Source organism: Miniopterus natalensis, chromosome 5, assembly GCF_054644295.1.
Source record: "Miniopterus natalensis isolate mMinNat1 chromosome 5, mMinNat1.hap1, whole genome shotgun sequence".
Classification (NCBI taxonomy): domain Eukaryota; kingdom Metazoa; phylum Chordata; class Mammalia; order Chiroptera; family Miniopteridae; genus Miniopterus; species Miniopterus natalensis.
Window position 1 is genome coordinate 73,090,917 of NC_142085.1, and position 144,179 is coordinate 73,235,095.

A 144,179-nucleotide genomic window follows, 5' to 3' on the forward strand; every position below is an offset into this window, starting at 1 on the left:
GTGAGGCAACCTCTGCTTTTCAGCCACACAGGAAGCCTAGGCCCCCAGAGTCACATTTCATGAATTCTGAACACAATATTCTTGAAGAACAGGCCGGGCCAGGTCGCACCTGCTTGAGTGGTGGTCTGAGGCCTGGCTTCATTCCCAACCTCTTGGGCCACAACTCTTGAACAAGAAATAAGCACCTGGCACCAGGTTTTGCCTTGTCTGATGAGCCGGGACACCTGGCTTCTATATTCTTGCTTCTGGGATGAGTGGGCCTACTCAGAAATTAGTAAAGACTAACAATTATTACAACTTGGTTTAAGCCTCATTGTAAACAGGTGTATTATTTCTCCAGGACACCAGACAGTTCATACAGTCATACAGTGATTTCTATTTTTATTAAATTTAGTACAGTAAACTTTTATTCAGTCTCTACTCTGTCAAAGACATGGATCTAGAATCTATAGGAATTAAAGAAATGTTGACATGCATCTAATAGGAAAAACTTTCCCTGGCTTTAAGGAGTTTGTACTCTGTGGAAAATTTTCAGTGCACTGCATCTGAAGCACAGAGATAACTCTTATACATGTTTCAAAATATATAAATCATCAAAAAAGAAAAAACAGGACTGGGCCACCTTCAGATCCTTCAGAGCTTGAGAATTAAATGTTGCTTTCTGTATGGTTGACCTCTAAGGCCATAAAAATAAGACATAAAAAGCTATCTAATGCTGCTGAGATTTAAATCATTTTTCCAAAATAGGTTTGCCAAGACAAGAGGAGGTGTTTTCTGCAGTGAAGGGGAGGTGAATGAGAGGGAGTGTTGGACAGTCCCAAGTAATCGCAATTGTTTAGGTTTCTGCAGTTATCTGGCCCTCCGCTTATGAGAGCAAAGCAGTCCAAAGGCAGAAACAGCAGTGCTCACCTCTTCATGCCACAGGATGTTACATTCTTTCTATAAACAATACGGGTGCAAAGGTTCAGGGAGAGTGAGAAGTCTGACCTGAAGCAACTTTTCCACTACTTATCATTTTTGACAGTTACAAGAAATCAAGAGAAGGAATTTTCTTGTCTTATTAATTTCTAATCTTTAAAGTTCAAAGGGTTAGTCCTTCTGAAGATTAGGATGCACTAAATACATCCGGAGGAAAGGGTGCAGTACATTTTCTGAGAACACTGTCCAGATATGAACTCTCTCCCCTTTATTCAGGATATCAGAGGAAGGGGCAGGAGAGGGGAGGAGAGTTCAGGCATCTCGGCTCAGAGCAGACGCTGCAGTAAGCGCTTTCTATTGCTTCCACCTGCAACAGGGCCATAGCCACCCTGGGGATGGAACTCAGTCTGTCTGCAGACCACCAATGCAGCCCAAGTCCCAGCCAGGTCCATGGGATGCCAGAGAGCTATAAATAGCCCCCTAGAACTGCCTTCTGGTGACTTGTTACTACCAAGTGGGAGTGTGCGCTTCCCGGAAGATCCCTAAAATGAGTGCAAAAAGAACTCGGGAAGGAAGCATGCCTTTTGCTGAACTTTAAACATTAGAGGAATAGTCGAAATATCTCAGAAGAGATAGATATTCTGATCTTCCAGTTTTAACCTATCTCACATGCTGTGATTTCTCAAGGCAGTTGCATAAAAATCAGATTTCTCCTCTTTGAATTACTGCTGCTTATTTCCCGGTGGGAGACCCTGTGATCTCATATGTGAACATATGTGATGAGATGCTGCGGCAAGAGCATTTGTCACAGACAAGAAATTTGCTCCCACATAGGCCATCGGCACCCAGTGCAACGGGGCCCCGCAGCTCATGCCGTCACAGAAAGCACTTGAAATCAGAGACTGCTCCCCCAACCCCACCCGGCAGCCCAGCTACCCCAAACAGGGGCACCACAGTGCTCAGAGTCCTCCAGAAAAGGGGTTTCCACCCTCTTCCACAGTTCACTCTCTCTGAGCTTGAAACATAAAAATAAAGCACTTCCGTGAGCGTGTACTATGTAGCCAAGAGAGATTTCTGGAAGGAGGGTGACTTATACAAGAAATATCGGTACTGCAATAAGAAATAAAGGAAGAAAGTACTCCTGGGTTTTCATATAAACTCAAGCTGTAAATAAGAAGCTGTTTTCCCCCTTATCTTGTTCTCGGTAGAGACAGAGACCAGCCGGATGCTATCTGTGGGAGAAAACTCCAGAATTTGCAATTACTGTTCACTGTCCTCATGCTTCCTCTACCTCTCTGATGCTAGTATACACACTTCTGGACCTCCGATCCTCCTTAGTTAGAGGCACTATCTGCTGTAAGCGCTTTGACAAGTCAGCAGACCTCTTTGTGCCTCGGCTGTCCATCTGGGAGTGGGGAGCGAGCTACGAGGGTCACCTCAAGATCCCTGGCCACTCTACCCGGTTAGGATTCAGTGACTCCAGCAGTCCTCCATATCCCAAGGAGTAGCTTTCACTGCTTTGTTGGGAACTGTTGAGTCACACTGGGATGGCAGTTTTAAGATGAGGCTGGAGTAGAATCATATCTACTGAAATAAGATTGGACTGAGGAATGCGGATAAGGAATGCAATGTGGTATGGGTGGAAAAGGTAATCAGAGTACATGGATGGCGTGTCCTTGGCCGACAGGCAAGAGTAGGCAGAGTCCCGACAGTTGATGAATGACCAGCTGCCATCGGAAACATGACTCTTCCCTGAAGAGCTGCCTATCATCTATTGGGCAGAAGCCTCAGAGTAGTGACATCGAAGGTTTGCACAGGTCCCGGGTGAGTCAGCACTGACTGGGGTGCTGACAAGTGTGGTAACAGGGACTGACAAGCTGAATGCTCAGGACTGTTAGGCTGATGAACCCCGGGACACATTCCAGAAGGCTTGCTCTAGACACCCATGAACATGTCTTCCTAACACTAACCCTGGGACCCTCACCTGCAAAGCCTGAAGCGAAGGGCTCTGGGACATCCTTCTAGCACCAATATTATTGCTTCAATCTTATGGGGGTTTTTTGCAGGTATCCTGTTAATTCTTTCTGCAAGCTTTACAGTTGGAATTTTTTTAAAAATTGATTTCAGAGAGAGGAAGAGAGAGAGAGAAACATCAACGATGAGAGTGTCATTGATCAGCTGCCTCCTGCAAGCCCCCTACTGGGGATCGAGCCCACAACCCCAGCGTGAGCCCTGACCGGGTATCGAACCATGACCTCCTGGTTCATGGGTCAATGCTCAACCACTGAGCCACACCAGCTGGGCTATACTTGGAGTTTTGAAATGTCAAAGGAATAGTTCTTGGCACATGGTGAATATTTTCCATCTGAAAATCTTTTTTTCAGTTCAGGAAAATTATCTTCTTATTTACTGGATTCTTCTCTGTTCTGTCACCTTGGATTAGTTACATGTTAAGAGCTTTCTAGATCTAATCTTCCATCTCCACTTCTTTCTGATAGTTTTCCTTCCTGTCATCCTCTACGTTCTGAGCTATTTTCTCAACTTGATCTTCCATAGTACTAATTTAGTTTTCAGCCATACCAATGATGCAAGTCTATTGGTTTTTAAAATTTATTTGGGAACCAATGTTCAATAGTTGGAGGGCTCCTTCATGTTCCTCTTGCTCCCTCCCTTTCACAGCAGCCTATTCTGCAAGTACATATTATCCCCTCATATCTCTCTGAGGAGTAATTCAGTGTTTAATGCCTGCCTTCTTTCTTTTACTTGTTTCTCCCATGGTCAGTTGCTCTTTCACACGTTCTGGCATTTTTCTTTTACCAAATATCTGATGACCCTTGATTAATCACTCATTTTTTAACAACAAAAAAACCCTCCTGTATTTTCTACTTATAAAATAGTATAGTAAACACCCGAATGCCCATCATAGAGCTTAGAAATAAAACTTTACAAATATAATTGAAACTCTTGTGACCATCTCCCCCGATTTTCTTCATTTCAGTTCTGGGGGGTAAGGAGGAATGAAGGACAATTCAAAAGAAAGCACATGCCACACTGGTTACTGAAATTGCTTAACATTTATTGCTTCCTTTAGGGTTAGTAAATTGTGAGTCTCATTAGATACACACACTCAGAATGAGAACTGATTAGACTCTATAGTAGGAGTGGATCAAATTCTTCTTCTAAGTTTCCTCCAAAAGTAATAGTTACGTTATTTTTCTTTGTGCTTATATGGATGTATTTATTGGGAGCTCCCATATACTCCTTCTCCACCAAATTCCATGTTGTGTTTATCATTGACATTCACGGTCCCCTTGCATAACGAGGTCAGCCAGTTAACAATTAGCCATCCTGCTGGCTGATGGGCAGGGAGACCATCTTGACAATTTCCCCAAAGGTAGGAAATTATGGTGATTTGTTTCTCTTTGGCTTTATAGATTTTTTTTAACCATTCGCTTACAAATCAAAAGTCTGATTATCTGCGAATTTCCAAGAATCTAATCAAAATGATTTTTTTAATCCTATGAAGACACAACACAGGAGGAGCCTGACAATTATTTGACATCCTTTCTGTGTTTTCCTATGCAGAAGTATTCTCTTCTTTGTCTTCACCTTGAAAACAGACAGCAGGTAAAAATATTAACTGCTGAGGATAAGCTAGAGATAACCTTCTGCTGAGTCAAGCAAGACCTGGCTGGAATTTACACCAGTATTTCCATTCGCCACATTGGACCACTGATTGTGTGTAGTCAGGCATTGACCCTAACAATTTCTCCAGTAGCCAAGATCAGTGTTTAATGGTGATGGTTTTGATTTCAGTGAAGAATTCATATGAGTCCTTGGCTCCTTCTCTACCTATTCCAGAACTCTTCATCCCCCCAAAAGGAAGGTTCAGCTCCCTGATGAGCCAGCAGTTGGTCCAGACCAAGCCCGACTGCAGCTTCTTAGCTACCCGGTGGACACGCCCCACGTTGCTTGACCACACAGTCGCTGCCAGCCCATATTTAACACTGTTGGCTCTTTTAATCACTTCCTCTTCGCTATCGAAGGGGACAACACACGTCACGGGACCAAATATCTCTTCCTTCATGCAGGAGGAGTCATCCTTAATGTCTGTTATCACGGTGGGAAGCATAAAATAGCCTCCCTGATTCCCAGGGGGAAGGCTCAACTTGTCCACTCCCTCACCACACAGAATCTGGGCCCCTTCGGCACGGGCTTTCTTGATGTAGCCTCTGACCTGGGTGGGTAAAAACCACGGTTAGCAACATCTTACCATTTGCCTTCACACAAGGCAACAAAAACTTCAGTATTTTGAAATCATCCAGGAAAGACGTATGAGGTCATTGCTGAGAAATCACAAGTTGACTCTTACCGCTCAGCTGCTGAGCCTGAGGGGCAGACGTGCCCACCACCGGGCATTCAGGCCTCGCACAGGAAAGGAGCACGTGCTGCGCTAATGTCCCCGGGCCAGTCCCTCGCATAAGTGCTTTGCGTATATCCTCACTATATTCTCTCAAAAGTCACTAGCTATGTATTGTTATCCCCTACTTGCTGATGATATAACTGAGCCTCAGAAAGGGTAAGCATTTCATAAAACTAATAAACAGGAAATCCAGAATTCACACTCAGGTATATTCAGTAGTTAAATACACAAAAGACCATTTTCTCACTTTTTAAGGGGTTATGCCCATTGCAGAAAGTGTGAAGTTGAATGGTGAAAAAGATTTCATTAAAGGCCAGGATGCCCTTCAAATATCTGAGCTTCCAGAACAAATATTTTCTAATTTCTATTCTCATTACTGATTATATTCAGAAATATATCTAGGTAACTATAATGGGAAATAAATTATGTAATAAGCTAACCCAGTGACTCAAAGATAACAACAGATATTTATTAATAATGGTTACAGAAACGACTCATTATAATAACGATATATACATTTACATATGGAAATGTTTGATACATGAGTCTACCCCTGAGGGGTGCTATAAGCATAAGAGAAATAGAAAAATATTTTCTCTGCTGATTGGATAGAGAGAGAACTTTGAACCTCAGGTGAGTGGTGAATTGCCAATGGGACTTCAGAACACACCATGCCCCTGAGCCTACTGCAAAATGCATCTGGAAGTTAACTTTTGCTCCACAGGAAGCCTTTGGAATGTGCTTAAGTTGTTTTCACCAGGTATTTGCATGTGTGGGTGGGCAGGCATGGAGGCCTGGTGTCCAGAACAGCCGGACAAGAGGGGACAAAGAAGCATCTTGCACCTGGTAATTCTTCATTCCACAAGGCGGCAACATCCACAACTGTAGGTCCCATGGGCACCCTGGGCCTGCTGCCTGCGCGCCTGCGCACCTGCAGTTTGGCAGGTGAATCTGGCTGGAGGAAAACACGGCCCTGCTGACTAGCCTCACTTCAAATAAGGGACCACAAGCCTCAATGGGCCCGTGGAGCTGCCTGCCGACAACACAGTCATTGCAAAGTCCCTCCTCTCTCCTGATCTCAGGCGAGACTATTTCACACCCTTCCCCTCCTTCCCCAAACCCCCAACACCTTCTCTCCTCCTCACCTGCTTCCTGTTTCACTGAGAAAACAGAAAAAATAAGAGGCCATCAAGCGACAGTACCTTTCCACCTAAGAGCATCTGTGGTTCACAATATCGTGAAGGTCAAAGTTAAAAGGTGGTAAGTCTGCCCAATCAGTACATTGTCAAGATTTCTATAAACTTAAGTAAAGGCTCTGCCCCTTAGCTGCTGCTGATGGAGGCACATTTTCCTTGGTGAGCCTTAGTTACTGCAGTTGAAGACAAGATCCCTCTAGTACCAAAATCTATGACTTATTTTGGGAAGAGTCACAGCAGGTAATAAGTTAAAATGACCTTAGAGATCTAAATTCCATAAGCCGCCCCCGCAAAGACCATCACTGGCTCCTCCCACATAAGCCACCACTAGTCAGTCCACTAACTAAAGACCACATCATCTGGGCTGTGTGTTCTGGCACTTACAGAATGCCATCTGCTGTAAGCCAGAGGCAGCGCCCTTTCCACTGGGAACAGCTACTTATGGAAATTTTGACCTTTATGCTTTGAAAATTGCCTTTCGCAGTCTTCTGGTGGTATCTCCAGGCTGACTTCTCAAGTGCATTTATTTCATGCAGATGCTGTTTTAAATCTGGACTACATTTGTTTACTTATATCCGTTTTTAGAATCTATATCCAGAGACAATTCCCCATAGGTCAAAACTGTTCAGAAATCAGGTAGTAATGAACAGTATCTGAAAGCACGGATGTGTGCTATGCCTTTCCCGGAGCTTCTCGCCAAATAAGAACTCTTCCTGTAACTTACATGGCAGGGATTTACTTACTTTCTCCAAATGAGCTTTACTTATCAGAGCTCCCATGCTGGCTGATGGATCAGAGGGAACGCCTACTTTCCACATTCTGGCAGCTTCCACAAACCTCTTTAAAAATTCACTATAGATGTTCTTCTGGACGAAAATCCTGCTGGTACAGAGGCAGATTTCACCCTGCCGAGAATGGCACATGAGGAAAATGACAAGACTGGAGGACACATGCCTTCATGGAGAGATCACGCTGCAGTGAGCACCTGCATTACACGTATTGCTAAGCCACTTTCTCTAGGTATTTCTGTGAGAAAACTAATTGCAATTATAACGGTCATGAAAACAATTATTGTAAAGAATGTTTTTCATTCTACACTCACAAAAAACCTATTGGAAGGCATAATTATTGCCATTTCCATAATTTACTGGTAATGAAATGAAGGTTCAAAAGATTATACAAATTATTCAAGTTAGGTTGAATAAAGACATGTCATTCCACTCATCTTTCCTTCTATGGAAGTTCTAACTCTTTGGCTTAAGTCTTTGTTTTTTGATTTAAAAAAAATGAAAAATAAAAGCATAGCCTTTGGAGAAAATCACTCAGTATTTATGCACACTTGCGCCATCCTAGGCGCTGTCCTGGGCTTTGAAGGTAATATGCTGCACAGAGGCAGGCACAGTTGCCCTCTGCATGAAGCCCACAGTCTAGGATATCTGATTCCATGTTCTTCACCCTCTGGAATGCTACAGCCTTAAAGGCTCTGATGAGAACTGTGGATCCTGGGAAAACATCTGCCACACAGTTTCAAAAGATGTAAAGTTGCCCTGAAGCTCATCCATGATTCTAAGGCAAGAAACCAGCTCTAGACTGGTTCTGGTCCTTATGTCTAAGCGTCAGAATGCTTTTGGGGTGCCTTGGGGAGGGGGATAAGGCTTCCTGGAGGCAGGACATCTAGACGGCAAGAAGAGCGGGGGCAACTGTAAGAAGACAAGGGTGGAGAAGCTGGAGTAGCAAAAATCAGCCATTTTGCCCATGGCTGCTCCCTGATAAAAGCTGTGTAATTCCAGAAAAGGAGCTTGAACAGAAGCTGCGACTCTACAAGGCCACGGGCTGACATTGAGATTGAACAGATGGTCAATGGAGTAACAGGAAGTAGTGATTCCCTGTTCACTGCAATAGCACTGGATTGACCTACTCACTCCTGGCTTTGCACTGCGATGAGCCAGGCCCTGCTTGACAGGGCAACAGCGTTCAAAGCCAAGAAACAAGCAAACAAGCAAACCAAACACCAAGAGGACATGCCTGGTTGGCGAAGCTGGACCTGACGGTGGTCGGAATGCACTCCTCCAGGTTGGCATCCTCAAAGATGATGGCAGGGTTCTTGCCCCCCAGCTCCAGGGAGAGCCTCTTGCAGTGGGGAGCACTCAGCTGTGTGATCCGCTCAGCTGTGGGCTGGCTCCCAGTGAAGGAAATGAGGGGCACCTCTGGGTGGGACACTAGGGCCTCGCCTACCTTGGGCCCTGTGCCGAACACAATGTTGACCACACCTGGGGGAACACCTGGATGGGAAACAGTTACAGTAATTCTTCTCAGTATGCTGAGGACTTTAGATTACATGAAGATTCTCCTTGAAAGTCCAATAGGTGAGAGTAAACTCTTATGGTCATCTCTAATGTAATAGTAAAGCAAAAACTACAGCATCACCTCCACCTAGCATACACCCTAGGTGTAATTTCTCCCTGTGCTTTGCCCCAGAAAATGCAGGGTACAACATTCTACATAATTCATTCCATAAAACTGAGTGGGCCTCAGGGTCTGAGGATGCAGAGATATCCTCAGGTAGGTCAAGCCCTAAGAAGGAAGAGAGCACTGCTCCAAGCTGGCATCCAGGAGTCACAATTCAGTGTGAAAATGTCGAGTAGAGGGGAGTGTAAATGCTGCAAAATCCAGAGAAGAGGTTGACTGTCTTGGCCCAGAGGAGTGAAGGAGGGCTCCCCCCGCCCCAGGGAGGTAAGTTTTGAGTTGAAGGTCCTGTGTCCCATGATATAGATGCACCATTACACTCTAGGACTGACTTAAAGTATCAAGAACACCCGAAAACAGATGCCCCAGTCTTTTCTATCATGAGACCCTACTGCCCTATGTCTGCATATATTTACTCATGTGTTTTTGGACTTACCTGTTTGTCCTCCATCCACCACTAGAAGGTAATTAGCTAAGGGCAGAAACAGTATCTGTCTTCTGCTCCACTGTATGTATCCTCTGCACACTGCTTAGTTTGCCACAGAGAGTTAATACCAGCAAGTGCTGATTCACATTTACTGGGTGCTTACTGTGGGTCAGTCATTGCTGTGAGGGATTACCCACTTTAGACCTCTATCGGATACAAGGGGAACAGGCAGCTAACCCAGGGTCTTCATAAGGCCCAGTGCTCTTCCCTAAACAGGCATGGCTTAACCTGTCATCTGAATCTTAAAGAACTGGCTCAACTCTCCTGAAAGCCAATGTACATGTTTTTGCTTAGAGAGAAAAGGTATCCAGTAGAGAGCGAGCGAGATGGGCTCTTCCCAAAAGCTCCCTCAGTGGACACGGGTGAGCCCAGCAGTACCTCCTCCGTGGGCGTGAAGAAAGCCAGAGAGACAGCCCCCTCCCCGCCACCCACCCATCATTCCCACCCAGGCCGTGGAAACACAAGCTGAGAGACCCGACAATTAGGGGCTTCCTCACGGGGTGCAAGACAAGGCCTCCTGCCTGTTTCCTCCCAGCCCTCGTGCAGTGTCAGGCTAAACACCCCGGAGCTAAACCAGGAATGCAACCTGAATGTGGCGATTACAACATTAGCAGAAAGGGGGCAAGAAGCCATATTACAGCAGCACCGGAGTAGTGATTCCAAAGGCAGGGAAAACGGGGGGCTGTATTTTAAATCGCCTGAAAATGGGCTATTTCTACCAGGTATTCTATAGCTATACAAAGCAGAGAAGCATCTAGTCATGTTCTTATTTTCGCCAAGATTAACCAGTGGTTCCAACATCAGATTTAAACTGAGCCTCTGGACAGGCTGGTGCCTGGGCTGCTGGGGCTCTCTGAGCCTGTCTTCAGTGCCCAGCGTCTGCCACTGCCGCCAGCCGACGCTGCGAGGAGGGGCTGCCCTGCCGTGGCACGGCCGTGGGCTGAAGGGGGGCAGTCCTGTGAGCACACCCCGCGGATGAAGGGACTTCTCAGGAAAGAAACAGGGAGACCGGAGCCAAAGATGTCAGTGGGGCCTGTTTTGTTGCTGAGCAGACTTCTATCCAAAATAACTTCAAACGTCAGTGGCCCGAAAGGGACTGAAGCTTACAAAATGCACAGCCCCCAAGCCAACCCCTCCTCAAACTCGAACACCCCGTTACCTGCTTTATCCAGGAGCCCGCACATCATCCAGGCCGTCACCGAGGTCAGCTCGCTGGGCTTGGCGATCACAGTGTTGCCGGCGGCGATCGCGGGCGCAATCTTCCAGGTCAGCAAGTAGAGCGGCAGATTCCAGGGGCTGATCAGACCCGCTAGCGGGGGGGCAGAAGCAGAGCCACGGTGACGCGCCCCTCGGCAGGCCGCAGACGGGGTACCGCGTGCAGCCCCTCCATGCTGCGGGAAGCTAAGCTCCCAGCAGCCCCAGCTTTGCTCATTTGCAGTCAACGTCAGGGAAATCATTCTAAAATGTATTACAAACAACTGTGCCTTTTAAAACTATAAAGCAACACAGTTCACTCTTTCTTGATGACTTAGTTTTATATTTATATTTATATTATTTATATTTATATTTATGAACAACAGTAAATTTATAAATTTATACATAGAAGTTTATATTTATGAACAATAGTAGTATAAGTTTCGGAGCTAAACAGTTCCATAATGTGATGAGTTTTGAGATTTATGAACTGATCTTTACCTGTATCTAAACCTCTCCCTCCTCACAATTAAACTGTCCAGATACTGTTTCTTCAAAGTTTCTTGGATTAAGACATAAATTCTCAAACTTTTTAAGAATTATTTGTAAAATTAGAGCAAATAGGTTCTGAGACTGTGAAATTCATTTTAGCGCACCAGAGGATTTTTGCATAAAAAAATTCTCTCTAGGTCCTCACCTGTATCCTGATCAGATAGGTTTTCTGGATAAATAACCGAACCAACAACTAGGATGTGTCTCTGTGTAACAGTATGAAACAGCCCAGCCTCCCCCCAACCATGAAGCATGTAAAAATAAAATCTACCTTACAATAAGTGGAATCACCCTATTTATAATCTGCCTTCAAGTCTGTGCTATACAAGTATATAAACATAGTTTATATTATTACATTTCCCATTGAAATATGTTTTCTTTAAGGGCTAACAATATTCTTGCAGCATAATGTATTAGCATACTTCTTAGAGGACGTTCGAGCTCCTCATAATTTCTTGAAAATACCATTTCTAAAGGGTTCAAATAACCAAACTGGTAAGATGTTCCCATTCCCTTTTAACTTACATTCTTTTATCCTGTCTTAAAACGTAACTAGTAAAATAAACAGTAGGGTTTTCTCAGAGGAAACAGTGACATCTAGTGGATAGTTTGAGTCATTGCAGATATTTATATTTATGGGTCCTCAAAGGACAAACAGCAAAGAAATGAGGAAAGTATATAATTCACTCAAGGTTTATTTACCACGTACCTGGCGCTGTTCTAAATGTTCCATATTTATTAATTTATTTAATTCATATAAAAAAATATGAAAACAAAATTAAACTATTCTCCCACTTTTCCAGACAAGAGTGCTGCAGCACCCAAAGGTTTTGTGCCTTGCTCCCCACACATCCAGAAGCTGTGCTCTTAACCACAACACTTTCTGGAAATCAACATTTTTTATTACAAGGGGGAAAAAATCCTGGTCTGTGAATTTACTCTCAGCATCATTCTTTCCCTTGTGATTTCCCAACTTCTTGGGAATCTTCCAGGAATAAGTAGAGAATTTCACACAAAGAAAATAAACTAGAAATCAATTGTTACAGCCAAAATTATATTTCGGTCTCAGTAGAAGAAATCAGTTCCTTCCTTTGCCTTAGTCTGTTCCTTTAGATCAATTCTACAGAACTGACTGAGCACCTCTATGGGCACTTGTGGCCCAGGCTTTCGGGGAGCAGCACCTACCGATCCCCACGGGGGCCCGCACGGTGTAGTGCAGACAGCCCATGTGGTCCATCTGGGTGCACTCCGACGTGTGGTGCAGGATGGAGGAGGCAAAGAACCGGAAGTTCTGGACAGACCGGGGAATGTCCATGTTTCTTGCCAGTGTTATGGTTTTCCCTGTACAAAAAAAGTCAACAACAGAAAGCACAGTCAGTGTATTTCACCATGGACAGTGGAGATAGTATCACACACATACCCCAACCCACACTGAAGATGCCTCCATTCCTTCCAGCCTGGGACGGACACTCACTGAATAAACAAAGCACTGATCATGGTTTGATTAAACCATGAAATAATTAGATGTGAGGTTACAAGATGGGGGAGGGGTAAATTGAGTCAAATGATCTTTGCTTTGTAGACTGAACAATTCAGAGCTGTCATGAATTTTCCAGATGCTACCACTTCACCCACTAGCTCTCTCATTTCAAAATCACAAGCTTTGTACATGCTACAAAGAGGGGTTTGAAATCGTGGGTGTAAAGACGGCTGTGTTTGCATATCACAAAAATCCATTTTGATAAACACGTGATGTCTATTCAATGTCCCCCCAACGCATGGTGGACTCATTAAGATGGGCACGTGGCAGAACAACGGATGGAGTCCCTGGCACAGCACGCTGTGTGGCACTTGATCACCCATCACGGGCCCCACACATCCTAGCTTCTGGTTGAACAAAACCAGAAACCTAAGCTTACCTGGGTTGTTACTTAGTTACCTTTAGTGATGCAGGGACACTGCCTGCCAGGATATTTTCTTCTTAAGGGCTTGGAGTCAGGCTCCTTCTTAACTCCAGGCTGGTTTACAGCGCTCATATAATTTTAAACAATCTTGGCTTTTCCTAACAGATACTATTGCAAGGATTTACAGACATTTACTCCGTGACCTGACTTCTGGGAAGCAGTTAAGAAATGGGGAAACTGTGTTGGAAATAGAATAGTGGTATCTCAGCTATTTTCAAAGTAACTTTGCTGCACAACTGCTCTTCAGAATACCTTTGCTTTGAAATTCTTCACTTAGAATTGGTGGAAGATCGCACGATCAACCCTAGTTCTTCCTCTCTCCCCAGATCCATGCCCTTTGACATACATATTTGCAGTTCCTTGCACCAGAGTGTATTTATTTCCCTGCTCGTTGAACTTGGGTTCACGGGTGACTAGCTTTGGCCCTCAGAGGCCTTGAGTGGTTTTGCTCAGTCCACCCACTACAGTTAAGAGGCAAGGGATCAGCTGACAAGCTGGAAGGAGGAGATGAACCGCCAGCACCTGAGTAACGGATTGTACTTTCCATAAAGCATTTAGGAAGAGACGGCTGCAGAGGGGGCCAGGAAGACGGGAAAGGCCCGGCAGCGACAGCTCTGCAGGCGCGCGCTCTCACCTTGGTCTTTAGATTCAGCCTGAGCCAGCTCCTCCAGGGACTGCTCCAGCAGGTCCGCCAGCCGGTGCAGCACCTGCGAGCGCTCCTGCGGGCTCCGCGACGACCAGCCCGGGAAGGCGGCTCTGGCGGCCTCCACCGCAGCCTCGACCTTTGAGGAGCGAAGGGGAGACGGTCACAGTAAGACTCTTGTTACTCCAGAGGGGGCTGCATGAATCCAGAATCCATACAAGCCGCATCTTTTCTCTGCCTAATTTCAAATATTTAGCGCTTCCCGGTGCTGACTCACCCACAAGGTGGTGTTGACGTGACCAGCAAAGCCAGGCACCACAAGAACAAAGAAAACCGCTCCATTTCGACTACCATACCCAGAATGTGGCAGTCAGGTCACTGAATTTCAACAGATGTACATTTTCGATCATTTCAAAATACAGATTTTTTAAAAACATCATATGAGAGAGGAAACTTCATTGAGATGTACAGAATCTCTAAACTCTTAATCCAGCTCAGACATGTCTGATAAAGTCTAAATCTTTGTTCAAAATCACTGTCATCCCATTTGGAATGACTGGTCATATTGGTCATTTATTGATTTTTATATATAAGGAAATCTACTAAATACTTCAAACAAATTATTTCATTTAACCCCTTTAAAAATTCTGTAACATGAGTATTGCTTTGCCCATTTGCAGATTAAAATAAACTGAAAGCACAGTAACTTGCCAGAGGTCACACAGCCAATAACTGGCCGAATCAGGATTCCAACCCAGGTCTTCGTGGCTGCCAAGACCTGCCTGCTATGGCATGACCACAGTCCCTGCTGCTCTTTGCTCCCTGCCTCTCTCTGACCAGGGGAGAGGACTCTGTTGGAGAGAAGGGTATCTGTGGTTGAACAGAGAGCTCAGGAACCGGGCTTTAGAGCTAAATCCAAAAGGAAATAGAGTATGGGAAGGTGTGTGCAAGGCCAATTCATTCAGGCAGAATAAATTTTCAGGCCGCCTGCTGCGTTTCTCGTCTCACAGGTGATGTCTAAGCAAGGCCTCTTCCAGAGAGCAAATCTGTAGGCTGTGTTTCACCCTCTCCTCTCTTACAGACCCAACGAACCCTTATAATCACAGCCTCTTCCATCACCAGGCCCACAGACAGCCCCCAAATCCTATTCCAAGGCTTCCAGCAGCCGCAGCTTATTTCTTGTATCACGAGGTCTGACAATTCAGCCACCTAAGCTATGCTAACCCTCTTACCCAGAGCTAATCTACACTTCTCTCCTGTTTTTATGTGGACAGAGCCACTTTCAGATGAGCTGAAGTGGGGTATAAAATGATTCTCGTCTTAATTAGAAATGTCTGGGAAGATGTTGGTTTCCCCTCAAAAACTGAGCCTCCAGTATGGACCTGCAGACAGGATGAAGGAAGACGCAGGCCTTAGTGATCGCCACCACGAGATGCAGCCCCCTGGACACCCCGACGCCAGCCGAAAGAGGAGGGTTTGTTCCTACAGCAGTCAGTGCAAACACCTAATCTTCCTGCAGCTGTCAATGTGAAAATCTAACCTTTTGCATAAGCAGAAAACTCAGTTCCAGTCATATTTTCTAAATTGTTTTATGCCCCATGGCTTATGTTCCTTTTAATATAGAGTACATATTAACCTACTATATACAATATTAGCAAAACATAATACTTAGAAGCTTTCACTATATGCCAGACACTAAGGGTTTTACATAAGCCAGTCTGTTTAATCCTCAGAATACCACTATGAAGTAGATATGATTACCCCCAATTCACAGATAAGGAAACCGAGGCACAAGGAGGTGCAGCTCTAGGTCAAGACCATGGATACCAAGTGGTGCAGCTGGTCTAAGTCAGGCCATCTGACTCCAGTCTGTGCTTCTGACTGCAGCGCTGTAATGTAAATGCTACCACGTGTGTGTGTGTGTGTGTGTCTGTGTGTCTGTGTGTGTGTGTGTGTGACCACTCATCTAAGCCTAAGCATCGGAGACGAGTGCTAACATCCTGTCCTCTGTAAAATAAGGAAGAAGACAGAGTCTAATTTGTAGGTTATGACTCGTACTTGGGACAATTTGTATTAAGGAGCTTAAGTGAATGTAAAGTATGTAGCAAGAACTGAAAAAGTGGGAACCACTGTGAGCAGCACCAGTTGCACTTCTGGTGAGTGACTTCTGGGGAAATTGGGCATGCAGTTTGTATGGTGACCATATATTTCAAGCCAGAAAACAATAGGATTTATGGGATCCAACAGAATGAATAGGTTGCTAGGAAATCCAAAATACCTAATCCTCTACTACCAGGTGCAGGCATAACTTGAAAATGCATGAGCATTAGCTGCAAAAAATATTTCAACCGAATGTCTTATTTTTCATTTTTAACTTCACTTTGGAAAACACTCTGAGGTGAGGAGGGTTGGAAAACACAGAGGTGGATTTCCCACATCTATCCAAGATCAATAGAAGCAAACAAGAGTGTGGGTACAGTTTAACCAACATTAGCCAATAATTTCCAAACTTTAGTCCACAAGGTAAGGTTCTTTTTAATGCAAGATAGATTTAAAATATCATTAACAAAAGAAAAATAATAGTTAGTTCTTCCCAAAAACTTGCATATAATACTTATATATTAAGGCTACAGTTATCTTTTAAATAATCTAGTTCTTTACAATAGCTAAGATCTGGAAACAGCCCAAGTGCCCATGAGTAGATGAGTGGGTAGAAAAAAGAAAAAAAATCTAGTTCTTTGTATCTTAAAAAATAAATTGATGAGGGAATAAATGGTAATGGAAAAAAAGTAAAAAAGAAAAATGAAAACAAAATTAATCAAAACCCAATAGGCATTAGATGAGTATACATACACCAGCCATATTTGTCACCCCAGATATATTTGCATTCTCAGTGTAATAACTGATAATTGATGAAATATATTTCAAATATTTTATAAAACTCTTCCAATAAAATTAATTCTACGTCACTAAAAATTTTTAATGTGTGTGACAGTAAGCTATAGAGTAAGAAAAAGGATGCTGTTAAATTTAACTCAAAAAATATATGGAAATTTGATTTTTAATTTTACCACTGAAATTCACCATTGAATTTCACCAATGATCAGTTTTATTTTATTAGGTATTCTGAAGAAGTGAGGAGTTATTAGAGGATAATCTAAAATAAATGCCTGGGTTTTTAAATTTTGTGTTTTAGTAAAGTAACACATTTTTTAGAAATCCATGGATATAATGGCGAGTTTAGGCAACACTCGGTAGAGAAGAGGGAGCACATAATACAGACAGTTCTTGTGAATACTTTTCTAGACACCTATTAAGAAATGCCTGAGAATTGTGTCCCTGTCTTAGGTTGCCCAGATTAGCAATTTGCTTCTATATATAATAAACCTGAGATTTGTTCCATGTACCATATGTGTCCAGTTACAAAGTAAACCTTTCCAGAACTAAAATCTGCCTTCTGCTCATGTTTAACAAGTCTACACCTTCTCCCACCCCCACCCCCTTTGCTTCTAGAAAATTAGTTACACACAACTCACTAACATATTAAGACTATTTCAGTCTTTTGCTTCTAGAAAAGGAAGTTACAGATAATTCACCGACACACTTAACAATTCTGGTCTTCTCTAAGTGAACACACTCACCTCTGCTTTTCCACTGTCTGGCACTCTGCAGTACACCTCCCCTGTAGACGGGTCGTAAGAATCTATATATGACTTACAAGGTAGAAATTTTCCACCTATGAAGTTTTCCAGCATCAAAAGTATCTTTGTTCCAGCCATAGTGAGGGAGCTCCTGCCTGTCCCCTGGACAGCTGCTCAGCTAGGTCATCCACCTCGTTCCCCCTGCCCGAGTTAGTCTCCTCCTCAGTCCAGGCCCCAAAGTCTTCATTTGCTAATCAGCGAAAGGGGAGGTGCCCTGCCACTCAGAGAGCAATCCAGTCTTCAAACTCTGAATGAAGCGAGTTCTCAGATAGGTCACAGGCTTCCAGGACATTTTGAGAAGCGGATAATAATCTGTGAAATTAATATCAGCTTTCGTGTTCATGGTCCTTGAAAATTCTCAGGCGGCTTCTGGGTATCACAGTACTGGGCTCACACTGTGAGCTGTGTGTCGCTCAAACGCGGACCCAGCGCCAGGCCCTGGGGCGAGTCCTGCACAGGAATGGACTCATTTATTCCACACAATCTTCTACAAAGTAAATGTCATTACCTCCCCAATTTTGTAGAAGAAACTGAGCCTCAGAGAGGTTAATTTGTGCAAGATTTCATGCATAGCTAGTAAAGGATGAACTTTAATCCTTTTGTCTCTAAACCACATGCTTTTTCCTTAGTGCATCTCTGCCCTTACCACGCAGGCAGACAGCTGGGGGGGGAGCGGGGGGGGTTGGGAGGAGGGAAATAAGAAAGAAAAGACAGAGAGAGGCCTCACGGACGTGGACAACAGTGTGGTGACTGGGGGGTGGAGTGGAATACGGGATAAATGGTGATGAAAAATAAAATAAATTTTAAAAAATAAAATAAATGTTTTAAAAAGAATACCTATAAAAAAGACAGACTCTCTTTTCCATTGCTCATTGGCTGGCTTCTCTGCCTTGGCTGCCTTCTCTCTAAACTTCCTCTCCATCCTGGCACCAGGGCTGCAGAGTCAGTGCCCATCTTCCCAGCTGTGCCATGGAGATGAAGCTACAAACCAAAAATATGCATGAGACAGAACATACAGGAAACACCTACCCATGGTGTATGTAACAATCTCTAAAAACTGGTAAGAAAAATGGACAACCCAACAGGGAAAAATATGCTCTGGGCCCTCCCCCAAGAGGACATTTGTTTTGTATCTTTTCCAGGTTTTTTAGTTAAATGTTTAGTAATTTATTTAATATATGTTGATAATAATATTTAAGGCTATATTCTGATTCCATTTTATATATAATACACATATATACATTACCTGTGGTTTATACATTACATATTTATACATTATAAATTTGTGCATATGTATTACATATTTGTCACTAATTCTTTTTTTAGTTGTACCTAATCTATTTAAATAGAGTACCAGTTTTTAGTTTCAATTATTATATTTTTTAAGTGTTATATTTGGTTGATTTTAAAATTGGTCATTTTTTATAGTCTATTCTTTCTTATTCACATTTCTACCTTTTATTTAAATATTAAAGATTTAAGTATTTCACCCAGCTATTTCATATTCTGTAACCAATAATTCCAATATCTGTAGTACTGGGAGGGGAGTTTAACCTGATTAAGACATCCTAAAGCTGAAAGACAACTCCGTACTTTGGGTCTGATCCACGGAGTTGCCTTTAAAACATAACCCTCCAAGAGTAGTATTTACCTCATTACCAAATTGTTGACTGTATTAACTGTATTCTCTTTGCATATATGCACATTCTTTCTACTTTGTTACTCAAGTCCTTTGTGACTTTTTGTTTCCACGACCTTATAGGCAGGACTGTTGAGAATCCCTTCATAATTGATTGTATTTATATCCCTTAATTTTTGTATTTCTAGTAAATTTTCATTAAGCATTTTGATGCTATTTGGTCCACGTTTCATTTTTGTACCCATGGTTGTACCTCTTATCAATATGAAATGGTTCTGTTTATTGTAGTTAAGGCTCTTTGCTTGCTTGCTTTAAATTCTTAGTCCAGTATTGATGGTTTTCCTGATTTCTGGAGAGGCATTGTAGTGTAGTGGACATGCCTTCCAGTCAGACTTCAATACAAATTCAAACCACGGCTCTCTAATTTATTCATTCATTTTTATTAAACTTTAGTTCTCTTACCTACAGATTAAGGTTAATAATGCCTACCTCATCTAATTGTAAAAATATCATATTAAATGAACTATTGTATGAAAATTGCCTGGCACATGGTAGACGCCCACCCCACAGTACTTATTTTTACTTCTCTGATACATCTGTGCCTCTTTTTCCTTGCAATTTCTGATTACAGGCATATCTTTTGTAAATAGCATATCATTAGTTTTGCAGTTTGAGTCTACCTTTTTAAGAGAAAAACCTAAACTTAATGCTCTTCTCCCCCTACTTCATGTCCCCATGTTTGATATATAATTTTACTTATTTCATTATTTTGTTTCATACTATTAATTTACTTCTGCACATTTCAATGGTTTCAACGTGAGAGAGAAAAAGGAGCTTCTGTGAACCAAGAGCTGGCCTGCATTCAAGGTCATGGTGTTGTTCTCCTGCTGAATATTAACAGCCCCCAGATCTATGTCAGACGAGGTCACTGTGGTCTTGATGAAGTGAGATGGACTATAAGGCACTGTGCAAACCACAAAAATGACGGGCAACCCCCTCTTGTGGCGAACATGCACAACTACTGCTGCTTTACCTGGTTCCTTTCCTAAGTCCTAGATAAAAACTGATACCCAGTTGCAGAATTCCTCCCACTTCCTGACAGCACCTAATCCAGAAGCCCTCACTCACTTGGGCGCTCCTCAAAATTACCTACACATGCTCAAATTCTTTAACAAGCCCCCCCCAACATCTTCTTACTAAGAAGCACCAAGGTGTGTGGTCTCTGTTGCTGCAGCAAGCCTCAATAAAAACAATTTTGACTACAGTTGTGTCTTGGTGGTCTTTGACTAATGACATCAACAAATGATAGGCATCAACATATGCTTGCTGCACAATCTTCTACTATGACCTCTTCAATCCTAAAGCTTTGAACTACACCTTTATGATGAGCATTTTAAATCCTGCCTCTACTCCCTTCACTCCCATCCCAGGACATCTTCTGAGATCTCCTTGCCTTCACCTATAAATGATGCCATAGCTGAGTAATGAATTTGTGAGTTACAAAGCCTCTAACTTAAAGTTCTACATACTTATAAGCTCCTATGTCCCTTTGTTTCAGAATTTAGTCCTGCAGAAAAGGCTGAGGTTAACTTCTTGTTTCCTTGAAGATGACTTTTGGGGGAGTTTATTTTGTTCCCAAGCTTTGTTTCAATCTTAAAATTTTAAATGTTTTAACAGAAAAAGTGGCTGTAATCCCTTTGTGATGTTTTACATAAAATACGGTGCCCTCGGGGTCTTCCAGTTTATTTTCATCCCTCTGCACTTTCTGGGAGGCTCCCAAGGATAACTTCACCATCATCAATTCCACTTTCTGTGATTAACTATTTTTACAGCCTTCCATGAATATCTGAATTTTGCTGTTATGATTTAGGTTCCCGTGTAGTCACTTCTAACCTCCATTGATTCTTTTCTCAACTCTGCAACCGTCCCTTACACTTACAGACACCACACAACAGTTCAACTTTTGTTTCCTGCAATATACCTGAAGGGTTTTTGCCTCCATGTGCAAGAAAACTACTCTTCATGTACTGCAGATGTTTCCACAGCCCTGTTATTGTACTTTTAAATCATCTTTAAATAAAAAGAAATCTATCCAAGCCCCGTGTGGGAAAGTAAGATTGTATCAATTACCCTCAGCCACCTCACAGTCCACTTGGGCACCAGTAGAATCCCTGGCAGCCAGTCCATTGCAGGTTCCCTTTCTGAAAACACTTGAATCTTCAAGCTCAAGAGGCTCATCCCAGTTCAGGAAAGACTCCAAACCAGGGCTGTGGTTCACCAGCCAAGAGGACAGACAGAAGCAATTCTAAAGTTTGCTTGTAACAGGTTTTCTTTTTTCTTTCACCATAAAAATAGCCCCTTTACACATAGTCTTCTTTTCTGGAAGTTTCTTTTTCTTTATTTTTTTAGCTCTATAATCTTGACTAATTCCTATACATCAGGGTCTGTGAACTTTATCATGGATGATATTCTTCAATTAAGAAGTAACAATGCTGTTGTAAATGGTAAGCCTGATTACGCCATTACCCAACTTTAAAGTTTGTCATAAGGTCCATCAGGTCAGAATTCCAGGCTCAGCTGAGGAGAAAATCTGCTCTAAAGCAACACCTACCCAGGAGGCAGCCCAACACCACCTGCTATCTAAATATACCTTGGAGTTTGTTGTTGACACCTTAAGAAAAACATGACTCTCACTCACAGGGGACTTAAGTCTATAAGGTATGCAAGATAAAGATAAAATTATCACGTATGTAGTACTAAAATGAGAATGGGAAATATAAAGTTATGGTTAAAAATGGATGAGACTATTTTTAGGATAAAAAGCAAGAATTTGTGTGAGCTGGGAAACTTTTAGGTGAAAAAGATCCCATAAAGCCCCAAAATCATATTTAGTGATAGTGGTAGAGAATCTCATATACATTTAAGAAACAAAACACATTTTGCTGTTATGCTCAAACTAAGACATTTTATTAGTTGGCTTTACACCTTAAATAATAGCTTGGGTAACAAAGGAGGAGTTTCCACTAATTCCAACCTAATCTTTCAAAAGTTTACTTGTAGGAGGAAGAGCATTCTTATGCTCAACACAAAATACCTTTATTATTATAACCTTCAGCAAGTCTTTTCTTAGAGTTAACCAAAACAAAAAAACAAAAAACAAAACCTAATAAAAAAATTTGCACTACTCAAATATTAACTACCTCAACCACCCAACTGAGTTATTTTTCCATAAAATGTATGCAGTAGAGTTGAAAACCAAGAGGAAATTGTAAACATTCTGTGGTTTGGCTGGAAGTAGACTTCATTTCATGATGATGCAATTCTTCTAATACATATTTCAGATAATTTCCAAAAATCTCAGCAAAGTAAATTCATTAACTAACATTTCAAAGGGAAAGCTGGTTTTTAAAAACCACCTTGGCAACTTGAAATTTTTGCAGGAGTGAAGATGAATACTTTTTTTATAATACTTCTTTGTAGCCGATTATAGCTTTAATTTTCTCATTTTAAAAAATATTAATTGCACATTGTTCCTTTAACTGAATAACTGGATTCCTTAAAAACAGAGCTTAGTTATTTCCTTGCATTTGGAAACATCGGAGAAATTCTGACTCATTCTTTTATCTGTAAAAGAGGAAAACATATTTACTAAAATTTAATCAATCACATTAAAAGAACAAACAACAAAAGGCAAATGGCAGTGAAATCATTTATCAAGATGAATTCTTTTCTTTCTCCTGCCACTGTTCCCTTCCCTACTCTTACTATTTCTGAGGTTAACTATAATCTCTCCATTATTTTCCACAAGAGGCTGTGTCTTACTTCTAGAATGCTCTTTTATAAAGAGAGCTTTGGCAGAGTGCATGTGATGCTGATGACAATGATATCAGATAACATTTAGGGGATGCTTTATATGTGACAATTACTGTGCCAAGTCTTTCAACTGATCATTTCATTTCACATTCACAACTCCAGGAGTAGGCCCCACTACCCATTTCTATAGAAGAATAAACCGAGGGAGAAATGTTGTACTTGTGCTAGGAGTCACCGGAGCAGTGACACACACTTGGGCAGTTAACTCCAGAGCCTTTTACATGACACACATATAACTGGATTTGGATACAACCTAAAGCCCTGTGTTCAAAGTATATATGCAATTAAATGACTTGAATAAGTTTTATGCTGAAAATAATTATATGATTTATATTAATCATGATAGTGCAGAAGAAAACTTATATTACTGACATTTTCTGGTTCATTTCTGGCTATTTTCTCCAAAACTGAAGTGCACCTCACATTACATAATACATTTGTTTCAGAAACATTACTAACATGTTAATTGAACTTTTTAAATGAATAATTTCAAATGCCCTGAAAGCCAGTTATTTAAAGAAAAAATTTTAATGTGGGCTCTTCTATTAAATAAAGTTACTACCCCCAATTCACCTGACTTTTAAAGTCTATATTCTCACAATTTGGGTTGCATACTTACAGACTTACTTTCCAATGGATTTCCTTTCATTTTGAGCAATGTAACTGGTAGAGAAATGGTTTGGAAGGCTCACTGTGGGAGGTTCTAAGACCAAACATTTTCTTCCCATCTTTCTTTTAACTTTTTAATATAAATCTTAAAATTTATTGTTCTAACACCATAACTGTGTTCCCCTTAAGCCATAAAATCTCAGTAAACATTCTTAAAACGTAGAAAAAGCCATCATAATCATAGACACACAACCAGTCACGTTACAGCACCTCAGTGACAACCCCAGCAGCTACTGTAGAACCACTGTAGCGTAGCATGAATCTCCCCAGCTCCTTAAAGTCTTTGTAGAGCTCAAGAGCCACTGGTCTTTGTGTCTGTAGCTCTACCAACGCATTCTGGCCTTTAGTCAACAATCTATCAAGAAAAGAAAAGGAACAAATGAATATCCAATAGAGGTGAATAAATGTCATAAACAACCTGAAAAATAAATATTTCACACTCAACAACAAATCAACTCAATCAACAAATCAACTTAGTCTTTCAAAAATTTAAAAGGAAAAACAAATTTTCTTAAAATGAAAATGTATCCTTTGAATTTTTCTGGGTTAGTTGAAAAAACAAACAAACAGAAATTCTAGGTTTAAGAATTATTAGCTACTTCACACACACACACACATATATGTAATATACACATATTTTTAAAAATATTAGTTCATCTCTCTCTCTCTAACGTAAAGTATGCTCAAGGTTCCTCCACCAAGGCCTTCCTTGTCATCCCCTCAATGAAATCGAGAGGTTCATGATTTAATCAACTGAGGCCCTTGCACTTTAAAAGAGGAATGCAATGCTCTATGTCTATCCTGGTAAAATGCTAATTAATTAATTATGCGTTGGGAAGTTATCTTTAAAGAGCATAATATCCTAGTGCCAACACAGAAATAGTGGTTCTTTAACAGAGGTTCAAGACAAAATCACGTAAGATTTTTCCACAATATGATGTCTGTAGGGAATGAAGGGGGATGGGGCATGGGCCTGATTATAAACAGGTTCACACAGATAAGCAAATAAACAAAAATCTTTGTACATGGGCACAATGCCCATACTTACTACAAGTAGAACCCAAAAGGGGCCATTCTGATATTGCTCTCCCCTGTAATGCTGATGTGCTCTAGAAGGACGGAGGACAGCAACTATAAACTCACCTTCTGAAAAATTCGTTCAGGGGCAAACTGATAGAATAAGCCAAACAAATTTCTAAAGAAGTATTACAAAATGTCCAAATACTGGTTTTAGACAATTTCAGCCCAAAGTCTCATTCCTTATGAAGGAGAAGATCCAATATATTGATGATGTGTGCTTAGTTTCTAAAGTTCAGTTCCACTCCATATAAAGCAATCGAGTCTACAAAGTGACTTTGGTGGAAATTAAAGGCCAATGGCATTGGTGTCAATGGGAGAAAAGGGCTAAGTTACCAATAAGATGACAGGAAACGCTGACACGAGAATATGTTAAGACCAGATATCATCCCTGAGCTAGGACTTACAGCAGGAAGGGGAAAACTCAGGGTTACATCTGATAAGCCAATTTCAGACCAAGAATTCTCCAAATCACTTGTCTGGGTCAAGCAACCTGGCTTGTGAAAAAAGATAGGATTTGTGGCTCTGCTACTTGCTAGCTCTGTGACCTGAACGTGTTATACAACCTCTCTAAGCTTGCGTTTCCCCATCTGAAAAATGGGAAAATAACAGTACCTGCTCCATATGGTTCCTGAGAATATAAACCATTCATGACAGTGCCTAAAAACACTGGTCCTCAAGAAATGTTAGCCTTTAGTTATATCACATTTCTCAGAACATTACGGCAGACACTCATGCTAGAAGCTAAAGGCCAGGGTTAAAAATAAAGAACTATCTTTAAAAGATTAAGTAGCCCTTTCTTCATAACTAATGGAGAAACAGGCATGGGTTTAGAGCAGTGTGAAGATTCTGTCTTCCACTTGCAGCCAACCCATTAACCCACTAACCACCTTCAGCCTCTTACACAGGTGCAGATGAGGAGAACACACAAGGATTGAAAAAAGGGGTTTTTGAGTGGGATTCCCCATAGAGTTGAAGGGAGGAAAACCCCAAAGCTGAAGCAGCCAAGCCAAACTGTGGTTAGCATTTAGTTGAATTAGGGTAAGAAACTAAGTTTCTCAGGAAGTACTTCCTTTGAAAAATCCCTATCTTGTCCAGCCAAAGGAGAATGGTCCACACCTAGAATGGTCCAGGCCTAGATATTAACGATAAGCAGAGGGGACCAATGTGATGGTGATGAGCTCAGCTAAGGTTCCAGGCGGACATCGAGCAGAAGGAAAATACTTTCCAGGTGGAAAAATCTAGGAGCTACAGCGTGTGTAGTTCGCTTTCTCCCTGGGTGTTCTTAGCAAAGGGAATGACTCTTAGTAAGGAGATAACAAGAAAGTTCAAAATCCTCAGCTGGAATTTGGAACCAGTGGCTAAGCATAATTCAAATTCATCTTTTAAAATGTAGTTCTGATTTTTAAAGTGCCTTTATTTTTACATCATTTGATGCAAATTTACATACATATAAATTTATATTTCCATTTTTATGTACAATTCACACCCTACCATCACCACCATACAGAACAGAAATTATATCTAGCATTCATACCTATATAGGAGCTTAAATATTTATTTTTGTGTCTGTTTTAATCTAGTCCTTAAAAAAAAAAAAAAAAAGATTTCTGGAATAAGTAAAAAATAGACTTCACTTACCACCCAAAAAAATATTACACAAATAAGTTAAACTGTAAGAAGTTTGCTTAAATTGCTTGTGTGTATTATTTATGCATTAAAACACTTACTTAGGCTTCTTCTTGGTCACCTCGCCGGTGCTTTTGTTCAAGATGCTAATCAATCGCTTAATCACAGCAGGCTCACTGACAGTCTGGTAGTGTAACAGCACCTAAAACAAAACATTGTAACACTAAAAACTGCTTACCACAGCATCTCTGGCCTATTATTTGCTCACATTTAATGATATTAAACACAGAACTATTGCCTGGAGTCTTTCTGGATCTCCAGTTGCCTCCTCTAAGTCTTACCACTCTAATCAGGTTGTTCCTTAACTTACTAGGGGGAAAGGTCATGGGAGGTGGTTCAAATCTCTCCTCCATCACTTGCTGTGTAAACAGCGCATTACATAACCTTGCTTATGCGGTGGGGGTGAGACTTAAATGGGATCAGAGACAGTACTTGGTATAGAAGATGTTCAACAGATGTGAACTGTTTCATCATAAAAATGAGGGAAGGAGAATCATGTGACATTCAACAGGAATTAACGTATTCATTGGTGGATAATGAGAATAAAATATTACAGGGGAGTTCACACCAGCTTTGTCGTCAGACAGACCTGAGTTCAAATCCTGACTCCACACTTTCCAGCTGTTCAATTTGGGACAAGTCCTTTAACAACCCTTTATCCCCAACATCCTCAGCCTCGGGATCCTCATCACTAAAATGAGGAAAATTGGATGTTATTTTAAAGAGGTGCCTAGCCACTTTAAAATGGTAAACATTCCGTTAATTGGTGGCCTTACATATTAACTATTATGGTTCACATTTTATATTTAAGAAGATTTAATGTCAAAAGGCTAAGTAACTTAATGTGGTTGGAGTGATACGTGCCAGAGACAAATTCTGCTGAGGTCAACTGGAGTCAGAGTTAGACTGACTGTCCTCTATTGAAATAATAAGGGCCGAGTATGCACCATGCCTATAGTCCGGGTTAGCGGAAAGATCAAATACCCAGGAAGGGGCAAAGCCATCAAACAGTTCACTGGTCTGTAAATACTATGTTATGCTGTTTTCCTGGAGAAATGCTGACGCTTCTGTCCCGAGATTTCCTGGCTAAAATAGTTTGCACATTCAGAAAACAGACATAGGTACAGGGGCACTTGTGGATGCATGTTCTTGGACTTAGGAACTTTCTAAAAACTGAATCACTCAATCAGCACTGTTTTCTAGTTATGACTGATTTCTCTTAACCCCAGTTATAAAAGAAGCCCAGGACAATCAACTCACATCTGAATGAAAACAGGCTCCTTCCTGGTCTCCCTGCTACTACTCCTGTCCTTGTATAACCCATTCTTCCTAAGTCTACCAGATTGATATTCTAAATACAAATTTAATGGTATGTTCTTGCTATTTAAAACCATGGAAACTTTAATTCCACCACAAGGCATTGAGCCCCTTCTCAATCTGAGCCTTGGTAACCTCTCCAGCCTCATCTTTCTCCAGCCTCTCTTCCATCCTATGCTTGACATCGGGGCTTTCATTCCCTGCACGCATCAAGCCCTTTCTAACATGTAGGCTTTGCAGGCGCTTGGCCCTCTGGGAATACACCCTCCCATCCCTGCAGCTTCATTTAGCTAACTCCTACTCATCCTGGTACCGACAGTGCATCACTTCCTGCAAGAAGCCTGAACCCTAGTCTGAGCAAGATACCCCTCCTCTACGTCCTATAATCCCACTACAACACATCTCACGTTTGCTGCAATGGCTGGTTTGAATGTCTGTCATTCCATGTAAATATGACTACGAGAAAAGGAAGTTTGTATACCAGTGCCAGACATTTAATTGGCACTCAGTAAATATCTGTGAAATGAATGTAAGAATGAAGGAATAAAGAGCACCCAAAACACGTGGAGAAAATCAATCACGTGGAGAAAATCAATCATGTGGACTTTGTTTGTTGTGGGTTTTTTTAAGGCACATCTGATCCTCTGTTCCTCTACAAAGGAAACTTAGTTTTCGTTTTCAATGGCATTTGACCATTATAAACTGGAAAGGTTCCAGAACAAATTAACAACTGACTCTTAGGGGAAAAAAACAACTTCCACAATGCATGCTGGGTAGAGTGGTGAGAGCCATGTTTGTACCTTTAGTGGTCAAGTAACAAACAGCACCAATGTAACAATGTGAATGTAGGTCTACATAACTGACAAGCATCTCTGCTGCAACAATCAAGAAAACAAGCAGGATTCCCCTTCACTGGGCTCAGATGTGATTGAGAAATTGGTTACTAGTTTCCGTGGTTTGACAAATTTGAAAAAACAGAGGCACATAAACTCAAGTTCCCTCTAACCTTTGTGAGCTATGTGTGAGTTGGGGTAAAATCAGGGTGATGAAGAATGGGTTGTGGCAGTAGGGGGTTAGGTTCTGTCTATCTCCACAGTGTCTTGCAGACAGCAGCACAAACGAAATACCTGTTGAACATATGAGTGAAAAAAAATCTACATATAAATAAAAGGGAAGTAATTATATACTATCTTAACATTTTAATTCATATTATGTATAACCAAAGTCACCTGTAATTCATAGTGATCCATAGCATAATGTAAAAGGAAATTAAAAAAATACTTAATTTCAAAGTAAAAAGTGCTGAGTATGAGTCATGGCTTAAGCACTTATTATTCAGAGAGTTACAACTTCTGAAGAGTCCTTAATTCCTCATCTGTAAATGGGTATGATACTAATACAATTTACAATCCTGCAATTTCAAAATCCCAAAACACCAAAAACCTGTTTGTCCTAATTCTGTTATAAACACATTTTAGTAGTAAAATGGAACTTGCATTTAAGTGATGCAATTTGTTGTCTTTATTTCACTTAGCATTAATATTAATAAGCTGGGGTAAGGACAATGTATGATTACAGAGTATTGCCCCATTCTCTCTTAGGATGTAACATGAATGCATCACATTGCCTTTCTCTGAAGCGCAATAGCCTGAAGAGCTTCAGATAAGGGTTGGGACTCTGTACTTCATCTGGGGTTCAAAGAATCAAATTGTCTAGTGTTTTATGAACTATAATGGGCTACATAATCTGTTAGGTGGCAAAGTAAATCCATAGGGAGAGGTAATTTCTTAAAGGAAAATTGAAGGGTTATTTCCCAAAGGAGGAGGAACATAATTCAGGACACCATCAAAAGATAAATGAATAAACAAAATATGGCATTTACATACAATGGAATATTATTCAGCCTTAAAAATGACTGAAATTCTAATACACGCTGGACTGAATTCTAATACAATATGGATGAACCTTGAAAACATTATGTGAAATAAAATAAGCAAGGTGCAGGAGGGCACATGGCACTTGATTCTATTTATATGAGGTATCTTGAGTAGTAAAATTCAGAGACAGAAAGTGGAATAGTGGCAACCAGGGGATGGGGGAGGGGATGGGAGTTAATGTTTAATGGGAATTGAGTTTCAGTTTGGGATAAGGGAAAGGTTCTAGAAATGGATGGTGTTGATGAATGATGATACATAACAATGTGAATGTAATCTATGCCACTAAATTATACACTTAAAAATGGCTAAAATAGCAAGTTTTATGTTATAAATATTTTACCATAATAATAAAAAAATCAAACATGAATTTAATTAAATTCTTCTATATTTTTCTTCTTAAATATATTTAAGTTTACCATAAAAACCAAGGGAAGAAAATATATAGGGTGGGGCAAAAGTGGGTTTACAGTTGTGAGTACATGAAATAGTTTATTCTTGTATTATTATTATTGTATTATTTTTCATATGAACTGTAAACCTACTTTTGCCCGACCCTATATTTATGTAGCATTAAGAAATTAGACCCTAAACTGAAAAAATTTTAATTACTTAGGAATCATTTTCTTGGTTAAAAAAATACATTTTTGAAGGTTTCTTCCCACAGAAAGTGGACAATGACAAAACATAACCATATTTTCTGAAACAAATTTCATCCTACATTCGTGCATCAGTATGCAGGAGTGGAATCTCATTAAGCAGCACTGAAAAACTTTCAATTCATACTTATTTTTAAGAAACTACAGTAGACAGGAAAACAGAATTACTATTCAAAGTAACTACTGACCTCCTGACCTCTCTACCTCTCCAATGGCAAAAATTATTGCTGCGTGAGTAAAAACATGCAGTAACCAACCTCTCCAGCTTCTCTCCATTGGACATATTGCTTTCTAAGAATGAGTGCCATTTGTTTATAGCAATTAAATTGTAGTTTCTTGCCTATTAATACATGAATTTTGAATAGTTACAAATTAAATATTTTCAACTATAACAACTTTTTTGGAGAGAAGCTTCTTTTTTTTAGCTTATGGGAGAAATGGAATAAATTATAAAGCTAAAAAACTTAAACAGTATCTTATAGGCATAAATTATAGACATAATTTTATATGATCAAATTTACATAGAATTACAAAGAATTATAAGCAAAGCCTATAATTCTCTCAAACAAAAGCGTGTAAGTATAAAACAAATTTAAATGAGCTAAATAAATGTATTTCCAACCCCTGAAACACTATCACTAACTTAGAGTTTAAAGGTCAATTACTATTACTGTCTTACTTTCATTGCAAAGATGCACCAAATGGCGAACTGTGTATATTTTCAAATGCAAGCCATTTACACCGAGAAACGTTTTTTATTGCCCTGCAGAATCTATACTATATAAACTGATTGAGAAAAAAAAAGTTTAATGCTCATTTGTTAAGTGGTAAAAGCAAGGTACCAACCTATAGAGTATGGCCCTGAATATCTGAAAAAAATTACACATAAAACAAGGAATTCATGCTATGCACAAGTAGCAGTATCTTTTCTGGATAAGTATAACATTACAGCATAAAACTGCCCTCTTCCCATTAATGTGTATGTTTGGAATGAAGCTGGTCAATGATAACCTGCAAACCACCCTCACAGCATGCAAGGTCTGAAGGTGTTGCTTCAGTACAATTAGGTTTACCCCCAAAGTATCCCCAGAATATACCCACATATACCAGTGGGTGGACAACATGTACACAGAAACATACACTGAAATGTAAACAGTATATATTTAATGGATTATGCTACTATAGAACATTCGTATTAACTTTATTTTCTTGTGTCTTCCAAAGTTTTTTGTAACTATGCATCATTTTTATAATAAAAAAAAATTACAAATAAGCATATTAAAACAAAAAACAGGAAAACTCAATCTACGATTAGTCAGGTAACCTATAGAACACAGCAAAAAAAAAAAAAAGGACCTACCAATTTCCCTAGATGAGCTGTATTATTACCATTGGTTTGTATCCATTGATTATGAAATGTCTACTCAATGACTCTTGGGGGAAAAATATTCTGGCTCAAGGATAAAAATAAAAAGCAAAATAAAAATGATTTTCAGATTCTAATTTCACGTTTTTCTAGATTTACTCTCATTCAGATGTTAGCTGAAAATAACCATAGCACCATCACTTTTTAAAAAATTATTACTTTTCAGGATAAAGTGACTTTGAATTTATAAAAATAGTAACAATAAAACATTTTGAAACTTACAGGAAATCCTTTAGTGATAGGAATTTCAATATTAAAGATGAGGATTCGGGCTCTGAAACGAGTGCAAGCTTTAATAGGTTCTTTGGGGCCACAAAATATGCAGCCAACACTGTAACAAAGAAAGGAGAAAAGGTAGTTGGAGGACAAATAAATATACATCCAATAGGAATACCTCTAAAACCATTTGCAAAGTAAAACAATCAAGCAAATGAGGGACTTTTTCTAAATATTCCCTTCTGAGTCAAAGTCTGGCTTTATACCATTATTAACCTTACATCATTTTCACACATAACAGCTTTCACTCAAGAACAAGTGCATGTGCTGACATGTATTAATTTCAATTTTAAGGAGGTTTTGCTTATTCTTATACTTTCACAGTCCCTAGTTTTGGCCAAATGAGTATTAATTCTGATTAACTCACATAAAACAAAGCATTCATGCTATGCACAAGTAGCAGCATCTTTTCTGGATAAGTATAAAATTACAGCATAAAATTGTCCTCTTCCCATAAATGTGTGTGTTTAGAATGCTATGCACAAGTAGCATTCTTCATTTGAACTGGTCAAATGCAAAATGTACATGTTTTGAGGTCCTGTATCTAAAACAATGGTTGCTTAAACTCATTTTCTCACTCACTTAATTTTGATGATATCCATCCCAACCAATGTAAGACTAACATGATCGCCTGCTGCTGCCCAATCGACAGGTTCATCATGCAGAGTGATTCCTGGAAATGAGTAAGAACCGAAGAATACAGTAAAACACCTCAATATCGAACCATAACAACCAAGAGAGTTTGGCTGACTTGTGCCTCATCAGTCACTACTCATCATTTTCAATATGAATGGGTTGAGAGTGAGAAGGTAACTGTGAACACGGAGGAAGACGCACTTCCCTCTACACTTGACTCCTCTGGCAAACCACCCTAAACATAAAGTGGCTAGCATTTGTCCATAAAAGGCTGATTTCTGCTTTTTCAATCAAGAATTTTAAGCTCATTTACACAACTGAGTATATTCGTTAAACACACCCCATTCAAATACTTCTATTAATGGATGCAGGCATAACAATACAGTTCAAATTATTTTTAAAAACATAAAAAATGGGACTGGGGAAGGGGTCTATTCTTGTTTTACTTCTAATTAGACAACCACCTAAATGACAGCCTTGTTCTCTGAGGAACCCACGGGCATTAGTGCTCAGTCAGATGTGTTCTTGGCAGCCCCTTTCACTAATTCCTGTCTCAAAAGAACAGCTTCCCAGAGACAGAGAGATATATAGTGAAACTGGTTATACGAAAAGAAAGAGAATAGTATAAGATTGTTTTAATTTAAACAATCCAGGTGCTGCGATATGCCTTTATTACCTAGGGATAGTCCTGAAGGACACCTGCCAAGGGAATACCCAGCTACCTATCCGAAGTCTAAAGGGAATCCCCTAGTTTATGATTCTACGGGGCAAGTTCATGGGGGTTAGCTCCTTTCCACTGGAACTTTGGCCTTGCGGCAAAGACAGTATGTAGGCCAACAACTGTGGAATAGTTGAATGACATGTTTTTAGTAAATTACAGTTTACCTTCATATTTCTGAAAATACTTATTTTTCCCATGTAGCATACACTTAAAACGAGATTCTTTAAGACTTCTTGAAAATTTAAGGAGAGCTTTAAGGGCTCTGAGACAACCTACAGTTTTATTGAAAATTTCATTTATGTGCACATCTGAATTACTCTGAGAAGAGAAGCCATAACTTTCATTAAGATAACAGAGAGGTTTTTGACTCCAAAATTGTTAGCAATTATGATATTAAGGAATGTTTGTTAAATTTTCAACTAATTAAATTTAGTTTTTAAACGTAGATTTTGAATGACCATATCTGACTTTGAAATGTGGAAATGAAGACAGGAAATAGCTACTTAACATACAATAGAGATTGCCTTAATTTAAGATTGAAGAGCATTCATACCAGAAGTTCAATTAACAATATAAAATATCTAAAGATAATATATAACCTAATTTTCCCCTCCCCAAACATGTTACACTGTCCTATATATGACATCTGTCTTCTGAAGGACCTTCTTCACTGGACAGCCATTACACACAAAAAGTTGTCTTTCAACACTCCATGCACTTGGTATGTTAATAAAGTAAAAACATAATTAAGAATTTCCATTTGTTGGTTGCAGATTTAGTCACTTCTCTCTTTTAGGACACTACTGGTTAGTGAGCCACAGTAGAACCTAAAGTGTTCAGACAGAACTGTGCATTAACCAACCAAGTAAATGAAGCAAAGCAGCAGGGTTAGAAATTGAGAACTGAGAGCCTCTACATTGGGTTAGAAGCAGAGCTCTCAAGGAGAGAGGTGCTGCTCTCAGGTGCTTCTGATGTGGCTTCCCTTTAAGAGCCACTGGATTAAAGATAAATGGATAGAGTTTTTCTGGAAGTGACAGAAAGGAGGGAGGGAAAGTATGTGGGACTTTCAGAAGTGACCAAATTGTCACAAAGGAGTCAATCTGTAAGTTCCATGGATAATTTTAAAACCATGGTTTTAATTAATGTCTACTGATTATTAAAAAAAATAAGAACTTCCTATTCTCAAAAAAGCTTGTTAGCATAAATCAGTATTTCAAAAGTACTGTAGCTCTTGATCACTTTAAAAAACAAAAACAGAGATCTGACCTTGTAAACAATACATCTATGTAAAATGATTCTTTCTTTAAAAAAAAAAGTATATTACTTTATATCTAAACAGAATTTTTCATGATCCCTATGCAAGCAGGAAGAAAAAGGTAAAATGGAAATTATTTTGGCTTTCATCCCCTTATTCATCTTTAAATTTAGGTTACACTGTTACCTGAATAGATATTCATTAATTTCTTATAATCTTTAAGAAATCAGCTTTAAAAATAAGCAAATTAAATTTAAAAATGTACATTCAAATTTATTAACTAGCCAGGTACAACTCTGGATATAAATTATAAATAAGAGTAACAGAAGGAGAAGTTCTGAAATTTTAAAAAATTTTAACATTCCCAGTAGATCATACTTTAGCTGAAAATTGTTACAAACACTATAACTTTGTAGTATAAAACAGACCTTCAGTTTTATGTTGAAGTCTGAGGCTTAGTTGAAAGACTTACTCTTAAGGTAAGTGTAAAACTACAAGCTTCTAAGAAGAATTCAGAAAAGAGTAACATGTATACATGTAAGATCAAATGGTTAGAAGATGAAAACAGTTATCAGCCATCATGAAAGGTTGTATGTCAGATTATGTGCAAAAGCAATAACTGGTGCACTTTCTCTTTCCAGCATCGGGATTCTCTGCATTTACATCTTTTTTCTTAGGTCTTCCTGTGAAATATATATATATTTTTGGTATAAACATGATCAAAGCTGTTATTGTATAGTAATTCTGAAATACACATTTCAAAACAACAGACCGTAGCAGTCTGCTTTGCCACTGACTGTTTAGTGCCCAGATTTAATTTCTGCTACTGAATACTATTTTAAATGTATCTGTCAGGTGTCTCTACATCTGGTTAAATCCTATCCAGCCTTCTCAAATCAGTGTCAAAAAAAAAAAAAAATAGCTACCACAGTTAGAATGCTATAGGTACATATATACACACAGTCACAACAGAAAAAAATCGTTTAATGTTTTCACATTTTTATCTTCAACAGTTAGTATCATTTTGACAGTCAGTTACAATTTCAGTAAGAGGTTATTTACTCCAGAGTTAATAATTCACTGCTTTTTAAAATCTGCTGTCTCAACTTAAGGGCTGTTTAGCAAAAGAGTTGTACAGAGGAATACCTTTTGCAGTACAAGTTTCATTAGGAGGCATTGCTAGTAGTCGGTCACCAGTCTGGATATAACCAGCTTCAATTTTCCCAGTTACACAAAATCCAGATCCTTGATCTGCAAAACATGCCCAAAGTTTATAGTGATTCACCTAGCAATGTTGCCTGATGATTAATACTATTAGCTCTATTTGGTTCCCTAGTAGTTATATACAACTGTAGTTCAATGAACATCAATGGTCATTTCAGAATTTTTAACATATCTGCTAAATATGGCATATCACATTCTACTCTTGATTTTCTTACAAATAAAAATATTCATATTACAAAAAGTAGGAATTCATTTCTTTTTCAAATATTTATTGAATGTTTACTAAGTTCCAGGCATTCTGGGAAGAGATGAAAATATAATCACTTACCCATCAAGAGTTTACACTAGTGAAGAAAAAGACAAAAACAATTACATTGTCCAAAGACAAGTGTTATTTATAATGGACACTAGAAACAGAAAAAGGTATGCAGAATAATCCATGTTGAGGGGGACAGTTACACTCTAGCTGGGCACTTAGGAGAAGGAACAGGAGATCAGGGTAGCTTGTGGGTATGGGTAGGCGAAGAAGGAAAAGCTGCTGACCCAGGAAACCGCATGTGCAAAGGCTCCGAGTTATGCTACGATCCACGGGTCATTTATATGGAACTTATAGGGACCACATGAAATAATGAGGGAAAGCAAGACACGAGGTAGCAGAGGTAGGCAAGGGACAAATGATAAAGGGGCCTTGTAATCACGCTGAAGGCTTGAATTTCATCCTCAGTTAAGTAATGGGATCCAGTTAAGAACTGTGAACAGAGAAGGGACATGATGGTATTTTCATGTCAGAGAGGAAGGAACTTTGACTGAAATGTACACACTGACTGTAGAAAGGGAATAAACTCAAGAATTTGGGGAGAAGGTATAACAGACTTAGGGTGATAAGGTAAGTGGGGGATAATGGCAAAAGGGGAGAAATTCGAGATGATAATGTATTAACTGTGAGACAAGAAATTAAACAGTAAGATCCATTTTAGCCTTGGTGAATGTGAAGTGTCTACAAGACATAAAGGTGGAGAAGACACATTCCAGGAGGCACCGATCACACCAAATTCCACGGGAATGGAACCCCGGGAGCACACTCCCTGTGGGTATGTCCAGGAGCAGTCAGCACATGTATCTGGAGAATGTGAACAGGCTTGGGTTGGAGATAGACTTGGGAAGTATCAAGACTCCTACAGGAGGCAGATGAACTCATGGATATCAGTACAAAGGAGTATGTAGAGTTAGAGGACTGTAGCAGTAGAACATCAGTTAAGAGACAGACAAAGAGGAACCCACAGAGAAGATAGAGACCAAAGACATAGACAGGAGAGCAGGAGAAAGTGGGTCACAGAAAACGAGAGAGAAAAGTTTAAGGCAGATATGAATACTGGCCTCAAAAGTAATGCCAAATTCAAGTAAGATAGAATTGAAAAATGTTATTAACTTTCACAACCAAGAGGTCACTTGGTAACCTCAGTAGCCTGAAGACAGAATGGGAAATGAAAAAGTAGAGTCAGCAAATATTGTTAATCAAAAAAGAAAATTAAGCACCTCTTGTATTTCAAATAGATTATAGTAATTTGGAAAGCATTACGGCATTTCCTCTACTACCAGAATACTAGAAGCTAATAATAATAATAATAATAATAATAATAATAATAATAATAATAATACATTTCAGTTTTTTAAAATGATTTTTGTGAGGCACTTCCATTCACTCATTTATTAAACACTTATTAAGCATGTATTAGGTGCCAGGCACTGAGCTGGGTCCTGCATATACAGACACAGAAAAAACAGTCCTTGCCCACAAGGGAGTTCACCATCTAAGTGAAATAGACAGCACTAAGACAATTATAATACTGCATGAAAAATGCAACAACAGAGGATACAGAGAATGTGTTTGGTGAACTCACCAGTTATCAACTTACTACTTCTTGGTTCTAAATCTACTCTTTACTGCCTGCTCTGTGAATAACAAAGATTTTTCTAATATATAAATATGTTATATCCTTCTGCTTACTGAGGTCTTTTTTTTTTTTAAATATATATCTTTATTGATTTCAGAAAGAGGAAGGGAGAGGGAGAGAGAGACAGAAACATCAATGACGAGAAAGTCATTGATTGGCTGCCCCCTGCACACCCCTGACTGGGGATAAGCCCGCAACCGAAGCATGTGCCCTGACCAGGAATTGAATCACGATCTCCTGGATCCTAGGTCAATGCTCAACCGCTGAGCCACATTGGCTGGGCCAGAGGTCTTTTATTCCACTTCCATTTTATAGTTTTCTGTATGGGCATTTTGTACTCATTAAGTGAGATGTATTCTTAGGTATTTAATACAACACCTCCTCCAGCAAGGTCTGTACCCCTCTATGTTAGGGTACTCTTCCTCAGGCCTAGGGTACCATCTAGTTTCCTAATATCTTATATCACTTGTTTATTATATTAACAATTCTTTATATTAAACTTCCCATTTCACCTATGTGTGGTATCTGTCTCCTGATTGAACCCAGGATCCTACAGAAGGGTAGGAAATGAATAGGGAGAGAGAAGAGCAAAACATTGGTAGACATCATGGCAATAAAGACCCTCCTGTATGGTGAAGAAATAGTGAACCGTACAGTTTGGTTGAAGAATACAGAAACTAAGGGGATCTAATGGGAGAAAAGAACTACGAAGCTAGAAAGATAAAGGATAAGGCTTGCCCATACCTGAAAGGTAAGTATGAGATGGGGAAATGGTGAGTGAATTCAAGATTTTTCTGGGCAAGGGAGTTAAGCATCTAGAACTGTGCCCTTTAAGATTAATTTGGCAGTGATCCTCACATTGGCACAAAGAAGGGAGAATCTGAAAGACAATATAATAATTTTGTCCAAGAATAGAGGTCAGGAGAGAAGGGAAAGGCAGGGGGTCATACTGAAAAAGTACTGTTGAGGTAGCACTTACCTTTGAAAACATCAGATACACATAATCTAAAAGGCTTATCTATAGATCTTTGAGGAGGCTTGAAGGAATCTGGAAAAAATGGCAGAAAAGCAAGGTTTAATTTAAAAGTAATTTCTGACTCATGTCCAAAGAGGCCATTAAAGCCCCATGTCTCTTAGAAAGTAATATTTTTTATAAATATAAATATTAATAGAAAATTGACTGTCATTCATATAATACTTTGTAGCTTACAAAATGTTTTCACATATGTTAAATCATTTAATGTCAACAAGTCTGTGAGGTAGGTAGGGTAGGTATGAGCCTCATTAATTCAATAAGGAAAAGTGAGTATTAGTTTAAATATTGTGTGTGATTTCAAAACTGGTAACTTAGCTCCTCTGACTACAAATCCTATGCTTTTGCACCCACATCGCTGTCTACCATAAAGAACTCTAAACAATAACTAATATCAAGTTTATAACAGTAAGGCAGTATTCTTACCAATTTGCTCTAATAAACATAGTCCTTTATACCATTTTGTAAGTTCACTTGACTGAGATCTTGTGATTAGATTTTCACCACTGAGTCCACTTGTAGGGATAAAAGCAACATCACTTTCCTATTAAAAAAGATTGAATATATGAAACTTAATACAACATTGTTTTTAAAAGCTAAAAGGTTCACCGTTACCATAACTGCACAAAGTTGGCAAAAGAAACAACAATGTACTTTTTAAAAAGTAATAGAAATCACAGAACTACAATCCTCAAGTTATCTCATCCAACATTTTCTTTCTTTTTTTTTAAAATATGTCTTTATTGATTTTAGAGAGAGGAAAGGAGAGAGACAGACAGACAGAAACATCAATGATGAGTCACTGGGGATCGAGCCCGCAACCGGGCATGTGCCCTGACTGGGAATCGAACCCCGATCGCCTGGATCCTAGGTCGACGCTCAACCACTGAGCCATGCCCAGCTGGGCTCATCCAACATTTTCAACTTTTTTGTTTTTGTGGGAAGTTTACAAATATGTGCCAAAACATGCAAGCATTTTTACCAAGTAACACAGGTATATATTTCACACTTTTGCTGGAGAAATTCCTCTCTATTAGTTTCCATTTTTCTCTGTGATTTCCCTAAACCTATACACCTAACTTAATAGGTGAAAAAAAAGTCTTTTCCTTATATTAAATCCAAGCCAATTTACAAAATATATGCAATTTAAGGTGAAGTAACTCAAAGACCTAAGATAATATACACACGATACTGGCAGAAATAAAAACAAAAAGAATTAATGATACTTAACAAGGCAAGGACACCAAAGTATTAATTTTTCTCACATAACAATAAAATGAGACTTAAGGAAAGTAACCAAATAAATTTAAAATGGTCTTACCTTAAAACCTGCTTGCTTAAGAAAGTGCCCAAGTTTTCCAGTAATCTCTTGAAACCTTTCTTGTTGCCAATTAACCTGTTAAGGATCCAATTTATTTTTAAAACTATGCTTCACACCATGCTATATTTAAATTTTAAATTTATGCAATGAATTGTAAATAATTAAGACTATAAGGCATAAATATAAAATCTATTAAATATGAAATCCTTTAAAATTAAAATTCAGAATATAAGATCTTACCATTAATATGATCTGAAAGTAACTTCTAGAACAGAAAGCCTAGAAACAAACTCCAATACATACAGGCACTTTTGTATATGCTAAAAGTGATTTCAAATTTGGGAAGAAAAAGTGAGTGACGTATTAAATTGTGCTTGGACCAACTGCTGAAATAAAACAAAGCCAAACAGACTAAAAATGTAGATGTAATATGAACTCTAGATAACATTATCCATGCTGTAGTATTTAGGGGTAAGTGTAGCAATGTCTATAACTTACTTGGAAACTCATATCAAAATAAAATGGATTATGGATGGATACAGGGGAAGATAGACAAAAATGTGATCAAGCAAGTAGCAGAATCTTAAGTAGTGGGTATAATATAGGTGTTTACTTTAAAATTCTTTCAGCTTCTTTAAATTTGAAAATTTTCATACTAAAATACTAGGAAAAGATAAAAGGTATATGTGATAATGATATCACAGAAGAACTATGTAAAAAAAAAAAAGTAGGTGAATATGAACCTGATTCCAGGGTAAGAAAACACTAAGCATAAAGAAAGAAGTCAAAAGGAAATATTTATAACTTTGAATATATGTCAAAAACACACCACAAACAAAATGAAAAGTAAAATAATAAATCGGTAAAAATATCTAAGACAAGATAAAAGATTAACATCTTTAATAAACAATGCTAACAAATTGATAAGTTTCAAAACTGGAAAACCTATAAATAATTCCAAAAGAAAAAATACAAGTGCTCAATAAATATACAAAGTATATTTGCATATTACTGTAAATATTGAAAAGTACGTTAAAAAAAGAAATATCATGTTTTACATGTCAAATTGGAAAACACTCCTTTAAAAATAGCAGTGTTGATAACAGTTTGAGAAAGTGAGTATATCATATGTGTCAAGAGGAAACAACTAGAACTTCTCTCAAAGGCATTTTAATCATGTCTAGCAAATCTGAAAAATGCCCAGAAATCTCCACAGAATAAACTATTTCTAAATACACACAAAACTGGAAATATTCATAAGTGTGGGTATTTTATAACTAAAAACAATTTTAAGATATTTTAATTAATTTTGAAAATAAGACATTTTTGCTTAAAATTACTCATGTCATTTATTTATTATCAGAATCATGAATTTTTTTCAAATATGGGACTTGAACTAATAAAATTCACTAGTCACATCTGAAGTCATCAATACAGCAGACTGGCATCTTAATTAGCATCTAAAACAAATCTTCATAAAGTCTTTAAATACCTGATCCATTTTATTGACTGCAACTGCAAGCTGTGTTACTCCAAGAGAACGAACCAAGAGGCCGTGTTCTCGTGTCTGTCCCCCAGTCTCAAATCCAGCTTCAAACTCTCCCCTGCTGGCATCTACAACTAAAACAGCTACATCCGCCTAAGGAAGAAAAAACAATCAAAACTCGAAATAGTGTCATAGCATTTTAATTTAAGGACAGATTATTCAATTAACTGTGTTGGTCAGATTTGAAATGCATACTCTAACCAGATACCAAACACCAAAGCAAATAAAACAAAAGAGTTACATAGATGGATTAAAATTTTTAAATTAAAAAGTACTAGCATGCAGCAGGGAAAAAGTGACAAAGAATAGCCCAGGCTGCATGGCTCAGTGGTTAAGTGTCAACCCATGAACAAGGTCATGGTTCGATTCCCAGTCAAACTTGGTTCAATGCGCAGGTTTCGGGCTCGATCCCCAGTAGGGACGCAGCCAATCAATGACTCCCTCTCTCATCATTGATGTTTCTATCTCTCTCTCCCTCTCCCTGAAATCAATAAAAGCATATGAAAAAAATTTTTTTTAAGAGACACAGAATAAAAAAGTTCCCACAAGGAATTTGGAATAAATGATCTTTATGATTACTCTGGTTCTAGGATTCAAAAACATTTTACTGTAAATACTTGTTCTGATGTTTGTCTCTCCCATTAAACGATTATAATGAGCTTTGTAGTCCATCATATCCCACACTTCCTACCATAGTGTTTGGAATATAGCTGGTGTTCAGTAAGAATTAAACAAAGAAAAAAACATAAAATACATACATGCATATATACACATATACATACATACACACTCAGAGACACATACATATAAAGAAAGAAGAGAAAAGTATGTTGTATCGTTTGGTAAATGCAATGAGAAGTGTACTAATTTAAAATGGGGATAATTTGTACTTCATAGAATTGTTATAAGGATTAGACTAAATGCATAAAAAAAAAACTAGCATAGTGTTTGCTCATGTTAGGTACTTAATCAAGTGACTATTATTTTTCAATCCTCATCATCTCATTCAATCCATGAACCTGAAATTAATATTCTGAAATTATATATCAACTTTCTAAAGAATCAAATACTTTCTCATTTATCTTCAAATATATTTTAATTTATTCATATAATATCCTTTTAAGATTGACAAAGGCTCATAATAACATTCACTTTTAATGGGTGGGAGAACTCAGAAAATGGTCAATTGCTGAAGTCACACTTTTCTCAAGTGACAAAGGCAAATTTTTGAGCTCTCCATGATTTCCAAAAACCATCTATTATAAAAGAAATCAGTGTCCTATATGTGCAGTATTACTTTCACTGTTTTAGTTACTTTGATTTTTTTTCAGTATCCTTACTAAGAATCACGTAAGTTTATAAACTGTAATTGGTTTTAACCCTATAAAGAATGTAAATAAACCACAGGGGGAAAACTCTCAAGCTTCATTATTTCTGCATAAATTAACTCCTAATAAATATATAAAACCTGAATATAAATAGAGTAAAAGGCAGATGTTGAAATCATCGCTCCAACTTAATAAATAAAATATAAGGCTACATATACCTCATCAAGCATTTTACCATTATTTTTACTATAAAGAAATTCATAGCTTTTAAAAATTTGTTTCTTTGTAATAAATAAGAAAAGGTTTTATAAAGTACTGATAAAGAGATCATGAAAAAAATTTCTCTATTTTTTCAAATTTTTTAAAAGTTAAAAATTTTAAATATTTTAAAAGTTATAACCCTAGAATTATAACCTTAGCATCAGGAAATTTTATGTACGCTTAGTACACTACAGTTAAGGAAATATCTGATACCTGGGCCGCACCCGTAATCATATTTGGAATGAAATCCTTATGGCCTGGAGCATCCATTAATGTAATAACTTTGGTTGTGGTCTCAAACTTTGTCATACCAACATCCATTGTTACTCCCCTTAAAGAAAACATAAATGGTTAGAATGCACTATATAAATAGTCAGTGTTATGGATTAAATTATTTCATAATATAACTTAAATGACAGTCTAAATTCTTAAGTAACAGTAGAAATTTTATTATATAGTCTATTACTTTGAGAAATTAAGTTATCAATTTAGGCAGGAATTTCTGCTGTGACAGAATTACACCCATATTGCTTTAAAATACAGTTGTGGACACAGCAAGAACTTAATTAAATTAATAGGCTTGGGGGGCGGGTGTAAGCAATGTAGATTGCAAACAAAGAAGGGTATATGGCATATGGGGACAATTCCAAAAAAGGGAACAATAAATACTGCACATGAGAAAAGGTAAAATGAATGACCACTATCAGGGGTTAGTTTTCCTCATCTCAGATTTATGTTTCACTAATTATGGAAATAAACTTATAAAACTTTCATTTGCAGAGTGGTCATTATGTTACACATTTAGAAAAGAGGAGATATCAAAGGAGATGCCCAATTTTTTAAAAATTGAGAAAGATGAACAGTAGTTTTTTTCATATCCCATTTCATCTTTCTTGGAGACCAAATGCAGTACCTCTTCATAGCAACAAAAATGTAGATTCAGATTATAAGAAAGCCCAGGGAGGGTCTACAAAGGTACTAAGTCATTCTAGACTTCAGGAATTTAGAAGAGAATTCAGGTGGGCAATGAACTAGGTAATTATTCATCTGGTTTGCCCAGGATAGTCCAGAGTAATGAATGAACACTCCCTTCACTACCTAGTATCCCAACAATTATTGTAAGTTACATGTTCGCCTTAGCAGTAAGGTCTCCTTACTCAAGTCATTCTAGTTTAATCTGAAACCATGACCCATTTGAGCTTCTGAAAATGATGCTTCATTTTCTTTAATAATCTCCAAATAATTGCTTTTAGATAAGATATAAATCAAAACTCATTTCAAGCTGTTCCCTAGACTTCTTTGACCACAATATATTCTTTTGACCCAGCTCTGGTCTGGATTTGTAAGTCTAAGGATATGAAGATGTCATTCATTTTACTAATTTGTGTTCAACACACAAGCAGAAGAGAGGATTTATAAATATTTAACATGCTGGTATAAGCAACACATTATATTTTTACAATGCTATTAAGAAACATATAGCAGTGAGTTAAAACTCTCAATATGTATCTGGAAGCTTCTCCATTCTACAGAATGAAGGAATAGTCTAAAAACTGCATCATGCTGAACAATAGAGAACTGGCAGCAGCAAAAATATGACAGATAACCAGCAGATGTGTTATTGAAAAAAGCCACTAAAAGTATTGATTATTCTAGGAATGAGATTATTGCGTCACTTGCCAGCTCAACTCATATACTAAGTAAATTCAAACAAGTTATTCTAACTTGTTAAATTATAGTGTTCTCAATCTGTTTACCTACTTAATAGATGGCACAAAGAAAAAAAGCCATATACTTTAATAATCTGCATGGTAAATTGATAGACAAAAAATTATTTAGTCTTCTAATATGACATCATACAAAATTCCACTGTTTTCCAATACCAGTTTTCTAAAAATTTGCAACTGTCCCACTAACTTTTCTGACTAGATTGGAAAACAAGCTTGTGATATTATATAGAATAAAGGTGACAACTATTATGAAAAAAACACTATAATATAAATTCCTGTTTATCAGAGAGCTAAGGAATATTGTGACCCCCTTTACTGAGAATTACCTTATATATTATAACATAGACTATCCAAGACTGTAAGAAAAAAATATACATTTTTAAAAAGTATGAAAATCCAACTATAATCTCTATTCATATTCAGAATGAAGATAAAGGGAACAGAGAATAACCTTTGTTGACTTAGGACTTTCAGAGGACTTCAGAGTCCTTAATTACTTTGACACAGTTGATACATCTGCCATTTCACTTAATTACGAAGGTGTTCTCATCCTTTCTTCACAAAGGTGCCATTGCCTCCCTATCTCTAACAATTCTAATGTGATATATATCACTATTCTAAAAGAACTTCAAAAGAAATACTTTTCTTTGGCAAGAGGTATATGAGTAGCTGCACTCTCCTGCTAGAACCTCCCTAATATTAGCACTGAACACATTACAAATACAGAAGAAGTAACTGACTGGATTAAATCTACATGGTAAGAGATAATGTTTAATCACCTGTTGACTTTCGTCTCACAAAAACATAGTACAAAAAGTATAAAAATAAATTAAGTCCAGTCATTTGCATTTACTGGTCATTTTGATTCCAGACAGAAGACAGTTTATTACAAAAAGTTACCTTTCCTTTATAACCTAATATAAAATTAAGAGTCTTACTCATAATTTTAATTTTAAAATCAAGACAATTTGAATTTTACTTAGGGAAGTAACAGAAACATCTTCCATTGAATAATTAGCTAAGTTATTTCACTGCTTTTTTAAAAAATTTTAATAAATATTCTTTTAAATTATCTTATAGAATTTGGAAGAGTAAAAAACATATGTAGATTTATTATGTATGTAGTAACAAAAACTACAATAAAAATATTTCCCAAATAATTGAGAGCTTTTTTCTAAAGATAGTCTAAAATATTTCATGGTATGTTTCACACATATTTAACACATTTTACATACTTAATTAAAAAATTATATATCATTTCAAACTGAAAATCTTGAAATATAGCAACTACCTTTCCCTTTCTTCTCCAGTCTCATCCAAGACCCATGCATATGCAAACGAAGCTTTGCCAGCCTTTTTAGACTCCTGTTCATACTTATGCATAGTTCTTTTGTTTACATTACCCAGAAGATAAAGCATATGGCCCATCAGAGTACTTTTCCCAGCATCAACATGACCTAAGGAAAATTGATTCAGGATTAATACTAGGTACATTTTCCAGATGTTGTTCACATTGAGGCATTGCATGAATATGTTACTCAATAGTTCATGGCAATGTTTAGAGTAATATCAATTTTTATTAAACGATATTTAAAACATCTAAGTCGAGGGGAAAGAGCATGTCTTTTTAGAGAGGAGGGGAATTTCCCTGGTTTTTGGAAATTAAAATTGTCAACAAGACATGCCATTTTCAAACTGCTCACAAAATGAAAACATCTCAATGAAGTCTAATGACCTTGGTAACCTGCCATTATTTCACCCAATGTGATTAGAAAGCATTATGATGCAATGCCCCCTTGCTTTATGTCTATTACTCCCATAGAGAAACTCAGTGGAACAAGAGTTTCCATGCTGCAACTAGAAAGCTGTCAGGCTCAAGCAGAGTTGAGTGACAGTCCAGAGGAGCAAGGGACATTACCAATGACTACTAAGTTGAGGAGCTGCTTCCCTCCTTGCCGCTTCTCCAGCTCTGCTTTTACATCTATTTGTTGCCTCAGCTTGCTAGACTTTTTCACTGGTGTTTGTGTTGAACACTGCTCTTCTGATGCTTGAGTGCTGTGGGATGGAGGAGCTGATTTAGAAACGGTCTCTAGAACATCAGAAGCAGCAATGCTGGTATCTTCACTAGGATGTCCTTTTTGAGGTGTGTGGAAAATATGACCATTTTCTTCAGTTACTCTAAAGAAAGCAGAGATAGGAAAATAGTGTTAAAATCAACTTGACTGATGTCTTATAAAGTCAGAAGGGCAGAGAAGTTCTCTCTTCATATTCCTTACACTTGCAAACCAAAGAGACCTCTGCTAAGTGGTTAGAGTCTGTTAAGGTAGAAATGATAAGGAGTTAGACCCAAACCACACAAATACAGAGTTGGAAGATCTCAGGAGAAAAACAGTCTAGCAAAACTACGATAAGAAGAAAATATCCTGTAAAATAACTGAAATTCAAAGTCTAAGCCCATAGCCTTAGCCATATAAACCTATCAAAACAGATGGCATAAAGGAGACATTTTTAAAAAATTGACACCAAATGTGTTCCTGGAGATAAATGAATATTAAAAAAATAGTTTTATCCCTAACTCATTCTCTTAACAAGAGAGAGACTTACAATCTCTTTTGTTCAAACTATCTTTAAGGGAGCTATTTCTAAATGTCTATATATCCTTAATACTTTTGGCAAAAGAGCTTTAATTCATTAATTCAAAAAATACTTGATTTACTAAAAACTACAACACATATTAGGAACTGATGTTGAAAAGAAAGGGTGATACAGAAATGAGCAAGTCATCTACTACTCCCAAAAGCTTACACTCTAGTGAAGGGGGGGGGGGCTCAGACACATAAGGTAGAAATAAGACCACCTCGCTTAATTTATTCTCTCCTTGACAATGAAGATGCCTCCAAAGTAAACACTGATTTAAGTTCATCAGCTCTTTGACTACTCTCCATAGAAACTATAGCAGTGCTATCCTGTGGACAGCTATAAAGAATGTGATCTAACCCACCAGACTGTGGTATGCTTTACAGTTCCTTCAGTGACTATAGATAGAGTTAGGACGAGAACAGGAAACTGCAAGTTCTTAAGAATGACAGCAATTATATCCAATTTAATATGGAATTGGCGGAGAACTACATACAAAAAGTAGTTTATAAAAATCACTTAAGATTGCAGCATAAGGAAATGTGTAAGAATAGTAAACCTACTTTCTTCTTACCCACTATACCAAAAAACAGATTCATTTCCTCTCAGGGCATTTTTATATGCTCAACACTGGCCCTTAATCCTATACCCCAGGAAAGAGACAGATTGTTATATTTGCAACTTTGTTAAAAACCTCATATCCATTCCCATTTTATTTCGCTTTGCAAATCTCCACTAGCCAATTTGGGTGTTCATTTTTTAACAGTGCTTAGACTAGCTTCATCTTGAGCTAGAGAAAACATTTTACTAGTGTGAAAAATGCTCCAATTCTTTTAAACGATTCCAAGAGGCTAAATTAAGTGAAATCAAACTTAGACTATAATTTGCAAACATTTACCTGACTGCCCAGAGCTAGCTCTAAAATCAAAATATGACAACTCTGTATTTAGGAGTAAAAAAACAAAAAACAAAAAAACTACAACTTAACAATGAAAGTACTCAACCAGCATGACTACACATAGGCTTTGGTTCTAATCAGACCTGGGAGAAATCACTATCTTTTGCTTCACATCTTTCTGTTTTTAGTTACAGAAGCCTTCCGAATGCTTACACTGACTCCAACATGGAAAACAGATAAAGGCAGATTAGCTATGGTTGACAAGAGTAGGTAGAGGCCTGAAGCTCAGCTCACCCACCAATGCAGGCAGCCCTCAGAGGGGTTGCTCAGGACAGGAAGGACTTCACAAAACATGGGCCTGAGTTTATTTCATTTACAAGTCGGCAGCATGAAAAGCTTGCTTTGCTCTCACTTTCATGATAACATTCCCTTTCAAGAGATCTTAGGTAAACTGAAAATTAATTCACTAAATTATATACAGTTAGAGGGACGTGACCAAAGTAATTAGAAAAGCACTCTGTGTAAATCTGTACTTAGTAAAAAATTCTGCATATTATGAAATAAAAGTTAATGTTTTAAAACTTTGAACAATTTTTAAGATGAGGTCTAAAAATAACCATTCCGGGTTCAAGGCTATAATTACTGACTAATATGAAAAAAGAATTAAGTTGGTTGAGCATTTATTCAGGTGCTTTCTGATATAATTTGTAACCTTAATTATTATTATAAAACAGCAAGCCTATTTTGTTTCTACACCACCTTCCAAAAGTGGGAATATTTCTACACAAATCTAGAGGCTTAATCTTTCTTCTTGAGTTATTTAAATGACACTGGAAAGCTAATAATTTAGATTTAAGAAGTTAACCACAGAGTATTTGTTCTCTATACAAGGCTCTAACCATTTTTACTTACATGAATTTTCTAGAGAGGTATTTAGTATCTTTAATACTAGTGAAGGAAAAGTTTGCTGTGTGAATTTCTTCTGAGCAATGCATTATCCTTTTTTATAAGCTGTCATTGGGAATCACACTATGTAAAAATCTACAATGCTGAAATTTTGGCTCAAAATATTTCATTATATTTCTTTGTGCTTTCTTGAGACCAAATCAAAACAACAGCCTAAGTATTATCCCTATTATAAATGCCCCCCCTCCCCAAAATCCTATGAAAGTATCTGATGCAAATATAGAGCGATCCTTGAGCAATGTTAGGCATTTCTGAGTATCTCAATCGGTACCTACAGAACTTTCACATTCTGATGACTTTTGCACTGGGCCACATGAGAATATTAATTCATAGCCTGTCTTTTTTTTTTTTTTACCTTTATGCCATTTGCAAGTTTTTTTGTTTGTTTGTTTTTTAATATATCTTTATTGATTTCAAAGAGAGGAAGGGAGAGGGAGAGAGAGAGACATTAATGATGAAAGAGAGTCACTGATCTACTGCCTCCTGCACACCCCCAACTGGAGATCGAGCCCGCAACTCGGGCATGTGCCCTGACCGGGAATCGAACCCTGATCGCCCGGATCCTAGGTCGACGCTCAACTGCTGAGCCACTCCTGGCGGGTTACAAGTTTATTTTTAAAGTAAAATGTATTTTCCCGAGGACTTTGATCAATAAATATTTAAACAACTGTTCTATCAGAGGGTACAATGATGAACATTAACGGTTCCTGTCCTCATGAAGCATGGAGTCTTAGAAGATTCTGAAAGGCTTTCATTACACTGGCAAAGTATAAAGCTGGGTTTTCAAAAATTATTTACTTATACTTACTATTTATTTTTATGTCTTGACCATTTATACCCATTATTTTTATAATTATTCATATAGATAACTATGCATTTACTTCTAATATGATACATTAATTTGGGCTTATTGCATGTTGCTTTCTAAGACTTCTGAAACCTTTTGCATTGAGATTATAAAATCCTTAGGACAAGAAATTGTGTGTATTTATTTATCTCTCATTGGAAATAATCCCATAAGAAGATTAAATGGCACTTAAGACATAAGGGTAAAAAAGGCATTTATGATTCAGACAACCCAATCCCAATTCAGAGAGAAAAGACATACGTTAAACTTTCTGTGACTGAATCAGGATTCAAAATTCTTTTAATGGGCTAAAGTTATCCAAATCAAAAATTAACTTCTCATTCATCCAGTCATTCAACTAGCTTATACTGAACACCTACTCTATCCTAGATATGTAGTTCTTTCCTTCACTAAGTCTGAAATCTTGTAAATAAAGTCTCGCTTTTAAAAATAAAAAAATTGAAATAAGTGATCATTGATTCTCCCCAACCAAGAGGCAGGATATGTCCATTGACTTAGAAGAACATTGTAAGGAAGGGAAAGAAAGTATACTGAGTTTATATATCTTGGAAGTTAAAAAATCCTCTATTGTTTATACTTGGTAATAGTGTTTCCCATCTAAATGGCAGAGAAAATACATGAAGTAAAAATTTAGAGGATAATGAAAAAAATCTAACACATTTTAAAGGGGTTAAAAGTATGTTTTCAAGCTGTGCTGTTGAGTTCAAGCAACCCACACCCCTTTTCTATAAAACCTCCTGGGAGAATTCTAGAGACTGATGAGAAGGAACAAATAAGTGTTACTAATGTATGACTTACTATCATTTTTCACTAGATATCTGAAATCTGAGCTATGTTTCATTTTATATTTTATGTCCTTGTTACACTGATTCATTTTACTCTACATGAAAATCTAATAAGAGTTTAAAAATAATAACTAACAAAAAAAATTTAATTAATGATTCCATGATTCACCAGCTACAGGGGTGGACAAGAGTATGTTTACAGTTGTGAGTGTGTGAAACATAATTTATTCTTTTATTATTATTTATTAATTATTGCATTGTTTGTATTGCAACTGTAAACCTACTTTTGCCAACCCCTGTAAATGTAATTCCCAATTGCTGCTTACGTACGCCATCTAGTGGCACAAGGAGTCCCATCTCACAGTGTTAGATTTCACAAAATCTTAGGTGTTTTTGTTAAAGTAGCTATAAATAATTTAATTTATACGAGGAAGTTAATAGTGAGATTAAGTAACATACATGGATAAGTCTAGAGTTAAGTCTAATTTCTCATACCTTTCTTTTTGTGCTATGACATAGTTCAATGTTAATGACATATTTTCTTATAGTCTAACAGGAGACAGACTAATTTCAAAAAAGGAGGGGGACAGGGTTATAAACCTTACCCAGGTACTTCAAATCCCATGGTTTGCTTCTTTCCAGATACAGTCATTTTAGTGACTTTTGGCACAATTTCACATTCACTTTGGGATGACTGGGAATCTATTGATTTTCCTAATTAAAGAGTAAAATATAAAAGGTTAATTAAAGTTCATTTCTTGAAACATATGATATATTACATAAATATATATTATGTTAATTAAATTTCATAAATTCATGTCTTTATAAACACATATTCTCTTCTCTAAAAAATTTTAGTGAAATATTAAAATGCTGAAAAAAATTCTTCTGTCACCTATTCTGGAAAATCCCCTATATCAGGCCTCCACCAAATCTCTTCCTAATTTTGAATTGACTCTTAAGTTTCAGTATTAAGAGGTCACAAGGTGGTTTCTGCACTGCACCTTGTTCTGACAATATGCACGACCCTCTGTCTCCCTCTCCCACCACACCCTTTCACAATACTAAAACTGTTTGGTCAGTTAACAGATGGCTACACTATTTTTAATCCTGTGATACCTACACACTGACAAGAGAGTTGAGTCTGCTGAATTGTGCGGAACACGGCATTTATTTTGTTTGCACACAACACTAGACTTAGTAAGACACCTGCTATCTATAAAGAACATGGGGCAGGAAGTCAATGCAGAAAAAGCGAATTAAGAACAAGGAGGAGGAGAAATTGTGAACGAGATCAAAGAAAGACAAGGTACTTGGCCCTTTAGCTCTGTGTGTGATTATGTAACTCATGGAATTCTTCAGAACGTGTCTGTCATTTTCAAGAGACCATCAGGACTGCGTCCACATAAAACTACAGACACTGCACATGCTACACTGATAAATACATATACAGAACTCACTTTTATAAATTAGAAAAGACTAATGTACAGAACTCACTAAAAATGTTTATTTGCCTACTGTATGCCAAGTACTATCCTGGAAATATAAGTGAACAAAAGTGGACATAATCCTTGAGCTAAGAGAGCTTACAGTCTAGCGGAGAAAAGGTATTAAGTGATCTCAAAAAATAAAGTAAAAACTATTATTAGTGTTACAATTCGTATATGGCGCCATAAGATTTGGTGACAGAGCACCTGAATTAGGGCACTTCTATAGAAAAGTGAGAGTTGAGTGAAGATGAAAAACATGGAATTAACTGCATAGAAAGAAAGTGTTCCATCTAGCGGGAGTAGCCTGTATACTGGCCCTGGTGTAAGAGGCAGCATGACACGTCAGGGGCAGAGGGAACACAGTTAAATGGGAGGAAGTGGCAGTGGCCAGGCAATGCAGGCCCTTAAGGCCACACCAAAGACCCTGATGTTTGTTCTAAAAGAATTGAAAATCACCAAAATGATGTATACCAGTGGGGGGAGGAGGGGAAAGATGATAAAGTAAAGGCTCAGGCTCAAAGGGGAGGTGGGTCAGGGCTAAAGCATGTATTTATGATTTATGTGCACATAATTAGGAGCTGAAGGCAGAGACATGAGTGAGATCAAGAACAAAGCCTTGGAATGATCCAGCAATTAAATGAAAGACAAGAGAAGACAATAACCCTGCACAGAAGTGACAGAGGACAGCCAGGGGAGGGTAGTGCCAAGGAAGCTAAGGGGAGAGAGTGCTTGATGGAGCTTGGTATCATCAGTCCACTGAAATGAGGACTGAAAACATGCAGACACCTAGTGTTTGACATGAGCCTTTTAGAGAAAGGTTATTGGTAGAGTTAGCAAAAACCATGTGACGGAAGTACAAGCCAGAATGGGTTAAAAAAATATGAGGAAGGTGAGAAAACAGAGGTAGCAAACATGCCCATGATTTCTTACCCATTATTTCAAAAGCCAAAAACTTCTGAAAAATTAAGGTTTTGTTTTTTGTTTTGTTTTAATAACTCTTTTGGAAGCAAAACCTAACCTGAACTGACATGAGGCTATTTGTAGCCCTTATCTGTCCCACATAAAGTGAAAAGCTACACACTTCAGTGCAGAAATAACAATGTGATGACTATAGGCTCACGCCATAGATGGCATGTACATATTAATGCTTTTATAAATCCAAAAAATTCTGAATCAAATCTGTTCTCAAAGGCTTTACATAAGAGATTAGAGATGTGTATAAATGACTTTTAAAAAGTCTGGCTGGAAAGGGAGGAATGTGGTCGAAAGTCAGAAAATGCGGATGTGGGATCAGCTGATGGAAAAGATAAAAATGAAAGGGGTTGTTTGAAAGTATCAGGAAGCAAAAAGATCATTTTAGATATTTTAGAATTTCTGAGAAGGTAGAAAGGGATGGGATGCAAAGCACAGGCAGACACTGAGCTAAGATAGAAGACAGGCCCTTACGCTGTAATGAAGGCAGATTTGCATGTTGAGGAGCTTCTATTTTCTCCATAACATAGCAAGCAGCTAGTTACCTGCTAAGGCTGGGGGTGAATGAGGAAAGTAAAAAACCTGGTGAAGTAAATAAAGTTTTCAACAGTCGTTGCACAAAGGAGAATTATTTGAACATAAAAAAATTAGGAGAACTGTTGGATGATACCGAGAGCCCACTTAAGATATGTAATAAATACTTTATAATGGAATAATCAATCTGCCTTTCTATGTGACTTTTTCTAGCAATGTTCAGCTCAGGAACAGGCACAGAGAAGACATTACATGCTTCATTCAGGGTTAAGTTTCTACCCAACAGGTCCAGGAAGAAAGCAGAAAAAGAAAGTAGCTGAAAGATTGGCAAAAAAGGGCAGGGGTTGAAATTATAAATCATAAACTCTAAAGTAGATTTTAAAAAATTAAATATAGAAGAGTACTGATGCACTGAGAGAAAGCAGAGGGGTCCATTGGTCAAGAAAAGGTCATGATATGAGAAGCAAAACCAGGCAGTAATGGTCAGAATGAAATGTGTGCATTTGTCATTTAAAGGAGGGGGCATTAGTGAATTGCTGATGAGACGTGAAGGTCACTGGAAATAAGGTGGTCAAGGAACTAGAAGTCCAGAGTGTCAGACTTGGTGTTTTTCTGCATCAATGCACAGGTAAGCTATGGTCATGAGGAGCTCAGGGTGGAGAAGAAAATTGTGAGCCAGATGCCAGTCTTCAGTGCGTAAGAAAAAGTGGCCATGAGGTTGTTCAGTAGATGACGGCAGTGAGGACTAAGGAAGGTTGGTTCAGGCAAAAAGACAGGAGCTTTAAGGGAACAGGGATTTCAAAAAAATAAAAAGGAGGAAGGAAGAGCAATGTTGGAAAAGGCAGCCAAGAACAAAGTTGACCTTCCAGACCCTGAGGTTTGAGGGAATATAAATGAAGCAAGGCAAGGAAGTGGGAAAATACTAAGAAAACATTGAAAATTATAAAGGGATTTGCTTTGCATGAAAAAAGCAGTCCCTAGGATTATAGCAAATGTAGAGAGAAGTGAAAGGTGAGTGAGGGTTAGGAAGGAAGAAGCTGAGAGCATGGTCCCAATGCTTTGTGTATGCGTGTTTGGGGGGAAGGAGTAGAACAAGCTGACTGATTAAGACAAGAAAAAGAGGCATAGTAGACTTTGGCCTCTTAAAAGAATGGGCGAACAGGACCATAAGGCACAAAAATGTCTCAATCAGGGCTTTACAAGACTAATTCTCACTTCTGCTAAGGTTCATTTTAATACCCTCCAATCAGTTTGCATGAAGGAAATTTCTTCACCCACTTACACATTTAGTACATTGAAATACTGTAAGTTTGGCTCCTTGAAAAAGTAGGTAGGTCATAAAATGACATAAAAGGTCTCTAAGCATAGAGAAAAATGACAACATGATCCTGTAATATTTCTCAGGATGCAATAAATATATTATTTCTCATTTCTGGTGATTCTTATTTACAGGACACATTTCAAACATTTGGTTATGCAAGTGAAAGTTTTTTTTACAGGAAAATGTCTAGTATTATGGATCTGAACATCACCCACTACAGAGCGAGTCTTAAACCTTTTATTTCAAACTCCTGCTGAATTTAAATGAAAACCTCTGCTTGCACATCCACAATTTACCCTCTTCGGACTCACGTCTTTGATTTTTAAGCACATTCCATATTCAACCATCAGCTCTTTGAGGGTAGGACTGCCTTACAGGTATGTCCACCTATTCCATAGGACACAACACAGCACTCTGCCGCAACAAGCATTCAACAAATAGAGTTTAATGATTAACCCCCAATGGTTTAAATTTTGAAACCATGAGTTGATCTTTACTGCTTTTGCAAGTTATCTTAGATCTCTTCTTCAGACAATAACCTCCTCACAGTTCACCTGCTCTGTTGACTTCTTCTGCTTAATGATACCAGCCACCTCCTAATGTTGAGAGATCTGGGTGGGTGCTAGAAAGCCAACTTGGCACTTGCTACAGGCACTCACATGTGTTCTCTTGCCAAGTGCTTTACAAGCTCTTTACCTTCGTAGCAACCATAAGGGTAGGTTTTTATCCCTATTCCAGATACGCCAAGGGCTATACAGCCTGTGACATAGCCAGACTAAACAAAAAAGAATTATATGGGTGCTACCATCAACCAGTGTATACACTATTGAGAGACATTTATAAAGTTGGAGATGAGTTACAGAGACTTAATAAGCAAGAGAATTGAAAGGATGTACCTGAGTGATTATGGAAGACTTAAATGAATGAGATTTAACCTGACCCTGAAAAATAAAGAGACAAAAAACACATGAGAGTAGGTATTTTTAATATCCATGGGGCAAAAACTCTGAAAAAGACTGGGCAATGATCAATACACTTTTATCGTAACACTATATAACTGAGTCTTTAAGGAAAAGCCTTCTTTTAAAAAAAGACCTTTTACAGACTTATTTTCAAGGATTCTACTTTTCTCCTCTAATAAGTAAAAAAGTATAATTGAGAAGTGGTATTAAATATTCTAAATTAAATTAGGAAAGATAATTCAAAATGGGGAAGGCCAAATTAAGACCAGGTAAAAGAAAAACTACGGAAACTTATGTGTGTTTTCTCCATAAATTATGCTACCATGTCTCATCACCCCATAATTACTTTTCCCAGCCCACTAATGAGACATCCCCCACACATCAGTCCTAGGATGCTATTTAAATCCTACAGATATTGTCTAGCCCAAAGCAATCAATTCTAATTAGTCCTGTATGGCTAGAAATCTAAGGTTCCGTCACCAGAAAATTCCAGAACTTGAGCCTTGACCTAGTCATCAAATATTCCAACTTAATCCCGCTGTAAAATGAGGATATCACCACCATTCACAAAGATGCTGTAACACATACTATATATGTGAAAGCACTCAACTATTAATTTAAAAAATATTCTCAAAAACTATAAAAAAAGAGAAAGGCCTTCCTGCTATGGAATTATCTCACCATTGCTCATATAATAATATCCTTGCCAGAAAACTCTTAAATAAAAAGTAATGGAAGTTTGTGATCAGTACACATTTACTGTAATTACTTTTTGTTTGACTGAATACTGCTGCACCCATTAACCTCTCTTTTAAAAGTGATTTTAGATGACTGGATCAACAAATGCTAGATGCACCTACCAATAAATACTGTAACATAAAAAGTGTGCCATACCTTGGCTTGCACCCAGCATCTTTTTTTAATTTACTTAAGTGTCATTTAAACAAGAAAAAAAGAAAGGCCTGGAAGTGTAAAATATACTCAGTGGGACTATTTGGGGGGGAAACAAGCCAAGTTGATGTTGAAGTTCATCTGGAAGAGTAAATGTGAGGATAACCAGTAAAATTTTAAATGAAGAAGGACAGGGCGCCCTAGCTGACTTGGCTCAGTGGTTAGAGTGCCAGCCCACGGCCTGAAGGGTCTCGGGTTCAGTTCTGGTCAAGGGCACGTACCTTGGCTGCAGGCTCCATTCCTGGCCCAGTCGTGGTGTGTACTGAAGGCAACCAATCGATGTGTCTCTCTCACATCAATGTTTCTTTCTCCCCGGCCCCCAAAAAGCAATGGAATAAATATCCTCAGGTGAGGAATAAAAATAAAGAATGACAGGGCACTGAACTGCCAGGTATCAAGGCTTCCTCTAAAGCTGGAGTAAAGTAACAGGTGGCAGTGACACAAGAGTAGCTTGATGAATTAGAAGAGTACATCCAAATGGAGCAAGTAATAGGAATATATTTTTATTTGTTCTACATAGCAATGATACTTGAGTATATGGAAAAATATATAGGAATATATGTTATGTACACTTACATACAAAAGTTCAGTATATGCAAAGAGATGCTTCAAATCAGTGGGAAAGGATGGGTTGTCCATTACTGTGTTGGGAATACTGGCTATTCATCTGAGGAAAATGTCTCTATATCATGTCTATGGGCTCTATATCAGGTCCATGGGCTGTCATATAAATGTCTTGTTGATTAAAGATATGAACATAAAGAAGAAAATTATTAAAAATACAAAATATTCAGGTAACACTGATGAATCTTATATAAAAATTTTAAAATTCTCTGATCAAGGATACCACAAGTGAACATAAAGTATGTGGGGAAATATATACAAGGGGTTTATACAATAAAAGAGCTGCTACAAACCAATAACAAAAAACTCAGAAAAAGTGAACAATACATAAACCTAGTCAAAATACACAACTCGAAGAAAGGTGCCTCAGGAATGGGTGGAAAAGGGAGGAGCAGGAGCAGGAGGAGGGAAAGACTGAAAAGAGGAGGTAGCTGGAGAGGACACACAGAGGGAGAGAAAAGGGGAGAGGGATATGTAAAAGTCCGTCTGCTTTTTTATTAGCATCTAGTGTTGCCAAAGGAAGCGGGGAGAAGAGCATTATCTGACCCTGCTGGCCAGAGATCAGCCTGGAGCACCTTTGGCAGGGAGAAACCTGATAAAAATAAAAATTATTACTATGTACACTATATTTCTGGGAATGTATTCTCTTGATTTTTCTTGGAATAAAGTAAAAATCTACTTAGCATTAAAGTTTAGAATTAGTGTACCACAACCCAAACTCTTTCCATCAATGATCCTGATTACAACGTAATACTGAAAACATCCACTGGGAAGTTCATGTTTTGAAACAAAGTTCTAGGTTCATCCAGTCAATCATTCAATGACAACTTTGTATTTAGAGTGCTCTAGTAAGGTTGAAAGTAATGCTCTAAACCAATGATTTTCAACCTTTTTCATCTCATGGCACACAAAAACTAATTACTAAAATTCTGCAGCACACCAAAAAAAAAAATTATTTTTTGCCAATCTGACACAAAAAAAATAGATAGCATTTTTATTTATTCACACAGGATGGCATTGTTGTGTTGGCTGTTGTCATTTTTTATTTGACCATCTAAGGGAAATGAGGTCAGTGCCCCTGACTAAGTAGTCAGTTATTATTGTATGTTTTCAAAATTCTTTTGGCACACCGGTTGAAAATCACTGCTCTACATAATTTTCTTTTGTGTTAAATAATCAATCCCTTTGTTTACACTCCAAGGCTCCTTGACAGCAGGGACTGACTGCGTCCCTTGGATTTCTCTATTTCAACCCAAGTATTTGATATACTTGTACAAACAAAATCATTTCCTGATAGCTCCTTCAATGCTCTGATAAATTCCTAAAGAAATGAAGGTGAAAACTAAAAGGGAATTTAAAATGTGACTTCTTTGAATATGTATTTGTACTAGGTTAAAAAAAATCATGGTAAAAATTTATCCTGCCCTTCTTGGATTCTCTAGAGTAGGATTTCTCAACCTTAGAACTGACATTTTGGGCAGGATATTTGTATTTTGCTGAGGGCTGTGCTCTGCATTACAAGGTATTTAGCAGCATCCCAAATATGTCTATGGGTATAGCCAAATGTCCGTTTGTGAGCAAAATCACCTCCAGTTGAGAACTGCTCTAAAGAGTTATTAGCAAAATAATTAAATACATATTACAAACCCTACACACACCACCTCATATACATAATCTGAAATCCTCTTGCCAATAAAACAAGCACTTCTGAAGTCTTTTCCCATCCAGCCAAGCCTGAAACCTCAATTACTGATCTGATTCCCCATTCTCTTGAAACCTCTATATCCAACTAACATTAATTCTGTTAACTTCTCCTTCATAAATATTTCCCAGATTTGTCCTTTCCCTTATTTTCCCACCTTCCTAAGTCAGGCCCTTAGGATCTCATGCCTGTAGTATTCGATACGGTGTCTCTCTGTTCTCTCTTACTTGTCAAACCATGTCCTGCTATTGTCACTAGGCTTGTCATCATCTCACCTACCTGCTAAAACATTTTCAGTGGCCCTGTACAAAAAAAAAATTTTTTTAAATCTACTTTTATGTTGTCCTTTCTCTTCCTGACTACTCCCATAAGCAAATTGGGATTCTCTGGCATAAACTCTTATTTTCTCACATCGGTGGTCATGGTACATGGTATTTCCATGTTCATGCAAATGCCATTAATTTTCATGAAAATTATTAATAGAAGGAAGCCCAGGCTTCTTGATAATGCATGAATCACAAAGGCCAACTTCAGCATTATATGACCAAACACCCTTGGATTCATTCTACAAAGATTTACCAAGCCTATAACGTAAAAACACTGAATAAAGGACATGTAAATGTACTTGCATCCTTTTATGGTCCCTCCAGAGAGCCCCAATAACCACATGTCAAAACCCACCACTAATGTGACTTTAAGGGAATCACTTAACTTCTCTCCACGCCTAGTTTCCTCAGTGATAAAATAACAATAATAGAACCTACCTAATAGTGAAAGAATTAAATGAGTTAATATATGCAAAGCGCTTAGAGCAATGCCTGGTATGTTTTAAGTACTACACCCTTCACACCATGACAGAAAGCAACATAATCTGTGGGTCTCTGATATCACCAAAATGTCAACTTCCTTTTCCTCATTTGACACCAGGGAATCTACAGACACAAATTACTTTCTGGCAATCACATATTAATTCATGACAGAAAGGAGGGGAATGCCAACTCTGTGACACTGTGCTAGATACTGGGATAAACAGGTCCAAGAATAAGACGTGATTCCTGTCCTCAAGAGGCATTGGTCTAGCAGAGACACTACTCAAGCATATTCTTGTAACATGAACTGCTGTAACGCAGGCACAATGAGAGTGCACATAAAAGGTACTAACCCACCACACTGAAAAAATTAGGCAAGATTTCCCAATGAACCTCGGAGGAAGGGGATCAGGTAACACGACACAATGCATACATACTATGGCCAGTAGATCAGCATGGCTGAGACACGGGGAAAGAGATTAAGTGATGAGACATAAGGAGAGAAAAGAGGGCAACTCATTTAGGGCCATGAACATTTAGGCACTTGATTTTGAAATATAAGAGCCACTGAAAGAATTTAAGCATTAGAGTATCATACTGTGCTTTTAGAACTTACTCTGACCATAGTATGGAAAATGGATTGTGCAGGCAAGACTAAGGGAAGAGCAGTCAGTAAATTGTTTACTAAGACATGCAAGAAATGCTATGGAGAAAGGGATATCTAAAGATATTATGAGGTAAAATGAGCAACACTTGGGGCCCTAATATATGAAGGGAGGTGAGAGACAGTGCCCAGATTTTCCTAGCAAGGAAGGAGGAGTGGATGGTTATGTCACCACCAAATGGAGAGTATGTTCCACAGAACTAAGAGAAGAACGCTGGTCAGGATCTTACTCCTCTTGGATGGTCCTTTCATTAAGTGCAAAATTACAGCAGTCCACAGAGGAAATGCTTCCTCCTAAATAAATGGGGATTGCCATCAAACTTTATTCTTTTAAACACTGCCGAGATACTATCTCAGGTCTTTCCACTGTTCAAGTTAAATTGTAACATGTTCTTGGCACTGAGGACACAAAGATGAGTAATTATCTCAATTTTCAGGTAACTTTCATTCTAGATGTGATGGACATGTAGGTAGACAAGACTGAAAGAAAACAGACAAGGAAAGTATGAGAAATCTGCAGGAGACCACAAGTGCTATGACTGTAGCTGAGCAAGTACAAGAGCACAGAAAATGAGTAAGAGGGGACGGCCATGAGGGACAATACATTAATAGGTCATGGTAATAAATTGTTAGGGAGGCAAAAAAAAATTAGATTCAAATCCCTAGGACTCTAAGATATGAATATAAAACACAATGGCTCTGAGATTCTTTCAATACAAACAGAAATTGGATAGAAACCTGGGTAATCAAGTCTGCAGAGCAGAAGAAATGAGAGCACCATTAAAACAAGTAGAGCAACTTAAGACCTGGGAACGGATGACACAGCCTATAGGACAGGAGGGGTGAGAAGGCAGCCAATGGAGGAACTCTAAGAGGCAGGCAGAAAATAAGTATTCACGTTCCTTGTAAAGTCCTTACATGAATTTAGATTCATACAATCTACAAATTTTTGCACTATATTTTGTAAGAGGTCCTTTGGTGTAAACCATTATTTTACAGATGAAAATTTAAATGAATTTCTAAAGATCACTTGCCCAACCAGGAAATTTTGCTCTTCCAAGGCACCCACCCTTCCCTTTCCACTCTGTTTCTGGTTGCACCTCCTTAGGACCTCATGAAAATGATCTTCCTGAGATGACTGAACCAGGTTTATTTTGAAGCTAAATGTATATAAAAACTGCTTAATCAAGTACCTCTATAAAATATTAATGCTTTGTCCAGATCATGATTTTGTGATTTTTTGATTCTGTGAGGCTAATAATCATTTCAGATACTTCTGATAATAGTAAATAATAAAATCAATAATTCTGATTTGGTTTAATATTTGCATTTCAAAATCTCCTAACTACATATAGTTAAAGCTTAGCAGTTAAATCATTCTCTGCTTAATCAAGTTTCTGTCTACTACAATTTTAATTTCCAATGGGAAACCAGAAAGCTAGGCTAGTGACACCTGGATACTATCTTTTCACCTTTTGCTTATGCTCATTTTAGGTGAGGAATTTAGGTAGGGATATTTAGGCTCTGAAGCATTTATCTAGCATAACTCTATCAATTTTAGGCCACACGTAACCTCAAATTCTGGAAAATGTAACTCCAAAATGTCATGACTTGAAATAAAAAACCTTTATTGTATATCCTCACGTAGCATGTTACAGTCTGTATTATAAAATATCAAGATAAAGAATGTGCCTTACCTTTCCAACTAACCTATGAGTACCAGCAGGGAACTTTCAGTATTTCCCACAACATCCAATCCAGCGCCAGGTATGTACTAGTCACTCAAATATTTGATAACATTATGTAATTTTATACATGAAAAAAAGTAATATATTCCCTAAACCAGTGATTCTCAACTTGGGAAACCCTGGAGCAAAATAACAAAGATATCCTTGCCTCCCCGCCTTTGAAAATCATTGTCACTGGAAGATATTGATGCTGACAAGTAAGTGATAAATCTCTCAGATGTTCTGGCACAGAAAAAATGACTGAGAATGACTTAATCTTGTATAAAACTAGTATTATGGATGAAGAAGTGAGGTTCATGTATGTTAGAAAACTTGTCCAAACCAGTTTAACATTCTTTGAAAATTATAACTATCTACCATTTGTTGACTGGTTTTAAGTTCATAACTAAAAAGATGTTTGAAGATCTGCCACAAATCCAGAAACTAGTTCAGATGACCTTTTAAGGTTCCTGCCTTCATAATCCTATTTAAAAAAATAACCACTTAGCCTATTCAGTAAGAATCTCTCTCCCACACACATAAGTATCATTAATCACTAAATGACATCTGCTGAACTTTTTTTGAATATTTATACTATCATCCGCATCAAATAAGGTGTTAATGGAATTGTTGTTGAGGAAATAATATTCTTAAATCCAATAAAAAACAACCAAGGTTTGGAGGGTTTTTTTTAAATATAAAATCCATAACTAAACATGAGAAATATTACTAGGGAGTTTTTTTTAAAGTAAGCTTTTTTACCTGGTGGCATTAAGTAATTTCAAATTTAAACGGTACCAATAAAGATGTGAAATACTAGCACAGAACACTAGTTTTTGTTTTAAATTTAAAATGTCTTCTATAATTTCTTAATGTTTTAACAGTATTCTCTGAATCAAACTGGGATCTAAAAAATGATTCCACATTTAAAATTGTGTGTGCACAGATTGGAAGATAGATGAACAGACATAGGTATAAACTAAAAAGAGGAAAAATATAGGATACAAAATGGTACATGTAATAATTGTATGTAAAAACCTCAATAACATAAAGAATAAAAAATGCATAGAAAAAATCCTTGTATTGCAAAACACAAGACTGCTGTCTTGGGGTAAGAAAACCATGAGTAACTGTTTCCCCCTTTCCTACATTAAGAATCTATTACCTTGACATTGAGGAAAATAGTAAGTTAATAGGTGACCTGAAAGATTTCAAAAGGAGGAAATAATTTTTTATATTTATATGATTAAGAGAAATATTCAAAATAAGTTCACAATACATTCAATGTAAAACAAATTCACAATTTAAAGTCATTCAGATCAAAACACCTTGAGCTTAAAAAACATTTAAGGTTATTTAGAAAAAGAAAAAAACAAGTTTTCCAGCTAAGTTCACTTTTTGCTATCAAACATATAGTTCCTATAAATGTTTCAATATGCTAGTACATGTCGGCACATGCAAAGAAAAATAAGATTCTCAAAAATTCAAAGAAATCGTTGTTAAATTTTCAGTGAAAAATGACTTCAAATATAAAATAATTTCACTGAATCTGACTACACATTTAAATTCTAGTTACCAGATGAACATTCAGAAAATGCACCAACGAGCTACAGAGAATAAACCACTTCCTTCAATATTATAGCTGCTCTGTGATTTATTCAGTATGAATTATTTTTGCACTTTAAAACATCCTTTATTGCATAACTTGCCTCATCAAAACCATCATACAGCATCCATCTCCTATCACACAGAAGAAGAAAATTTTTACCCCAAAGATTCACTGGGATCAGAGTTCAACTTTCTATAAATATAACCAAGCCAGCAATTTTTTAAAATTAATAAACTTCGGATGAACAGATCTCAATCTATACATTAGATTGGATTAATACCTTGAGGTAGTATATACAAAATTTATGATCTAATGTATGCAATAAATTTTAATTCTGATATTTATTATATTAGTAATTTTTCTTAAAAAAAGAGAAACCATTTACATCTTATTTATAAATATTTAGTGCTGAGATAAAATTTTTATTTGTTACATCAGAAAGATGGCAGTCTACAAAACAAAGCCTTTTTATTTTACAGAATGAAACTGTATATATCCAAACCCTTCAAAAAAAAGCTACACAAACACATCAGTGTTGCTCACCATTCTTCCTTAGGCCTTCTGTTTCACTTACTATAAACTCTCCCTGAGAGATCTCATCTATAACCCCATCCCTGGAATTATCTACCCTTGAGTATCTCCCTAACAAATCACGTTAATCCTTCAGGTCTTAAAAATAACTATTACCCCCCTAACTTTGCAAATGAGGAAACTGTGATACAAGGTGTTATGTAAAATCCTAAGTGGTTCAGCTGGAATATAAATCCCAGCGGTCTACACAAGTACCTGTGATCCTCCAAATCCCAATGGAAACTAGCAGTGAGAATCAACAAACTCTAATCAGAAAAACACTGAATTCAACAAAGGAAAAGGTAAAGGGAAAATAAAAGTCTCACAGTATGCATATGAACTAAAATAAGAAAAAAAGTTTACAAGAATGTTGAAAATTTTAAGACAGGGTCCAACTAGCAATAAATGATAAATAAAAATTAAACTGTATTGAACAAGTCTAAAAAGCATTAAATTTCATTAATAGTCTCATCACTTAAGTGTCATTTACACTGCTATTTTAGTGACTATAAAATACACATAAATGCATACATACAAAGGCCTACACAGATTCAACCTAATCCTATCTCAACCTAGTTCTGAATTTCTTTCCTAAATTCTGCCTTTGGGATTTTCCAGAACATAACCTTAAAGACAGGGAGAGGCTACTGTACTTGAATAATCCAAACATACTTAAGTTTTAGAAAGACAATAAGTCACACACTAATCTCTAGACATCATGTTGAATTCATATGTGGAACCAAGAGTCATTCCTAAATGGTTTAAGACTTGGCAATATCCAATATTATTTAACATCCAGAAATAACCCCATAATAATGAATGTAATGAATTTTAAAGCAATTAGTAAAAGGAAAGGGAAACTAACATTGTATTAAAGGACTACTATATAGATGCTGGGTTAAAGGATAAGTCATCATAAAACTTGGAAATAAAAAAAGCACACAAGACTTTGAAGTAGACATTATTGCCATTTTGATGAAGAAACCAAGTCTCAGAGAAATCCAGCAATTTTACCAAGATCATGCAGACAGTAAACGACAGAGCTAGGCTGCAAAACAATATTGACCTATCTGAGAGCCACCATCACCTTCCACTATGTAACACACTACCTATCACAGCATACAAGCTTATGCATCTTTAAAATGCTAATGAAAATCTGAAAAAAGTTTGACACTTCTCTACACAAAAGTAAATTTTAGAGGAGTTAAAAGTCCAAAGGGCAAAAATGCACGTAATAATTATCTAAAAAGAAAAGTTAGAATAGGTATAACTTAGAGGTTGGAGTTTGTTTGTTTTTTAACCTGGTAAATTATAAGAGTGATATAAATTTTTCTATAGAAAAAGATCTAAATAAAGAAAACAAAAAGACTTGGAAAATTATTTACAATGCATATTACCTACCAATAAAAGGTTAATATCTGTAATATGGAAGAATCTACATCAGGCTGTTAAAAATGGCTAACTATGTGCAGAGAAAAAGGATAGGTAATCCCCAGGGGATTATTTTTTTTATAGAATCATGATTTTCCTAAAAGCCCAAAAAAGTTAGAAGTCATTTAAGCACCTCAATTCATTAGATTTTAATATAATCACTTTTTAACAGCACTTGTTCCTTGGGTGGTAATAAAAGAATATTTCTTTGAATTAAGTTCAGCTACCACTTGTTGAGCATTTTCTATGTGCCAGACACTGTGCTAACTGCATCACATGGATTATTTTGCTGCTCACAGAATCTTCTAAGTTAGATACCATTTGCTCATAAATGGTATTTTAGACGCTGCCAACCTGTAACCGAATGTATAATGCACATGGATACAATTTTCAGGGACACAAAGGGGACTGTTATCACAAGTCCCCCCACATTTGGCCTAATTCATCTTTGACTCTTATCCACCCTATTAATGAATAAAAACTTTAGTACTAATATAAAGTCCTGCTGTGGAATATAATTACCCTTTACAAAATAACAATATCAATGTTCTTATGATTAACAATTAATTGTAAGAATTACTACAATCTTTCTGAGAGGTAAGTTCACAGTACGTACTAAAACCCTTGAAAACCACCATACCTTTTTTCCAGCAATACTCTAGAAATACCTTTTATAAAATTACTGAAAAACTGCACAAGTGTACAAAAATGTTTACTGTAGCATTTTTTGTAATAATAAATTGAAAAACTTAAGTTCCTACTACGGTGTTTGGTTAAATGAAATAATGGAATACAACACTACGAAGCCTAAATTTATTGGGAGACAGAAGAAGGTCTATGAGTGGCTGCTAGGGGCTGGGGAAGGGGAAAATGGAGAGTTGTTGAATGAGTACAGAGTTTCAGTTTTACAAGATGAAAAAGTCCTGGAGACTGGCTGCATAACAATGTGAATATACGTAAGAATGCTAAAGTGTATGCTTAAAAATGGTTAGCATGGTAAAATATATGTTATGTGCTCTTTACCACAACTAAAAATAAAATTTAACCAATTTTTTTTTTTAAACTGTAAGTAGGTCTATAGCACATGATTACGCTGAAAGGGAATTAAAAAGTGGTGTGGCTCCATATTTTTAAAAAAGAACTAATATTCACTATATGTAGAAACATATATACAAAGTATTAAAGAGAGGAGGGCCTTAATATTAGAAGCAATTTATTCTGAATGTTGGCTCCACTGACTAGTTTTGTAGCCTTTGGCAAAATGTTTATCCATTTTTGAGCTTCAAAGCCCCCAACTGTAAAACTAGGATAAAAATAACCCTTACTTTAAATGATTATTGTGAATATTAAATGAGATAACAGATATAAAAGTTTAGTGCAATATTTGGTGTGTAGTTAAGTGTTCACTAATATTGCCTACTATTATTGCTTAAATGCATCAAAGCGCTAAGTTACAAATTCTTCATAATGAAATTAGTTATGGTTTTCTTCCACTGGCTTAATTGAATTTTCCAGTTTTATTCAACAAACATAAGCTCAATAAATATAAAAATATTATTTATTGAACCTTGTGCTTAAAAATGGCACCATGCTAGCAACTATAAAAAAAATAAATAAATCACTCGGGATTTTAAATCAAACAATTGTTGCATAGGTAAGGAATCAAAAACTACAAACTGAATAAAATTAAATAACCTAGAAAAGGATTTCTTAGGACTAATAATTTGAAAGCATTCAGAAACTGATACCCATTCTCTATGAATATCAAAGCCTCTTGAGTAATTCTAGCAGAAAAAATACTTGGAAGTAATTTTTAAATACCTCTCTAATGATAAAGCTGGTTTCCCTAACAAACCAGATTTATGCTTAAGATACTTATCAACAAAAACCAAACAAGGTAAAATTATTATAATAAAAAATTTTGTTGCAAGTAATACATAATGAAAAGGACACTGGAGTTCAAAAGAACTCAGTTTGAGTTACAATGTGGCTCTTGTAATATGGAATGAAGCAAATTATTTACATGAGCCTGTTTCTTCAATCTTCCTCATAGAGTCTCATAATGACCAAATAAAATACATACAAAGCCTGACATATAGTTTACATTCAACATATTATTTCACTTCCCTTGAGAGGTAGCAGCTCCCAGGACAGAATACTTTAAACATAGCCAATAAAAAGAAACAGGTAACACGTTCAGAGAGAAAATACTTAGTTATATTTGGTGCTGCTCTTAAATCAGACTTAGCCCCTGAAGGACCACCATAAAGCTCTAGGGAAAAAAGTCTGTAACTTAAATCTATGTCCCCAATGGCTACCACATTTCTCTGTAATAAATGTTGGCTAAACTGAATTTTGTCTTTTCCCTACTCTCCATCCCTTGTTATAAAATATCAACCACTCAAAAAATATTAAAAGGATTTATAATTGTCTTGGAATGAAACAAGAAAGTACATGCAAATATATGTAATCTGATTATAATTTGGTAAAAAACAACAACCACCCATAATTAAGATTAAAAGAAAACTCTGCATTTAACATTCACGCAATTCTTACATGGTTCTGGCTATTGTGAAGATAAGGTGTTTTGAGTCTGTAGCAAATTATTTTTAAATTAAGCAATTAGTGTTTCAGTTTTTCCAGTGTAGGTGTATATACAAAGAGAATCTTAAGACATATCTTAGAACATTCTGAACTAGTTTTTTTCACTCAAATAAACCACTTCCTTTCAAAAGCCCACATAATTTTAAAGCAGAAAGTCAATTGATGTTCAAGTTTTCTGTATGTATAAAATTCTTTTAACTGCTTGAACAAAATTAGTGATTGACATTTTTTTCACCAATTTACCTAAGAAAAATATATTTAAAAGACATCAAAAATTGTAGTTAAATAGGTCTACAAAAAAGGATTCATTAGTAAAATGAAATATGTAAGCACATTACTAAAAGGTTACTATAGACTTAGAAGTATTCATAGCATCTCCTATAACTGATATGTAATACAGACTTTCAGATTAATCACAGGACTTATTTCCAGGATACGGATAATAACACATTAGACCTGGGAACGGAGAAAGAAAGTTCATCTCCTCCTAAAAATCTAATGTCACACTCTTCCATTTAGTTACTCAGATGATGTCAAAGAGACACAGAACAATAAACAAGTAGGAAAAAAATGATCTTGCTGGAAGTGTCTATAGCCTGCTGGATCTTTTTAAATTTCTTGCACCTTCTTCTCTAGGGAACAACCACCTGCCATCAAGACCCAAAAATATGAGAATCAACATCTAAGTATAGATGTAAATAATATTTTACAGATATTCAAACAGTATGCAAATACACTACATGAAGTAGACTGCAGACACTATACAACTAACATAATATAATAATGCTACCAAATAACTACATCCTCATTATGTAAAATTAGGCTTTATTTTCTGAATGAAAGTTTACTTAAAGGGAAAACCAGATGAAATTCAAAGGGAAAGGAAAATGATACACAATAGGTTTCTAAACAGTATGAGCAAGCCAGTATTGTAAAGGCAAATCTTCTAAAAAATAGATCAATTGTGCAGTAAGTATTAAAGTATATTTATCCAAAGGTTCCAACACTAAAATAAATAACCAATTCTCTTAATGGTCTGGTTAATATAAAAATTGATTGGCTACATTCATTTGTGAGGCAATGGAAATACCAATTTTAGAAAAACAGTATGAAACATTAAATTTAAATTACATAATTCCTTGGCCATATCTATAGACTATTTTTTCTTAATTCTTACTTATTTTAGATCAATTACTTTTCTAAAAGAATCAAAATAAACCCAATGTTAGAAAAAGGCTCAACAGCAATCAAAACTTAAACCTCACTTCTCACAATAATATTCATTTTGTCAAAACTATTTCTCTTTCAACTTATGTTGACTAATTATAAAATTTTAAACTATAAATAGTATAAGACTTTTCTACAAAGAATGTTTCTTTCAAACAATATACTATATAATAGTTCAAGCTCTGGGTTTTTTGTGGAATAACAAATAAGACTCTATGTTACTTAATTTTAGTTTGGGGAGTGTTTTCCCCCTTGGTTGATTTAAGGTGGCAAACAAAATATAATCAGAAACCTGCAAGACTGTACCAGAATTTTACTCCCTAAATATTCATTTGTTTAGCAGTCCATTCACATAAGTGTATGACAAAAGTATACGATAACCCATTCTAAGCTTACCTGTATTTGCTACTGGTGACTTTCGATATTATGTATGTTAACAAAATGAACCAAAACATTATCTAAATTAAGGAGACATATGAACATTTAATATATTATTTTAGAAATTAGAGTTCCAATTGACTACCATGATAAAAAGCTAATTTTTATATAAGTATTAAGTTCTTTCTAAAATATAAAAATATTGAAAATTCTCTAAATGAGTAATATAAGAGATTTCCTTCTAGACTGTTCAGTACAATGTCCTGATGAAGTCAGATTGATATGGATAGTGGAATCATTATACCTAAGCATCTAAACTTTTAAGACAAGGTCTGCCATATCCCATATCTAGAGAGAAATGACAAGCCTCTCAAATCAATCTAGTTTCACGGGTGAAAAAGGGATTTAGTCTTATCAAGTATCCTAGGAAAAGAATATCCAGTGAAAGAGACAAAGTAAAGGTGTTTCTATCCTATTTTATGTTTCTACCTTATTTTTCTCCCAGAGAGAGAGAGGGGATAAAAGAAAAGGTGATAAAAACAACAAGAGCCTGGCCAGGCATGGCTCAGCGGTTGAGCATCGACCTAGGATCCAGGCAATCGGGGTTCAATTCCTGGTCAGGGCACATGCCTGGGTTGTGGGCTCGATCAATGACTCTCTCATCATTGATGTTTCTGTCTCTCTCTCTCCTTCTCCTTTCCTCTCTGAAATCAATAAAGATATATTTTTTTAAAAAAACAGGAAGAAAAAAGTTCAAAAGTGTGTCAGCAGAGCTCATGAGAAATATGGAAGGGGAAGGGGTACTACTACAGAAATAAAAGCCACACTAGAAACAGCGGAATAGGCCCGGCCAGGCGTGGCTCAGCGGTTGAGCATCAACCTAAGATCCAGGCGATTGGGGTTCGATTCCCGGTCAGAGCACATGCCTGGGTTGCCGGCTCGATCTCCAATGACTCTCTCATCATTGACGTTTCTATCTCTCTCTCTCCCTCTCCTTTTCTCTCTCTGAAATCAATAAAGATATATTTTTAAAAAAAAGAAAAAAAAGAAACAGCGGAATAGGACTAGGAGCAATACAATAATAGAAGATGGTACGGCAATGTCTGCAAAGCCCTCTAGGAAGGAAAGAGGGACCAAAGAACACTCTCAAAACTATAAATTAATTTTATATAATCTTAAATAAAATATTAGCTGTGACAAAAAACACACAAAATTGCTGAGATGTTCTAAATGAAAATGACCGCAGCTGGCAAGCAGACATGTCTTCCTTGCAGGCTGTGCTGGACCTATCCCAGATTAGCACTGCTTTACCCTCTCCCATCCTCTTTGTCTATGGCTAATGTAAAATCCTTTCAGAACTACTTATATTGTCCCCCTGCCCTACTTGATGTCTGAAAATGCTGCAAAACTCCAGGATGATGGACATGTTGTCTTTCCTACCCAGCCACGCTGCTGGTGGTGTAGACTCCATTTCCCAAGACAGGTCTTTATTTGCTAGCAATGGCCTAATAAACTTCTTTTTTTAAAAAAAAAAAAAGGCTTTTGGCTGTGGAAGTTAAAATTTTTTTTGTTTAACAGCAAATAAGATCCATCATATTAAAAGAATAATCCATCATGACCAATTAGAATTAATCCAATATACAAGACTAGATCAATACTAGAAAATCTATTAAAATAATAGCTTAATATTTAACAGTGTAATGTCTAAAGCCTTTTGCATCTATGAAGACAGTATATTTTTCTCCAAAAATCTTCTGATAGCATTAAACATCTCAATAAAAATTACAATTGGATTTTTTCAGTAACTCAACAAGCTCTTCTTTCTAAAGCTCATATGGGAAAAAGAACCATGTGAAATAACTTGGGAAAACTATAAAATAACAAGAGAAAATAAGATAGCCTAGAAAGTAATAAAAACCTACCAGTAATAAAAAGCTACAGTAATTAAAAATACGTTATTAGCATGGAACAAAACAAAAAAAGAATCTCCCAACAGACAAAAGAGAGAGGGGAATCTAGTATATGTGAGAGATGGCATTCCAAATCAGGTTAAAAAAGAGAACAAATGTGTCACTGAACAAAATGTACAGTTAAAAAACCAACTATTAGAACAAGGAAGGATGGCAGCAGAGAAACTGAATCCCTAACTTACCCCCTAATGGCAGCAGCTGATCAAAGACAAGTATTTTTAAAACAAAAAATGAACCTGTTAAACACATTAGAAGAAACAAATAATTTTTTAAAAATTATACTGCAGTGGAATGGAACTTTGGGGAACCCCCCCCCGTAAGATTGATAAATTCAAAATATATTAAAATTAACAATTTGTCTTCTAATGACCTTGAAAAATGACAACCAGAAAAGGTATTTTCCATGCATATCACAAAATACTAATTGACTTAGCATTTAAATACCTAAATTAAATATAAATACATTAAATCTACACACATACATACATGCACACACATTTCTAGACATCATTATTAAATAAAACCAGCAGAAAAATGGGCAAAGATTAGGACCAGATAGTTCCAAGATAAAGAAATACAAATAATATAAGTATATGATAAGACAGCCTCACTCATTAATGAGCTATAAATGAGAAAATATTTTTCTAATTATTAGGTTAGCATAATACCAAAAAGAATAAGCATATCTGTGAGAATGTGAACAGAAACACTCATAAACTTGTGGGAAGGAAATTAGTAGTACTACGACCTCTATTAAGGACAATTAAGGCAGTATCTTTCAAAAATTTCAAAGTATATACTTTTTGACCTAGAAACTCATTTTCTAGAAATGTAGGATGTTCATTTTGGGGTCATTAGCAATAGCAACTAAGAACACTTAAAATGTTTATCAACAGCGCCTTTTTAGTGTACAGCCATATTATGGAATTCTACACAGCTTTTACGAAAAATGAGATTGATCTCTATATGCTGGTAAAAAAAGACTTGCAATAAATTATAAGTGATACAGATATAGAAGTGTCTGGTATCCTCCCATCTGTGTAAACATATTAACAATTTGTCTTCTAATGACCTTGAAAAATGACAACCAGAAAAGGTATTTTCCATGCATATCACAAAATACTAATTGACTTAGCATTTAAATACCTAAATTAAATATAAATACATTATATATATTCTTATATGTACAATATGCAAGTCAAGTTTCTAGAAAAGTAAAGAAATCATTTGCTTACAGATTTGTTTATAGCTTCCTATGGGGAACAAGACTGTGGGCCTGTATTACAAGTGAGACTCACTTTTTACTTTAAATCCTTTCCTACATTTATGCGGACATATTCTAAGCTGGGGATATAGCAGAGAACACATAAAACCCTTGCCTCTGTAGAAATTGCGTGGGGGATGAGGAGCAGTAGGGAGGCATAATAAACAAAAACAACTGTGTACACACACACACCCAATGACAGATGATGTAAGTGCCGTGAGGAACAATGAAGCAAGGTTACAAAGGAAAGGGACTACTTGCATGGGGGATGTATGATTTTTATGTGGGGTGGTATTAAAAGGAATACAGTGAAATACAGGTGCATATGAAGGTTTCCCTACCACAAGACTGGAAGTAAAGTGATATATAAACTACAACCTAAGAAGCAATTGGCTAGGGGGAGAAATAATGGTGGCGAGAGGGGGTGCAAAGCACACAAAACTCAGGTAGGTATTCTTGGGCAGGTTTGCGCAAGGGGGTACACAAACAGAAACCAGTTCATGAAAGGTTTTATAAAATAGCTTAAAGGGTTTATACAGGGGAATAGAAAATTAAAGCTATATTTTAGAAAGTGTTTTGGCGGAAATAAACAGAAAAGAAACCAATTAAATGTCTCAGTAACTTTGCCCAAAGCTAAGGGGCTTTATGGGAAGACGCAGCAATAAGGACAGAGTAGTGAGTCAAAAAACGTACAGTAAATCCTCGTTACTCGCAGATTCCAAATTTGCTAATTAACCTACTCGCTAAAATTTATTTGTAACCCAAAATCACCCGCGGCACTTTCACAGACAAGTGTAGAGGAACAAAATATTTGACATTCTCAGCTGAGGTCATACAAAGTAACACACTGCCTTGTTTCAGCTCTCATACTGCACACAACTGTCCTTTTCATGACCTGTTTAGTGCCACATTTTTGCACTGTGATTTTAGTTTGTAATTTTGCTGTTTCAAATGGCCTCCAAGAATAGTGCTGAAGTGCCATTTAGCGTCCCCAAGAACAAGGCAGCTGCAGTGTGCCTTACAAATACAAAATGTGTTAGATAAGCTTTGTTCAGGCAAGAGTTACAGTACTATTGGCCATGAGGTCAATATTAATGAATCAATAATATATAAACAATATATATTAAAATAAAGTATCTTTAAATAGATACACAAAATAAGGTTATGTATTAAATTGGTTGACAAAAATGTTGTGACGAGAGAATCACAGAATCTAACCCTGTACTTCGTGTAGGAGCAATGGTTCAGTATTTACACATTTCATTCAGTGTTCGCTAACTTACTACTTTATAAAATATAACCACCACAATGACAATCAACTGTTTATGTACACACATATACTTACTTACTTGCAAAGCAGAAAGAAGGGGACTGGTAATCAGTTATAAGAAGTAAATGAAGGAGAAGAATCAAGGATTATGTTAGCTAGGTTTCAGGATTAAGCAACTGGAAGATGGTTACAATTTAATAAAGATAGGAAACAGAGGAGCTGGGGCAGCTTGAACCAGGAGGGCAAAGACATCAGCTTTGAAGAGTGTAATGCCCTGTATGTAATAAATATACGCATGTGTTTAAGTACTCAAGTCCCCCACCCTTAGAGAGTAAAGAATTATATCTTTGTTCATCTTGGCATATCTCCTGCAACTAAATGATGCTTTCCTTTAAATCATATAATATAAACTAGGCATGTCAACACCAGAAATGTGCACTATATCAATTCTTTTACCTTCTTTACTGCCACCTTTGCAAGTATATTACTCATATTTACCATAATCTATAACAGTTTTTTTATGTAAGTCCTAAGAAGTAAAAATGTCAAAATAGGCCCAGAGACATGGATGCATGGAACAGACTGACAGATCTCAGAGGGAAGGGCAGTGGGGAGGAAGGGTGAAGGGGGGTGAGAGATTAACTAAAGATCTGTACACATGCACACAAAGCCCATGGACACAGACAATAGTGCGGTGAAGGCCTGGGGTGGGGGTGGGTGACAGGTGGAGGAGGGTAAAGGGGGGAAAATGGGGAACATCTGTAACACTGTCAACAATAAAAATAAATTTAAAAAATATGTATATAATTTTATCTTTTTGAAAGCAAGAAGTCTAAATGACAAATATCTTACAAGGAATTCTGCACAACCAGGTAGCTTGTTTTCTAATATGTTTACAGAAACATAAAGTACCTTCAGTATAAATTATTAAAACACCATTCTGAAATATCAAGCTTATATAAAAATTCTAATAGATAAATTGTGGTATGTTTGCATGCCTGATTTAAGAAAACCTCAGAATTATCATTTCAATGTAGCTTATACAAAAATGTACACATATACTCAAAAAGTGACATCTTTTTATACCCTAAAAACTAAAAATTACAGTATATATCTACACAGACTGAGCCTTATATAATTATAAAAGAAAACCAAAAAAGGTATTCATCTCAATCCCTGTCTAGTCAATATTATCTGTGTTTATAGATGTAACAGAAAACAATTTCTAGGCTACTACAAAACTGAATTTATACTTGTGTGAGCATGAAGCAAAAAACTGACACATAGTTCTTCCTGAATATACAATGTGTACTTGTTTATCTGCAATGGTCCACACAGAGATTTAAAAAGTAAATAATCATACGAGAATCTATTATTTTTCTTTATATTTATCTTAATAGTGCTTCCTTTTACATACAAAGAGAAGCACTGTATTAACTTCTTCTTTGGTGTGACAATTAGTTGCATGACCTCCCACTGAATACTAAAATTTAAATATATTAAATACTGGGAATAGTTTTTACTACTTATACGATAAGAAAAGGGGTGAAGGAAAAGTTCAAGAAAGAAGGATTAAAAGCCAAACGGAGAAAAAGAGGTTAGAATGCCAGTTTAGTAATCAGGAAATAGGAGAAAGGTAAAACAAAATAGGAAGTTAAGTGAAGTGTTCCATACAGAAGTGAAACACTAGTTCTTGGCAATCAATCAATGGTAAGAACCATAACCAAAAAAGCCAACCAAAGATTCAGAATGCAAAAGGACATCTATGAACATCAGATCTTTAAATAAAAAAATAAAAAAAAAAGTAAAACGGCAATTGTAAATGTCTTTTGCATTTTATATCATTTAGAATGTAATTATAATATTATTTCCATTCCTAAAGTAAAATATTAATGCGCTTGATCATAATGCAAATGAAAATGGCTTTGCACCTCAAAATTGATATTTGAACTGGGAAGCAAACCAAAAACAATTGGCATATCTGAGCTACCAACCAAGGCAGTAGGTGATAAACAGTAGCTGATGTAGAATATGCATTTAGTGTGAGTAATAATTATCACTAGGAATTTATCCATTAATAAGCAGGTCTCTTTTCCAAGGGCTAATGAAGAGTGAAAGAAGGGGCAGGAGGTTTTCTTGGTTCTCAAGACTGTGAGACTTCCCTAGTCAACAGGGCATACCATGTACACGCCTGACAGACCAGCAGCCAGGACAAGTAACAAAATAGGGAGACATTTAAAAATCATTATCTTCCCTACACTCTGTAATACAGAAATTTCCCCCTAAAATAACCTCATAAATGGTAGTTATAATCCTCATCAGCCAACAAAGGGAAATTTAGTTCACACTGTAAGATCTACTATGTGACTTGAAAACTGGTTTGTTTAAAAGAAGGTACCACACAGTTCAACTTCAATATGGGTTAAGTATTTGTGGATTCATGTGCAAAGTGGATCACATATGTAGCACTTAACTCTAGCAGGAATTATTGTCAGTTCCAAACAAACTCTTAGAACACAATTCACCTCTAAGTTGGAGACTGCCAATATATAAATCTAGTTGATGAGTCATACACTAAAAGGTCAAAATTACTAAAATGTTTGATCAAGGGCCAAAACTAGAAAAATAAAAATCAGCAGTTAGGGTAATTCAAACTTTAAAATCCATCATAAAGTATGTGATTTATATGATCTCCTAAGCATCAGTATGATGTGCACTGAAATACGTAATTAAAAATAAAACCTGAAGACATCACACGAAAGTGTTTGGTCAAGAACAATAAAGACATAATGCTGGTTTAAGTTTTCCCACCAAAACAGTGAATATAAGAACATCATACATAGCTGAAAAGACTGGAATGTCATTGTGCAAATAAATAGAAACTAGAAATACCAAAAAAAAGAATTTATCAAAAGCATAGCAAAATAGCTGCCAGAGAAAAATAATTTTTTTACTGGTAAAAGGCCAGCTATTTCATTTTCATTAAGAAATAGTATTTTAGCCCAGCTGGTGTGACTCAGTGGTTGAGTGTCAACCCATGCACCAAGAAGTTGCCGGTTTGATTCCTGGTCAGGGCACATGCCTGAGTTTCAGGCTTGATCCCTACTGGGGGCTGTGCAGGAGGCAGCCGATCAATGTTTCTCTCTCATTGACGTTTCTCTCTCTCCCCCTCTCCCTTCCTTTCTCTCTCTAAAATCAATAAAAACATTATTTTTTTAAAAAATAATACTTTAGATACTATTTTTTCCTGCAAGAAATAGTAATGTAATATCAGCATCCTCTTATGTAAAAGACCATAATTTCTATTTAGCAAATTTCCATGGTATTCCTGATGAGTAGAAAATATGAATTATAAATTCAAGTTGGTCAGATATGTTATCCTAAGCATCAGTAATTACTTTCATTCAACTGATTTCTTTCTCTAAGGCAGTAGTTCTCCAGAAGAAGTAACACATCAGAATCACAGCCCTCAGGGACTGGTTGACCATGTCTCAAGGGAAGCACAGTATCTGTTTTGAAAAGATTCTCCCAGTGATTCTGAATGCTAGGTGCAGGAACTGCTTTAAGGGAAGAATTACATAGTTGTACTGACTGAAGAGCTCTTATTTGGTCTGCTATGGCTGAAACTTAGATTGTAGCACACAAAGCTGTCAGTAGCAAAGAGGAAAACTCCACATTTCATTATTTATAGTAAAAAAGTTAAAGAGATCTGATAAAATTATTTATTCAAAGAACATGCAACCATACTTGAAAACTTTCTATATATTTATTTTGAAGTATGCATTTAGAACAAATGATTTTGAAAATGTATAAAAATAATTTATGTATTAATCCAGCTTCAATATTTACATGGTCCCTTAAAGGATTTTCATTTTGTATTTCAACAACATCCACAGTGCTCTTAAAAGTCAGGAACTTAAAGATTTTTCTAATAGAAAAATTTTAGTTTCACCTACAGAAAAATAACGGAACTAGGAATGATACCACTAATATTTTAAAATGTAATTCTGTTTCAGCTATGCTATGCCAATTATACGAAAAATCTTCATCACTAAACTATAATAATCCTAAATGGTAGCATTTTGTTTAAGAACAAAGCACAAAAATATCTATAAAAGAAACTATCTCACTGTAAAAAAGTTCAATGCTTCAAACAAAAATACTGTATCTGAGGTTTGATTTTACAATATCAAGTTTTCATATGCAATTTGTAAACATACACCCATTATAGGCTACCAACTTAAATAAAGTCATTTTATCACTTAAAAAGAGTAAAAACGAAATTTCAGTGCAAAAATACATATCAACTAAACTTAATTGACTTAAGACAATTTTAATATAAAAATAACAACTTAAATTCATAATATAAAGTCATCCTATTAAGACTTTAAATCAGTTTAAAATAAAAAGCTCTTCAACAGTTATCAAGTTTTCCTTTTTGTTACTATTCTCTAGTAAAAACTTTCTTTTGATTAGCTTTTACAATGTCATCAGGAGATGCTGATTTGAAGTCAAATGGTGTTATCGCTATAAGGGGACTTATTTCTTTGTCCTTTATGTCTTGAACTTGTCTACTATAAAGAAAAGTCTTATAAAGGTCAAGGGTGCGTCGCTTGCAGTTTTTCAATGGGTAACGAAGACACAGTGTTGAAGCAAAAGCTGAAGGTCTAGCAGCAAGGGCCTTGGTCCAAGACAAAGAAAAAGGTGGTTTCCTAGTCAGAGAGCCTTTATTGTTTTTCTTACAATCCTTAGCAGAAATGGAATGTTTCCCAAGCTTCGAACTCAAAACTTTAGTTGCTGGTGTTGGAGCAACTGATTGGTCTACTACAGATTTTGGAACAAAATCTGGGGTTTTTATAAGAATGCTAAGGTCAATATTTGAATCTCTTTCAGGTGACCTCATTTCAGATAAACTGAGCTTAAAGGAATCTTTCTTAATCTGAGAGTTGTCTATATCAATTGTTTCTGCAATCAAATCAGAAAGTGACAAATTCTCAAAGTCTCGTGTAGGAGAAGTTTTACGAAATGCCAAAGATGACAGAGATCCTGTTAATTCTGATACTCCAGTCGAAGACTGATACCGATTTGCTAGTTGTGAGAGGGGAAAGGATCCCAAACTTAGATCTGAAAAACTGGCAGATGACTGGTTACAAAGATCAGATAAAGTACAGCACTGACTCGGATTGTTTTCTTTATGGTCCTGAAGCAGTTCAGCTAGGGATGAAGTTCCACATTGGGAAAACTGCAAATTGTCATAATTCTTCGCACTTTGTTCAACTGAAGAAATGTTTCCAACTTCGGTCATTTTATGAGCATTTGAATTGTCAAGAGCCATGTTTTCCAATGAGCTAGTTAGGAGCAAAGGGTTATTTAAACTTTCTAAATTGCTTTGTACTGGAATGTTTTGCAAATCAGGTAGGGAATTATTTTGAATAAATAAAGAGTTACTCGGTGTCGTGTTCTTTATCATTAAGGATTTTAAATCTGGTATTCCTTTAAACACAGAATCATCTTTGAAAACACATTCAGATGCATGAGGTCTTACTACATCAGCATCTATACTCTTTGAAAGTAAACTTTCCAGACTATCTGTGGACGATAATCTGATGGATGGCTGACTTTTAAAAGAATCTCTTGGCATATCATCAATTAGTTCAGCTAGTGACAGCTCTTTTGTTAACTTACATGATTCTAGTTTCTTTTCACTTCTAGGCCTGTCAAGTTTCTTTTTTTTATGGAGTAAAAAGTGACTTGGTACAACTGAGGAATTACGATATAATCCACATTTTGCTACTGGACCAGGCAAATCAAATGGTTTGCTACTGCAATCCACATGGCTTGCAGACTGAGGACAAGAGCTTTGAATATTATCAGTTAAAACATCAGAATAAGATAATAAGACTCCTTACCTTACAAGAGCCATTCATTTTCAGATGAATAGGTTCACATATGCAGAAGACAGTCACAGCAACCAAAAGGAAACATGAAATGAGGCATTTAATTACTAAATGTTTCTTTTATGACATGAATAAAGTGACACTTGGCCATTATATAATAAAAAATGAACACTCTAAAAATGAATAATAAAAGAATTTTATCATCCTTTAGCTACCTTCATATTTTGTTCATTGATATATACAAATATAAGAACCAAGTTAATCAATGTTCTAATTTCCACAAATTGTATAATGTGAAGTTTTAACATACTTATAGTCAGGAATGTCTCAAATTTAAAATGTCTAAAAAAATGGAAAGAACTAGGTTCACCTTTTGTATTTTTAATGTATTAAAAACAAGTGAACACTACCCTATAATTTAACTTCTACAACGATCTGGAATAAGCTATTGATATAGATGACATATTACAGACACATTCCCATATTTGGTCAATTAAAAGTGCATCCTCCCAAAATTAAAAAAAAGTTTTTTTAAAGAAAATAAAAACCACTCTTATTTCATGGTAGCAGACTGCATTTAACTTTGTGGTGGCAAAAATATAGTCCTCAGCTTACAGGAAATATCAATCCAGTTAACAAATCATCATGTTCAAACTGACAGATCTCATACCAATTACTATGAAGGTATCTCAGTTCCCTTCTTATGTTGATTAAATTCCAAATTTAACCCCAAACTCTACAAACTTAAAATTAAACATCTGGCTATAAAATGCAAGAGTAGTATAATTATGATACTTAAGATATATAAATAAAACTAAATTACATTTATAAATACTATAAGCATACAGAGATTTCTTATTTTTACATTTTGTCGGGCTATTAATTTCCATCTCCTGACCCATTAGAGTTAAAAAACAACAACAGTAATTTAGAAGCTCTCTAAGCTACTAACAAAAAGCAAAAGTGTGTTGTCTTGTTTTTAACAGGATTTTATTTCCCCTATATCCTGTAGCAGGGGAAAGAAAAAAAAAAAAAGCAGGCTTTGACAGAGGGAACACAGCAATCAGTTTAAAAATTTGCAAACTAGAAAACCAACTCATAATAATCTAGAGTTATTGTAAAATGCAAAATTTTCTGTCCATTTTCCTTAACAGCTCAAGCAAATCAATGCCTATTTTAAAGCATTAACTGTAAAACTAAAAGAGAATAAAAGCATACCTTTTGCTGTCTTTCCTGTAGATATTGCTCCCTCACTCTTGACCTTCAAATTATGCATTTTATCTTGTTCTAGAACCATTGATAAAGCCTTCTGCACATCAAACTTGTTCTTCAGAACTGCTTCAATCAATATGTCATCTGGCACAGCATCTCCAAATACCCCTCTCATGTGATCAAGGCATGAATAAAGACGAGCTAGAACAGGCACCAATAATTAAAAGCTATATTAAATGGTGTCATGAAAGAACCCTCAATTTTCAAACCTGAAAGAATGTGAAACTATAATAGGATGTTCAACTCTCCTTTTTCCTCCAAACTTATTTATAATGATTATATTTTTATCCACAACATAACTATCTTCCCTTATGAAAGGAATAATTTCATTAAGAAATCAATGTAATTGTCTTCCAAATAACAATGACTAATGCTTGAAAAAATGTGAATTGTATACATTAATATCTATTTTCAATGATGATGATGTTTGCACTGATGTTTCACATGTGTACAAAGAGAGGGGTAGGTGTGAAAATATTTCTAACTTATTAGTGAACTCAGTTCATCACTAAGTGTATTTCCTAAAATTTCTTAAATTACTCCTACCTTAAGTTTCCTTTTAGGCTAACTTCAGTTTTCCCCTGCCAACTAAAATCACCCTTAATAACTCTTTAAAAATGGGCATTCCTTTTTTTTAATTAGTCATGAGCCACATACGACATATGGGTCAACAACGAACTGATAAATGACAGCGGTCCCATAAGATTATAATGGAGCTGAAAACTCCTATTGCCTAGTGACGTAGCTATCGTAATGTCCTAGAGCAAAGCGTTATTCATTTGTTTGTGGTGATGCTGGTGTAAACAAACCTACTGTGCTGCCAGTCATATAATAGTATAACACAAATAACTAAGTACAGTACATGATACTTGGTAATGACAATAAACTAGTATGTTACTGGTTTATGTATTTAATTTACGTTTTATCCTTACTTTAGAGTAGGTTTTTAACCAGTGTGCCACAAGAATTTTTAAAACATGCAACAGCTGACTATTTAGTCAGGGGCACATTGACCCCTTTTCCCTTAGATTGTCAAATAAAAAAATAAATGACAACAGCCAAAAGAGCAATAGCCATCTGGTGTAAATCAATCAAAAGTATACCTATTTTTTTTGTCCGACTGGCGAAAAACTTATTTTTCGGTGTGCCATAGAATTTTAGTAATTGGTTTGTGTGCCATGAGATGGAAAAGATTGAAAATCCCTGCTTTAGAGTGTGCTCTTCCTACTTATTAAAAAAAAAAAAAAGTTGCTATAAAACAGTATGCCATGTTATGCAGGCAGCAGCCTCATACATCTCATTTACCAAGTCTTAATTTAATCTCGTGTTTTACACAGTAACATGCTAAAAGGCTTATAACCGAAGAGCAAGAGGCATACAATACAGGCTAGGTGTATAGCAGGCAATTACAATCTAGGTTTGTGTAAGTGCTCTCTACGGTGTTCACACACCAATGAAATTACTTAACAATGCATTCCTCACAACATAACCCACTGTTTAGTAACGCATGACTGCGTTAAAAATAATTCCTCAAATATCTGGGTAATTCTGCTTTGCTTGAATCTTTTAGGCTAATAATCTATACTTGGAAAATACCATACCTATTTCATAAGTACATGAATTATCAAAACTGGAACAGAATACATACTGTAGCTAGCAACAGAATCTTTCTAATTAATTATAGCAACCATTTTCTACACATACACAAGGAACAGAAATATGGAGTCAGGCTGTCATGATTTATTTTTGTTTCGTTTTAATCCTCACCTGACAATATTTTTTCCATTGCTTTTTCAGATAGAGCGGAAGAGAGAGATAGAAACATCAATGTGAGAGAGACCCATCAGTTGGTTGCCTCCCACACTCACTCCCTAACTGGGGCCAGGGATCGAGCCGGCAACCAAGGTACATGCCCTTGGCCAGAATCAAACCCAGGACCTTTCGGTCCATGGCCAACACTCTAACCACTGAGCAAACCAGCTAGGGTTTATATCCTAATGCCACTTACTAGCTAGTGCAGCCTCAGCCAGTTTACTTCTCGTGTCTCATTTTCCTCACCTCTAAAATGAAGACAATAACTGGCCCACCTCATAAGGCTGCTGTGAAGATTGAATACGTTAATACCTGAACATTTAGAAGAGTACCCGGAAAGCGTTTAGTAAAGGTTAGCTATAATCATTATTATCATGCAATTACTTACATATGTCAGTAATGGGGCTAATTAACTTTCATTCTCAAACATAACTATGAATTTCGTACCCTCTTAATCATTCTGAGGCACAGGAGAAAAAGCATAAAACTTCTACTCTATTTCTACCCTCTCACCCCACAAAGACAACTATAACACTTTCTTCAAATATACAATCAGCCCTAGCCAGTATGGCTCAGTTGGTTGAGCGTCATCCTATGCACCGAAAGGTGGCCCATTGGATTCCTGGTCAGGGCATATACCCAGTTTGGTTTGATCTCAGGTCAGGATGTTACAGGAGGCAACCAATCAATGTTTTTGTCTCACATCAATGTTTCTCTTCTCTCTCTCTTACTCTCCCTTCCCCTCTCTCTCTAAAATAAAATCAATAAAAATATATATTATATACATTTTTTAAAGTATCTTTACCTTAAAAATACATGTATCTATGCAAATACTATTAAAGAGTTTATATAGTAGCTCCTCTATAAACTTTTATCCAGATTGTTAAATGTATTTGCAGTTGATGAAGAAATTTATTTTTATTCTTTATCTGTTGCTGCCCTTTCTGCTTTCTAATTTTATATTTTTGTGCTTTCTGTCCATTTTTCTTGGTTTGGTTAGCAAATGATATATACTTTACTGATTTATTCAATGATCAGCTATCAGATTCTTACATTTCCTCTTTCTGTTTTCAAAGTAATTGTTATCAATTTTCGATTTACAAACATTTATAGGAAAAAAGTCACACTTTCAAGAAAGAGCAAATCATCTCAGCTTTGCTAACTACCAACAGATGGCTTTCTATTATACCTGCCATTTTAGTTCTGCTACTCTGTTCCATCAATCTACGCCTTGATTGATATGTTTGAAAGCCAATATACAAATATCTTTGTTAAAATGTTTAAGAGAATTGAAAAGATGTAAACTCAGAACCAATGTCATTACCATTCATGAGTTCTATCTTGACACTTAATTTACATGGATATGACCCATCAGGAACTTGTATAGTATTACTTTGGACTTAAAATTTAAAATAAAAACAAACAAAAAACAGCCTCCTGGAATCTAATGTTTTGTGCAAGGAAATGGAACTTCTATAATCTAATCAGAAGCTCTTCATAGAGCATATGGAACAATAAGTATTACTAAAAGAAAATAAATCACTGAAGTTTCTCTTAAAAAGATGAGATGAAGATTTCAATAGAAAATTCCAGTTACTAAATAATATTTACACAATCAATTTTCAAATATAGTTTAACCATACTCTGCATAAAATATACTTAATAAAATGTAAATTTCCTTGAAAATATAAGATACATTTGTACCATTACTTTCCACAATCACTATCATGAACAATCACAATACAACTGATAAGTTCTGGTATATTGATTATTAGTAATTTTCAGATAAGAAACACAGACTACTTTCTACTATACCTTGATCAAGTTCACTTAGCTGATGGTTCAAAAGAGAATTGGAGGATTCTTTCAGATCTTCATAATCATATTCTTCTACAGGCTCAACAATAGGTTTGTCACGTCGTGAATAAATAAACTGAGCAGCTAGAATATAAAATAAAGAATGCTTTTATACAGTCATTTCTCATTAACTTTTTATTTTTTTACAAAAGTTAAAGCAAAAATTAGGATTCTGGTGTAGTACCTATATCCATTTATCTACATTCTGTAATAATGGATAAAAACATATCATACCCCAAATCCTTCTCAAATGTCCTTATTAACTATTCATTAGCCTCTTACAATCATTTTCCTTCTTTCCTCCTATCTCCAAAACCATTCCCCTGAGCTTACTTTCTCTACAGTTTTCAAAACCTACCTTTCTACCTTTCCTAGTAATCTCATCCTTGCCTACTACTCTATCTTCCTTAAAACTTTCTCTTCTTTGGTACAAATACTCCAAATCTCTTATCAAACTTGCTTATTTGCATAATTTAAAAAATACTACAAACAGACTAGGTTTTCAATTTCCAAGAATTGCTAATTTGCTTGAACCCAAGAGTTGACCAAAATCATCGGCCTTAACTTTTGAACAACTCAGACTTTCAATCATACACCGATACTGTATACTACTGTCATATACCTCGCTTTGACTTTCAGACATCAGTCTCTACTACTCTGCAGTACTGGCACAATGTCATCACTCAATATGTAACTGGATATTATATATTTCATTAAAAGGAGGAAAGACAAAACATCAAAGTGCCGATATATGCCAGAGTATCACATACAAAATACAAGTGAGCAAAGAAGAAAATCAGCATGCATGCCCGAAGTGTTGACTCCTCTGCCTTGACTGGATGCCCACTGAACTCAATTCTTAGAGACTGTGCTCAATTGCAAAAGGAACAAAATTAAAGAATAAGTAAAGAAGGATAGAAATATCAATACAATATTCTTTTATATTATTGAGCTTTCTGGAAGAGTATGTGACATGTAAGTCTCTTGACTTTTGTGTATATTTTCAGGAAGTCACTATCTATGAAAATAATGAAAACGAACTACATTCAATACATACCCATAATGCATATGTAGACAATAGATAATATTATGGCTTATGTGTAAAACTTATACTCAGAACGCCATGGCATAAATGCTATCTGTTCGTAGTATAAATCAATGATAGCGTTATAGATGAGCAGGAAGGCAAAAAAGAAAAATGTAACGGCATGTGGCTCAGTTGGCTGGAGCACTGTCCCGTACAGTGAAAGGTTGTGGGTTTGCTTCACAGTCAGGGCACGTAAGGAGGGCAACCAATTGATATTCTCTCTCGTGATGTTTCTGTTTCTCTCTCTCTTCCCCTCTCTCTAAAATCTATAAGCATACTCTCGGGTGAGGGTTAAAAAAAAAAAAAAAAAATCAATCTTCCTAAAAGGGAAAAAAGCTGTAACATTCAGAAATCACCCTTTCATCAGGAAAATTGTTCTTAGTTTAAAAAAAAAAATACATTTGCTGATGCATTTTACAAATTCCTACTAACTGAAAAAGTAGTTCAACTATCAGAACTCATTAGATCCAGAATATGATTATCCCTTCAATGACATTAGCTGCTTCTTTAAGAAAAGTATCCTTCTGAAACTATTCATTTTCCATTAAAAATCACTTGGAAAATATACCACTAAAAAGAAAAGTTTCTAATATGTTATTGCTATTTTATACAGTCAGGTATGCTTAACAACAGGGATACATTCTGAGAAATGCTCATTAGGAGATTTCATATGCGAACATCAGAGTGTACTTACACAAACCTAGATGATATCGCCTAAGCTTTACGGTATACCAGCATCGTATCTGTGGTCGGTCATTGACTGAAACGTTGTTATGTGGTGCATGACTATACATGTTTTGAAAAATTAAAAAAACCCAAAACCACATGCTTGAGTTAATATACCAATTTGTCAGAGAAGAAACTCAAAACCATTTATCTCTTGCTTTGATAAAGTCAGTTGCCCTCTTGGTGTGTACAAAAGTAACTCTCAAGAGAGTCAATTGTCCTGGATGTGAACCACAAACAAGACACACTTCAAGGACTGTGAGAGATAAGAGTAAATTCTTACCTTAAGAAAACTAGGCCATAAATGCAAATCTCAGAAAAACACTCTCAGAATGCCTAACCTTGTGTGCTCTTAGCTCATTTCTCATGATTAAGCATGATTTATCCAGATAAGAATAGCTAAATGAATGTATTAATCTATAATATTAAGACGTTTGTCAGTAGTCCCTCTCTCTCTGAAGGTTTTCACCCCTGTGCCAGCTATACTCAACCAATTTCCAAGGCCTATAGACCTTAACACCTGTAATGATCTCTTGAGCCTATTTCCAAATCCAATGCTGTCACTTTGGTCCTAAACAAATGGTTCTCAAAGCAAGTCTCAGAATACCTTGGAGGTTTCTTAAAACAGTAGTTATACTCTACCCTCAGTTTTTGATTCTGGGGTGGGGCCAAGAATTATTTTTCTAACAAATTCTCAAGTCAAGTGATGCTAATGGTACATGGACATTTTGAGAACACTGGCTAAAATATCCTCACCTCTTCTAGGTCAGTATAATAATCTCCTAACTAATCTACCTACATTTACTCATGTACTGCCTTCAATCCAGTCTCTACTATGTAGAAGACGTTGTTTTCCTTAATCTCCTATCTAATTATTAAGCTGTATCATCTTCCCAGTTTCATGAATGTGACATGCTCTCTACTGCACTTACAATATGAGTGATCAAGTCAGTGCTACCGGACATCACTGTCACCTGTCAACTGTGATAAGGAACTGTAGGAGCCCAAGAGTATTATCCCTAATCTCTACGAAATGTGGTCTTTTGAACCCCTGAATGAGCTTTAAATAAATGCTGATTAAGCCACCTCTCCACTTCTAATCAGCCTCCTTTCTTTGTTTTGTGATGCTAGGGTTGAAGTCTATGCAAAGCACATTTCTTTGACAGCTGGCTCCCTTTTAGGACAAGCCAACAGGCAGATGCTACAGGAAGACTGGAAGGCTGGAGGAGGAGAACACATGCTCCTTTCCTTTTCGCTTCTTATCCAGTCACTGTCACCCCAGCAACACTTCACCTTAAAGAAGCAGTTTGTTCCGTAACAACAATTACTAGCAGTTTCCACTTTTCCCGAACTCCCAGAACCAGCTCAACATGACCCCCACCTTTATCCTCAGACACTATGATCAGCCAGCTGGCTAGAGCTGCCTCTTCAAAGGCTCATCCCAGCTTCATAGGTAACCTTCGGAGACACCAGTACCAGCCATGCAATGTCCCTCTCCTCAGAGGTCTGAGTCCCAGCTCCACAGTACCTCCTCAGAACTTCAAAGGCAAAGCAACCAAGCAGAACCCCCTCATATGTCTAAGTCCCAGCTCCCAGGAGCTTCTCCACAAGCTTCTAGAAGGTTGGTTTCAACCTCATCCATTGGTTCCACTAGGAACTAGGGTGGTAAATGCTTCCTGAAGTTACTACCTCCTTGATACTTTGGTTGCCCTTTTTGCATTTTTTTGCTCTCCAATACCTAGTTAACAACTTCTTATATTAAATTCTCTCTGGAAAAATAACTGATGAAATTTCTGTCTAACAGGATACTGAATGGCAACAGTGTTAACATTAAAGGAAAAGAAAAACGGCCTGATTACTTAGGCTACAGGGGGAAAGTATTATAAAAAGCCAACCCTGGTGCGGTGGCTCAGTTGGTTGGAACTTCCTCCCATACACCATAAGGTCTCAGGTTCCACTCCCAGTCAGGGCACATACCTAGGTTCCCATTCAATCCGCAGTTGGGGCGCATATAGGAGGCAACCGATCGATGTATCTGTCACATTGATGTTTCTCTTTCCTCTCCCTCTCCCTCCCTACTCCTCCCTTTCTAAAAAAAAAAAAAAATTTATTTTAAAGAGCTAGATGTATTTCAGAGTAACAAGAAAAAATGATGGTAGGAAGAATAGAAGTACTAAGACAACTTCTAGAGGACTTATGGCTTTATAAAGAAATGGGAATTCTGCCTGGCCAGGCGTGGCTCTGTGGTTGAGCATCGACCTAGGATCCAGGCAATCAGGGTTTGATTCCCAGTCAGGCACATGCCCGGGTTGCGGGCTGCAGCCGATCAATGACTCTCTCATCACTGATGTTTCTTATATCTCTCTCCCTCTCTCTTCCTCTCTCTGAAATCAATAAAGATATATTTTAAAAAGAAAAAAAAAAAAAGAAATGGGAATTCTAAAAAGACAGAAGAGACATTCTGGTCTAAAAGTGGTACAGGTTTAAATAGGGGTAGAGAAAGGCAGGAGGAGGTAAAAGGGGGATAAATGGTGATGGAAGGAGACATGACTTTGAGTGGCGAACACACAATATAATATACAGATGATGTATTATAGAATCGTATACCTTAAACCTATATAATTTTATTAAACAATGTAACCCCAATAAATTCAATTTATAAATAAACAAACAAACAAGTAAACAAATAATAAAAGTGGTGCAGGTTTACAGGACAGCTCAGGTTTATGGGAAAGCTCAGGATTTACAGAACACCTCATCAGACCACAGTATTAAAGGAAAGGCAGACTTTGATGAAAATGTTAATCACATTAAACCTTTAAACTTGTGGAAAATTAGTTTTATGAATTATATTTATTCTGTACCTAACTATATTTAATTATACCCCCTTTTATGGCATAGTAAAATTAGCAGGACATTTTAACTAACTGTTTACAGAGTAGATTGAAATATGAAGACAGACATATTAATAGAGAAATTAGTGAAAGGAGAGTCTGGATCAAAGATTCAGTATTTGCTGGAAAGAACACGTGAATGTTTTCTTTATACAGTGGCAAAGAAGAAAACTTTCAGCAGATTAGACAGATGAAGCTCTCACGTGGAATCCCACAGGAATGTGAACTCTAAATGACTCTATGGCTCCATAAGAAGTCAGAACTACATGTATCTGGTTTATTTACCAAAGTGTGTAACAGTAGATAAACTAAAGTATCATACAAAGGGAACTCTATGTACAACACCTGAATGTTTCTAATAATCAAAAAATTCCTAAGAATATATAACAGCTGTCTGCCTTCAGACATTTTAGTTTTAGATAAAACTACCATTTTAGTACAATTTAGATTAACTGCATGTTGCAAAGAACACTGGAAAAGCCAGTTTACAGAGTTTTCTTCAAATTGTTCAAAACTAAATGATGAAATCAAAACTTTAAATTCTATTCACGGTAAAGAAATTATTTTATACACCTTTAGAAGTTAACATATAATTATCTTTTTAAATGTTATATAAGTCTTATGGAACACTCTAGTCACAGAATGACACTAATGCTTTTTAAAAAATATATATATGTATTGATTTCAGAGAGAGGAAGGGAGAGGGAGAGAGAGATAGAAACATCAATGATGAGAGTCATTGATTGGCTGCCTCCTGCACGCCCCCAACGGGGATCGAGACCACAACCAGGGCATGTGCCCTGACTGGGAATTGAACCGCAGTCTCCTGGTTGACAGATTGATGCTCAACCACTGTGCCATACCAGCTAGGCCTTACTTAACATTTTTAAACACTCAAATAATGAAAATCAAATTATTTTTTAAAATTCACCTGTTGATGGAGAAATACAATAATCATCCTCTACGGACTGGCCATACAGATCATCATCTTCGAAATCTAAAAAAAAAAATCACAAGAGATCAATTCATTTACAAGTCCTTCTTATATTCTTAGTTATTAACGAGAAAGCATCTGAATTCTTTCCAAAAGAAATTAAATTGTTCATCAAAATTAAAGGAACCTGGAATGTCCACTTTCCAAAAAATTCCAAAAATTTTATCTACGAAGTAGGTTTTTACTGACTTTCTATATTTATACACTTATAGAAACACACATGGTTCTTCAGTTTTTAAGCCAATTGGGTTTTATCAAGCCATTCCAATTTTTTCACCTCATGTGATCAAAAAATAACAATCCCACAGACCACATACTTGAACTGTCTTTCCAGTGCTGACAAATATCCAAAATAAAATCCACCCTTTTTTTTTTTCACTGAATTCCCTTTAAAACAAAACCATTTATTTTTCATACAACTAACTAGCACAGGGTATATAAAGCAGTTTGTCTTCAAGGTCATCTCTATAAAAACCGGCTTATGCTAAACTCCCTTGAGGTCACTCTGCTTGGGCTAAATGGCCTTTTGTACTAACTAGAATATGTTTTTCAATCAAATTTTCCTAAGGCTGTTTCCTCCTCTTGGTTAAGGTTCTCACTCAAATGTCACCGATTTGCAGATGTCTTCCCTGACCACTCTGGCTAAAAAGCAGCAAGATCCCCTGCCAATTTTACTTTCCAACATACTCCTCCAATTGAAAGTCTTCAAAGCACTATACCTGTTTCACTCCATGAGACCATAACCTTCTTCAGGGCAAGACTCTGTCTAGCCAACTACCTGGCACATGTTTGGCACTAAATTAATGCTTGTTTTATGATAAATTAATGAATCAAACAATTTAAAACTAAAAACCCACAAAGAACATAAATATGTTTGCATAAAGTATTTATTTATTCATTCGACAAATACTAACACCATGTCAGGGAATATAAGGGACATTTGGGGTACAACAGTGAGTGACAAGCACATTCCCAGGTCTCTACAAACCTAAAATCTAACAGAGAACAGACCAGAAAATGGGCAATTTACAAAACCATATGACAAGTGTTTGACATGAGAAATACAGAGTTATTGGGGAAAACACATATGAACAACAAAAACAGAATTGGGAGTGGCTAGGGAAAGATCCCAGGAATATAATACTTAAACCAATTCCAAAGGAGAGTTTGCTAGTTTCTGAGGGTATTCATGAGCAGGAACCCATGTTCAAAAGCTGAAACCAAATGTTTATGGGGGAGAAAATAAATAAATAAATGCTACTACAGGATTAACATACATAAGTCAATAAATTAGATCATAATCCTGAGTTAATAATAAATCATTAGCAAATAAAGAGCCATTCACAAAATAATACTTTTAGATATAAAAAACAAGAATCTTTTTTATTAGTTTTTCAATATTGAAATTGACCCAAAAGTACCTCTATATACAAAGATAAAGAGAATTCTTTCCTGGGATTTTTGTAAAGCAGTTCTTTTCTTCAACAAAATTTTGGGAGTATTTACTTCCTGCAAGCAATGTGGCAGCTACTGAAGTAAATATCAAGCGAGGACTTCGCCTTCCCAGTACTTTTGTATTAGCAGCTAAAGCAGTCATGTAAAGTGCTATTCAATTTACAAAGAACACAGTGAGAGTTAAATAGAAGAACCAATAGGTTTTGGAGCATAAACTGTCTAACGAAGTTGTATTAGTGTTGAGAATTTTTAAATTATTATTCTGAGAGTGCAAGAGAATGCTTAACTGGGAAGAAGAGAAATATACTGGACCCTTAAAATGAGTAGAAAATTATATAAGCAGGAAAAGGAGATGAACCTCCTATGCTATAGGAATAGCTTGTTTATGATGTCATCAACTGTTCCAAAGAAACATGACAATCCAACCTAGAGTTGCCAAGGTTAAAGGATATTTAACACCCACTCCCTCAGGCCAATCACTTCTCCGGGAAGCTTTCCCTCACATGGAAATCCTACTCAAACTCCTCCAACCCACTCTCAATAAGGTGCTCTTTCTTACATAGCTTCCTTGGAACTCTGTGAGTACTTTTTGTAGCATCTCATATCTAATCATCTGTTACTTGTGTATCTCCTGCTTTAGACTCCCTCAAACATCTTACTATCGGTTTCCAGAGCTTAGTACAGTACTGAAAAAATTCAATTAATGAAGAATAAGCACCCAATTAATGTTGGTTGAGAAAATGATGTTTATTAAAGAAAAAAAATGTATTAATTAGGCCTACTCATGTCTTTTATAGCCTATCTGCAAAAATACCTCCAAGGCTAAAGTCATTTCCAGGTAACTGATCCACATGCAATATTTACATCCACTGCAATACTTAAAACAGCCTCCATTCAGAAGTGAACACCAGGAACCTAACATTTGCAAGGCTGACTGAGTCACAGTCTCCCAAGCGCAGCACAGGATTACCCTCCACCATGGTTAGAGCACACTGATGTCCCACAACAATCTGCTGGGAGTGCCAGTAATAACCACCAGCATATTAAGCATACTACATGCTCTGCACTTTACCAAGTAATGGGTCTTTATTCCTCTTCTGCACGCCATCATAATTGTCTATAATTTTAATTTGTATGATATTTAGTGCGGCCCATACTTATCCGCTGCATTGAGATGTCCTTGTACTAAATTAATTCTAACTTCTTTTAAACTCCTTAGAGAACATTCATATACATTTTCTTTCATTTCATTTTTTAAAATCAGTAAGTCCTTTCCGAAACCCTTTTTCTTCTATTACTGCTTTTTTTTCCATTCCAAAATGCACTTATATTGAGAATTAACTACCAACCAAGAATTAAGTATACACCTAAGTTCGTCTAATCGACTTACTCTTTGGGCCTTTTTAATATATACCTTTTCTACGCCCCCTAAATTTCCAATTTAACTTGAAACTCATATAAAATAAATTAACCAGTTAACTCAAGCCAGAGTTAACTCTGCACTAAATACGTATGAAAACACAAGATTTACCACGTAAATCTAACACTGTTAGAACAGCTGAATGTAACCATTAAGTCGATCCGTGCTTTACAAATAAGCAACGTTTCATGGGCATTTTTGAAAGAGGGTTGGGGAGTTGGGAAAAGGAGCCAGAAGCAGGCAGTGTGTGCCCGACCTGGGAGGAAACAATGAGAGAGGTGACAATGCTTAGGTGCGTCAATACCACCGGGTCCCAACCAAGCCACAGTCCTTCCCATATGACGCCGTACAGCACCTCCCCTGCCCTAAATAAAATCAGTCCTAGAGAGCAGAACTCACGACGGAAAACAACGCCACTCTCTGGCACGCAGATGGCCTATTATTCTCTCCTACTGAGCCTCCTCTGAATTCCAGGCTGGCACCACTGACGAGGAACTCACACATCCAAGCGGCTGCCTACATAAGCTGGGATCCCGGCCGGCACGGAGAAAATGACAACCCGGCATAAGCCTGCCACCTACCTTCGTCGTAGTTATAGCCTCGAACATTCCGATGCCGGGCCATGGTGGCGAAGAGGGCGTTCGCCACAGCCCCTTACAAAACACCCGCTCAGAAACTGAGGAGGCGCCAACCGCGGCCTGGACAACACCTAAACGCCATTTTGGCTTCCGACAGGCTCCGCGCCGAGCGCCTGCGCACGTCAGACGTCTTGTCGGCGCGCCGCGCGACGGCGACCTCTCAGGGTCACCCGCCTCACGGGGACGCATGCGCACTCGCGCGGACTGGGGGCTCCGTTTTGCGCGGCCCCTCCCACAGGCAGGTTGACTGACAGGCGTTCCAAGGAGGCGGAATTCCACTGCTCGCAAGTTGTTGATTTGGACCAGCAGTTGCTAGGGAGTATCCTGACCTACGCCCGCCTTTCAGATTATTTTCCAAATGTGGTTTCTGACAATCTAGTGAAAAAGTTGGCTGTGTGCTGACTAAGAGACAGCACCTTGTCTTATACAACTTTCATCTTCGAGGCCTACTTAGGCCCATAATAAGCACTAACAAACTTGTGTATATTATTTTAAGAATTAATCCAAGGTTAAGGGGAAGATAAATAGTCTTTTTAAATGGGCATATATGGTTAAATGGAGCATCCGGTTACAATAAGTCACCAGGCTTTCATGTAATTCATGGTTTAACGTATATGAGTCCTGCATTAATACCTCCAGTAAACAACTATCTGCCCTTGACCATATAAATGATTATCAGCATCATAAATAAGTGATTCACTGAGCATTCATTTAACAAATATTCCTGTGTGACATGCTAAGAGTATTAAATATAGCTTTTTAGGCAAAGCACATCTAAGGCCACTTATGGTGATGAATGGTGATGAGTAAATCTATAACCTACTATTAAATGTCCTCATTTCTTAGGACACAAAGTAAACGATACTATGTAAAAAACAACCTCATTACCCTACTGAACAAACTACACTTCAGTTTTAGCTTGTATTTTTGAAATGGTGATACTTTATATAAAAGATAAGTCTCAAATTCTACAAATAAATAAAAAGCTAATCTGCTTTTTATTACCCATAACAGGAAAAAAGTAAGAATACAAATTCAATTCGTAAGTAGCTTGAAATGTAATTTATAAATGCACTTGAATGTGTCTGACTACCACATGTTTGTTCTGAACTATCATTGTTGTTTAATGTAGCTCCAAGACAAAATTTTACATGAAAATAGTTGTTAATTTTATACAGCTTAAGTGTTTTCTTTACTTTACACTTTTAGATAATTTTTATGTTACAGCCTGTTTCTTTATTAGTAAAATAGAGATAGTAATAATATATAACTCATAAAGTTGTGAAGAATAAATTTATGTAAGATGACTTCACTCAAATCTTAGTAGGTGCTTTAAAATTTCAGATGTTATTAAAATACAAATGGCAACTTCCAGCCCACTGTAATTGTCAATTACAAACTTCAGTATAACTCACTGAGGTATGCAGTAGAAGAGTGATAAATTGACCACACAAACAGAACTACAAGAGCAATAAAGAAGAAAACATTACTTCTGAGTCATCAATAATACACCCCTTAAAATTCTAAATACTCGAGAGCCTTGACTGCATCTCAAGCAATAAGGTTTCAGTAGCAAAGCCTTCACTGATTTCCTCAGAAAGTTTTAGGGATTTTATCCCCTGCCCCACAGCTCTTTAGATGTGCTTATAAGTTTTGTATTGTGGTTTGATGGAAAGTACCATGACTTTGGAGTCAACACACACCTGGATTTCAGTACCTGTTCTGCCACCTTCTGTATGGTAACATCTCTGGGCTCAATTTTTTCATCTGTAAAATGGATATAAGAAGATATGTCTTCTATTTTGTGAAAAGTAAATGAAGTGATGGATGTAAAAACAGTAGTTATTATGTAATAGGTACTAAAAGGGAGAAAAAAATATCTACTTGCTTTAGGTCTCCAATGGGGTCTAAGAATTAAACTGACATAAGACAAGTTAACAGGAAAAAAAAGCATACAAGTTTAAATTTTTACTGGTATATGGGAGCCTTCACAAGAGAACGAAGACCTGAAGAAGTGACCAGAGCAGAAAGCTCTTATACCTCTTAGACAAAGAAACAATCAATTTATGAAGAATTGACAAGACTACCCTAGCCTGTTTGGCTCAGTGGTTAGAGTGTCGGCCCGAGGACTAAAGGGTCTTGGGTTTGAGTCCCGTCAAGGGCATGTACCTCAGTTGCAGGCTGGATCCCCTGACTGGTCGGGGGACATGGGTGAGGCAGCCAATGGATGTGTCTCTCTCACATGATCTCTCTCTCTCTCTCTCTTTCTCTCTCTGAAAAGCAATGGAAAAAATATCCTTGAGTAAGGATTAAAAAATTAAGTAAGTAAATAAAAAAGAATTGACAAGATAATGGGGTTTGGGCTATGGGTAAAAAATTATGGGAAAGTGACTAGGAGATATATGGTGAGGGTATGGTGGTAGAAAAACTGCTAGAAGATAAGGATTATTATTAAGCTTGTACAGATCCATTTCAGCATTAATCCCCAGTCTCTAATGAGAAGGATGCTCTTTCCTCCCCATAGAGAGGGAACCTTTCTCATGGGAAATTTTGTGGCCTGTTTCATATAGAAAAGGGCAGGTTAGAGAGCCCTTCTTGAATCTGCTGTTTCTCAGTTCCTTCAGCCTAAAATAATATATTTTGGGGGGACCTGCCCTGAACTCCTGCAGTACTCAGTAAGTGCTAATTCTCCACACACACTTATCGGAAAACTTCACCTGTGTTTCTCCAACACCCTAATGTCTGGCACTTTGAACATTTGCTGAATGAATTGCTGAACTAGAAGAGACAAATGTAGTATCTGGCTATGAGATATTTAACAAATAACATAAATGACTAAACAAATAATTTTTGTATCAATTTATTAAAAATTATAAATGAAAGCAACACAACTACATTACTGAAAAATGTTAACACTTTTATTGTGGAATCCTTGACAAACAATAAACTGCACATAAATTATCCAATTTGATATACTCTGACATACGCCGTCACCAGTGAGACCATCAACCCAATCAAGACAATGAACAAATCCAGATTCCCAAAAGTTTCCTCAAAGACTTTTATAATCTGTCTCTCCTGCTCCTCAATGTCTCCTCACCGCGGCCCTTGGCAACAACTGGTCACCTCTCTGTCACTATAGATTAGTTTGTATTTTCAAAAATTTATATAGAGGAAATCATATGATTGTATTCTTTTTTATCTGACTTCATTCACAGAGTAAAATAATTTTGATATTTATTCATGTAGGTACATGAATCAATATTCATTCCTTTTTATTGCAGAGGGGAATTCCATTGTATGGTATACCACATTTGTTTTCCATTGGATAGATATTTGGGGTTTTTATTTTAGCTACAATGAATAAGGCTGCTATGATCATTCATGTACAACTCTTTGTATGGACAAAAGCTTTAATTTATCCTGGGTAAATACCTAGGAGCAGAATGGCTGCATGACATGATAGGTTATCTTTAGCTTTTTAAGAAACTGCCAAAATGTTTTTCAAAGTGGTAGTAACATTTTTTATTCCCACCATCAGTGTAGTTCTATTTTCTCCACTTGGTATGGTCTAAAGATATTATGCTTATTTGACATTTTTATATCTTTTTTGGTGTAATATCTGAGTCTTTCTGTCACTTTTTAAATGGGGTGTTTGTTTTCTTATTTTTTTTATACTGGAAAGTTCTTTTTATATCCTGGATATAATGTCTTTATCTGACATATAATTTGAAAATATTTCTCCCAATTTGTAACTGGTCTTTTCATTTATTAAAAATAATGTCCTTCAAATAGCAGAAGTTTTTAGTTTTGATGAAGTTCAATTTATTAATTTTTATATGATGGGATTGGGCTATTGATTTTGTATCTAAGAAATCTTTGCCTAACCCAAGATCACAAAAATTTTCTTCTTTTTTTAAATCAGTTTCACAGTCTTGGATTCTAAATTTAGATTTATGATCCATTTTCAGTTGATTTTTGTATATGGTATAAGGTTTGAATCAAAGTTCAGTTTTACATATTTAAATATTCAAGTGTCCCAGCACCATTGCTGAAAAGAAGTTCCTCTCTCCACTGAGAATTGGATCCATATCAAAAATCAGTTGTCCATACATGTATGGTCTATTTCTGGACTCTGCATTCTGTTTCATTGACCTGCTGATTTACTGACCTAGCTTGACACCAATAGCATGCAGTCATGATTATTGTAGCTTCATAAATCTTAAAAGGAGGTAGTGTCATTCTTCCAATTTTATTCTTTTTCAATGTTCTTTTAGCTACTTTAGGTCCTTGGAATTTCTTAAAATTAGGTTACCCATTACTACAAATATTCTTGCTGGGAGTTTGACTTGTATTTTGTTGAATCTATGGATAATTTGGGGGAAACTGACATTTAACATTGCTACAAACATACAATCTTTCAACACATGCATGTCACATGTCTCTCCATTTATGTTTTTTCTTTAATTTCTCTTACTAATGCTTTCTAGTTTTCAGTGGCTAAAGATTTAACTCTAATTATTCCATATGTTTTTTATTCTATTATAATTTTTTAAAATTTCAAAGTAAAAGTATATAATTAAACTATTAAAATTAAGTTAATTAGTACCATCGATATACAAAAAATTGTAATTGTATATAATGGGCACAAACAGTTGGAAAATAAAAGTTAAAAATAAGTAGCTATGTTAGCATAAAAATAATTATCAAATACTCAGAATAAATATAAAGAAAGATGTACAGGCCTAAACCAAACTAGAAAACATTTCTGAGAAAAATAGAGAAATTTACATTAAATGGAGACAAATACCACGTTTATGGATTGGATGACTCACTATTATATGTTAAGTAGAAGAGATGTCAATTACTCCCCATTTAATCCATATTCACTGTTATCCTAATCAAATCCTAGCAGTTTTTTTATGGAAATTGACAGTCAGATTTTGTAATTTAAATGGAGCAGCAAAGATCCTAGAACAGCTAAGACAGTATCAAAAAAGAACCAAGTTGGAGAACTTACACTATCACTAAGACTTGCTTTGATGCAATAGTAAGACAGTGTTATATCACTATAAGGATAGACAAATATAACATTGAAACACTGTGCAGAAGTCAGAAACAGATCTGGACAAATGTGATCTCCAGTTTACGACTAAGGCACCAATGCAGTGCAGGAGGGGAGGAGGTGGTCTTGTCAGTAAATTGTTTGATCACAAATCTAGGAAAAAAATAAGAAAATATCTGTATGACCATGAGGTGGGCAAAGATTTTTAATCAGGGCACAAAAGCACTAACCATAGAAAGAAAGATCTACAAATTGAACATCATTGAAATATGCCTTCATAGTGTTCTGTTTTAAAAATATGAATAAAAACTAGGAACTTTTATATATCTGGGTTAGAATTCATTCAGCAATATATCAATATTTCCCACAAGCGAAGTCTGTTTCTTATTTTCTGTTTTAAACTGAACATTACGGATCCATTTGGACTTAAATTTAAATTTTTCTGTTGTTGCTCTTGGCAGCTACTTAAACACTCATGAGAGTTTTGGTAAATAAATTATGGTGACTTCTGAACTTAATAATTTTTAAAAAGAATAAAGAAACTGATCTTAATCATTAGGAAAGGAAGAGTGGGAAGGAGGGAGGATAGTTGTAATTGTGATATTAAATACATCATATAAGAAAAGTGCTAGGGTTTTCTAATGAAATGCCCAGGAAGTAATGACCTATACTACAAACTACAAAATGACATAGGTGTGTAGGAGGATCCTTTTGGGGTCCTTTGCAGTTTTGTGATTGTGATTCTACATTAATAACGAATCTTTTCATACTAATTATTATTGCCAAAGATCTGTAAAATCTATAAACAAATGACTTAATTTTCCTGTCGATTTTCTAAATTAGTTCTGTAACTCCCTGTCTGACCTAATGATATTCTTACCCTCTTCTATGGAATTTCCCCTGGCTTTCTTCACATCTTATTCATTTGTTTCCTTTCCTCCTTTTTTATTTAAGGCAGAAATTTAGCTGAGTGAAAATTGGCAAGATCCAGGGAACGGGTCCTTCATCAAGACGAAACTTTGCTCCCAAAGGGCTCGAGGCCGTCCAGGGAGCCCATGCTTAACAGAAGCAATGACGGCATACCTAAACAAACAAGGTATTCAGGGAAGCTGAAACAGGATCTTCAAAGAAGAGTCAGCGGGTGATTTTTAATTTCTGTGTGGCATGATAGAGCTTAATGCAGAACATATCAGAAACTTGGAAAGGCAATGGTAAGGTCATGAACTTCATAAAGCAGAATGATTCTTGAGAACAAAAAAACTAGAAGTCAAGGGTTTTCTATTTAGATGTGACAGTAAATGGAAATACCATCAAAGCAATAATGCCTGGGCAAAACCTTCTTCCTCCACAGGAGGTCCTTTTAACCACCAACCCAGGCCTATTTGACTTTCAAGCACTTTATCATGAAATAGAATAATAAAATAAATATGGTTCAGGAGTTCTTTATAAGATCCGCTTTTCAGAGGTTCACTTTGTTCACACTGTTGCAGTTTAAAATTTCAATGGAGCCACATTACTTACGAAGTAAGTCCAAACCATTAGAAAGGCACAGGAGTCCATTGCGAGTTCACTCCTGCCTGGTTTCCCATCTTACCTCTACCACTCCAAGACCCTACCTGCGGTACTTTATGCCACAGTTCCTACTTTTAGGGTTTCATGTCCTGCCATGCTCCTCCTGCCCTTTACGTCTCCAAAAAATTACGGCAAATAATAAGCTATATTATAGATGTTGATATCCATGTATGGAAAACTGTCTGAAATGTCCCATCTTGATATTTATCTTGATAATGACTTTAGAATTCAAAGTTTTACCCATTTCTCTGTCTTTTAATATATTATATTATAATGTAAGGAACAGCATAGCCCCTGTTCTAAAATTGTTTATAAGCAATATGTACAAATTTGGATATTAGACAAAATGAAAAAATTATATTAAATAACCAAATAAATACTAATATGAAATAAATGCCTTCTAGGAAATTGATGAAAGGAAACCATAAAAATTATATGATTATACGCAGAGGGCATGAAAACTGAGAAAAAGTTAGGGGCCAAGGTAATGATGGGTACTATGCTTTAGAAAAAATGAGTGAATGGCTTGGAGCTAACTAGCCTAGAGAAAAGAAGACCAAGGGTATGACTGCTATAATTAAATATATTAAGAACTTCCCTATAGTTATGGAATCAATTTATTTTGTGTTGCCCTTGGAGGGTGGGTTTTACAAGGAAGACGCGTTCAGTCGAATATCAGGATAATTTTAACAAAGTTTTTCAGCAATGGAATGGAGTGCCTTAAGAGATAGTAAATGTCCCATTATGGAAAGCGTCCTGTTGAGAATATTTTAAGAATATTTCTTCATTTGGAAAGAGACTGGACTAGATGCTCTTTCAGGAGCTCATGCAACTCCAGTCTGTTATTCTGTTTTTAATTAAATAGTAAGCTAAGGCATGAAAACATTAAGCAAAAAGTAGAAACTGCAAGAAAGCTCGGCATTGGGAAAGTAATAGGGATATGTTTAAATAGGGAATTAAGCAGAAAAGACAGAATGGAATAGGAAAAGACAAGATTAGTAAAGAGATTTAGCCAGACGTAACAATGCATTTTTACCTTCAGGTTGAGGACGGGGGCCTTGGTCCAAACTGTAGCCGTAAGTTGACAGAAGAGAAAGCAGAAGAGAAAGAAGAAAAATCAGAAAGTCAATATGATACCATAGATATTAATGACTGTCAAGGCAGGCCCAGTGTGACAGGTCAGGCATCCGGCGACTTTGATATTACAGCAGTTTAGGTGGGGGAAAACCAGAACGTGGGCTAAATCCTTGACCATATATTTTTGCATAATTTGTGTCAATGAGGTATGTGCTGTGGGAGTAGGAAGGTGAGAATTTGGGAGAACGAATGGAAAGAGAGGCGTGAGGAGTGTGTGAAGTTAAGGGAGAGAACTTTCCAAAAGGCCTGCAGACTTTGCACATTTTTTTTTTTTTTTACGATGTTACTTCTCTATCAAGCAAAAGGAAGCACTTTTCTGGAAAATAAGTAAAATCTGAACCCTTCACACATTTCTGTTTGTTAAAGAGTACACACCACGGCAAGAGGAAGGTGTGCTAATCCCTCACATCGTGGGCAAATTTCAAGTGGACCAATTTTCTTCTCGCTGCCTAAATCCTCTGCTGTTTGAGGGAGGTCACACTTCACTCGACGTCCTTAAAAGCTAATCAAACATGGCTGGAGCTGTTCACTATGTGGTATGATGTAATTCCTAGGTTATTAAAAGTCCACAGGTTCTTTATATTCCTCAAAAAACACTCCTTATATTTCGGTTGTTAGCATTTTCCCCAGCAATAACATTGTGGATCTTTATTATGTTAGTAATATATGTCCATGGGGCATCATGATTAGGGAATATAATATAATATGAATATTTTTTATACAGCAAGGTGCCATCCTTCCTAAAATGACAGAAAGCAACTTTCAACTTCTCTTGGATTTTATTTGGCTCTCTTTGGACTGCCTCTTAGGCTCACCATAGAAATTCGAGAAAACATCAGCTTCTGCTTGCTTTTTACTTCACTTCTCAGTTGTCAGTTTTTCTGAATTCTCCATTATATTAAGGCAAGACTTAACTTGGCTTGGTTGTTGGAAAATCCTGGCATCATAGGAGGGTGGAAACTTGGCCCTAATCCAATTTACTTTCATGATAACACCCTTTCAGCTTCATTTTGGTGGTTTCATCTGATAACCAGAAAGAAAGGAACTACTTAAAAACATGTCAGCTTACTATCTAGTTTGGTTCACATGTCTAAAGTGTAAAATTCTATCACCCTTTGCTAGGATAAATGTCACATTTTGCAAAGACTAATCTTGTTCAACGGATGCACTTTTAAAATGTAAATCTACTTGAAAACCAATCTGATAACAAAGACGTGCCTGCAGAAGGATGATTCAGTTGTATCAATGTACTTGTCACTCAGACCTCAACCCCCTAAAAAATAATGTGATGGGGATGGGTGGGTGTTAAAAACATGCAAAGTCTTGATAATAGGAAAACATTAGCCACAAGATGAAAAGAAGAAACATTTTTTTTAAACATCCAGGCAAAAGATTGTCTAATTTTTTTTAGACTTTATGACATGAGTGCAAAGAGACAAGCTGTCAATTTGCCTGAAAAATTAGTAAAACTTAAGAAAGATTTTATTTACTTTGGGCTTTATCATTATTTTAAAATTAAGCGTATACATATTTTCCTGACTCAGATACTGTGTTTGAAATTGGGAATATAGCTCTTCCTTGCTTCAAACATTGTAGTAGATTTTGTACACTGGTGGGGGGGAAGGGCTTTCTCTTAACTATACTTGCAGAAATGTATTCTATCTCCCCAACATTTCCCAGTTTCTTCTATTTTCTTGCTTCAGAATCTTAATTTAGTTATTTGTGAATATATTATAATTCTACCTGTAGAAACTATTGGCCAAGTCCATTAGCCTATAACTGAAAGTTATTTTCTATACATTCTTTAATACTTTAATAGGATACTATCATTTAATTTTACTTAAGAAATTGTTCCTCTGAAAGCTAATTAAACAATTCTAAGATAAGAACATATTTAAAAATTTGCAAAGTCCAGCCCCCCAAAGCCATATTTTCCTAATTAATTCAACCAGCCCCTCCCTACCTCAGAAACCAGATCCACACATACATAGTCAAACAAGAGTATTATTTTTTGCTATATTGGTCAAGGTACTCTACTATTCCCAGGGACTTAAATGTTTTTAAATTATAGTACATTAGGCTCTCTATCCTTACTTTGTAAATGTATAATTAATTGCTCTTCACCCGACTTTTCTTACATCTGCTTGACCTCAACTTGATTTTACTATGATACTAGGTGACAGAAAGAGAAGTAATCTTCCCTTCCTCCCTCCCTCCCTCCCTCCCTCCCTCCCTCCCTCCCTCCCTCCCTCCCTCCCTTCCTTCCTTCCTTCCTTCCTTCTCTCATCTTCCTTCTTTCTTTCTTGTTACTTACTTTGGTTAAGAAGTTAGGAATTTAGTTAAGAAGTTAGGAATTTAACTTGTTTTGCTTTGCTTTTTAATATTTTTTCTTAGGTTTGTTGTTGTATGCTTGTGCTTATTTGTTTAGTGTAGTTAAAAATTTGATTATATAGGCCTGTGAAAGAACACGTTATTTTTATTATTATGTTCATGGAATAACACTCCATCGCTTACATTTTTAAGACTTATGGTAGAAAAATTCACATAGACTAATAAATAGCTTTCCATTCCTATATCTACTTAAAATTCAAACAAAAAATATTAAATGAATTAGGTGCAATGTTTTCTAATTCCATTTTAGAGAAGTGAGGAAATAATACTGATATTTTATATTTGAAAGTTTTAGGTAATGCTTAAGCATGACAACATCTGATTTTCTCTTTGAAGTCCTAACCTTATAGTGCCTCAGAGAATCCTAAATGCTAGTAGTATTTCAAATTTTTCTATTATTGACTGAATACGACTCAATGTATTATTTCTTTTTAGGAGGGGAGGGGTCTTTGAACCCCACCTTCAGAAAGGCCTTTTCCAGCTCCATAAACTTGGTTAGGAACACCAGCTAAAAACTCACAATTCTACCTTATACTGAAATCCAACAATTTTATTATGTCTATCTTTAGAAATTAAAAGCAGAAAACATGTTGATTTTTTTTGGCTATGTTATCCCTAGTACCTTGCACATTTACAGGCCCATGAAAAGTGCTCAATAATTACTTTTTGAATTAACAAATGAATAGGTGCAGTTCAACATTTATAAAGAATAAAGTATATTTATTTAATAAATAGGTTGACTAAAATAGAAAATAATTTTTAAAGCACAAACTCTTGGATGAGATTTAGCAACCTTTGTAGATTCCCACTGATAATACATATCCCTGGTATGGAATTTTGATTCAGTTAAAATATGTGATAATTAAATTAATAATTATGGGAAACTAAAATCACAAATATTGAAGCTAATTTAATATCATGTTTGTATTTACAATATGCCTTATTTTGGGGGAACCCATTCTCCCACTTAGTCTCGCACATAAGGAACCACAAAAGCCAGCTTCTATGCATTAAGTATATGTTTTACTATAAAAAGTGGTGTGCTAAAATACCCAAAGAAAACCATGGAAGTGTTCCACCAAATTTTAAACATGAGCTTTTCCCTTAAAACCTTTTAAACTTAAATTACATGAAGTAAGCCTTTATGGGTGCTTTTCATAGTTAGTGTCTTCAGAGTTTTTATTAATTTAAGCAACATTAAAGTTTAATCATGCTTTGGGGTATACACAAAAAGACATCAAATGCAACAGAACATTTAAAAACATCCTGAAACATTGCCACTCCATATGCCAGAGGGCATATTGTAGTATAATAGTGAATTGTTGTAAGCATAGTTTCCCCTGTAAGGTTTTTTTATACTGTACTAATAATGATATTTAAACAGACAATCTGTTCAAGACTTCTGCCTGCTCAATTATTATACTCTAGTCTAATGTAAGCATAACACATTTATTTCTGTGAACAGCAAGTATTTTTCTGTAGAAAGAAGGTGTTTGTAAGCATTGCCACATGGTCCTTGATGTCTGAGTGCAGTAAGACAGTCATTTTTTTAAAATTAGAAAACAAAGGCAATGCATAAACTAGAGAGAAGTAGCATTGAGTTTTGTTATTTAAAAATGTTTTAGGGATTTTTACATGCTTTTAACTTCAGACACAGAAGGTACATGATATGGTATAAAAGTAATTCCTTTTTTACATAATAAAAATTCTGCCTTAGAGTTGAAAGTATGGCTCTCCACACACACATACACATATGTATACATATACACAGAGCCCCTCAGCAAAGGGTAGAAATTCACTAGTTGGGGCATTTAAGAAAATCTGTAACCAATTACTTGCTGACCACTAAGTTAACCGAGCAAGGGCTTTAGTGGCCACACACAACAAACTATACAAACTTCATAGAATGAGTTTGGAAAGTCACTAAATGCACAAACAGCAGTAGCAACAACAACAAACTCTTGGGTTTCAAGATTTCCATAGTTGCCCCATTATATTATTTTAAATGTCCAATTTTCAACATAAAAAATTACAAGACACAAAAAATAGGAATATATGGCTCATATACAGGATAAAAGTAGTCAATAAAAATTGACTGAGGAAACACAGACAGACTTTAAATATTATGAATATGTTTAAAGAGCTAAAGGAAACCATGTTAAAGAATTAAGGGAAAGTATGAGAATGATGTGTCATCAAATAAAGAATATCAATAAAGAAGTAGAAATTATGAAAAATGAACCAAGTAGAACTTCTGTAGTTGAAAACTACAATAACTGAAATGAAAATTTCACTAGAAGGGCTCAGTATCAAATTTGAACTCACAGAATAAAGAATCAGTGGACTTGAAAGTAAGTCAGTTGAGATTACCCAGATTAAAGAACAGAGGAAAAAAGAATGAAGAAAAATAAGCAGAGCCCTAGAGACCCATGGGAAAACATCAATTGTACTAAGATAAATATAATGAAAGTTTCAGAAGGAAAGGAGATAGAAAGGAGCAGAAGGAATATTTAAAGAAGTAATTGTTTAAAACTTTCCAAATCCGATGAAAAACCATCTGCACATTCAAGAAGCTCAATAAATCTCAAGAAGTATAAACTCAAAGAGATCAAGACCTAGATAAATTATTATCAGAAGGTCAAAAGCCAAAGATAAAACAAGATTCTTGAAAGCAGGAAAGAAAAGTGACAAGATGTACAAGGGATCCTCAGTAATAGCACCCAACTTCTAACTAGAATCCATGAAGGCCAGAAGCAGTGTAAGAACATATTCAAGGTGAGGAAAGATAAAGACTGTCAACCAATAATTCTATACCCAACAAAATTATTCTTCAAAATGAAGAATAAATTAAGACATCATAAAATGAACAAAACAGAAAAAATACTAAAGATAGGCCTTCAAGCTAAAATGAAAGAACACCAGACAGTAATTATAATCCATATGAAGCAATAAAACACCAGTAAAGGAAAATATATAGGTGAATATAAAAGACAGCATACATGAATTTAATTTGGTAACTCTTCTCCTATTTGATTTAAAATACAGCTGAATAAGTAACAATCACATGACTGTGTTTAGGCACTTATATCTATAAAGATGTAATATCTAATACAATAACAGTACAATGGAAGTGGAGGGAACAGAGCTATATTGCAGCAAAATTTTTATATACTATTGAAATTAAATCACTCTTAATCAAAAAACAAACAAACAGGTTTTAAATTTACATACTAATAATAATCCCCAAGGAAAGCACTAAGAAAATAACAAAAACACACACACATGTACACACACACAGTAGGGCAAATGCAGGTTTATAGTTCATATGAAAAATAATACAATAATTAATAAATAATAATACAAGAATAAACTCTGTGTTTCACGTACTCACAACTGTAAACCTACCTTTGCCCCAAAGTGTATATATACAAACAAGGGAATTAAAATGTTACATGAGAATATAGCAAGTTAACATAAACACTGGTAGTAATTATAAAATTTCATTCAACTTTTTTGCTTAATGTGGTGAAATGAACCACTACTCCTATTATGTAAGATGACCATATAATTTGTCATCAAAAGTAGTTTTGAGAATGACAGAGAACATTATTAATAATTATGTGAAGACAAGTGGTATACATTGGAACTCTCTCTGGCTAACCAGGACATAAGATTACCTGACTTTTAAGAGAAATGTTTAAGTATTTTGAATAATAAATTTAAAATGTTTGTATTGTATCAGACATTGTTTGGTTTTCATATTTGACTACTAACTCTTAGGGAAAATTAGGCATTATGTTTTAACATTCTGATATGATCTGATTATGAGAAATTACTTCTAATTATTCAAATATGGCCACTACCACCAAGTAAATATTTTGTTTGGGGTTGTATTGGCTCTATAGATCAATTTGAGAACTGTTTTGTAATTTTCAATATACAGGTCTTCCATATATATTGTTAAGCTTACCCCTAAGTGTTTCATGCTTTTCATGCTATTGTAATCTGTTTGTTTTCAACTTGTTTATTGCTAATGTAAAAATATAAAATTGAATTTTTATATTGACCTTGTCTTTTGCAACCTTGATAAATTCCCCTATTAGTTCTAGTCATTTTTATAGATTTCACATTACCCTGTCAGATAAGGCTGAAATTTAAAAGTACTAATGCTTACTACTGGTGAGGATGCAGAGAAATTGCATTTGGAAATGTGAATGATTGACACGTTTTTCGAAAGCATTTTGATAGGATCTATTAAAATTTAAATTTAAATATACATATATTTTTAGCTGAACAGTCTTACTACTGGAAATCTATTTTAAAGCCAGTATAAGGATATATGTACAAAGATGCTGATTACAGCTCTCATTTGTAATGGCATAAAATGAAATGTACGGCCGGGCCAGGTGTGACTCAGCAGTTGAGCATCGACCTAGGATCCAGGCGATCAGCGTTCGATTCCCTGTCAGGGCACATGCCCAGGTTGTGGGCTCGATCAATGACTCTCTCATCATTGATGTTTCTGTCTCTCTCTCCCTCTCCTTTCCTCTCTCTGAAATCAATAATGATATATTTTTAAAAAAAGGAAGGAAGGAAGGAAGGAAGGAAGGAAGGAAGGAAGGAAGGAAGGAAGGAAGGAAGGAAGGAAGGAAGGAAGGAAGGAAGGAAGGAATGTATGTAACCAATAGGTGAGTGGCGAACTGGTGGCACACCCACCCTTTGTTTAAGCTAGCTTGAATGGGTTTCTCAGAGTAATAGGAAAAACCTATTTCAGCAAAGGAATATATAGTACATCAATAATATTTCATTTCCAGATCTCATAATATACTTGTTGAAAACTGAAAGAGTTTAAAGACCTATTACTGTGCAGTAGAAACTCCTTTACTCTTTTTGAAGCTTTGTCTTTTATTTGTTCTAAAGCTGTGAGAAGAGGTATCCACAGTATGTAAGACAAGTGTTTGTCCCTTCTGAATTTTCATAATGGACAAGCAACTATGATTACTCAATTTTTTATTCAATTGCCAGAAAACTTTCATATCTTATCCAATAGGATTTACTCAAATACAGCAATGTATTTATTTAACCCATTACTAACTTTAAAAAAAAACACCTCTGGTGTCTATTTCTCCTCCGTTATAATTCCTTAAAAAGAGAAACAGCAAACAAAAGCAAAGAAAACTTTATTCCAAAAAGAATGAGATGACCATGATACCCACACATCTCCTTGTATCTCATTCTTTCATGCATGCTTTCAGTGTTGGATGCAATCTAAAAGTATTCATTATATCACTGGGTATCATTTAAAATGTCAGTTTTTGTTGCTCTATAGACTTTATTGCCCTTTGAAAAAATATACGAATACTTTCCTAATAAAAGTAAAAATAAAGAGGTGTTATGGTCAGATCGTCTGCAGGGCCATCAACAGCACACTGTGGTTATCTTCCTAAGGCTTGACATCTGAGAATACTGATTTATAGCAGATTCTTGGAACAACAACTATCTGGAAGACCTAGCAGAGAGAAAAAAATTACAAAGACATAAAGAAACTCAAAAAATAAGCCACTTTTGCATAGTCATTAACTGCAGAGAATATGGTTTATGTTCTTAAAAATAAGTGATTTGAAACATCTGATGAAGAAGAGAGGTGAGAAGCAGTGACAAATGCCTCAACTGAGGGCTTAGAGGGGGACACACAGCATGGCCTGTGGAAACAGGCTGGTTATTTCTTTTTTATGTTTTAAAATTCTATACTTATAATGAAACTCCTCTTTACTTTTTTCTTTATCTAACATCCCCTTGCCTGAAATGTCCTTATTCTGCTCTAGTGTCTAGTTCTCAGAAATGTTCTATTTCCTCATCTTTTGCTATGAACCAAAGAGCTTATATAAGAATAAATTGAAAATTAAGGCTAAGTACATTCTTCAGAGATAAATAATTTCTGCTTCAGCAATCCCAGACTACAAGGCGTTTTTATAAGTACTCAAAATTCTTAGAACTATTCACTGAGGTAACACTCAAGGAAACCTTTCAATCTAATCACGGAAGATATTAGCTTGATTCCTGCTGTGAAGGAAACATACGAGAATAATTTTTAAGTGTTTTCATACATTTGATCATATAATTTCAGTAAGTATGATGGCTTAAAAATGAATATTTTCTTCAATATTTTGTAGGTTTTATTTACAGCTTCTCAACCTTTCACCTATTCAGAAGAAAAGTCCCAAATAAATATTTACTTAAAATCAACATATTTTGTCTATGATGTAATAGTCATGAAAGCAACCTAATTAGAAGTGGTGTTTATAGTGGTCAAATATAAGAACCATAATTTGGTAAAGAGTGACAAAAAATAAATGAATGAATAAATAAATAGCAGTTTCTGAAATTTAATCTTTACCTAACCTGTTGAGAATGGAATGTATGTTGCAAATTTAAAGCACAGTCTCCTAGAAAACATCAAAATTAATGGAAAATCTTGTAAACTTGGTGGAGATGCTGTAATCATCAAAATAAGCAGGCATAAAAATCACTATAACCTTAGAGGTGCCTTTTACTAAAAATTATATATAGGAAACATTTCACCAAGAAAACCCTAAGAAAGAACAACAATCTATATTATTGGCTTTGGGTTGTCAAAGCAAAGATTATCCAGGATAAATAAGAGGTGAAGGACGGTGATTACAACGCACTTTTTAAAACAGCAACATTGGTGTATGTCTTTGAGTCAAACTTGGAACTCCCCCTCCCCACAAATAAATAAGCCCGGCTTTAAAATTACTTCTAGTTAAGCTCTTGGTTTAGGCCTGGGGGTCCATAACCAATTCAGAAGATCTGCTTTATGTTCCTTGGGGCCAGCACGGAGCCCCTCAGCAGGAGAGTCTGGGATGGCACCTGCTGATTTGACATCCCTGGCACATTTCTTGCCAGTGTGATCCATGGCTACAGACACAGACCCATGTGCTGCCATGGATTGACTCTAAGGATCACCTGATCAAGATCACCTAATTCAGGATGCTGCTGCAATGTGTTTCTGCGTGTGCAATCATACCAAAAGAAGGCAAATTCAACTGCTTTTACTTTGCTTTCCCCCAAGGTAGTTCTCTTACTGCATTTTCTCTTTTTGTTTAGATAATTTCCTCCAGGCTGGCTGGGTTCTAAGTTTATTATGAACTTGATAAAGTCTCTCAATTTTGTGTTTCTATATTACACACCTTGTGTCTGTTACTATTGTTGTGGTTCTACACTCTGGATTTTAAAGCCTCAAAGATAATCACGGTAAGTCAGTATCGGTGACTCTGTTTAAAATATTCCATCAGCAGGAACTCGGCACAGATCACTTTCACTTGTACATGCCAGGCTCTTGTAAACCCTCAAATATCTTTATATTAAAATGATGTGTTAAAAAAATGACACTTATTTTTACTTCAGCTACATTTGGAAGATAAGGAAATTTATTCTCAACCCATCACTTGAATATTACTGTGGCTACTTCATTGCTAAAACTGGGGAAAATTAGTCTGAGATTTGGAAAGAACAACTAATAATTGATTCCAAATTCTTATCCACAATGACTAGACTATGCCCTTACCCCAAGAAAAAGACAAACACAACCAAGAAACAAAAATACCATTTTAGCACAGTAGGAAGAGTGCAGGCTTTAGAGCCACATCTACACACAAATCCCTGGGTGAGTGCATTTTCTTAAGCTATTTACTATCATTATACTTCAGTTTCCTTATCTATAAAGTGGAGATGATACTTCCTTCAAGGCATTGCTGTTAGAATAACAGTATGATGGGTGAACCCTAATACCTGGCACACAGGATACATTCAATATATGGGTGCTATTAATATTAGGAGGGCCTCTTTCTGCCCATTATATAGATAATTATTAAGAAGCAGACCATAGTATTTATGATGGCTATGTAGAAAGACTGGGTTCTATGGCAATGTCATGGTCATAGGAATTAAGACATAACATGTTCCTATCCTTTTGTGAGACTCAATGAAAAAGAAAGAGCTGAGAGTGCTGAGGGCTAAACATCAGAGCAGTGATGGTTGAATTACACAGCTGGGCCAGATCGTTGAGGACAACCATCTCCTTCCCCTTCCCAACCGTAAACCTTGGAACCTGTGCCTCTTTGCATGAGCTTTGTCCATTCACGAGGAAGCTAGAGTCACCCATAACAGGTGCCAGTTGGCATATCTACCAATGACTTTCACCAAATAACACTTGTGTCCTGCCTCCTTTCCAAGACATTCTGCCCTTTCACTAACCAATAATAAATACCTTTACTATTTATTACAATTATGTTTTACTTCTTTAAGCAAAATATTCTGACATCCCACATATAATTACATACAAACCCTAAGTTCCACTACTTTAATAATGGCCGTGTGGTGGTTTTTGTGTTTTTTTCCTTGAGAGAATTTTACCTGTGTAAACCATGTGGCAAAGGGACAAGACAGAACAGGAGTCACAGGACACACGAGAACAAACAGCCAAACTGCCAGACATAAAGACAGACAGTGTCACAACAACTCCAGAGGCAGGCAGTTTCTGGGCTTCTAAAGTAGATTTTTTTTTTTAACTAGGCAAACCACAGCTACTTGTGTGGTTGGTGTGTAGCTAAAGGCCATGTCTCTCCTATCACATGATCTAACACAGAGCTGGAGTACTTCCAGTGAGCAGGTGCTAACGGACCCTGAAAACCAGTTTTTAAAAGAGACAATAGAGGGGCCCAAAAGACACCTCTAGCTCTTGTCCCAGAACGATGTGCTTTTGAAATCAAAAGAAACCCAGGTTTCCCAGAAAACTGCTATCAAAGTTGAACAGAGGTCCCAGTACATGAGCAGGACACAATTTACCCACCATTTATCTTAATTGAGCATCTACTGTGTGCAAGGTACTGTGTACCTCCTCAGTTTTGTCTACTAAAATCCTGTTATTTCTTTAAATCTCTGGGAATCATCACTTAGGAAGGCCTTTCCTTCCTTTCTTGGCCAGGTCAAATTGTCATTTCATACATGCTGGTAATACTGTGTATCTCTCCTTCACAGCTCTTACCACGCTGAATTTTACAATTATTTATGTTCTTCTTTGAGTAACACCAGTCTCCTCTACAAGTTGTTAGCACCATGAGAGCAAGGGCCTGTGCCTGACTTAGGTCATCGCTGTACCCACAGTGTGTAGCAGGCACTCAACATATGGCTGTTAACAAGTGCAGGTCTTGATCTGCAATCTGACATGCTCTTAAGTGACAGAGCAGCTGACCTGGCTTGGAGTCTGCTGAGATGAAGCGAATAAATATTAATTGAGGATCAGAGCATATTTATTCCTTTGGGAGATAGAAATTTCCCACGCCAGTGGTGAGCTGGTAAACCAGCTCTCCAGAAACTGGCACTTTAATCCTTTATCAGCCAACACCTTTAACTATAAGCAAGGATAAGAACCGGCAGAAACAGGCTCGGGGGGTCCCAATACAGGGGAGCAGAAGTCCTGGAAGGGGAACTGGAAATTTGCATAAGCAGGTTATCTGCTTCAGACTTAACTATTTATTTCCTCGCAATCTAACCAGCGGCTCCTCTTTAGATTTTTGCTATGCCTAACAGTATTTTACTTTTCAGTCATGTATTTATGCTACCATTTACTGAGCAATCATATTTGTTGAGAAAATCTATAGGAGCTAGAGATTTAGATGTAAATCATGGTTAGTTTTAATCACTTACAACTCTCACACAAATATGACTAAAAATTAACATTGATTTTTGGTAAATAAAAGCACCAGAAGCCAATTATCTAAGTGACTACTGTTTTCTTCAAAGCAGTTGCCTTGGGAGGCTCTACATGTTACAGTATTTCTAACATTTACCACAGTCTTCGGAGCTTTCAGTAGCCTCCATGTTAGGAAATCTTTGAGTCTGACGTTGGTACAGCTGATAACAGATGGAGTCAAGTCTAGACTATACCTTGAGTGAATTGCTAAGCTGGTGGACATTACTGGGAACAAATGAGACCCAGCTCCCAGTAATGGGATATACACGTCCTGGACACACTCTGAGAATTAACACCATACACTGACCCATGTTGAAGCCTCCAGCACAGGCATGTATTCAAAAAGCCTTTATTTGATGAACTATAAACTTAACTATATGAAACAAGACCTCTGTAAAAGATCTTAAGGTTGAGAACATATTTTATAATAGGTATAAGGCTGAAGCAGTAGATGGGGGCAGATATGACAATAGAGTCTTTGATGTCGATAGAAACTCAAACTGGAAAATAGTCATCCTTCAGAAGCTCAAATCCACCCACACTGGAAATTGTCACTAACGTATTCTTGCCCAGGAATAACACATACTCTGACTTGTAAAACTTGATGGTTCTTTTCTTCTTTATAATAAGAGGTCAAGGGACAGAGAGAGGACAACTTACAGTTCTAATAAAGGCAGGATGAAATATGTTAGAACTTAACTGGGCAAAAAATGCTAAACAAATGCAGACACTAAAACGGTGAGAAGTTATATGGCCCAGATATTAAAGGGTCTAGAAAAGCATTATCCTTTTGATATTTTAAATCTTGCTAGGATAGCCTCTTGGCTTTGAAACATTTTATATACATTCTGAGGGATTAGGCACTTTCCCATTCACTTAGTTGCACTGCTCTGCTTGTGACAAAATCTTCTGCAAGTATCTCAGTAACCAAATACAATATAGTTGCATCTGCTTTGTGATAACTTACTTTTTGGAGTCCCCTAAAGTATTGGTGTCGTTTCGCAAGAAAATATGGAGCTGTGGTCATTTCTCAAAATATAAATATTTGCTTTATGGAACGTAGTAAAACAGAATAGTGGCCTCCAGAGATGTCTCAATCCTAATCCTCTGGACCTGTAAATATGTTTAGTTGACATGGAAAAAAGAGACTTTACAGATATAAAGATTAAGATGTAAAAGTTAAGGTTAAGGACCTTAAGGTAGATAGATTATCCCAGATTAACTAGGTAGACCCAACCTAATCATATAAGTCCTTAAAACCAGAAAACATTTCCTAGTAAAGTCAGAGTGAGACAGAGATAAGAATAGAGAAGAAGGGTTAGAGAAGGGTGATTTGAGGAGTCAATCCGCTGTTGCTGGTGTTGAACACTGAGGAAGGGACTCACAAGGAATGTGAGGCCCCTAGAAGCTGGAAACAGGTTTTCTCCTAGAATCTTTAGAAAGAAAGGCAGCCCTACCAGCATCTTAATTTTAGCCTGGTGAAACCTGTGTTAGGCTCCTGATCTGTAAAACCATAGATAATAAATTTGTGTTGTTTAAATTTTTTATAGAAGCAATAGAAAAATGAATGCAGCTAATATCAAAAGTATGCTTCACTGCTTTGTTTACATGCCTTCTTTTGTACAAACTTACCTTTACTTTCAATGCAAAATACCATTGTACTCTTTTAAAAGACATTTTATATGACAATTAAACTTCAATACATATAGTGTCAACAATGCATGTAATTAAATTGAATCAATCATAATACAAACAGCTATGACAAGTTCGTGCATGCTCCGGCAATGACAACTACATTACAACTGTCACCTCACTGACAGTGACTACAGGATTGTAAGATGCACCCCAATTTCAGAAATGATAAAATACAAACAAAGAGAATCTATGAAATATGGAAGATAGGAATTGTGCTTTCCAGTTCTTCATAATCCCTACCAATGATTTCCTATGTTTACTGGCATTACTGGCCTGCCTCTGGGGTCCCTGGGTTACTCTCACAGTTTCCTCTTTTGTAGGCAGGAAATATGACATCCACTCCATAGGTTCATAATAAGGGTGAAAGACATAAATATGGAGACCTGTGAATATTACAGATTATCATGCAGATGACCAACATGCCCTGAGACTACTAGTTTCCAGAACCTTTAGCACCCTGTGGTTCTTTTCCCTCCTCCTCAATCCTTGCCCAATAGGGCTTTAGATCTTTCCATCTATCTTTCCTTTTTCCACTGCCCATTCACATGCTAATGCTTAATTATTTTAATAGCTTCCTAATGATTCTAACTCTAGCTTCTCTTTCTTTTCTTGTGTTGGTTTTACAAAAACAAAGTCTTAACTTTTTTTTTAAACATATCTTTATTGATTTCAGAGAGGAAAGGAGGGGGAGAGAGACAGAGATAGAAACATCAATGATGAGAGAGTCATTGATTGAGCCCGCAACCCGGGCATGTGCCCTGACCGGGAATCGAACCCCGATTTCCTGGATCCCAGGTCTACACTCAACCGCTGAGCCACGCCCAGCTGAGCCAAAGTCTCAACTTTTAATGGTTCAAAATTTTGACTGAATAGGACAAACCCCTTAGCCTGGAATCTGCAAGATAATGAAAAAAGATGCCTTTAAAGGCCCCTAGCAATGTTGTTCTCCACAAACACACAGTAGACCTACTGTGTGTCTTTACTGCGAGCATTCTCTCTTCACTCTTCTATGCATAACTAAGTTCTAGGAGTTTGTTAGAATTGAGCTAAAAATCCCGCTCACCCTTGAAACCCATCAACCGACTCAGGCCTTGATTGCCCTCTCTGACCCCTTGTATCACATGTCAAATGCCTCTGAATTTTCTGACTTACCTAGCACCATGCCCTAAACCATGTAAGATGGCAGTAGTTAATAATCACCAATATCTTCCCAGGTGTTTTATTGTCCCTTAACTCTGTCACGTTCACCCCTGTATCGGCAGTTTACTGATGCATTTCATTTTGCCTGAAACACCTTTCCCTTACATGCAAACTATTTAAATCCTACTCGCCTTTCAAGGGTCAGCTCAAGCTTTCCACCTCTCCTAAGAACTTAACCACTCTAGCTCATGCCATACATATCTGCTGTTTGAATCATTAATTTGGACACGAGTTTGTCTCTGTTTATCTAGTTGATGTGCGTAACTCATGGTTTTTTCTTCAGTCAAATTTCAAGCACTTCAAGACAGGAACCTTTAACAAACTTTTTGAATATCAGAATTCCATCCCTGCCACATACTTGCTGTGTGGCCTTGGGAAAGTCACTCGGTTTCTAAGAGCTCAATTTTTTTCATTTGCAAAATGAAGAAAATGTATGACAACAGACCTATCAAACTGCCTGGCACATAGTAAGTCCTCATCAAATGTTCATTGTTTGTGTAATATTAGTGTATAATCTTCTAGCCCATCCCATTCCCACCACTTTGTCCACATATACATAAAGGCTACTTGTTGAACTAATTATTTCATCCCTAAACTGGTGTGATTCTAATCTTTAGAATAGTTTGTTGCTCACCACAATGACCACAACTAATGATATGCTATCCAGGGACAGACACTCCAGAGGCTGCTACTTTGTTAGTGAGATATTGAAGAAAAGCATTGTCATCTTTTGATCCTGAACCTTATATTTCCTACCTATAATAGCACTTGCCTCCTTAATAGAAGTTTTTTGAGGTTTAAATGAGATAAATTATGTGAAAGTCTTTTATGTTTTATAATGTATTATTAACATGTTATTATTCTGATGTCCTTATTTATTTACAATTTTGTTTTAATTAAATTGCTTTCTCAATTGCAGTAAAAGAGGCTACGAGCCATTCTCAAAGATTACTCATTTATCCATTCGTTCTATTTGTCAATAAATATTTACTGATGTCCTATTATGGGCAGAGTAACTATGCTAGTCACAAGGGGGTTGTACAAAGATGTAATACCCTCAAAAACTTCATATGATCCTTTTTTCCTTCTCACCTTGCACCTTAAACCATCCTGTTTATCAGCTGAACAGTGTACGTAGCTGCACATGAGACAGACAGGATGGGATGGAGAAAGGAGCTGAGTAGGTGACATTGGAGGGGACTCATCTGTATGATCAACTCTGTTGTACCATGTGACCCACAAGAACTGTATTTATAGTGTTGTGAATCTTCTAGAGATGAAAAGTCTCAGTCCCAAAAAGCAATGCCAAATTATGAAAACTCCGAAATCAGAAGAAAACCACCACAGAGTATTCTTTAAAAAAAAAGCAAAGTGTACCTACTCAAGATTCTGACCACATATCATTATGACTCATAGTAAAATGGTCCTTGGTGATTCACTGCAACTTATTTTTTAAGCATGATAATTATCTTTACTGCTTAAATTAAGCTTTTTTTATTTCCAAAAACAATTTTTTTAAACCCTGAGGCTTTGTTGGATTTTTATTCCGTTGCTTAATATAAATAAGATTAAATACTCTGAGTCTTTCAAGTCTAACACGAGACTTGGTTACACTTTCGTAATACTGGAAGTATTTTGCATTGCCATTCTTGGTCATTTTTGGAAAAAATAAAACTACTTTTTTAAAACAGCAGGTTAGCTATAAAGTTAGAATTTTTTAAGATATATTATAAAAGTGATATTTCAATGTATTTCAAACATTGAGCCCTTAAAGATAAGCAAAGGAAGAGAGAGAGGGAGGGAGAGAAAAAGTCTATGAAATATTTTCACTGCCTTTACCTAAACAAGTATTAACCTATTTCAAAACTAATATCGGTTTCATAGTAAATGAGTTTTGACATGTGCATGATTATGGTTAAATTTTAAGTGAAAATGGCCTGGCCTGAGGCTGACAATCTTCTGAAAGACTAACCACTTCAGATATTCTCACTACTACATAATGAGTGAATTTATCTGATAGCAGATTGGATGCAATTGAACTCTCCACTAAGTAACTGAGCTTTTTTTTTTTTTTTTTAACGACTGGTTATTTATAAGTAAGAAAATATCCTGAAATACTCTAAAGAAAAGCAAAAGCATACCCTCCAAAGACCACATTCTCTCCTGAGTGTGGTTCTCATTCCCTTTTATAATTCTACACATTTACCCCAGTACTTGGAACATCATAGTTTGTTGTTCTATGTGGGGTTTTTGAATTATAATGAAATCATAGAAAATAAACCAAACTGAGAGAGAAAGTGTGCATTTCTGCATGTGTATTTTAACATTATTTGACTTAGTGGGCAGAAAACAGTACTTTGCCATGATTTTTATTAATTAATTAACACTGCTACTCATTTACACCATGCACTTAACCAAGTCACTAGTCTTCTGTTTTTTCATGTTTGTTTAATAACTCTTATTATTTATGAAGTAGGACTGCCTTTTCTGGTGTTATAAATGTACAAATATATTCTTTGTGCCTGCCAAGCTGGGCAAGGATATATAATCATAACTTCGCATGATGTCACAAACTCATTAAAAGGCTAGTGTTCGCCCAGCCGGCGTGGCTCAGCGGTTGAGCATCGACCTAGGATCCAGGAGATCGAGGTTCAATTCCCAGTCGGGGCACATGCCGGGGTTGCAAACTTGGTCCCCAGTGGGACGTGTGGGAGGCAGCCGATCAATGAAACTCTCATTGTTGATGCTTCTACCACTCTCTCTCCCTCTCCCTTCCTCTCTCTGGAATCAATAAAGACATATTTTTTTTAAAAAGGCTCGTGTTCAAGCATCTTAAAGGACAAAAACAAAACTTACACCAGATTATAGAAAACACCAATTCACATTGTCTTGTGTATCTGGAGCATATTTAAAAGAAACACTTCGGGACGATCATGTTGTAAGAGCTAATTCTGGATTTGACCCTAATTATGATTTTCAGCCCTTTTATTTTTCCCTTAAAATACTGTATTCAAAGAAAGCTACTGAGAAGACAACTGATCCGAACTAAAAATATATATTTTTTTAATGAAAAAGTTTTAAAAATATCTTGTATCATTTAACCTAATCAGTGGACTGATGAGTTCAGTAACATCTTCTGATCCAATTTTTCAGATCAAACAGAGGACCAGGTAGTAAAAAGGCATAAATTAGTTCAGTATATACACAGGGATGTGAATGCAACTAGAAGGAATTACACAAAATTTGAAGACCTGCAGTTCTTCGGTAAACACTATCAACATTACATAATTAGCCACTAGACTGGTTATACATATATTTATATGAGTATCTGTACGTTGTTTAATAACTACATATTAGCACTTTAATAAGTGCCAAATACTATTCTAAGTACATTACACATAACTCTTTTAATCCTTCTCACAAGTTTTGCGATAGGTATTATTATTTATCACATTTTACAGATAAAGAAACTGTGACTCAGAGAAGCTAAAGCCCGAGGTCCACACAGCTCATAAGTGAAGGACCTGAGGTCCGAAGGCAACTCTGGATTTTAAACCTCTACAGAGCAAGGATCATTTTCAACAATCATATACTCCTGCCATAATTAATGTGTACTACTTTTATATTTAGAGATGTTTATTAAGTATCTGCTGAAGAAAACTCTAACATCAGTGAAAGTATTTTGGTCCGCATAATTTAGTGAGCCTTTCTTTGTGAGCCACTGCAACCAAAGTAAAAGCTACTGCCGTTAACTGATGTTTATTGGAACAATTAGGATATTAGTGAATGAAACGAACTAAAAATACCATCATATCTTTCTCTGCAACTTCGAAGCTGGGTTAACAGTCAGCAAGTTCTCTGAAGCTCAGTTTCTTCATCACTAAAGTAGGAATACTTAATAGCCTGAGAAAGAAGTTGTGAGGATTAGAGATAATACAGTAAGCACTGCAGAAAGTAATATAATCAAGTGGTTCATAACAATAATGCCTGTAATTATTATTAGTACTCTCATTAGCTGTAGAGCATACTTTTAGCTGATGGAACAAATGGCACTACAACCTAGGGCTTCAGATTTCCAACCAGCAAGGCCCGTGCAGACACTCATTGCTATTCTCTGTGTCATTAGGGGAAGTTAAATAGCTGTTACACCTACTTAACAGCAGCATCATACTTTCAATGCACACCATTTTTCAGTTCTGTCTTTAAGCCTGATTGCAAAAATAATTTTGTGTTGTTTTAGAGAGCAAAGCAATTTGGTCTTTCTGATTAAGGAATTCTCCTGACACTACATCAGGGTTAAATTCACTCTGGAAAGCAGATATTATTATATCAAAACCACAAAATGTTATCAGGGCGGTTCCCTCAGAAGACACTTACTGGCAAAAACTTAAGACACTATCAAAACTTTACCATTTTTCTCTTTATAAGAGCTCATGGTAGAATTTTAGAAATTACAAAGAAAAGAGAATAAAATAAAAATCTCCAGAAATGCCATCACTGAGAAAAACACAGGCCTGGGGGGAAATAGGGGGTGGGGGTGGGGATGGAACTGTTTTAAAATACATGCAATATTTCTAATTTGCATTTTACTTCTACAATAGTTTTTTTATGTTTTTAAATATTCTTGTACAAATCACTTTAAAAGGCTGTTTGGAATTCTATTGCATGGATACACAGTAATTTAGTTAACTGAACATATGGTTGTTCACAATTTTTTCACTTACAGGCAACATTGCTATGAAAATTCCTATGCCCAGATACACAGTCAAATTCTTAGGATAAAATTCTGGAAGTGGGTCACTTGGTCAAAGGTTTTAAATGTTTTTAATGCTTCTCAAAGGGCTTCCAGCAGTGAATGAACCTTGCCAACAATAAATTACATCACTAAAAACTATCTTTATCCATTCTATTGGTTTTTAAATGATACCTCTCTAGTTTTTAAAGCCCTGTATTTTTTGGTTACTAATGATACTCAAATTTTAAAATATATTTATCTCTCATTTTATATTCATTTTGTGTGTGAAATAACTAATAATGTACCTCATCACTTTTATATTGGACATTTTTAATTATTTATTTCTGTGAAGTCTCTAGGCAGTTCTTTGTTATACATGTAGCAATCTTTTCATCAGTCTCTTTTCTTTTGAGTTTTAATTTTTGATGTTTTTATCAAAAATTTAAAAAACCCTCAAGGTTTTCATTCATTTTTGTGTAATTTAATGTTATCTTTAGCACGAAACTTAGGAGTTCTCACTCTACCCAAAGATTATAAAAATATTAACACTCACTCTTTGGCACTTAAAAATTTTAGTTTTTATTTTCTAATTTATTTTTCTTGTTTATACTATTACAGATGTCCCCATTTCCTCCTCCCTTTACCCACCATCCCTCCCGCCCCCTGCCCTAACACCCCCTTCCCTCTGGCCATCACCACTGCTGTCTGTGTCTCAGGATTATGCATATATGTTTTTTGGGCTAATCCCAAAATTAAGAACATAGCCTGGCTGGGGTGGCTCAGTGGTTGAGGGGTTACTTATGAACCAGGAGGACATGGTTCCATTCCCAGCTCAGGTTTCAGGCTCCATCCCAGTAGAGGGCATGCAGGGGGCAGCCAATCAATGACTCTATCTCATCATTGATGTTTCTCTCTCTCCCTCTTCCTTCCTCTCTCTGAAACCAAAGTTAACATAACATCTCTAGAATCTTCTATTTTTGAACATTACTTGAAGTAGGAATACACACATACATAGAGATTCCTATATAAAAGGATATGTATATAATATATATTTTATGTCTTCTCCCTCAATGATTAGGCTTTTGTTATAAGACCATTTATTGACTTAAAATACCACTTTATTTACATACTACACCCTTGTTTTCAGTTGTGTTTATGTACTTTTTGTACTATTGCTGTTTGCTTATTCCTATACTAATTCCACATTATTTTAATTATGGTGGCTTTATATTACTTTTTAAAATCTCATGTGACAAATCTCTCCCACTGCTTTCCATTTTATAAAATTTCATAGCAAATCTCACTCAGATTTTCTTCCAAATAAATTTAAAAGTTATTTTAACATACTTTTAAAGCTAAGGATTTCAAATATGTGGTGACGGAGGGAGACTAGACTTTGAATTACGAGCACACAATACAATATAAAAATGATGTATCATAGAATGTAAACTTATATAATGTTATTAACCAATGTCATCCCAATAAATTTGATAAGTAAATAAAGCTAAGGATCTATAATTTGTCCATTAGTGACCTTGTAAAATATTTTTATTCCACAAAGTCCTTAAAACTGCAATACTTTTGATTGATTGAAGAAAATAAGATTGTAGATTATGGAAAATGATACTAGAAAAAGCTGTGAATTATTTTCTCTCTGTCTTTAATTCTAGGGCAGTCATTTAATGAAAACAAGGTGTTAGACTCATTTGTTCTTAGTCATAAAATTTTGTTGATTTTCCCCACAGTATATCTGAAAGCCTGACCTATTTGATTCAGGCCCAGAATCATGGTATGTTTAAAATAGTGCAATTTGTGGGCCAATAATATTTTTTTTAACTTAAAAATCATGAAATAGATATATAAGTTCTGTGCATCCTTCAAGGTCACATTCCCTTTCCTACAGGAAATCTTCACCATTCTCTCTAGACCTTGGTGTCCTTTCTTCCACTGAGAACTAAAATCAGACTGTCTCTTGGTATATATTACTTTTTATTGTTGGGAAGATGTGCACGTGTGTAATTTCCCCAAGATTATGCTTCCTATTTCATTGTTGTCATGATTTGATTTTAATGTAATCTGGCACTCGTATTTAAGTACTATAACACTTATTTGATTTAAATTACCATAGCTTTTATAATTAATCAACACTGATTGGCATTGTGTTGGTGTAGATCACATAGGAATTTTTACTGTGAAGATTTTTTTTCTCTTTAATTTCTGGAGGAGAATTGTGAAAAAAGCAGGATCACAGAATCTCCCTTCCAAACATACTAGGAAAAGAGAATAAACTTGGACTATAAAATTAGAAAAAGCATGAATAGGAGGAAAAAATGGGCACAACATGACATTGTATAGCTTCTAATTATTTCCCAGACATAACCAGTAAGGAGTAAAAAAGATGAGCTAAAATTTTTATAGAGTGGGCTTACGTTGCCTATTGGAGCTGTGGGAAAAGTCAAGAGAAAATCAAGAGTACCTAAAATTAACTTAGAAGCTTGACTGAGCAGAAGGTTTACCATCTTACAGGGCAGTAAGACAAAGCCCATAGATGGGCTGTATTTCTGGCTAACTGGAGTGGAGACAAAGCCCCACAGATGGGATAACCTCTGGCTAGCTGGAGTGGGCCATAGAACAGGGCATTTAACACCCTAAAAAGATTCTGCAGAACAAGATTTCCCAGCAAGGACTGCACCAGTCCAGATTAAGCTGGCTCTTTTTCTCTCCCCTCATCTCTTTGTTGTTATGCTACAGGAAAAGTGAACTGAAAAATAGAAATACCCTCAAATATTAGCCCAGAGGGGAAAGAATAAATAGGCTCTGGAGATCAGAATGAGAGAGAACACACCCACACTATGTTATACAAGGCAGTGTGTTTGAACTAAGCTGTCTAAATAAAATATGAACAAGAGGAAATGAAATGTCATGGCAATGAAACAAACTGAGAGAGAGAGAGAGAGAGAGAGAGAGAGAGAGAGAGAGAGAGGGAGAGAGGAAAGAGAGAGGGAGAGAAGGAGGGAGGGAGCAGGAGGGAAAAAGTAGGCAAGGTACCTTGTCTGAAAGAAAAATAACAAAGCAACAGAAGCAGATTTTTCAAGAGTATAAAGCAATGTAATAAGGGTAAAGATTTAATAAAAAGAGCAAAACATCAAGCTGATAAACAAGAGGATGAGATGATAAAGTGATTCTAGAGCAGGTGTCCAAAAACATTTTTGTATGGCTTGTGACTGAAGCCTAAGACTGTTTTTTACATTTTAATTTACTGTTTCCTTATGTACTGAAGTTTTTATTTCAATGGGTGTGTGTGTGTATTTTGGGTTTCTTTTTGTTGTTTTACATTTTAAAAGAGTTATAAAAAACATCAAACAAAGAATAGGTGACAGAGACCATATGTGGCTCACCAAGATTAAAATATTTATTCTCTGACCCTTTACAGAAGAAGCATGCTAACCCCTGCTCTTGAGAAATAAAATAAATTGAAAACTAAAATTATACCATTCTAGATTGTAATATCTATAGATCACAGTGTATTTATGAATGCATTTATATATGTATGCAGATATTTTTTCAAATATATGAATGTTAATTACCTGATACTTGAACCATAAGAAGCTTGAAATGTTCACTGTGAACCCAAAAGATAAAAAAAATAAATTAAAATAACTAGAAAAATAGGGGACAGAGATAAGTAATTAGAAGACAGAGATAATTTATTCAACGTATAAATTTGTCCTTGAAATAACATCTCAACAAAGTTAATATAAAAGTAGTATGTATAATATGACCCCATTATGTTCTATCTCTCCATCCATACAACTGCCAATCCATTTATCCATTTATTCAACCATCTTAAACAAATGCAAACAGAGAAATCTGAAATTATGCTTATCATGAAGTGAGGCAATTGGGAGACTTGTTGCTTCCTGCTTGGTACTTTTCTCTAAAGTCTAAAATTCACATGCATACGTTACTATTAAAAAAACCAATAAAGTCATTATCTTTTTCTGACCAATTAAAAGATGTTTTTTCTTTTTTTAATTGGTATAAAATATACATAACATAAAATTTACCATTTTAATCGTGCTTAAGTGTACAGCTCTGTGGCATTAAGCTCATTCACAGTGTTGTGCAACCATCAATATTATTCTTCTCCAGAACTCTTTCATGATCCCAAGTGGAAACTCTGTACTCATTAAACAGTAACTAATCCACACTACACTAGTTCCTAGTTACCACTAATCTACTTTCTGTTCTAGGTCCCTCATATAAGTGGAATCATACAATATTGGTCTTTTTATATCTGTCTTATTTCACTTAGCATAATGTTTTCAAAGTTTATCCATGTTGTAACATGTGTCAACTTCATTTCTTTTTAAGGCCAAAAAATATTCTGTTGTATGTGTATATTACATTTTGTTTACTTATCACGGGCATTTGGGTTGTTTCCTCCTTTGGGCAATTGTCAATAATACAACTATGAACACTGGTGTACAAATATCTGTTAGGTCCCTGCTTTTAATTGTTTTGATCATATGCCTAGAAGTGAAATTGCTGAATCACATGATAATTTAATTTGAGGAACTGCCATAATGTTTTCCACAGTGGCTACACCATTTTACATTCCCACAGCAATGCACAATGGTTCTAATTTCTCTACTTCCTTGCCAACACTTGCTATTTTTTTTTTAGTTTTTAGGGTAATAGTCATCCTAATGGGTGTGAAGTAGTTTCTCATTGTGGTTTTTATTTGAATTTCTCTAATGATTAGTAATGTTGAGTATTTTTTTATTGGCCATTAATATATCTTCTTTGGAGAAACGTCTGTTCAAATCCTTTGCTCATTTTTTGATTGAGTTGTTTGGTTTCTTGTTGTTAGTGTTAAATTGGAAGAGTTTTATTCTGGATATTAATCCCTTATCAGATACATGATTTGCAAATATTTTCTCCATTCTGTGTGTTGCCTTTTCACTCCATGTCCTTTGATGCATAAAACTTTTAAACTTCAATAAAGTCCAATTTATCTATTTTTTCTTTTGTAGCCTGTGCCTTTGTCTTATCTAAGTAATCATTATCAAGTTCAATGTCATGAATATTTTCCCTTGTTTTCTTCTAAGAGTTTTATAGTTTTAGCTCTGTTTAGGTTGTTCATCCATTTTTAGTTAATTTTTGTATATGATGTAAGATAAGGGTCCAACTTCATTCTTTTGAATCTAAAGTCATTACTTTTCTATTGATTTGAGAGAGAGAGAGAGAGAGAGAGAGATCAATTTGTTGTTCCACTTATTGATGCATTCATTGGTTGACTCCTGTATGGCAACTGACCAGGGATAGAACCCACAACCTTAGGGTAGAGGGACAACCTATCCCAATTGAGCTACCCTGCCAGGGCTAAAGTCATTACTTTTTAATAACAGTTAACATCTAGCAATTTAGCTCCTGACATTGACAGCTTATGCAGGAGAAAGTGCAACAAGAACCTAAGTGCCCTGATCTACCTTTGAGATGTAGTGACCCAGAGCTGCTAATGAGCCACTCTTCCCATTGCTCCCACTCATCATTTCCTGAAGGCCTCTATAGACTGGTACAAGAGCTGCTTTTTTCTTTTTTAAACATCTAGAGGCACCTGTTCTTTGAAGTGGGTGTCATCTGCAGATGTAACACCCATCATCACATGGCATCTGTTTTTAGCTAGTGGAAAATGCTGCAATACTTTACTGACTCGCCACCCTGGTTGAAAGTCCACAAACCAAAATTTCCCACAAGGGATCATTTTTTTTCTCCAGTAATTCTTTTTTTTGTATATCAAAAGGCATCGTTTTAGTATTTAAATGTACTATTTTAAATATCCACTATTTTCAATGGAAATAAACGAAATGGCATATTTTAAAAATAGCATCTTACTTGCCAATTGTCAAACTGGAAATATCAAAAATTCTTGACACCCTTCCAACTGGAAAGCCAAATGAGTGATCAGTTTAACAGCCAGCAACAGCAAATAGGGCACATACCACAAAAATAAAATATTGCAGGTCAATCAAGATGACAAATATGACCTTTTTGTTAAGTATTCCATCATAGTTTTTCTAATTAGTACCAACTGTATTGTTTTTCTCTGAAAAAAACAAAACTATAAACTAAGAATATACATTATATCCGATCAAAAATGTTTTCTGATTTATACAAAATAATTAGTGCCATTAAATATTGCTAAATTACTTATTTCTGGTACCAGAACTGCTATAATTATTGAAACAAGAAATTAGCACTCTCAATTAAAATAGACATTTGGAAGATCCTGAGAATTTCTTAGTGACCTATCACCTATTTCTAAAAAATCTATTTCTCTCATTCCAAATCCTTGATACTCTGTTCCTCTTCCTCGGCTGCAATGAGAAACTATGGTGTACACATAGGGTTAGCTACATAATTTGTGGAGCCCAGAATAAAATGAAAATGCAGAACTCTTTGTTCAAAAATTCTTAAGAATTTCAAGGTGTCGACAGCATAGCATTAAACCAAGTAGAGGGTGCTTCTGAGCATGGAGCCCTGTGCAACTGCTCAGGTTTCACACCCATGAAGTCAGCATTATATGTACTTATTTCTGTGTTAAGCCTTGTAGATTTCTGAGAACTCAGTTACAGATACAGATTCTCAGATGCTGCCAAGAATTCATTTTCCCTTTTTTCCATACTATGACCATCTTGTCTCCTCCCTACTGCTGGTAGCCCCATCTCCTGGATGCTTAGCTAACTTTCCACCTTCGATGAATCTTGCTGCTCTTCTGCTTTTTTTTCTAAATGTGTATCTAGAATCGACTATAATTCATTCAACAATAACCAATATTTATTGTCCTGGTTTTGGTTACCCCAAGCAGAACCTGAAGGTAAATAGTTTACTTGAGAGGTGCAAACTGTAGAAGAGCAGAGAAATGATAGAGGGAAGGGAAGGCAGTCAGTAAACAGCGCATTATGAAGACAGCTACTTCAGTCTTAGAAGTACTCCCCCATTTCCTTATTCCCACCCTTTCACGGAAGGGCAATGGAGCTAGACTGTTTATGCAGCAAATGCTGAGAATCATCAATTAAGGGTTGTTCTTTGCAGGGAGAGGGTTGTAAATCCTCAAGCCTGATGCATAGGTGGGCAAATGGCCTTCTACAGCCTCTGGAAAGCATCCTCAAGCTTAGAGATGCACACATTGGCGGTTGAAATTGGGCCAGAGTACACTTAAATAGTACAATCCAAGGGAGGGGCACTGGTTTGCACACCTACTTTATCCCAGGTATTGTGCTAAGTACTGGCAATACAGGCCACAGACAAAATCCAAGCTCATGAAGTTTAGATTCTGGTTGGGAGAAAGAAACAATAACAAACATATAACAAAGGATGGTAAGTTCTATTAAAAAAAATAATTCTGGTTATGGGAATAAAAAGTTAGGGAATAGGAATAGGGAACTTGCTTAGAAAGGATGGTTAGGGAAAGTCTCTCTGCAAGGTGATGTTTGAGCAGCAATCTGACTAAATGAGGGAGAAAGCCTAGTGGGTGTCTGAGGGGCAGGGACACCCAGGCAGAGGGACGAGTAGGTGAAAAGGTCCTGAGATAAGAGTATACCAGCAGGTTGCTGGCTGGATTATAGAGACAGAGGGAAAGAATGGCAGGTGGGAGAGTCAGAATAGTAAGTAGGAGTGAAATCATGTAGGGTCTCGTAGACCACTAAAAGAACTTATTTCACTTTCCTTTGTTATGTGAGGTGGAAAGAAGATGGAGGCTTGTGAGCAGAGAAGTGATTTGATATGTGGTGTCACCAATCAGAATTGGTACTTGCCATATTGTTTCTGTGTCTCATTATACAATAGTAGTAACAGACACCTGTAGGCCAAAGGCTGCCTAGCTCTTTTATGCTGCCTATAATCTAGCTTCAAAAACAAACCCCTAAAAATAGTAAAGTAAACACATGATCACCCATCCATTCATCCATACATTGAGAAAACCTTTCAAAGTTGAGTAATTCCTGCTGCCTGGCCCCCACTGCCATCTGGGACGAGCTGCTGTGGGGCACGGCAACTAGGAGACAGCACATGGGAGGGAGAATAAGGCAGATTGAGAAAGAAAGACAAAAATGTTGGCCAATCTCATCATGATGCTTTTCATTTTTCCCTTTGTTCCTTCTTTTCTCTCCTTTTGCTTTTTTTGGAATAAAAAAAGTTCTCTGGAATAATAAAGAGTTCCCATACAGCATACCCCATAGTTCTTGACACACAGAAAGTATTATGTTATCATTCTTGTCGATTATTTCTTCTTTGGTTATTGGTCTAATTCTAGTAGGTCATCATTTGTTAATAGTTTTGTCTATAAATTAGAATTGTTTTTTATCATTGCTTTCATTGATTTTATCGGCTTTATGGTGAGATTTACAATTTCACTTCATAATCAATATGCACTGTTTTTGATTCATATTATTAGATGTTTACAACATCCAGATAGTGTTTGAGAAATTTATCAGCAAAAATGTTGATGTGACGGAGATCTGCACTGATTTAAGGGGAGCAGGTGTACATAGAGAACATACTGGGTTTTGATAACTCCAGCAACCCTATTCAACACTCCTTGCTTTGGAGGGTCCCATACCAAAAGTGAAAAAAGAAAACCCCTTTAATGTTCTCAGTAAATAACTGTTAAATTAACAAGCAACAACAAGCAAATAGGGAATAAATACTTAAGCACACACTGACACAGAACATGTACTAGTCTATGAAAGTTGGTACATATGAAGTGACTGTGAAAAATTTCAAGACTTAAGCTTTTGAAAGCTGTTTTATGTTGAAACTTCAATGTCAACAAATATATTCATGAAATATGACAAAGCACTGCTAAAATTATGTGGGCCTACAGAGAAAGAACTACTTTCTTCTAGTTCTTCTATAAATTGTACCTCTTAGTCTTAGAACCAGTAGCATCTAGTCAAATGAATGCTTTCATTTTATTATGGTTACTTTCACCCAATGGTTAGTCTAGTTTCTCTTTACTCTGAAGAAGACAGACTCTTTAGGATCACTGAATATTTTCATTTCCCAGTAGGAGAGCAGTCTGAGACTGCTTACAGGTTCAATGACATCAAACATTTTACTCATCTCTGTTTCACAGAAAGTACTAAGAGTGTTTAGAAATGGATCAAACCGTTTGTGTGCCAGACATGGGCACTCTGGCTATATGAGGCATGCACAAAAAGTCAAATTAAATATTAGAAATTCAATGCTAAAGGGCCATTCTTGATCCATAATGTGCTGTTCTAAGCAAAAGCTGTTCTTTTCAAGATAAGCCATATGTTCGAGAATCTACCATATGGAGATGCTCTTGGTTAGATCTGAGACTAGAGCACAGCAAAAGATAGATTAAACGGTGAGCAAAGGGTATCATCACCTTTTCTAAACATATTTCTATAGACAATATGACCCTGTGCTGGACAGCAAGAAGAAGGTAAAGAGGCCCTGTTGATTGGGGGCCTAGTATGTGCCAGGTTCTTAACACATCCCATATCCCAGAAATCATCTGACTTCTACTTTCTAATTTATTTTTGTTTATCTATAGCCCCTATTCCATCTGAATCTTGGGTATGTCTCTGTGTGTATGGATTAAGTTAGGGAGTCTAGCCTTAATTTTCTAAATCATTTACTAAATTTTTCAATAATATTTATTAACCTTCCCCTTAGATTTAAGTTACTGCATTCACGATATAAACAAGGATTGACTTCTGTGCTATCCATTGATCTTTATGTCACTTTAATAGCAATATTATATTATTTTGATTAATAAAGCTTTATGGTTTCATAGGGAGTAATGCAAGCTCCAGTAATTGTAATTTTCCCCTAATCTTTTAAAAATATTTTGGCATATTTTTCCCTTTGAATTTTAGAATTATTTTTAGAGTTAAATTTTATTTAAAATTCTAGTAATATTTTAGTTGAGATTGCATTAAACTTATACATTAATTTGGGTAAAATTAATTTTTTATATAATATGGAGTCTTCTCATCTAGGAACATGGCTTATTTCTCCATTTTTGCAAAGTCTTCTTTGACAACCTTAAGAAAAGTTTGGTCGTATTCTTCATGAGTCTCACACATTTAATACGATAATTATTATTAAGTATCTTATCATTTTGTTGTTGCTATCATGAATAGGGCCTTTTTCCCTTTTATATTTTTATCAGATATTGCTGGTATATAAAACACTATTTTTGTTTGTAAATCTTGCATCTGGCCACCTTAATGGACTTTTATATTTGATATTATAGTTCATCTATTGATTTTTTAAAAATTTCTTGTGTAGGTAATCATATCTCCCGAAAGGGGCAATTTTACCTCTTCCCTTTTCATATTTATCTTCTCGATTTTGTTTTCTCAGTGTTTTTTCCAGGGGCTTCGGTACACATTGACTAGCAGACTAACTTACCAGAAATTCTTGTCTTTGTAGGAATTCTTTACCATAACAATGCTGGCTATACATTCTCAGTAAAGTTCTAGATTAGCACTTCTATTTTTATGAGTTTTTACTTACCTGTAAATATTGTTTTTAATCCCTGTTGAAATAATTATATGTATTTTCTCTTTATAGGTTGGGTCTTAACAGCTTGGAGGTTGTTATCATTACCACCAAAGAAGTTTATAACTGATGCTTTTCCTTTTCTACAGCATTAAGTTCCAAATAAACAATTGAAACAGGATGTACACCTTGAAGAGGCTGATGGGGATAAACATACTGTATAAACCACACTATCCTGCTCCATACACAAGTAGTCTAGTGTGTATTGGGTTCCACCAAGACTGATGATACATCTAATTCTGATGACAGGGTCCCTCACAAATATCTACCCTACTCTATAGAGCTGCCATAGCCTCAAAAATATAAGGCTGGGTTTGGAGGGTGTCAGTTGAACTTCTAGGAGTTCTCATGCAGCTCTCACTCTTTTGGACTTACTGTATGCAACTGTACAACTTCCAGTGTTCTGTCCTGTTGTTAAAGAATGCAGCTGGCCTCTTTGTTGTATATCCTGATTGGAATGACTTCCTTCCAGATAAGTATGACTTAGCATCCAGATAAGTAAATTTTCTTGATTTATCAGGAGGTATCTTGTCTGGTCTCGTGGTGGGTGTGAGATCTTTTAATCTAATAAGTTATATAAATACATTTTCTAATACTAAGTGATTCTTGCATTGTTACAATGTATTCCAACTAGTTTATGAGATTTCAGTTTTTCATATACTACTGGAGCCACATATATTCAAGAATTTATTACATGATAAAGGTTACTTCTCAATTTGGGGTGGAAAATAAGGACTTTTTCAATGTGTGGTGTTGCGAAAAGTGGCCTATAATAGAAAAACCTTAAATCGGATTCATCTTTTATACTATACACCAAGCTACTCTACAAATGTGCCAATGATTAAATATAAACTATCAAATAAAAGGTAAAGATACAAGAAGAAAATTTCTGTGAGTTCTTTTTTTGTAACTTTGGAATAGAAAAAGCCTTTCTAAACCAAGTTTTAAAATGCAGAAACCAAGGATAAGAAAAATGTTGATAAAGCTGACTACGTAAAAATGGAAAAGTTCTACATGGCAAAAGACATCATGAGTAAATGTAAAATCAAATGACAAATTGAGATACAGCATTTGAAATTCACAGCCGGAGCAATATTTTAAAGGCCCCTAGATTCTTTCTCTAATCCTTTAAAAACCCCTAGAAACCGAAAGAAAAAAAGATGAACAATCTGAAAGAAAACCTACAGTTCACAGAATAGAAAATACAAGGGGTCCTAACAACATATGAAGAGATGTTCAACCTTACTCATAACAACAGAAAAGCACATTAAAACTACTCTAAGATAATATTATTCACCTACTAGATTAGCAGACGTCCCAACAGCAAGCTGGGGGAGAAAGTCTATGTATTTTGGGTAGGCATGCAAAACGGAGCAAACTCCACGAAGTGCACTTTGGCCAGACCTTGCAATTTGGATTTCACTTCTGCCATTTTTTCCTAGAAATATACCTGCTTATATGTAAAATTCTGTATTTACATTGGTAATGTTTATTATAGAAAAAATTTGCGAGAGCATTTTACATCTTGCTTCCTGGCAACTGTCATCAGTATTTGCTCAAATAAAGCCTTATAAAAATTCTCGAGGAGATTAAAGATGGCCGGCGGACTGACTGGAAGTTACACTGACACTCTCCCAGGACCAAACTGGAATTACAACTAAAATACAGAAAAACAATCCTGAATAATCAACTGCAACTGAAGAAGAGCTGGAGAGCACCCTCATAATCAAGAACCTAAAGTGGAGACCACACAGAGACAGGTAGGAAGTGCAGACGCGAGAGGGCCGGCTGGGCCCCCACAGGCAGCAGCTGAAGGTCCGGAGGGATATTTCAGCTGTGGGGGTTCCCACTGAGGACTCTGGGGCCTAAACCCCAGCACAGAGCATCAGAACTGAGAAAGGTGCTCACATAACATCTGGCTGTGAAAAGCAGCCAGGTTTCTGTCTGCCAGGGAGAGGCGGCTGGAGCTGCAGGAACCAACACACAAAGTTTCGTGGGCAGCCACTCACCTTGGGCTCCAGCAGAGGGAGGGCAGAGTGGACTGGAGCTGTGTGAGGAGAATCTAGGGTTGTGGGCTCTGTAGATGGAGCTCAGAGGGCACCCCTCTGGATTCCTGTGCAGAGTCATTCCCCCATACTGCAGAGGACATCTTTCAGAGGCAAACATTTACCTTCCAGGCAGGTTTTCCCTGAAGGGGAAGCAATTGCCCCACCCTGCTGGAAAACCTCTCACCCCCACCCTGTGGAATTTTCTACAGCCTGAGGCTCATTAAGAGAATCAGATTAATCAGTCTACAGGCAGAGGCAGACCTCAGAGTGCTTTGAGTCTTTGACTGATCTGCTCTGGACCCAGGCCTAGGGAAAGCAGACTTTGGTATGCATCTTGGTCCTGTCCAAATGCACCCAGCCCCAACAAAGGGGACCTCAAGCTATGGGTTGTTAATAGCTCCAAACAGGGTACTCAATGCCAGTCACAAACAGCGTCTGACATTAGCCTGAGCAAGAGACCTTCCAAAAAGACTGAGAGTCCTAGTAGGCCTACCTAATACATAGAAACAAACCCAAATAGGCAGCCAAAATGGGGAGACAAAAAAGCTCAAAATGAAAGAACAAGAGAAGTCTCCAGAAAAAGACCTAAATGAAATGGAGATAAGCAATCTATCAGATACAGAGTTCAGAATACTGATTGTAAGGATGCTCAACAGCATGAAAAAAGATATGGAAACTATGAAAAACGACCAGTCAGAAATGAAGAAAGACATAGCAGAAATAAAGAATACACTGGAAGGAATAAACAGCAGATTAGAGGAAGCTGACCCTAAATGACACACTAGATGAGATGGATTTAATTGACATTTACAGAACATTTCACCCCAAAGCTGCAGAATATACATTCCTTTCAAGTGCACAATGGGTCATTCTCAAAGATAGACCATATGTTAGGACACAAAACAAGTCTCTACAAGTTCAAGAAGACTGAAATCATATCGAGCATTTCGGATCACAATGGCATGAACTAGAAGTGAACTACAGTAAAGACACTCAAAAACATTCAAGCACATGGAGGCTAAATAACATGTTACTAAACAATGAATGGCCTACCAATAAGATCAAGAAATAAATAAAAAACTTCCTGGAAACAAATGAAAATGAACACACAACCCAAAATCTATGGGACACAGTGAAAGCAGTCCTAAGAGGGAAGTTCATAGCACTACAGGCCTACCTCAAAGAGCAAGAAAAATTTTTAGTAAACTATCTAACCCTACAACTTAAAGAATTAGAAAGCTCCCCTATGAAGCCGTCCAGATCAGGGCTTTTGCTTGCTGGGAGGTTTTTTTTTTATTGCTGCTTCCATTTCATCAGTTGTTATTGGCCTATTCAGGTTTTCTGATTCTTCCCGATTCAGTTTTACATGATCTCACTCATATGTGGAATCTAATAAACAAAACAGACTGAGGAACAAAATAGATCCAGAGACAAAGAAGCATGGAACAGACTGATGACTCTCAGTGGGAAGGTGGGGGTGGGGGAGTGGGTGGGGAGAGATTAATCAAAGAATTTATATGCATATATACATAACTCATGGACACAGACGATAGTGTGGTGAAGGCTTGTGGGGGGGGCAGATGTGGGGTGGAAAAAAGGGAGAATATCTGTAATACTGTCAACAATAAAGATAAATTTTAAAAAAGAAAAAATTTGTAATGGGGCAAAGGGAACCCAAGTGTCTATCAAAAAAGAACTGCTAAAACAAATTATGATCAATCCAGAAAATGGAATACTAGGCTATTATAAAAGCAAGTGAAGACAATTTCCTTGTATCAATGTGGAAAGATCTGCAAGATACATTGTTAAGTGAAAAACAAACAAGGTGAAGAGGAAGTATACAAGATGCTCTCTATAATGCTATTAATTATCTATGGAAATAATAGCTGTCACAGCAGTGGTTCTCAAAGTGTGGTCTTCCCAAAATCCTTTCAGGAATCCATAAGGTGAAACTATTTTCTTAATAATACTAAATATTTATTTGCTCAATTTTGGCCACTTTCTAAAGTTTGTGAAAACTCCAGGAATAAAAACAGCCTTGGACTTACTTATTCAAATTAACGTGGTTGACATTTCCCTTGCTCTGTCACACCTGTGCCACTATCAGTGGCATTTAGGTCAGACTGTGAAGAAACGAACAGACACTGCCGGGCAGGTCCAAGGAAACAGACCACAGAAGCAGACCACTTGCTTCTGAAGGCTCGTCCTTTTCGCGAAGAAATTTACAAAGTGAAAAAGAGAGGCACAAAATAAATAGCCCCGGAAGTTGACTCCAAAAATGTGTGTCAAATTAAAATTATCTTTCTTTTTCAGACTTGTAATGGTAAAAGTAAAGCAGATAATCAAGGTAAGTTCTAGATCATGATAAATAAAAATTTAAGTGGGCAATTTATTTCTGTTTAACAATTAAGTACAGACCAACTAAATACTGGGTTTGTGGTCATTGCTATGTAGTGGCTGCGGACCCGATGCTTGGTCACAAAGGAAACTGAATGAGGGTGGAGAGCCACCTCTACTATTGACAATGAAAAGCATATGGTATTTGCTGTTTATAAAAATGTTTTTCCCTAGTGTGAAATGTTTCTGAACCATGGTCTTCAGGGCACACACTTTGAGCTGTTTTTTCCTGGAGTGGTGTTTCATTCACACAAACTAACCCACATTTTCTTCTGTGATTCTCCATATGACTAATGAAGCATAGCTTTGAGGTTATGATTTAGGGGAATATTTGTGGTCATGGAGTTCACAGTGACGACTGGACTCATACCCTGATTATAAACATGCTCTACACAACTGGCTGACCAGCCTCCATTTTCCTCTTTTCGTTTTCAGTTGGTTTTTTAAAAATGACCTATTTAACTGTAATTGTGTTGTTAAGAAAAACTGTGCTTTCTATACTGGCCCTTGGACTTATGTCTCCAATAAAAGTATATAGGCCATTAGTTCTTCAGGTTCTGCAGACTTTTCCCCAAGAGATAGCCCTACGCTTCATCTCTTCATGCGAGGCCAGTCTATCAGCTACTTGCATGTCCCAACTGTCCAAGGCTACAAAATTGAGGAGATACTGCAGAATGCCCTGAGAATGTTTTCCCCTTCCTGGTCACATTCATCTAACTTACCTATTCTTGTGTAATAGCTCCTTAATTATATATGTCTATATATACTATTTACTCACATATATCAATAAAATGAGTGCATGTGTGTATGAGCAATTTAGGCTCTGAGTATGTTTATTTTCATAAAATAATGAAACAACTAACAAGTAAATGCATTTCAAACTCATAAATTAACATATCTTTTAAGGGTATATTAAAATCTTATTTGTATTCTTCACCTAAAAAATAAATAAGTGCAATAAACACAAAAGTTAACAGAATCCTAAAATTGGAGCCTCAATTAGTTCCTTAAACAGGCAGAATGATTATACTATCACAAGGATCTCAGAGTTCAATTTCTCTAAAGGCCACATATCACATTTAAGTAATGTTTCAATTTCCAGCATCAGTCCATTTTTAGCTCCTTTGCGGAGTCTAGAATTTAGCATTCTTAGTACAATTTCAGTTTAGATATATTCAAGTTTTAACACAACTTGAATATCTGTCTGAATGGTTTAGTCAAGATTGGGTTTATAATCTGTGACCTAAAGATGAAAGTTTCTGAATGACACTGACGTTTGCTGGAGGCAATCTAATTCTCATGATGAATATGAACACCTCATTTACAAAATGTGTCATTTGATTACAAGGAATCCAAAAGATACAAGAACAACAACAAAAAAAAACTAAGCCAAAAATAAAATCATCAATTGGGTTAAAGTTTACTTAATCTCATGTAGTAATCGCCTCTTTACCAGAATGATATTATCCTGAAATTCTCATGTCTGTAGTTACTCCTACTATCTTTGGATGTCATCTTCTCCAGCAAGCCTTCAATAAATCCTCTATGCTCAGGAAAAGATAGGGTGACCCCATCATTACCCTTCCTTTCAGCCCGTCCTTCTTCATCAGTAAGCTAAAGGTAGAGTGTTGGTAGAAGGTGGGCATATCAAGAAGTGATAAAAACAGTTGAGTTAATTCTGTGAAACATTCCACTGTTCTGGTAAGAATGGAAAGCATATGTATGAACTACAAAATACTTGTAGTGCGATTTTAGTCATTCTACATACAAAGTCAATGTTCTTAGACTGTGCACAAAATAAAGGTAAGTGTTAAGATTTCATGCTAATAATTTCAATTTTTAATTTTTCTTTACCTAAAATGACATTAAATAAGAAATCTATAAAAAAACAACCCACAACACAGCATAAGTGGAGCAACCGTAAAAGAAAGGAAAAAGCCTTATATGTAGTACCTTTAACAGCATTTTTTCTTGCTTTTTGAAATAGGATTTCTACCTTTTCATTTTTTGCTGGGCCACAGAGATTAGATGGTGTGGTCATAATGATGCATGAAACAGGGTCCTCTGAGGTCTAAAAAAGTTCAGTATCTTCCAGAATGCCTACTCTGTTGATAGATGATAGATAGATAGATGATATAGATAGATAGATGATATAGATAGATAGATAGATAGATAGATAGATAGATAGATAGATAGATAGATGATAGATAGATAGATAGATAGATAGATAGATAGATAGATAGATAATAGATGATAGATAGATAGATAGATAGATAGATAGATAGATAGATAGATAGATAGATAGATGATAGATAGATAGATAGATGATAGATAGATGATAGATGATAGATAGATGATAGATGATAGATAGATAGATAGATAGATAGATGAGAGATGATAGATAGATAGATAGATAGATAGATAGATAGATAGATAGATGAGAGATGATAGATAGATAGATAGATAGATAGATAGATAGATAGATAGATGATAGATAGATAGATAGATAGATAGATAGATAGATAGATAGATAGATGATAGATAGATGATAGATAGATAGATAGATAGATAGATAGATAGATAGATAGATAGATAGATGATAGATAGATGATGATAGATGATAGATAGATAGATAGATAATGACAGATAGATGATAGATAGATAGACGATTGATAGACAGATGATAGATGATGATAGATAGATGATAGATAGATGATGATAGATAGATGATAGATAGATAGATAGATAGATGATAGATGATAGATAGATGATAGATAGATAGATAGATAGATAGATAGATAGATAGATAGATAGATAGATAGATAGGCAGAGATAGGCAGGGAGACAGATACTGTTTTTATCATGCTTAAGCAGCCACTGTGTGTTTCTGAAGTATGAATGTTTGGTACATCACTTTCTTAGAGTCTGCTCACCAATATTCATTACCTTCATGTCATTTCTAGTGTTAGGAGTAGGAGGTTTTCATTTCTTTTCAATACTGCACCTGCATTGGGCTTTCTCAGGGACTCCAGAGTATTTCATCACCAACACGCAGTGATGACCTTTAGGGAAGATCAGGTGGTTCCTCTGTTCTTCATACTGGGGAAGGAAAGACCTCTTGTAAAATGCAACAAATGTTTCCTGGGTTGAAGCCAATTTATTTTTTATCTTCATTTGATCTTTATTTTGACTAATCCTTTTCTTTGTGTGATTTCCTTCTGTTGGTATGCCAAAATTCTGCCAACTTGTTTCCTTTCTAAAAAAACCCTCATTTCTGTTAAGTTTTATTTAGTATTTGAGTTGTTTGCCAAAAGTAAATTCAATCTCCTCTGCCCTAGCACCAACCCCTAATGAGCCAATCACCTATATGTTTATTGTGGCTTTACTTTTTTTAAAGGACGTTATATGTTGGTCTTTATGGATATGTCTAATAGGGAGGGGCACAAGGATTCTCTTTCTAGTTATTCATTATAACAAGTAAGAGAATATTTTTATGTCACTGTGATCAAATCTATAGAGTACCAACTATCTAGTAACGCAGGTAACACATTCAGCTTTCATTTGAATTGCCCAGATAGACTGTCCAAGACACCTATAATCCCAATTCGGGGATGTGATATAAGGACTTGCTTGATCCATTCCAAAGCCTGCTTTGGGGACTGTGTTTGCCAATCTGGCACTATGGCAATTTGTGCATTCTACTGCAGATTATCTGTCAGCAAGACGGAAGACCTCTTGCAAAGCTTTACTAAACTCTACACATGCTAAGAGAAACCTTTTTCCAGATGAAACTCTAGTCAGAGGTTTGGGTAAAGCAAACTGAAGCACCAATTAGCTGTTAGCTCAGCATTTTCAACATGCAAGTTTGTTTCCAAAAACCTCCCTTTGAGCCGGAGTTTGCAAGACGTTCAGATCTCCTGAGTTTCACTTTGAGTGTCAAGTTCAAGCAGAACCCAGAAGAAACTCAAAGCAAAACCCACTTTAGACCCTTAGAGTTTCACCTGGCTTCTACCTGAAAGAACAACCCGATGTTCCCTTGAAACTCGACCCACGTTTGCATGCAATTCAACTGAAATCCAACACAAGCATTGCTGAAAGGTCTGCCAACTTCCATAAAATGGGCTGTGAACCTCGTACGACCTTTGGGTATCTAAGGAAGTTTACGAGTTTCCAACAAACTTAAACAGGACTTTTAGGCCCTGGCGATGAATATTATATTTTTAAACTATAATTGACCTCCAGGAAATCTACGAATCCCATATAATTTGCCCAAAGAGATGAGTTATTCCTACTTTGCAAAATGATTTCTCCTCTGTGTCTGCCCTGTTCAGTAGGGAAGGCCGTGGTTGCCTGCTGAGAAAGCCGGTGGCTGGCACCCCGCCCGCGCGCACAGACGCCCCACCCGCTCGGGCACGTTAAGCATCCCCTATAAAGTGACCCCGGGAACCTACACATTTCTGATGGCAAACAGTTGAGATAATCCAGTATCTCGGCACAACACAATGGGTTGGAACGCCCTGTCGCAGGAGACTAACTTCCACTTTTTCTCATGAAGATAAAACTGCAACTTACTCTTCTTTGTTCTCTTAGGCAAAGCTTCTGCCCCGTCTCATCTCCGCCTCGCCCCCACCCTCTCCTCTCACCACAAAGCCCTACTTGTGCCTTCCTGATAACCCTCGTCGCGCCGCCTCCTCTAATCGGTCACCACTGTCCCCCGCTCGCTGGCCTCACCTGCCCCTCCTTGCCGCCCCCGCCCCTTGGCCGAACCTCCCGACGGGGCTGCTCGCCCGGCTTTCGAGGACGCCTGCTTTACGACAGTGCTGTAAACGGGTCTGGTCTCCTTTCCGGGTCCTGGGCTGGGATTCCTGCTCCCGCCCCGCGCTGCGTGTGCTCAGAGCTGGGGGCTCTGCAGGAGGGGAGCTTGTGCCCTGGCTGGTGTGGCTCAGTTGCTTGGGCACCTCCCGTGCACTAGGAGGCCCTGGTTCCATGCCCGTCGGGGCTCGTACCCAGGCTGCGGGCTGGATCCCCAGTAGGGGGAATTCGGGAGGCCGCCCATCCGTGTTTCTCGCACATCGATGTTTCTTTCTCGCTCCCTCTCCCTTCCTCTCTCTGTAAAATCAATAAAAGTAAAATTAAAAAGAGGGGTGGTTGTGAGTCTGTCCTCAGGGAACAACACTCAGTGAACTGCCCGGCCAGTGAGTCACAGGTTGCAGCAACTGTGGTTGACCGAGTGACTTTATTACAGAGACCTAAACACAAGCAGGAGGAAGAAAAGTAATATAGAGTTGGAAAAGCACGGATTTTGGAGTCGAATCAACCTAGGTTTAAATAGCGTCTCTGCCATGATGGTCTTAGGCAGTGGGCTTAACCTTTTGGGGCTCTGGTTCCCTCACCAGTGTAATAGGGACACTAATAGCTGCCTCAGAATGTTAAGGGAATAAATGAAACAATGCACATCGTAGACACTCAGTTCGTGTTAATTCTTTACCCTTAGTAGTTCCTTAAGAGAAGATGCTGCAGCTCACATCTTAGGCTTAAACCAGTATAGTTTAGTGGGAAATTGTATCTAGTCTTCTCATGTGCTATAATTTCTCTGTTCAATGTCCTAAGCAATGTGGTGGTTTTTGCACTGAAGCACAAACAACTCCAGACGCAAAGAATTCTGTTTTCTCATCTGGGATGCATATTCCAAAATGCTCATTTTGCTAGATCCAGGGTGATTTCATGCTGTCGACTTAGTTTAGAGTACTTGTCTAGCTAAGGAGAATCTTACTAAAAATAGTATATTCATACTTCACATCTGTACATTGCTTCACAAATAAAACATTCATTGGTAAATATTATCTAAAAAGAAAACCAAATTAAAACTTAACAGTGCTTACAAAGGTAAACAATTCAATGACATTGTTATTTTCAACATACAAATATTAAAATTAAAAGAATTTGGCTCAGTTCTTCAGGGTGGAAGTCACAAAGATACATAGTAAGGAATGTTGAACATTGTTTTTGACTGTGAGTCAGATTGAAAGCTATTCTTTCTGACTAACCAAGGATCTTAATCTCTTGTCCATTCACTTCACCACACACAGCTTTTAAAACTTTATTTTTCTGTGAATGTCTTTACTTTGAGATAAGGCAGATTCCTCATGGACTTCTCAGTATCTTTCAGG

The 144,179-nt window shown here is 36.4% G+C and overlaps 3 protein-coding genes across 4 annotated transcripts; all 3 read right to left on the reverse strand.

The window, feature by feature from the left end:
* Positions 1-3,981: 3,981 nt before the first annotated feature.
* ALDH8A1 (aldehyde dehydrogenase 8 family member A1) lies at positions 3,982-18,097 on the reverse strand. The gene is made up of 7 exons (XM_016204940.2): positions 17,485-18,097; positions 13,835-13,982; positions 12,422-12,577; positions 10,650-10,799; positions 8,563-8,819; positions 7,281-7,442; positions 3,982-5,155 (listed from the first exon to the last, which is right to left on the reverse strand). The coding sequence occupies exons 1-7, from the start codon at positions 17,620-17,622 to the stop codon at positions 4,703-4,705; spliced, it is 1,464 nt and encodes a 487-aa protein (XP_016060426.1). The 5' UTR covers positions 17,623-18,097; the 3' UTR covers positions 3,982-4,702.
* A 4,023-nt stretch (positions 18,098-22,120) lies between these two features.
* On the reverse strand, positions 22,121-81,343 carry HBS1L (HBS1 like translational GTPase). 2 transcript variants are annotated; one of them, XM_087817635.1, is made up of 15 exons: positions 81,256-81,343; positions 51,873-51,981; positions 47,032-47,291; positions 46,405-46,570; positions 43,597-43,714; positions 41,741-41,887; positions 40,249-40,323; positions 39,354-39,471; positions 38,874-38,942; positions 35,862-35,966; positions 32,686-32,776; positions 32,050-32,158; positions 26,533-26,633; positions 23,936-24,080; positions 22,121-22,807 (listed from the first exon to the last, which is right to left on the reverse strand). In XM_087817635.1, exons 2-15 carry the CDS (start codon positions 51,917-51,919, stop codon positions 22,796-22,798), a joined length of 1,563 nt encoding a protein of 520 aa, XP_087673761.1. In that variant the 5' UTR covers positions 51,920-51,981; positions 81,256-81,343; the 3' UTR covers positions 22,121-22,795. The 2 variants fall into 2 exon arrangements, with proteins under 2 accessions (XP_087673761.1, XP_087673762.1); XM_087817636.1 differs by lacking the exon at positions 81,256-81,343 and adding an exon at positions 56,481-56,531.
* Positions 79,099-95,509, reverse strand: LOC148093133 (uncharacterized). The gene is made up of 5 exons (XM_016204939.2): positions 95,342-95,509; positions 91,823-91,888; positions 86,143-86,268; positions 82,462-82,656; positions 79,099-81,250 (listed from the first exon to the last, which is right to left on the reverse strand). Exons 1-5 carry the CDS (start codon positions 95,382-95,384, stop codon positions 79,791-79,793), a joined length of 1,890 nt encoding a protein of 629 aa, XP_016060425.1. The 5' UTR covers positions 95,385-95,509; the 3' UTR covers positions 79,099-79,790.
* Between the last annotated feature and the right edge of the window lie 48,670 nt (positions 95,510-144,179).

Bases quoted from the DNA above. Each gene is read 5' to 3' on its own strand.
- ALDH8A1 (XM_016204940.2), bottom strand. From the start codon at position 17,622: ATGGCTGGAACAAAGATACTTTTGATGCTGGAAAACTTCATAGGTGGA. The intron at 13,983-17,484 runs GTGAGTGTGTTC...CGCTCCTCAAAG, and splicing joins CAGACAGTGGAAAAGCAGAG to GTCGAGGCTGCGGTGGAGGC. The intron at 7,443-8,562 runs GCATGTCCTCTT...CATTCTCGGCAG, and splicing joins GGTCCAGCTTCGCCAACCAG to GGTGAAATCTGCCTCTGTAC.
- HBS1L (XM_087817635.1), bottom strand. From the start codon at position 51,919: ATGACTGTATCTGGAAAGAAGCAAACCATGGGATTTGAAGTACCTGG. The intron at 47,292-51,872 runs GTAAGGTTTATA...TGCTTTCTTTAG, and splicing joins ATGGGATTTGAAGTACCTGG to AGTAACTGAAGAAAATGGTC. The intron at 32,159-32,685 runs GTGAGTGAGAAA...TCTTTGTTACAG, and splicing joins ATGGATATCATCAAAATTAA to TGTTGGCTGCATATTTTGTG.
- LOC148093133 (XM_016204939.2), bottom strand. From the start codon at position 95,384: ATGGCCCGGCATCGGAATGTTCGAGGCTATAACTACGACGAAG. The intron at 91,889-95,341 runs GTAGGTGGCAGG...TTTTTTTTTTAG, and splicing joins AGGCTATAACTACGACGAAG to ATTTCGAAGATGATGATCTG. The intron at 82,657-86,142 runs GTATAGTAGAAA...TGCCTGTTCTAG, and splicing joins GCTAAGTGAACTTGATCAAG to CTCGTCTTTATTCATGCCTT.